This window comes from Eucyclogobius newberryi, unplaced genomic scaffold (genome assembly GCF_026437365.1).
Source record: "Eucyclogobius newberryi isolate DKJ021-1_F unplaced genomic scaffold, fEucNew1.0.hap1 SCAF_26, whole genome shotgun sequence".
In the NCBI taxonomy this organism is placed as follows: Eukaryota; Metazoa; Chordata; class Actinopteri; order Gobiiformes; family Gobiidae; genus Eucyclogobius; species Eucyclogobius newberryi.
Window position 1 is genome coordinate 156757 of NW_027315901.1, and position 137196 is coordinate 293952.

Here is a 137196-nt window from a genome sequence, read left to right on the forward strand (position 1 = left end):
CTCCCTCTCAAAGCAGGAGGACTCTGGCTCCAGCACCTCCCTCTCAAAGCAGGAGGACTCTGCTTCCAGCACCTCCCTCTCAAAGCTGGAGGACCCTGGCTCTAGCACCTCCTCTCAAAGCTGGAGGACTCTGGCTCCAGCACCTCCTTCTCAAAGCAGGAGGACTATTGCTCCAGCACCTCCCTCTCAAAGCAGGAGGACTCTGGCTCCAGCACCTCCCTCTCAAAGCAGGAGGACTCTGCTTCCAGCACCTCCCTCTCAAAGCAGGAGGACTCTGGCTCCAGAACCTCCTCTCAAAGCAGGAGGACTCTGGCTCCAGCACCTCCCTCTCAAAGCAGGAGGACTCTGCTTCCAGCACCTCCCTCTCAAAGCAGGAGGACTCTGGCTCCAGAACCTCCTCTCAAAGCTGGAGGACTCTGGCTCCAGCACCTCCCTCTCAAAGCAGGAAGACTCTGGCTCCAGCACCTCCTTTCAAAGCTGGAGGACCCAGGCAACAGCACCTCCCTCTCAAAGCTGGAGGACTCTGGCTCAAGCACCTCCTCTCAAAGCTGGAGGACTATGGCTCCAGCACCTCCTTTTCAAAGCTGGAGGACTTTGGCTCCAGCACCTCCCTCTCAAAGCTGGAGGACTCTGGCTCCAGCACCTCCCTCTCAAAGCTGGAGGACTCTGGCTCCAGCACCTCCCTCTCAAAGCTGGAGGACTCTGGCTCCAGCACCTCCCTCTCAAAGCTGGAGGACTCTGGCTCCAGCACCTCCTCTCAAAGCTGGAGGACTCTGGAGGACTCTGGCTCCAGCACCTCCTCTCAAAGCTGGAGGACTCTGGCAACAGCACCTCCCTCTCAAAGCTGGAGGACTCTGGCTCCAGCACCTCCTCTCAAAGCTGGAGGACTATGGTTCCAGCACCTCCTTTTCAAAGCTGGAGGACTTTGGCTCTAGCACCTCCCTCTCAAAGCTGGAGGACTCTGGCTCCAGCACCTCCCTCTCAAAGCTGGAGGACTCTGGCTCCAGCACCTCCTCTCAAAGCAGGAGGACTCTGGCTCCAGCACCTCCTCTCAAAGCTGGAGGACTCTGGCTCCAGCACCTCCCTTTCAAAGCAGGAGGACTATTGCTCCAGCACCTCCCTCTCAAAGCAGGAGGACTCTGGCTCCAGCACCTCCCTCTCAAAGCAGGAGGACTCTGCTTCCAGCACCTCCCTCTCAAAGCAGGAGGACTCTGGCTCCAGAACCTCCTCTCAAAGCTGGAGGACTCTGGCTCCAGCACCTCCTTCTCAAAGCAGGAGGACTCTGGCTCCAGCACCTCCCTCTCAAAGCAGGAGGACTCTGGCTCCAGCACCCCCTCTCAAAGCCGGAGGACTCTGGCTTCAGCACCTCCTTCTCAAAGTAGGAAGACTCTGGCTCCAGCACCTCCTCTAAAAGCTGGAGGACTCTGGCTCCAGCGCCTCCCTCTCAAAGCAGGAGGACTCTGGCTCCAGCACCTCCTCTCAAAGCTGGAGGACTCTGGCTCCAGCGACTCCCTCTCAAAGCTGGAGGACTCTGGAGGACTCTGGCTCCAGCACCTCCTCTCAAAGCTGGAGGACTCAGGCAACAGCACCTCCCTCTCAAAGCTGGAGGACTCTGGCTCCAGCACCTCCTCTCAAAGCTGGAGGACTATGGCTCCAGCACCTCCTTTTCAAAGCTGGAGGACTTTGGCTCCAGCACCTCCTTCTCAAAGCTGGAGGACTCTGGCTCCAGCACCTCCCTCTCAAAGCTGGAGGACTCTGGCTCCAGCACCTCCCTCTCAAAGCTGGAGGACTCTGGCTCCAGCACCTCCCTCTCAAAGCTGGAGGACTCTGGCTCCAGCACCTCCTTCTCAAAGCTGGAGGACTCTGGCTCCAGCACCTCCTCTCAAAGCTGGAGGACTCTGGCTCCAGCACCTCCTCTCAAAGCCGGAGGACTCTGGCTCCAGCACCTCCTCTCAAAGCTGGAGGACTCTGGCTCCAGCGCCTCCCTCTCAAAGCTGGAGGACTCTGGAGGACTCTGGCTCCAGCACCTCCTCTCAAAGCTGGAGGACTCTGGCAACAGCACCTCCCTCTCAAAGCTGGAGGACTCTGGCTCCAGCACCTCCTCTCAAAGCTGGAGGACTATGGTTCCAGCACCTCCTTTTCAAAGCTGGAGGACTTTGGCTCTAGCACCTCCCTCTCAAAGCTGGAGGACTCTGGCTCCAGCACCTCCCTCTCAAAGCTGGAGGACTCTGGCTCCAGCACCTCCTCTCAAAGCAGGAGGACTCTGGCTCCAGCACCTCCTCTCAAAGCTGGAGGACTCTGGCTCCAGCACCTCCCTCTCAAAGCAGGAGGACTATTGCTCCAGCACCTCCCTCTCAAAGCAGGAGGACTCTGGCTCCAGCACCTCCCTCTCAAAGCAGGAGGACTCTGCTTCCAGCATCTCCCTCTCAAAGCAGGAGGACTCTGGCTCCAGAACCTCCTCTCAAAGCTGGAGGACTCTGGCTCCAGCACCTCCTTCTCAAAGCAGGAGGACTCTGGCTCCAGCACCTCCCTCTCAAAGCAGGAGGACTCTGGCTCCAGCACCTCCTTCTCAAAGCCGGAGGACTCTGGCTTCAGCACCTCCTTCTCAAAGAAGGAAGACTCTGGCTCCAGCACCTCCTCTAAAAGCTGGAGGACTCTGGCTCCAGGACCTCCCTCTCAAAGCTGGAGGACTCTGTCTCCAGCACCTCCCTCTCAAAGCAGGAGGACTCTGGTTCCAGCACCTCCCTCTCAAAGCTGGAGGACTCTGGCTCCAGCACCTCCTCTCAAAGCCGGAGGATTCTGGCTCCAGCACCTCCCTCTCAAAGCTGGAGGACCCTGGCTCCAGCACCTCCTCTCAAAGCTGGAGGACTCAGGCAACAGCACCTCCCTCTCAAAGCTGGAGGACTCTGGCTCCAGCACCTCCCTCTCAAAGCTGGAGGACTCTGGCTCCAGCACCTCCTTCTCAATGCTGGAGGACTCTGGCTCCAGCACCTCCTCTCAAAGCTGGAGGACTCTGGCTCCAGCACCTCCTCTCAAAGCTGGAGGACTCTGGCTCCAGCACCTCCTCTCAAAGCTGGAGGACACTGGCTCCAGCGCCTCCCTCTCAAAGCTGGAGGACTCTGGAGGACTCTGGCTCCAGCACCTCCTCTCAAAGCTGGAGGACTCTGGCAACAGCACCTCCCTCTCAAAGCTGGAGGACTCTGGCTCCAGAACCTCCTCTCAAAGCAGGAGGACTCTGGCTCCAGCACCTCCCTCTCAAAGCAGGAGGACTCTGCTTCCTGCACCTCCCTCTCAAAGCAGGAGGACTCTGGCTCCAGAACCTCCTCTCAAAGCTGGAGGACTCTGGCTCCAGCACCTCCCTCTCAAAGCAGGAAGACTCTGGCTCCAGCACCTCCTCTCAAAGCTGGAGGACCCAGGCAACAGCACCTCCCTCTCAAAGCTGGAGGACTCTGGCTCCAGCACCTCCTCTCAAAATTGGAGGACTATGGCTCCAGCACCTCCTTTTCAAAGCTGGAGGACTTTGGCTCCAGCACCTCCCTCTCAAAGCTGGAGGACTCTGGCTCCAGCACCTCCCTCTCAAAGCTGGAGGACTCTGGCTCCAGCACCTCCCTCTCAAAGCTGGAGGACTCTGGCTCCAGCACCTCCTCTCAAAGCTGGAGGACTCTGGAGGACTCTGGCTCCAGCACCTCCTCTCAAAGCTGGAGGACTCTGGCAACAGCACCTCCCTCTCAAAGCTGGAGGACTCTGGCTCCAGCACCTCCTCTCAAAGCTGGAGGACTATGGTTCCAGCACCTCCTTTTCAAAGCTGGAGGACTTTGGCTCTAGCACCTCCCTCTCAAAGCTGGAGGACTCTGGCTCCAGCACCTCCCTCTCAAAGCTGGAGGACTCTGGCTCCAGCGCCTCCTCTCAAAGCAGGAGGACTCTGGCTCCAGCACCTCCTCTCAAAGCTGGAGGACTTTGGCTCCAGCACCTCCCTCTCAAAGCAGGAGGACTATTGCTCCAGCACCTCCCTCTCAAAGCAGGAGGACTCTGGCTCCAGCACCTCCCTCTCAAAGCAGGAGGACTCTGCTTCCAGCACCTCCCTCTCAAAGCAGGAGGACTCTGCTTCCAGCACCTCCCTCTCAAAGCAGGAGGACTCTGGCTCCAGAACCTCCTCTCAAAGCTGGAGGACTCTGGCTCCAGCACCTCCTTCTCAAAGCAGGAGGACTCTGGCTCCAGCACCTCCCTCTCAAAGCAGGAGGACTCTGGCTCCAGCACCTCCTTCTCAAAGCCGGAGGACTCTGGCTTCAGCACCTCCTTCTCAAAGTAGGAAGACTCTGGCTCCAGCACCTCCTCTAAAAGCTGGAGGACTCTGGCTCCAGCGCCTCCCTCTCAAAGCAGGAGGACTCTGGCTCCAGCACCTCCTCTCAAAGCTGGAGGACTATGGCTCCAGCACCTCCTTTTCAAAGCTGGAGGACTTTGGCTCCAGCACCTCCCTCTCAAAGCTGGAGGACTCTGGCTCCAGCACCTCCCTCTCAAAGCTGGAGGACTCTGGCTCCAGCACCTCCTTCTCAAAGCTGGAGGACTCTGGCTCCAGCACCTCCTCTCAAAGCTGGAGGACTCTGGCTCCAGCACCTCCTCTCAAAGCTGGAGGACTCTGGCTCCAGCACCTCCTTCTCAAAGCTGGAGGACTCTGGCTCCAGCACCTCCTCTCAAAGCTGGAGGACTCTGGCTCCAGCACCTCCTCTCAAAGCAGGAGGACTCTGGCTCCAGCACCTCCTCTCAAAGCTGGAGGACTCTGGCTCCAGCGCCTCCTCTCAAAGCTGGAGGACTCTGGCAACAGCACCTCCCTCTCAAAGCTGGAGGACTCTGGCTCCAGCACCTCCTCTCAAAGCTGGAGGACTATGGTTCCAGCACCTCCTTTTCAAAGCTGGAGGACTTTGGCTCTAGCACCTCCCTCTCAAAGCTGGAGGACTCTGGCTCCAGCACCTCCCTCTCAAAGCTGGAGGACTCTGGCTCCAGCACCTCCTCTCAAAGCAGGAGGACTCTGGCTCCAGCACCTCCTCTCAAAGCTGGAGGACTCTGGCTCCAGCACCTCCCTCTCAAAGCAGGAGGACTCTGGCTCCAGCACCTCCCTCTCAAAGCAGGAGGACTCTGCTTCCAGCACCTCCCTCTCAAAGCAGGAGGACTCTGGCTCCAGAACCTCCTCTCAAAGCTGGAGGACTCTGGCTCCAGCACCTCCCTCTCAAAGCAGGAAGACTCTGGCTCCAGCACCTCCTCTCAAAGCTGGAGGACCCAGGCAACAGCACCTCCCTCTCAAAGCTGGAGGACTCTGGCTCCAGCACCTCCTCTCAAAGCTGGAGGACTATGGATCCAGCACCTCCTTTTCAAAGCTGGAGGACTTTGGCTCCAGCACCTCCCTCTCAAAGCTGGAGGACTCTGGCTCCAGCACCTCCCTCTCAAAGCTGGAGGACTCTGGCTCCAGCACCTCCCTCTCAAAGCTGGAGGACTCTGGCTCCAGCACCTCCTCTCAAAGCTGGAGGACTCTGGAGGACTCTGGCTTCAGCACCTCCTTCTCAAAGTAGGAAGACTCTGGCTCCAGCACCTCCTCTAAAAGCTGGAGGACTCTGGCTCCAGCGCCTCCCTCTCAAAGCAGGAGGACTCTGGCTCCAGCACCTCCTCTCAAAGCAGGAGGACTCTGGCTCCAGCACCTCCTCTCAAAGCTGGAGGACTCTGGCTCCAGCACCTCCTCTCAAAGCTGGAGGACTCAGGCAACAGCACCTCCCTCTCAAAGCTGGAGGACTCTGGCTCCAGCACCTCCTCTCAAAGCTGGAGGACTATGGCTCCAGCACCTCCTTTTCAAAGCTGGAGGACTTTGGCTCCAGCACCTCCCTCTCAAAGCAGCAGGACTCTGGCTCCAGAACCTCCTCTCAAAGCTGGAGGACTCTGGCTCCAGCACCTCCTTCTCAAAGCAGGAGGACTCTGGCTCCAGCACCTCCCTCTCAAAGCAGGAGGACTCTGGCTCCAGCACCTCCTCTAAAAGCTGGAGGACTCTGGCTCCAGCGCCTCCCTCTCAAAGCAGGAGGACTCTGGCTCCAGCACCTCCTCTCAAAGCAGGAGGACTCTGGCTCCAGCACCTCCTCTCAAAGCTGGAGGACTCTGGCTCCAGCACCTCCTCTCAAAGCTGGAGGACTCAGGCAACAGCACCTCCCTCTCAAAGCTGGAGGACTCTGGCTCCAGCACCTCCTCTCAAAGCTGGAGGACTATGGCTCCAGCACCTCCTTTTCAAAGCTGGAGGACTTTGGCTCCAGCACCTCCCTCTCAAAGCTGGAGGACTTTGGCTCCAGCACCTCCCTCTCAAAGCTGGAGGACTCTGGCTCCAGCACCTCCCTCTCAAAGCTGGAGGACTCTGGCTCCAGCACCTCCCTCTCAAAGCTGGAGGACTCTGGCTCCAGCACCTCCTTCTCAAAGCTGGAGGACTCTGGCTCCAGCACCTCCTCTCAAAGCTGGAGGACTCTGGCTCCAGCACCTCCTCTCAAAGCTGGAGGACTCTGGCTCCAGCACCTCCTCTCAAAGCTGGAGGACTCTGGCTCCAGCGCCTCCCTCTCAAAGCTGGAGGACTCTGGAGGACTCTGGCTCCAGCACCTCCTCTCAAAGCTGGAGGACTCTGGCAACAGCACCTCCCTCTCAAAGCTGGAGGACTCTGGCTCCGGCACCTCCTCTCAAAGCTGGAGGACTATGGTTCCAGCACCTCCTTTTCAAAGCTGGAGGACTTTGGCTCTAGCACCTCCCTCTCAAAGCTGGAGGACTCTGGCTCCAGCACCTCCCTCTCAAAGCAGGAGGACTATTGCTCCAGCACCTCCCTCTCAAAGCAGGAGGACTCTGGCTCCAGCACCTCCCTCTCAAAGCAGGAGGACTCTGCTTCCAGCACCTCCCTCTCAAAGCAGGAGGACTCTGGCTCCAGCACCTCCTCTCAAAGCCGGATGATTCTGGCTCCAGCACCTCCCTCTCAAAGCTGGAGGACCCTGGCTCCAGCACCTCCTCTCAAAGCTGGAGGACTCTGGCTCCAGCACCTCCCTCTCAAAGCAGGAGGACTCTGCTTCCAGCACCTCCCTCTCAAAGCAGGAAGACTCTGGCTCCAGCACCTCCTCTCAAAGCTGGAGGACCCAGGCAACAGCACCTCCCTCTCAAAGCTGGAGGACTCTGGCTCCAGCACCTCCTCTCAAAGCTGGAGGACTATGGATCCAGCACCTCCTTTTCAAAGCTGGAGGACTCTGGCTCCAGCACCTCCCTCTCAAAGCTGGAGGACTCTGGCTCCAGCACCTCCCTCTCAAAGCTGGAGGACTCTGGCTCCAGCACCTCCTCTCAAAGCTGGAGGACTCTGGAGGACTCTGGCTCCAGCACCTCCTCTCAAAGCTGGAGGACTCTGGCAACAGCACCTCCCTCTCAAAGCTGGAGGACTCTGGCTCCAGCACCTCCTCTCAAAGCTGGAGGACTATGGTTCCAGCACCTCCTTTTCAAAGCTGGAGGACTTTGGCTCTAGCACCTCCCTCTCAAAGCTGGAGGACTCTGGCTCCAGCACCTCCCTCTCAAAGCTGGAGGACTCTGGCTCCAGCACCTCCCTCTCAAAGCTGGAGGACTCTGGCTCCAGCACCTCCTCTCAAAGCAGGAGGACTCTGGCTCCAGCACCTCCTCTCAAAGCTGGAGGACTCTGGCTCCAGCACCTCCCTCTCAAAGCAGGAGGACTATTGCTCCAGCACCTCCCTCTCAAAGCAGGAGGACTCTGGCTCCAGCACCTCCCTCTCAAAGCAGGAGGACTCTGCTTCCAGCACCTCCCTCTCAAAGCAGCAGGACTCTGGCACCAGAACCTCCTCTCAAAGCTGGAGGACTCTGGCTCCAGAACCTCCTCTCAAAGCTGGAGGACTCTGGCTCCAGCACCTCCTCTCAAAGCTGGAGGACTCTGGCACCAGAACCTCCTCTCAAAGCTGGAGGACTCTGGCTCCAGAACCTCCTCTCAAAGCTGGAGGACTATGGCTCCAGCACCTCCTTCTCAAAGCAGGAGGACTCTGGCTCCAGCACCTCCCTCTCAAAGCAGGAGGACTCTGGCTCCAGCACCTCCTTCTCAAAGCCGGAGGACTCTGGCTTCAGCACCTCCTTCTCAAAGTAGGAAGACTCTGGCTCCAGCACCTCCTCTAAAAGCTGGAGGACTCTGGCTCCAGCGCCTCCCTCTCAAAGCAGGAGGACTCTGGCTCCAGCACCTCCTCTCAAAGCTGGAGGACTCTGGCTCCAGCGACTCCCTCTCAAAGCTGGAGGACTCTGGAGGACTCTGGCTCCAGCACCTCCTCTCAAAGCTGGAGGACTCAGGCAACAGCACCTCCCTCTCAAAGCTGGAGGACTCTGGCTCCAGCACCTCCTCTCAAAGCTGGAGGACTATGGCTCCAGCACCTCCTTTTCAAAGCTGGAGGACTTTGGCTCCAGCACCTCCCTCTCAAAGCTGGAGGACTCTGGCTCCAGCACCTCCCTCTCAAAGCTGGAGGACTCTGGCTCCAGCACCTCCCTCTCAAAGCTGGAGGACTCTGGCTCCAGCACCTCCCTCTCAAAGCTGGAGGACTCTGGCAACAGCACCTCCCTCTCAAAGCAGGAGGACTCTGGCTCCAGCACCTCCTCTCAAAGCTGGAGGACTCTGGCTCCAGCACCTCCCTCTCAAAGCAGGAGGACTATTGCTCCAGCACCTCCCTCTCAAAGCAGGAGGACTCTGGCTCCAGCACCTCCCTCTCAAAGCAGGAGGACTCTGCTTCCAGCACCTCCCTCTCAAAGCAGGAGGACTCTGGCTCCAGAACCTCCTCTCAAAGCTGGAGGACTCTGGCTCCAGCACCTCCTTCTCAAAGCAGGAGGACTCTGGCTCCAGCACCTCCCTCTCAAAGCAGGAGGACTCTGGCTCCAGCACCTCCTTCTCAAAGCCGGAGGACTCTGGCTTCAGCACCTCCTTCTCAAAGTAGGAAGACTCTGGCTCCAGCACCTCCTCTAAAAGCTGGAGGACTCTGGCTCCAGGACCTCCCTCTCAAAGCTGGAGGACTCTGTCTCCAGCACCTCCCTCTCAAAGCAGGAGGACTCTGGTTCCAGCACCTCCCTCTCAAAGCTGGAGGACTCTGGCTCCAGCACCTCCTCTCAAAGCCGGAGGATTCTGGCTCCAGCACCTCCTCTCAAAGCTGGAGGACTCTGGCTCCAGCACCTTCTTCTCAAAGCAGGAGGACTATTGCTCCAGCACCTCCCTCTCAAAGCAGGAGGACTCTGGCTCCAGCACCTCCCTCTCAAAGCAGGAGGACTCTGCTTCCAGCACCTCCCTCTCAAAGCAGGAGGACTCTGGCTCCAGAACCTCCTCTCAAAGCAGGAGGACTCTGGCTCCAGCACCTCCCTCTCAAAGCAGGAGGACTCTGCTTCCAGCACCTCCCTCTCAAAGCAGGAGGACTCTGGCTCCAGAACCTCCTCTCAAAGCTGGAGGACTCTGGCTCCAGCACCTCCCTCTCAAAGCAGGAGGACTCTGGCTCCAGCACCTCCTCTCAAAGCTGGAGGACCCAGGCAACAGCACCCTCTCAAAGCTGGAGGACTCTGGCTCCAGCACCTCCTCTCAAAGCTGGAGGACTATGGCTCCAGCACCTCCTTTTCAAAGCTGGAGGACTTTGGCTCCAGCACCTCCCTCTCAAAGCTGGAGGACTCTGGCTCCAGCACCTCCCTCTCAAAGCTGGAGGACTCTGGCTCCAGCACCTCCCTCTCAAAGCAGGAGGACTATTGCTCCAGCACCTCCCTCTCAAAGCAGGAGGACTCTGGCTCCAGCACCTCCCTCTCAAAGCAGGAGGACTCTGCTTCCAGCACCTCCCTCTCAAAGCTGGAGGACCCTGGCTCCAGCACCTCCTCTCAAAGCTGGAGGACTCTGGCTCCAGCACCTCCTTCTCAAAGCAGGAGGACTATTGCTCCAGCACCTCCCTCTCAAAGCAGGAGGACTCTGGCTCCAGCACCTCCCTCTCAAAGCAGGAGGACTCTGCTTCCAGCACCTCCCTCTCAAAGCAGGAGGACTCTGGCTCCAGAACCTCCTCTCAAAGCAGGAGGACTCTGGCTCCAGCACCTCCCTCTCAAAGCAGGAGGACTCTGCTTCCAGCACCTCCCTCTCAAAGCAGGAGGACTCTGGCTCCAGAACCTCCTCTCAAAGCTGGAGGACTCTGGCTCCAGCACCTTCTTCTCAAAGCAGGAGGACTATTGCTCCAGCACCTCCCTCTCAAAGCAGGAGGACTCTGGCTCCAGCACCTCCCTCTCAAAGCAGGAGGACTCTGCTTCCAGCACCTCCCTCTCAAAGCAGGAGGACTCTGGCTCCAGAACCTCCTCTCAAAGCAGGAGGACTCTGGCTCCAGCACCTCCCTCTCAAAGCAGGAGGACTCTGCTTCCAGCACCTCCCTCTCAAAGCAGGAGGACTCTGGCTCCAGAACCTCCTCTCAAAGCTGGAGGACTCTGGCTCCAGCACCTCCCTCTCAAAGCAGGAGGACTCTGGCTCCAGCACCTCCTCTCAAAGCTGGAGGACCCAGGCAACAGCACCCTCTCAAAGCTGGAGGACTCTGGCTCCAGCACCTCCTCTCAAAGCTGGAGGACTATGGCTCCAGCACCTCCTTTTCAAAGCTGGAGGACTTTGGCTCCAGCACCTCCCTGTCAAAGCTGGAGGACTCTGGCTCCAGCACCTCCCTCTCAAAGCTGGAGGACTCTGGCTCCAGCACCTCCCTCTCAAAGCTGGAGGACTCTGGCTCCAGCACCTCCTCTCAAAGCTGGAGGACTATGGTTCCAGCACCTCCTTTTCAAAGCTGGAGGACTTTGGCTCTAGCACCTCCCTCTCAAAGCTGGAGGACTCTGGCTCCAGCACCTCCCTCTCAAAGCTGGAGGACTCTGGCTCCAGCACCTCCTCTCAAAGCAGGAGGACTCTGGCTCCAGCACCTCCTCTCAAAGCTGGAGGACTCTGGCTCCAGCACCTCCCTCTCAAAGCAGGAGGACTATTGCTCCAGCACCTCCCTCTCAAAGCAGGAGGACTCTGGCTCCAGCACCTCCCTCTCAAAGCAGGAGGACTCTGCTTCCAGCACCTCCCTCTCAAAGCTGGAGGACCCTGGCTCCAGCACCTCCTCTCAAAGCTGGAGGACTCTGGCTCCAGCACCTCCTTCTCAAAGCAGGAGGACTATTGCTCCAGCACCTCCCTCTCAAAGCAGGAGGACTCTGGCTCCAGCACCTCCCTCTCAAAGCAGGAGGACTCTGCTTCCAGCACCTCCCTCTCAAAGCAGGAGGACTCTGGCTCCAGAACCTCCTCTCAAAGCAGGAGGACTCTGGCTCCAGCACCTCCCTCTCAAAGCAGGAGGACTCTGCTTCCAGCACCTCCCTCTCAAAGCAGGAGGACTCTGGCTCCAGAACCTCCTCTCAAAGCTGGAGGACTCTGGCTCCAGCACCTCCCTCTCAAAGCAGGAAGACTCTGGCTCCAGCACCTCCTCTCAAAGCTGGAGGACCCAGGCAACAGCACCTCCCTCTCAAAGCTGGAGGACTCTGGCTCAAGCACCTCCTCTCAAAGCTGGAGGACTATGGCTCCAGCACCTCCTTTTCAAAGCTGGAGGACTTTGGCTCCAGCACCTCCCTCTCAAAGCTGGAGGACTCTGGCTCCAGCACCTCCCTCTCAAAGCTGGAGGACTCTGGCTCCAGCACCTCCCTCTCAAAGCTGGAGGACTCTGGCTCCAGCACCTCCTCTCAAAGCTGGAGGACTCTGGAGGACTCTGGCTCCAGCACCTCCTCTCAAAGCTGGAGGACTCAGGCAACAGCACCTCCCTCTCAAAGCTGGAGGACTCTGGCTCCAGCACCTCCCTCTCAAAGCTGGAGGACTCTGGCTCCAGCACCTCCTTCTCAAAGCTGGAGGACTCTGGCTCCAGCACCTCCTCTCAAAGCTGGAGGACTCTGGCTGCAGCACCTCCTCTCAAAGCTGGAGGACTCTGGCTCCAGCACCTCCTTCTCAAAGCCGGAGGACTCTGGCTTCAGCACCTCCTTCTCAAAGTAGGAAGACTCTGGCTCCAGCACCTCCTCTAAAAGCTGGAGGACTCTGGCTCCAGCACCTCCCTCTCAAAGCAGGAGGACTCTGGCTCCAGAACCTCCTCTCAAAGCAGGAGGACTCTGGCTCCAGCACCTCCCTCTCAAAGCAGGAGGACTCTGCTTCCAGCACCTCCCTCTCAAAGCAGGAGGACTCTGGCTCCAGAACCTCCTCTCAAAGCTGGAGGACTCTGGCTCCAGCACCTCCCTCTCAAAGCAGGAGGACTCTGGCTCCAGCACCTCCTCTCAAAGCTGGAGGACCCAGGCAACAGCACCCTCTCAAAGCTGGAGGACTCTGGCTCCAGCACCTCCTCTCAAAGCTGGAGGACTATGGCTCCAGCACCTCCTTTTCAAAGCTGGAGGACTTTGGCTCCAGCACCTCCCTCTCAAAGCTGGAGGACTCTGGCTCCAGCACCTCCCTCTCAAAGCTGGAGGACTCTGGCTCCAGCACCTCCCTCTCAAAGCTGGAGGACTCTGGCTCCAGCACCTCCTCTCAAAGCTGGAGGACTATGGTTCCAGCACCTCCTTTTCAAAGCTGGAGGACTTTGGCTCTAGCACCTCCCTCTCAAAGCTGGAGGACTCTGGCTCCAGCACCTCCCTCTCAAAGCTGGAGGACTCTGGCTCCAGCACCTCCTCTCAAAGCAGGAGGACTCTGGCTCCAGCACCTCCTCTCAAAGCTGGAGGACTCTGGCTCCAGCACCTCCCTCTCAAAGCAGGAGGACTATTGCTCCAGCACCTCCCTCTCAAAGCAGGAGGACTCTGCTTCCAGCACCTCCCTCTCAAAGCTGGAGGACCCTGGCTCCAGCACCTCCTCTCAAAGCTGGAGGACTCTGCTTCCAGCACCTCCCTCTCAAAGCAGGAGGACTCTGGCTCCAGAACCTCCTCTCAAAGCAGGAGGACTCTGGCTCCAGCACCTCCCTCTCAAAGCAGGAGGACTCTGCTTCCAGCACCTCCCTCTCAAAGCAGGAGGACTCTGGCTCCAGAACCTCCTCTCAAAGCTGGAGGACTCTGGCTCCAGCACCTCCTCTCAAAGCTGGAGGACCCAGGCAACAGCACCTCCCTCTCAAAGCTGGAGGACTCTGGCTCAAGCACCTCCTCTCAAAGCTGGAGGACTATGGCTCCAGCACCTCCTTTTCAAAGCTGGAGGACTTTGGCTCCAGCACCTCCCTCTCAAAGCTGGAGGACTCTGGCTCCTGCACCTCCTCTCAAAGCTGGAGGACTCTGGGTCCAGCACCCCCTCTCAAAGCAGGAGGACTCTGGCTCCAGCACCTCCTCTCAAAGCTGGAGGACTCTGGCAACAGCACCTCCCTCTCAAAGCTGGAGGACTCTGGCTCCAGCACCTCCTCTCAAAGCTGGAGGACTATGGTTCCAGCACCTCCCTCTCAAAGCTGGAGGACTCTGGCTCCAGCACCTCCCTCTCAAAGCTGGAGGACTTTGGCTCTAGCACCTCCCTCTCAAAGCTGGAGGACTCTGGCTCCAGCACCTCCCTCTCAAAGCTGGAGGACTCTGGCTCCAGCACCTCCTCTCAAAGCAGGAGGACTCTGGCTCCAGCACCTCCTCTCAAAGCTGGAGGACTCTGGCTCCAGCACCTCCCTCTCAAAGCAGGAGGACTATTGCTCCAGCACCTCCCTCTCAAAGCAGGAGGACTCTGGCTCCAGCACCTCCCTCTCAAAGCAGGAGGACTCTGCTTCCAGCACCTCCCTCTCAAAGCAGGAGGACTCTGGCTCCAGAACCTCCTCTCAAAGCTGGAGGACTCTGGCTCCAGCACCTCCTTCTCAAAGCAGGAGGACTCTGGCTCCAGCACCTCCCTCTCAAAGCAGGAGGACTCTGGCTCCAGCACCTCCTTCTCAAAGCCGGAGGACTCTGGCTTCAGCACCTCCTTCTCAAAGTAGGAAGACTCTGGCTCCAGCACCTCCTCTCAAAGCTGGAGGACTCTGGGTCCAGCACCCCCTCTCAAAGCAGGAGGACTCTGGCTTCAGCACCTCCTTCTCAAAGTAGGAAGACTCTGGCTCCAGCACCTCCTCTAAAAGCTGGAGGACTCTGGCTCCAGCGCCTCCCTCTCAAAGCAGGAGGACTCTGGCTCCAGCGCCTCCCTCTCAAAGCTGGAGGACTCTGGCTCCAGCGACTCCCTCTCAAAGCTGGAGGACTCTGGAGGACTCTGGCTCCAGCACCTCCTCTCAAAGCTGGAGGACTCAGGCAACAGCACCTCCTTCTCAAAGCTGGAGGACTCTGGCTCCAGCACCTCCTCTCAAAGCTGGAGGACTATGGCTCCAGCACCTCCTTTTCAAAGCTGGAGGACTTTGGCTCCAGCACCTCCCTCTCAAAGCTGGAGGACTCTGGCTCCAGCACCTCCCTCTCAAAGCTGGAGGACTCTGGCTCCAGCACCTCCTTCTCAAAGCTGGAGGACTCTGGCTCCAGCACCTCCTCTCAAAGCTGGAGGACTCTGGCTCCAGCACCTCCTCTCAAAGCCGGAGGACTCTGGCTCCAGCACCTCCTCTCAAAGCTGGAGGACTCTGGCTCCAGCGCCTCCCTCTCAAAGCTGGAGGACTCTGGAGGACTCTGGCTCCAGCACCTCCTCTCAAAGCTGGAGGACTCTGGCAACAGCACCTCCCTCTCAAAGCTGGAGGACTCTGGCTCCAGCACCTCCTCTCAAAGCTGGAGGACTATGGTTCCAGCACCTCCTTTTCAAAGCTGGAGGACTTTGGCTCTAGCACCTCCCTCTCAAAGCTGGAGGACTCTGGCTCCAGCACCTCCCTCTCAAAGCTGGAGGACTCTGGCTCCAGCACCTCCTCTCAAAGCAGGAGGACTCTGGCTCCAGCACCTCCTCTCAAAGCTGGAGGACTCTGGCTCCAGCACCTCCCTCTCAAAGCAGGAGGACTATTGCTCCAGCACCTCCCTCTCAAAGCAGGAGGACTCTGGCTCCAGCACCTCCCTCTCAAAGCAGGAGGACTCTGCTTCCAGCATCTCCCTCTCAAAGCAGGAGGACTCTGGCTCCAGAACCTCCTCTCAAAGCTGGAGGACTCTGGCTCCAGCACCTCCTTCTCAAAGCAGGAGGACTCTGGCTCCAGCACCTCCCTCTCAAAGCAGGAGGACTCTGGCTCCAGCACCTCCTTCTCAAAGCCGGAGGACTCTGGCTTCAGCACCTCCTTCTCAAAGTAGGAAGACTCTGGCTCCAGCACCTCCTCTAAAAGCTGGAGGACTCTGGCTCCAGGACCTCCCTCTCAAAGCTGGAGGACTCTGTCTCCAGCACCTCCCTCTCAAAGCAGGAGGACTCTGGTTCCAGCACCTCCCTCTCAAAGCTGGAGGACTCTGGCTCCAGCACCTCCTCTCAAAGCCGGAGGATTCTGGCTCCAGCACCTCCCTCTCAAAGCTGGAGGACCCTGGCTCCAGCACCTCCTCTCAAAGCTGGAGGACTCAGGCAACAGCACCTCCCTCTCAAAGCTGGAGGACTCTGGCTCCAGCACCTCCCTCTCAAAGCTGGAGGACTCTGGCTCCAGCACCTCCTCTCAAAGCTGGAGGACTCTGGCTCCAGCACCTCCTCTCAAAGCTGGAGGACTCTGGCTCCAGCACCTCCTCTCAAAGCTGGAGGACTCTGGCTCCAGCGCCTCCCTCTCAAAGCTGGAGGACTCTGGAGGACTCTGGCTCCAGCACCTCCTCTCAAAGCTGGAGGACTATGGTTCCAGCACCTCCTTTTCAAAGCTGGAGGACTTTGGCTCTAGCACCTCCCTCTCAAAGCTGGAGGACTCTGGCTCCAGCACCTCCCTCTTAAAGCTGGAGGACTCTGGCTCCAGCACCTCCTCTCAAAGCAGGAGGACTCTGGCTCCAGCACCTCCTCTCAAAGCTGGAGGACTCTGGCTCCAGCACCTCCCTCTCAAAGCAGGAGGACAATTGCTCCAGCACCTCCCTCTCAAAGCAGGAGGACTCTGGCTCCACCACCTCCCTCTCAAAGCAGGAGGACTCTGCTTCCAGCACCTCCCTCTCAAAGCAGGAGGACTCTGGCTCCAGAACCTCCTCTCAAAGCTGGAGGACTCTGGCTCCAGCACCTCCTTCTCAAAGCAGGAGGACTCTGGCTCCAGCACCTCCCTCTCAAAGCAGGAGGACTCTGGCTCCAGCACCTCCTTCTCAAAGCCGGAGGACTCTGGCTTCAGCACCTCCTTCTCAAAGTAGGAAGACTCTGGCTCCAGCACCTCCTCTAAAAGCTGGAGGACTCTGGCTCCAGGACCTCCCTCTCAAAGCTGGAGGACTCTGTCTCCAGCACCTCCCTCTCAAAGCAGGAGGACTCTGGTTCCAGCACCTCCCTCTCAAAGCTGGAGGACTCTGGCTCCAGCACCTCCTCTCAAAGCCGGAGGATTCTGGCTCCAGCACCTCCCTCTCAAAGCTGGAGGACCCTGGCTCCAGCACCTCCTCTCAAAGCTGGAGGACTCTGGCTCCAGCACCTCCCTCTCAAAGCTGGAGGACTCTGGCTCCAGCACCTCCCTCTCAAAGCTGGAGGACTCTGACTCCAGCACCTCCTCTCAAAGCTGGAGGACTATGGTTCCAGCACCTCCTTTTCAAAGCTGGAGGACTTTGGCTCTAGCACCTCCCTCTCAAAGCTGGAGGACTCTGGCTCCAGCACCTCCCTCTCAAAGCTGGAGGACTCTGGCTCCAGCACCTCCTCTCAAAGCAGGAGGACTCTGGCTCCAGCACCTCCTCTCAAAGCTGGAGGACTCTGGCTCCAGCACCTCCCTCTCAAAGCAGGAGGACTATTGCTCCAGCACTTCCCTCTCAAAGCAGGAGGACTCTGGCTCCAGCACCTCCTCTCAAAGCCGGAGGATTCTGGCTCCAGCACCTCCCTCTCAAAGCTGGAGGACCCTGGCTCCAGCACCTCCTCTCAAAGCTGGAGGACTCTGGCTCCAGCACCTCCTTCTCAAAGCAGGAGGACTATTGCTCCAGCACCTCCCTCTCAAAGCAGGAGGACTCTGGCTCCAGCACCTCCCTCTCAAAGCAGGAGGACTCTGCTTCCAGCACCTCCCTCTCAAAGCAGGAGGACTCTGGCTCCAGAACCTCCTCTCAAAGCAGGAGGACTCTGGCTCCAGCACCTCCCTCTCAAAGCTGGAGGACTCTGGCTCCAGAACCTCCTCTCAAAGCTGGAGGACTCTGGCTCCAGCACCTCCCTCTCAAAGCAGGAAGACTCTGGCTCCAGCACCTCCTCTCAAAGCTGGAGGACCCAGGCAACAGCACCTCCCTCTCAAAGCTGGAGGACTCTGGCTCCAGCACCTCCCTCTCAAAGCTGGAGGACTCTGGCTCCAGCACCTCCCTCTCAAAGCTGGAGGACTCTGGCTCCAGCACCTCCTCTCAAAGCTGGAGGACTCTGGAGGACTCTGGCTCCAGCACCTCCTCTCAAAGCTGGAGGACTCTGGCAACAGCACCTCCCTCTCAAAGCTGGAGGACTCTGGCTCCAGCACCTCCTCTCAAAGCTGGAGGACTATGGTTCCAGCACCTCCTTTTCAAAGCTGGAGGACTTTGGCTCTAGCACCTCCCTCTCAAAGCTGGAGGACTCTGGCTCCAGCACCTCCCTCTCAAAGCTGGAGGACTCTGGCTCCAGCACCTCCTCTCAAAGCAGGAGGACTCTGGCTCCAGCACCTCCTCTCAAAGCTGGAGGACTCTGGCTCCAGCACCTCCCTCTCAAAGCAGGAGGACTATTGCTCCAGCACCTCCCTCTCAAAGCAGGAGGACTTTGGCTCCAGCACCTCCCTCTCAAAGCAGGAGGACTCTGCTTCCAGCACCTCCCTCTCAAAGCAGGAGGACTCTGGCCCCAGAACCTCCTCTCAAAGCTGGAGGACTCTGGCTCCAGCACCTCCTTCTCAAAGCAGGAGGACTCTGGCTCCAGCACCTCCCTCTCAAAGCAGGAGGACTCTGGCTCCAGCACCTCCTTCTCAAAGCCGGAGGACTCTGGCTTCAGCACCTCCTTCTCAAAGTAGGAAGACTCTGGCTCCAGCACCTCCTCTAAAAGCTGGAGGACTCTGGGTCCACGACCTCCCTCTCAAAGCAGGAGGACTCTGGCTTCAGCACCTCCTTCTCAAAGTAGGAAGACTCTGGCTCCAGCACCTCCTCTAAAAGCTGGAGGACTCTGGCTCCAGCGCCTCCCTCTCAAAGCAGGAGGACTCTGGCTCCAGCACCTCCTCTCAAAGCTGGAGGACTCAGGCAACAGCACCTCCCTCTCAAAGCTGGAGGACTCTGGCTCCAGCACCTCCTCTCAAAGCTGGAGGACTATGGCTCCAGCACCTCCTTTTCAAAGCTGGAGGACTTTGGCTCCAGCACCTCCCTCTCAAAGCTGGAGGACTCTGGCTCCAGCACCTCCCTCTCAAAGCTGGAGGACTCTGGCTCCAGCACCTCCTTCTCAAAGCTGGAGGACTCTGGCTCCAGCACCTCCTCTCAAAGCTGGAGGACTCTGGCTCCAGCACCTCCTCTCAAAGCCGGAGGACTCTGGCTCCAGCACCTCCTCTCAAAGCTGGAGGACTCTGGCTCCAGCGCCTCCCTCTCAAAGCTGGAGGACTCTGGAGGACTCTGGCTCCAGCACCTCCTCTCAAAGCTGGAGGACTCTGGCAACAGCACCTCCCTCTCAAAGCTGGAGGACTCTGGCTCCAGCACCTCCTCTCAAAGCTGGAGGACTATGGTTCCAGCACCTCCTTTTCAAAGCTGGAGGACTTTGGCTCTAGCACCTCCCTCTCAAAGCTGGAGGACTCTGGCTCCAGCACCTCCCTCTCAAAGCTGGAGGACTCTGGCTCCAGCACCTCCTCTCAAAGCAGGAGGACTCTGGCTCCAGCACCTCCTCTCAAAGCTGGAGGACTCTGGCTCCAGCACCTCCCTCTCAAAGCAGGAGGACTATTGCTCCAGCACCTCCCTCTCAAAGCAGGAGGACTCTGGCTCCAGCACCTCCCTCTCAAAGCAGGAGGACTCTGCTTCCAGCACCTCCCTCTCAAAGCAGGAGGACTCTGGCTCCAGAACCTCCTCTCAAAGCTGGAGGACTCTGACTCCTGCACCTCCTTCTCAAAGCAGGAGGACTCTGGCTCCAGCACCTCCCTCTCAAAGCAGGAGGACTCTGGCTCCAGCACCTCCTTCTCAAAGCCGGAGGACTCTGGCTTCAGCACCTCCTTCTCAAAGTAGGAAGACTCTGGCTCCAGCACCTCCTCTCAAAGCTGGAGGACTCTGGCTCCAGGACCTCCCTCTCAAAGCTGGAGGACTCTGTCTCCAGCACCTCCCTCTCAAAGCAGGAGGACTCTGGTTCCAGCACCTCCCTCTCAAAGCTGGAGGACTCTGGCTCCAGCACCTCCTCTCAAAGCCGGAGGTTTCTGGCTCCAGCACCTCCCTCTCAAAGCTGGAGGACCCTGGCTCCAGCACCTCCTCTCAAAGCTGGAGGACTCAGGCAACAGCACCTCCCTCTCAAAGCTGGAGGACTCTGGCTCCAGCACCTCCTCTCAAAGCTGGAGGACTATGGCTCCAGCACCTCCTTTTCAAAGCTGGAGGACTATGGCTCCAGCACCTCCTCTCAAAGCTGGAGAGTCTGGCTCCAGCCCCTCCTCTCAAAGCAGGAGGACTCTGGCTCCAGCACCTCCCTCTCAAAGCTGGAGGATTCTGGTTCCAGCACCTCCCTCTCAAAGCTGGAGGACTCTGGCTCCAGCACCTCCTCTCAAAGCCGGAGGATTCTGGCTCCAGCACCTCCCTCTCAAAGCTGGAGGACCCTGGCTCCAGCACCTCCTCTCAAAGCTGGAGGACTCTGGCTCCAGCACCTCCTTCTCAAAGCAGGAGGACTATTGCTCCAGCACCTCCCTCTCAAAGCAGGAGGACTCTGGCTCCAGCACCTCCTTCTCAAAGCAGGAGGACTCTGCTTCCAGCACCTCCCTCTCAAAGCAGGTGGACTCTGGCTCCAGAACCTCCTCTCAAAGCAGGAGGACTCTGGCTCCAGCACCTCCCTCTCAAAGCAGGAGGACTCTGGCTCCAGAACCTCCTCTCAAAGCTGGAGGACTCTGGCTCCAGCACCTCCCTCTCAAAGCAGGAGGACTCTGGCTCCAGCACCTCCTCTCAAAGCTGGAGGACCCAGGCAACAGCACCTCCCTCTCAAAGCTGGAGGACTCTGGCTCCAGCACCTCCTCTCAAAGCTGGAGGACTATGGCTCCAGCACCTCCTTTTCAAAGCTGGAGGACTTTGGCTCCAGCACCTCCCTCTCAAAGCTGGAGGACTCTGGCTCCAGCACCTCCCTCTCAAAGCTGGAGGACTCTGGCTCCAGCACCTCCCTCTCAAAGCTGGAGGACTCTGGCTCCAGCACCTCCTCTCAAAGCTGGAGGACTCTGGAGGACTCTGGCTCCAGCACCTCCTCTCAAAGCTGGAGGACTCTGGCAACAGCACCTCCCTCTCAAAGCTGGAGGACTCTGGCTCCAGCACCTCCTCTCAAAGCTGGAGGACTATGGTTCCAGCACCTCCTTTTCAAAGCTGGAGGACTTTGGCTCTAGCACCTCCCTCTCAAAGCTGGAGGACTCTGGCTCCAGCACATCCCTCTCAAAGCTGGAGGACTCTGGCTCCAGCACCTCCTCTCAAAGCAGGAGGACTCTGGCTCCAGCACCTCCTCTCAAAGCTGGAGGACTCTGGCTCCAGCACCTCCCTCTCAAAGCAGGAGGACTATTGCTCCAGCACCTCCCTCTCAAAGCAGGAGGACTCTGGCTCCAGCACCTCCCTCTCAAAGCAGGAGGACTCTGCTTCCAGCACCTCCCTCTCAAAGCAGGAGGACTCTGGCTCCAGAACCTCCTCTCAAAGCTGGAGGACTCTGGCTCCAGCACCTCCTTCTCAAAGCAGGAGGACTCTGGCTCCAGCACCTCCCTCTCAAAGCAGGAGGACTCTGGCTCCGGAACCTCCTTCTCAAAGCCGGAGGACTCTGGCTTCAGCACCTCCTTCTCAAAGTAGGAAGACTCTGGCTCCAGCACCTCCTCTAAAAGCTGGAGGACTCTGGGTCCAGGACCTCCCTCTCAAAGCTGGAGGACTCTGGCTCCAGCACCCCCTCTCAAAGCAGGAGGACTCTGGCTTCAGCACCTCCTTCTCAAAGTAGGAAGACTCTGGCTCCAGCACCTCCTCTAAAAGCTGGAGGACTCTGGCTCCAGCGCCTCCTCTTAAAGCTGGAGGACTCAGGCAACAGCACCTCCCTCTCAAAGCTGGAGGACTCTGGCTCCAGCACCTCCTCTCAAAGCTGGAGGACTATGGCTCCAGCACCTCCTTTTCAAAGCTGGAGGACTTTGGCTCCAGCACCTCCCTCTCAAAGCTGGAGGACTCTGGCTCCAGCACCTCCCTCTCAAAGCTGGAGGACTCTGGCTCCAGCACCTCCCTCTCAAAGCTGGAGGACTCTGGCTCCAGCACCTCCCTCTCAAAGCTGGAGGACTCTGGCTCCAGCACCTCCTTCTCAAACCTGGAGGACTCTGGCTCCAGCACCTCCTCTCAAAGCTGGAGGACTCTGGCTCCAGCACCTCCTCTCAAAGCCGGAGGACTCTGGCTCCAGCACCTCCTCTCAAAGCTGGAGGACTCTGGCTCCAGCGCCTCCCTCTCAAAGCTGGAGGACTCTGGCTCCAGCACCTCCTCTCAAAGCTGGAGGACTCTGGCAACAGCACCTCCCTCTCAAAGCTGGAGGACTCTGGCTCCAGCACCTCCTCTCAAAGCTGGAGGACTATGGTTCCAGCACCTCCTTTTCAAAGCTGGAGGACTTTGGCTCTAGCACCTCCCTCTCAAAGCTGGAGGACTCTGGCTCCAGCACCTCCCTCTCAAAGCTGGAGGACTCTGGCTCCAGCACCTCCTCTCAAAGCAGGAGGACTCTGGCTCCAGCACCTCCTCTCAAAGCTGGAGGACTCTGGCTCCAGCACCTCCCTCTCAAAGCAGGAGGACTCTGGCTCCAGCACCTCCTCTCAAAGCTGGAGGACTCTGGCTCCAGCACCTCCCTCTCAAAGCAGGAGGACTATTGCTCCAGCACCTCCCTCTCAAAGCAGGAGGACTCTGGCTCCACCACCTCCCTCTCAAAGCAGGAGGACTCTGCTTCCAGCACCTCCCTCTCAAAGCAGGAGGACTCTGGCTCCAGAACCTCCTCTCAAAGCTGGAGGACTCTGGCTCCAGCACCTCCCTCTCAAAGCAGGAGGACTCTGGCTCCAGCACCTCCTTCTCAAAGCCGGAGGACTCTGGCTTCAGCACCTCCTTCTCAAAGTAGGAAGACTCTGGCTCCAGCACCTCCTCTAAAAGCTGGAGGACTCTGGCTCCAGGACCTCCCTCTCAAAGCTGGAGGACTCTGTCTCCAGCACCTCCCTCTCAAAGCAGGAGGACTCTGGTTCCAGCACCTCCCTCTCAAAGCTGGAGGACTCTGGCTCCAGCACCTCCTCTCAAAGCCGGAGGATTCTGGCTCCAGCACCTCCCTCTCAAAGCTGGAGGACCCTGGCTCCAGCACCTCCTCTCAAAGCTGGAGGACTCTGGCTCCAGCACCTCCTTCTCAAAGCAGGAGGACTATTGCTCCAGCACTTCCCTCTCAAAGCAGGAGGACTCTGGCTCCAGCACCTCCCTCTCAAAGCAGGAGGACTCTGCTTCCAGCACCTCCCTCTCAAAGCAGGAGGACTCTGGCTCCAGAACCTCCTCTCAAACTAGGAGGACTCTGGCTCCAGCACCTCCCTCTCAAAGCAGGAGGACTCTGCTTCCAGCACCTCCCTCTCAAAGCAGGAGGACTCTGGCTCCAGAACCTCCTCTCAAAGCTGGAGGACTCTGGCTCCAGCACCTCCCTCTCAAAGCAGGAGGACTCTGGCTCCAGCACCTCCTCTCAAAGCTGGAGGACCCAGGCAACAGCACCTCCCTCTCAAAGCTGGAGGACTCTGGCTCCAGCACCTCCTCTCAAAGCTGGAGGACTATGGCTCCAGCACCTCCTTTTCAAAGCTGGAGGACTCTGGCTCCAGCACCTCCCTCTCAAAGCTGGAGGACTCTGGCTCCAGCACCTCCCTCTCAAAGCAGGAGGACTCTGGCTCCAGCACCTCCTCTCAAAGCCGGAGGATTCTGGCTCCAGCACCTCCCTCTCAAAGCTGGAGGACCCTGGCTCCAGCACCTCCTCTCAAAGCTGGAGGACTCTGGCTCCAGCACCTCCTTCTCAAAGCAGGAGGACTATTGCTCCAGCACCTCCCTCTCAAAGCAGGAGGACTCTGGCTCCAGCACCTCCCTCTCAAAGCAGGAGGACTCTGCTTCCAGCACCTCCCTCTCAAAGCAGGAGGACTCTGGCTCCAGAACCTCCTCTCAAAGCAGGAGGACTCTGGCTCCAGCACCTCTCTCTCAAAGCAGGAGGACTCTGCTTCCAGCACCTCCCTCTCAAAGCAGGAGGACTCTGGCTCCAGAACCTCCTCTCAAAGCTGGAGGACTCTGGCTCCAGCACCTCCCTCTCAAAGCAGGAAGACTCTGGCTCCAGCACCTCCTCTCAAAGCTGGAGGACCCAGGCAACAGCACCTCCCTCTCAAAGCTGGAGGACTCTGGCTCAAGCACCTCCTCTCAAAGCTGGAGGACTATGGCTCCAGCACCTCCTTTTCAAAGCTGGAGGACTTTGGCTCCAGCACCTCCCTCTCAAAGCTGGAGGACTCTGGCTCCAGCACCTCCCTCTCAAAGCTGGAGGACTCTGGCTCCAGCACCTCCCTCTCAAAGCTGGAGGACTCTGGCTCCAGCACCTCCTCTCAAAGCTGGAGGACTCTGGAGGACTCTGGCTCCAGCACCTCCTCTCAAAGCTGGAGGACTCTGGCAACAGCACCTCCCTCTCAAAGCTGGAGGACTCTGGCTCCAGCACCTCCTCTCAAAGCTGGAGGACTATGGTTCCAGCACCTCCTTTTCAAAGCTGGAGGACTTTGGCTCTAGCACCTCCCTCTCAAAGCTGGAGGACTCTGGCTCCAGCACCTCCCTCTCAAAGCTGGAGGACTCTGGCTCCAGCACCTCCCTCTCAAAGCTGGAGGACTCTGGCTCCAGCACCTCCCTCTCAAAGCTGGAGGACTCTGGCTCCAGCACCTCCCTCTCAAAGCTGGAGGACTCTGGCTCCAGCACCTCCTTCTCAAAGCTGGAGGACTCTGGCTCCAGCACCTCCTCTCAAAGCTGGAGGACTCTGGCTCCAGCACCTCCTCTCAAAGCCGGAGGACTCTGGCTCCAGCACCTCCTCTCAAAGCTGGAGGACTCTGGCTCCAGCGCCTCCCTCTCAAAGCTGGAGGACTCTGGCTCCAGCACCTCCTCTCAAAGCTGGAGGACTCTGGCAACAGCACCTCCCTCTCAAAGCTGGAGGACTCTGGCTCCAGCACCTCCTCTCAAAGCTGGAGGACTATGGTTCCAGCACCTCCTTTTCAAAGCTGGAGGACTTTGGCTCTAGCACCTCCCTCTCAAAGCTGGAGGACTCTGGCTCCAGCACCTCCCTCTCAAAGCTGGAGGACTCTGGCTCCAGCACCTCCTCTCAAAGCAGGAGGACTCTGGCTCCAGCACCTCCTCTCAAAGCTGGAGGACTCTGGCTCCAGCACCTCCCTCTCAAAGCAGGAGGACTCTGGCTCCAGCACCTCCTCTCAAAGCTGGAGGACTCTGGCTCCAGCACCTCCCTCTCAAAGCAGGAGGACTATTGCTCCAGCACCTCCCTCTCAAAGCAGGAGGACTCTGGCTCCACCACCTCCCTCTCAAAGCAGGAGGACTCTGCTTCCAGCACCTCCCTCTCAAAGCAGGAGGACTCTGGCTCCAGAACCTCCTCTCAAAGCTGGAGGACTCTGGCTCCAGCACCTCCCTCTCAAAGCAGGAGGACTCTGGCTCCAGCACCTCCTTCTCAAAGCCGGAGGACTCTGGCTTCAGCACCTCCTTCTCAAAGTAGGAAGACTCTGGCTCCAGCACCTCCTCTAAAAGCTGGAGGACTCTGGCTCCAGGACCTCCCTCTCAAAGCTGGAGGACTCTGTCTCCAGCACCTCCCTCTCAAAGCAGGAGGACTCTGGTTCCAGCACCTCCCTCTCAAAGCTGGAGGACTCTGGCTCCAGCACCTCCTCTCAAAGCCGGAGGATTCTGGCTCCAGCACCTCCCTCTCAAAGCTGGAGGACCCTGGCTCCAGCACCTCCTCTCAAAGCTGGAGGACTCTGGCTCCAGCACCTCCTTCTCAAAGCAGGAGGACTATTGCTCCAGCACTTCCCTCTCAAAGCAGGAGGACTCTGGCTCCAGCACCTCCCTCTCAAAGCAGGAGGACTCTGCTTCCAGCACCTCCCTCTCAAAGCAGGAGGACTCTGGCTCCAGAACCTCCTCTCAAAGCAGGAGGACTCTGGCTCCAGCACCTCCCTCTCAAAGCAGGAGGACTCTGCTTCCAGCACCTCCCTCTCAAAGCAGGAGGACTCTGGCTCCAGAACCTCCTCTCAAAGCTGGAGGACTCTGGCTCCAGCACCTCCCTCTCAAAGCAGGAGGACTCTGGCTCCAGCACCTCCTCTCAAAGCTGGAGGACCCAGGCAACAGCACCTCCCTCTCAAAGCTGGAGGACTCTGGCTCCAGCACCTCCTCTCAAAGCTGGAGGACTATGGCTCCAGCACCTCCTTTTCAAAGCTGGAGGACTCTGGCTCCAGCACCTCCCTCTCAAAGCTGGAGGACTCTGGCTCCAGCACCTCCCTCTCAAAGCAGGAGGACTCTGGCTCCAGCACCTCCTCTCAAAGCCGGAGGATTCTGGCTCCAGCACCTCCCTCTCAAAGCTGGAGGACCCTGGCTCCAGCACCTCCTCTCAAAGCTGGAGGACTCTGGCTCCAGCACCTCCTTCTCAAAGCAGGAGGACTATTGCTCCAGCACCTCCCTCTCAAAGCAGGAGGACTCTGGCTCCAGCACCTCCCTCTCAAAGCAGGAGGACTCTGCTTCCAGCACCTCCCTCTCAAAGCAGGAGGACTCTGGCTCCAGAACCTCCTCTCAAAGCAGGAGGACTCTGGCTCCAGCACCTCTCTCTCAAAGCAGGAGGACTCTGCTTCCAGCACCTCCCTCTCAAAGCAGGAGGACTCTGGCTCCAGAACCTCCTCTCAAAGCTGGAGGACTCTGGCTCCAGCACCTCCCTCTCAAAGCAGGAAGACTCTGGCTCCAGCACCTCCTCTCAAAGCTGGAGGACCCAGGCAACAGCACCTCCCTCTCAAAGCTGGAGGACTCTGGCTCAAGCACCTCCTCTCAAAGCTGGAGGACTATGGCTCCAGCACCTCCTTTTCAAAGCTGGAGGACTTTGGCTCCAGCACCTCCCTCTCAAAGCTGGAGGACTCTGGCTCCAGCACCTCCCTCTCAAAGCTGGAGGACTCTGGCTCCAGCACCTCCCTCTCAAAGCTGGAGGACTCTGGCTCCAGCACCTCCTCTCAAAGCTGGAGGACTCTGGAGGACTCTGGCTCCAGCACCTCCTCTCAAAGCTGGAGGACTCTGGCAACAGCACCTCCCTCTCAAAGCTGGAGGACTCTGGCTCCAGCACCTCCTCTCAAAGCTGGAGGACTATGGTTCCAGCACCTCCTTTTCAAAGCTGGAGGACTTTGGCTCTAGCACCTCCCTCTCAAAGCTGGAGGACTCTGGCTCCAGCACCTCCCTCTCAAAGCTGGAGGACTCTGGCTCCAGCACCTCCTCTCAAAGCAGGAGGACTCTGGCTCCAGCACCTCCTCTCAAAGCTGGAGGACTCTGGCTCCAGCACCTCCCTCTCAAAGCAGGAGGACTATTGCTCCAGCACCTCCCTCTCAAAGCAGGAGGACTTTGGCTCCAGCACCTCCCTCTCAAAGCAGGAGGACTCTGCTTCCAGCACCTCCCTCTCAAAGCAGGAGGACTCTGGCCCCAGAACCTCCTCTCAAAGCTGGAGGACTCTGGCTCCAGCACCTCCTTCTCAAAGCAGGAGGACTCTGGCTCCAGCACCTCCCTCTCAAAGCAGGAGGACTCTGGCTCCAGCACCTCCTTCTCAAAGCCGGAGGACTCTGGCTTCAGCACCTCCTTCTCAAAGTAGGAAGACTCTGGCTCCAGCACCTCCTCTAAAAGCTGGAGGACTCTGGGTCCAGGACCTCCCTCTCAAAGCTGGAGGACTCTGGCTCCAGCACCCCCTCTCAAAGCAGGAGGACTCTGGCTTCAGCACCTCCTTCTCAAAGTAGGAAGACTCTGGCTCCAGCACCTCCTCTAAAAGCTGGAGGACTCTGGCTCCAGCGCCTCCCTCTCAAAGCAGGAGGACTCTGGCTCCAGCACCTCCTCTCAAAGCTGGAGGACTCAGGCAACAGCACCTCCCTCTCAAAGCTGGAGGACTATGGCTCCAGCACCTCCTTTTCAAAGCTGGAGGACTTTGGCTCCAGCACCTCCCTCTCAAAGCTGGAGGACTCTGGCTCCAGCACCTCCCTCTCAAAGCTGGAGGACTCTGGCTCCAGCACCTCCCTCTCAAAGCTGGAGGACTCTGGCTCCAGCACCTCCCTCTCAAAGCTGGAGGACTCTGGCTCCAGCACCTCCTTCTCAAAGCTGGAGGACTCTGGCTCCAGCACCTCCTCTCAAAGCTGGAGGACTCTGGCTCCAGCACCTCCTCTCAAAGCCGGAGGACTCTGGCTCCAGCACCTCCTCTCAAAGCTGGAGGACTCTGGCTCCAGCGCCTCCCTCTCAAAGCTGGAGGACTCTGGCTCCAGCACCTCCTCTCAAAGCTGGAGGACTCTGGCAACAGCACCTCCCTCTCAAAGCTGGAGGACTCTGGCTCCAGCACCTCCTCTCAAAGCTGGAGGACTATGGTTCCAGCACCTCCTTTTCAAAGCTGGAGGACTTTGGCTCTAGCACCTCCCTCTCAAAGCTGGAGGACTCTGGCTCCAGCACCTCCCTCTCAAAGCTGGAGGACTCTGGCTCCAGCACCTCCTCTCAAAGCAGGAGGACTCTGGCTCCAGCACCTCCTCTCAAAGCTGGAGGACTCTGGCTCCAGCACCTCCCTCTCAAAGCAGGAGGACTCTGGCTCCAGCACCTCCTCTCAAAGCTGGAGGACTCTGGCTCCAGCACCTCCCTCTCAAAGCAGGAGGACTATTGCTCCAGCACCTCCCTCTCAAAGCAGGAGGACTCTGGCTCCACCACCTCCCTCTCAAAGCAGGAGGACTCTGCTTCCAGCACCTCCCTCTCAAAGCAGGAGGACTCTGGCTCCAGAACCTCCTCTCAAAGCTGGAGGACTCTGGCTCCAGCACCTCCCTCTCAAAGCAGGAGGACTCTGGCTCCAGCACCTCCTTCTCAAAGCCGGAGGACTCTGGCTTCAGCACCTCCTTCTCAAAGTAGGAAGACTCTGGCTCCAGCACCTCCTCTAAAAGCTGGAGGACTCTGGCTCCAGGACCTCCCTCTCAAAGCTGGAGGACTCTGTCTCCAGCACCTCCCTCTCAAAGCAGGAGGACTCTGGTTCCAGCACCTCCCTCTCAAAGCTGGAGGACTCTGGCTCCAGCACCTCCTCTCAAAGCCGGAGGATTCTGGCTCCAGCACCTCCCTCTCAAAGCTGGAGGACCCTGGCTCCAGCACCTCCTCTCAAAGCTGGAGGACTCTGGCTCCAGCACCTCCTTCTCAAAGCAGGAAGACTATTGCTCCAGCACTTCCCTCTCAAAGCAGGAGGACTCTGGCTCCAGCACCTCCCTCTCAAAGCAGGAGGACTCTGCTTCCAGCACCTCCCTCTCAAAGCAGGAGGACTCTGGCTCCAGAACCTCCTCTCAAAGCAGGAGGACTCTGGCTCCAGCACCTCCCTCTCAAAGCAGGAGGACTCTGCTTCCAGCACCTCCCTCTCAAAGCAGGAGGACTCTGGCTCCAGAACCTCCTCTCAAAGCTGGAGGACTCTGGCTCCAGCACCTCCCTCTCAAAGCAGGAGGACTCTGGCTCCAGCACCTCCTCTCAAAGCTGGAGGACCCAGGCAACAGCACCTCCCTCTCAAAGCTGGAGGACTCTGGCTCCAGCACCTCCTCTCAAAGCTGGAGGACTATGGCTCCAGCACCTCCTTTTCAAAGCTGGAGGACTTTGGCTCCAGCACCTCCCTCTCAAAGCTGGAGGACTCTGGCTCCAGCACCTCCCTCTCAAAGCTGGAGGACTCTGGCTCCAGCACCTCCCTCTCAAAGCTGGAGGACTCTGGCTCCAGCACCTCCTCTCAAAGCAGGAGGACTCTGGCTCCAGCACCTCCTCTCAAAGCTGGAGGACTCTGGCTCCAGCACCTCCTCTCAAAGCAGGAGGACTCTGGCTCCAGCACCTCCTTCTCAAAGCTGGAGGACTCTGGCTCCAGCACCTCCCTCTCAAAGCAGGAGGACTCTGGCTCCAGCACCTCCTCTCAAAGCCGGAGGATTCTGGCTCCAGCACCTCCCTCTCAAAGCTGGAGGACCCTGGCTCCAGCACCTCCTCTCAAAGCTGGAGGACTCTGGCTCCAGCACCTCCTTCTCAAAGCAGGAGGACTATTGCTCCAGCACCTCCCTCTCAAAGCAGGAGGACTCTGGCTCCAGCACCTCCCTCTCAAAGCAGGAGGACTCTGCTTCCAGCACCTCCCTCTCAAAGCAGGAGGACTCTGGCTCCAGAACCTCCTCTCAAAGCAGGAGGACTCTGGCTCCAGCACCTCTCTCTCAAAGCAGGAGGACTCTGCTTCCAGCACCTCCCTCTCAAAGCAGGAGGACTCTGGCTCCAGAACCTCCTCTCAAAGCTGGAGGACTCTGGCTCCAGCACCTCCCTCTCAAAGCAGGAAGACTCTGGCTCCAGCACCTCCTCTCAAAGCTGGAGGACCCAGGCAACAGCACCTCCCTCTCAAAGCTGGAGGACTCTGGCTCAAGCACCTCCTCTCAAAGCTGGAGGACTATGGCTCCAGCACCTCCTTTTCAAAGCTGGAGGACTTTGGCTCCAGCACCTCCCTCTCAAAGCTGGAGGACTCTGGCTCCAGCACCTCCCTCTCAAAGCTGGAGGACTCTGGCTCCAGCACCTCCCTCTCAAAGCTGGAGGACTCTGGCTCCAGCACCTCCTCTCAAAGCTGGAGGACTCTGGAGGACTCTGGCTCCAGCACCTCCTCTCAAAGCTGGAGGACTCTGGCAACAGCACCTCCCTCTCAAAGCTGGAGGACTCTGGCTCCAGCACCTCCTCTCAAAGCTGGAGGACTATGGTTCCAGCACCTCCTTTTCAAAGCTGGAGGACTTTGGCTCTAGCACCTCCCTCTCAAAGCTGGAGGACTCTGGCTCCAGCACCTCCCTCTCAAAGCTGGAGGACTCTGGCTCCAGCACCTCCTCTCAAAGCAGGAGGACTCTGGCTCCAGCACCTCCTCTCAAAGCTGGAGGACTCTGGCTCCAGCACCTCCCTCTCAAAGCAGGAGGACTATTGCTCCAGCACCTCCCTCTCAAAGCAGGAGGACTTTGGCTCCAGCACCTCCCTCTCAAAGCAGGAGGACTCTGCTTCCAGCACCTCCCTCTCAAAGCAGGAGGACTCTGGCCCCAGAACCTCCTCTCAAAGCTGGAGGACTCTGGCTCCAGCACCTCCTTCTCAAAGCAGGAGGACTCTGGCTCCAGCACCTCCCTCTCAAAGCAGGAGGACTCTGGCTCCAGCACCTCCTTCTCAAAGCCGGAGGACTCTGGCTTCAGCACCTCCTTCTCAAAGTAGGAAGACTCTGGCTCCAGCACCTCCTCTAAAAGCTGGAGGACTCTGGGTCCAGGACCTCCCTCTCAAAGCTGGAGGACTCTGGCTCCAGCACCCCCTCTCAAAGCAGGAGGACTCTGGCTTCAGCACCTCCTTCTCAAAGTAGGAAGACTCTGGCTCCAGCACCTCCTCTAAAAGCTGGAGGACTCAGGCAACAGCACCTCCCTCTCAAAGCTGGAGGACTATGGCTCCAGCACCTCCTTTTCAAAGCTGGAGGACTTTGGCTCCAGCACCTCCCTCTCAAAGCTGGAGGACTCTGGCTCCAGCACCTCCCTCTCAAAGCTGGAGGACTCTGGCTCCAGCACCTCCCTCTCAAAGCTGGAGGACTCTGGCTCCAGCACCTCCTTCTCAAAGCTGGAGGACTCTGGCTCCAGCACCTCCTCTCAAAGCTGGAGGACTCTGGCTCCAGCACCTCCTCTCAAAGCCGGAGGACTCTGGCTCCAGCACCTCCTCTCAAAGCTGGAGGACTCTGGCTCCAGCGCCTCCCTCTCAAAGCTGGAGGACTCTGGAGGACTCTGGCTCCAGCACCTCCTCTCAAAGCTGGAGGACTCTGGCAACAGCACCTCCCTCTCAAAGCTGGAGGACTCTGGCTCCAGCACCTCCTCTCAAAGCTGGAGGACTATGGTTCCAGCACCTCCTTTTCAAAGCTGGAGGACTTTGGCTCTAGCACCTCCCTCTCAAAGCTGGAGGACTCTGGCTCCAGCACCTCCCTCTCAAAGCAGGAGGACTCTGGCTCCAGCACCTCCCTCTCAAAGCAGGAGGACTCTGGCTCCAGCACCTCCTCTCAAAGCAGGAGGACTCTGGCTCCAGCACCTCCTCTCAAAGCTGGAGGACTCTGGCTCCAGCACCTCCCTCTCAAAGCAGGAGGACTATTGCTCCAGCACCTCCCTCTCAAAGCAGGAGGACTCTGGCTCCAGCACCTCCCTCTCAAAGCAGGAGGACTCTGCTTCCAGCACCTCCCTCTCAAAGCAGGAGGACTCTGGCTCCAGAACCTCCTCTCAAAGCTGGAGGACTCTGACTCCTGCACCTCCTTCTCAAAGCAGGAGGACTCTGGCTCCAGCACCTCCCTCTCAAAGCAGGAGGACTCTGGCTCCAGCACCTCCTTCTCAAAGCCGGAGGACTCTGGCTTCAGCACCTCCTTCTCAAAGTAGGAAGACTCTGGCTCCAGCACCTCCTCTCAAAGCTGGAGGACTCTGGCTCCAGGACCTCCCTCTCAAAGCAGGAGGACTCTGGTTCCAGCACCTCCCTCTCAAAGCTGGAGGACTCTGGCTCCAGCACCTCCTCTCAAAGCCGGAGGATTCTGGCTCCAGCACCTCCCTCTCAAAGCTGGAGGACCCTGGCTCATGCACCTCCTCTCAAAGCTGGAGGACTCAGGGAACAGCACCTCCCTCTCAAAGCTGGAGGACTCTGGCTCCAGCACCTCCTCTCAAAGCTGGAGGACTATGGCTCCAGCACCTCCTTTTCAAAGCTGGAGGACTATGGCTCCAGCACCTCCTCTCAAAGCTGGAGAGTCTGGCTCCAGCCCCTCCTCTCAAAGCAGGAGGACTCTGGCTCCAGCACCTCCCTCTTAAAGCTGGAGGACTCTGGCTCCAGGACCTCCCTCTCAAAGCTGGAGGACTCTGTCTCCAGCACCTCCCTCTCAAAGCAGGAGGACTCTGGTTCCAGCACCTCCCTCTCAAAGCTGGAGGACTCTGGCTCCAGCACCTCCTCTCAAAGCCGGAGGATTCTGGCTCCAGCACCTCCCTCTCAAAGCTGGAGGACCCTGGCTCCAGCACCTCCTCTCAAAGCTGGAGGACTCTGGCTCCAGCACCTCCTTCTCAAAGCAGGAGGACTATTGCTCCAGCACCTCCCTCTCAAAGCAGGAGGACTCTGGCTCCAGCACCTCCTTCTCAAAGCAGGAGGACTCTGCTTCCAGCACCTCCCTCTCAAAGCAGGTGGACTCTGGCTCCAGAACCTCCTCTCAAAGCAGGAGGACTCTGGCTCCAGCACCTCCCTCTCAAAGCAGGAGGACTCTGCTTCCAGCACCTCCCTCTCAAAGCAGGAGGACTCTGGCTCCAGAACCTCCTCTCAAAGCTGGAGGACTCTGGCTCCAGCACCTCCCTCTCAAAGCAGGAGGACTCTGGCTCCAGCACCTCCTCTCAAAGCTGGAGGACCCAGGCAACAGCACCTCCCTCTCAAAGCTGGAGGACTCTGGCTCCAGCACCTCCTCTCAAAGCTGGAGGACTATGGCTCCAGCACCTCCTTTTCAAAGCTGGAGGACTTTGGCTCCAGCACCTCCCTCTCAAAGCTGGAGGACTCTGGCTCCAGCACCTCCCTCTCAAAGCTGGAGGACTCTGGCTCCAGCACCTCCCTCTCAAAGCTGGAGGACTCTGGCTCCAGCACCTCCTCTCAAAGCTGGAGGACTCTGGAGGACTCTGGCTCCAGCACCTCCTCTCAAAGCTGGAGGACTCTGGCAACAGCACCTCCCTCTCAAAGCTGGAGGACTCTGGCTCCAGCACCTCCTCTCAAAGCTGGAGGACTATGGTTCCAGCACCTCCTTTTCAAAGCTGGAGGACTTTGGCTCTAGCACCTCCCTCTCAAAGCTGGAGGACTCTGGCTCCAGCACCTCCCTCTCAAAGCTGGAGGACTCTGGCTCCAGCACCTCCTCTCAAAGCAGGAGGACTCTGGCTCCAGCACCTCCTCTCAAAGCTGGAGGACTCTGGCTCCAGCACCTCCCTCTCAAAGCAGGAGGACTATTGCTCCAGCACCTCCCTCTCAAAGCAGGAGGACTCTGGCTCCAGCACCTCCCTCTCAAAGCAGGAGGACTCTGCTTCCAGCACCTCCCTCTCAAAGCAGGAGGACTCTGGCTCCAGAACCTCCTCTCAAAGCTGGAGGACTCTGGCTCCAGCACCTCCTTCTCAAAGCAGGAGGACTCTGGCTCCAGCACCTCCCTCTCAAAGCAGGAGGACTCTGGCTCCGGAACCTCCTTCTCAAAGCCGGAGGACTCTGGCTTCAGCACCTCCTTCTCAAAGTAGGAAGACTCTGGCTCCAGCACCTCCTCTAAAAGCTGGAGGACTCTGGGTCCAGGACCTCCCTCTCAAAGCTGGAGGACTCTGGCTCCAGCACCCCCTCTCAAAGCAGGAGGACTCTGGCTTCAGCACCTCCTTCTCAAAGTAGGAAGACTCTGGCTCCAGCACCTCCTCTAAAAGCTGGAGGACTCTGGCTCCAGCGCCTCCCTCTCAAAGCAGGAGGACTCTGGCTCCAGCACCTCCTCTCAAAGCTGGAGGACTCTGGCTCCAGCGACTCCCTCTCAAAGCTGGAGGACTCTGGAGGACTCTGGCTCCAGCACCTCCTCTTAAAGCTGGAGGACTCAGGCAACAGCACCTCCCTCTCAAAGCTGGAGGACTCTGGCTCCAGCACCTCCTCTCAAAGCTGGAGGACTATGGCTCCAGCACCTCCTTTTCAAAGCTGGAGGACTTTGGCTCCAGCACCTCCCTCTCAAAGCTGGAGGACTCTGGCTCCAGCACCTCCCTCTCAAAGCTGGAGGACTCTGGCTCCAGCACCTCCCTCTCAAAGCTGGAGGACTCTGGCTCCAGCACCTCCCTCTCAAAGCTGGAGGACTCTGGCTCCAGCACCTCCTTCTCAAAGCTGGAGGACTCTGGCTCCAGCACCTCCTCTCAAAGCTGGAGGACTCTGGCTCCAGCACCTCCTCTCAAAGCCGGAGGACTCTGGCTCCAGCACCTCCTCTCAAAGCTGGAGGACTCTGGCTCCAGCGCCTCCCTCTCAAAGCTGGAGGTCTCTGGAGGACTCTGGCTCCAGCACCTCCTCTCAAAGCTGGAGGACTCTGGCAACAGCACCTCCCTCTCAAAGCTGGAGGACTCTGGCTCCAGCACCTCCTCTCAAAGCTGGAGGACTATGGTTCCAGCACCTCCTTTTCAAAGCTGGAGGACTTTGGCTCTAGCACCTCCCTCTAAAAGCTGGAGGACTCTGGCTCCAGCACCTCCCTCTCAAAGCTGGAGGACTCTGGCTCCAGCACCTCCTCTCAAAGCAGGAGGACTCTGGCTCCAGCACCTCCTCTCAAAGCTGGAGGACTCTGGCTCCAGCACCTCCTTCTCAAAGCAGGAGGACTCTGGCTCCAGCACCTCCCTCTCAAAGCAGGAGGACTCTGGCTCCAGCACCTCCTTCTCAAAGCCGGAGGACTCTGGCTTCAGCACCTCCTTCTCAAAGTAGGAAGACTCTGGCTCCAGCACCTCCTCTAAAAGCTGGAGGACTCTGGCTCCAGGACCTCCCTCTCAAAGCTGGAGGACTCTGTCTCCAGCACCTCCCTCTCAAAGCAGGAGGACTCTGGTTCCAGCACCTCCCTCTCAAAGCTGGAGGACTCTGGCTCCAGCACCTCCTCTCAAAGCCGGAGGATTCTGGCTCCAGCACCTCCCTCTCAAAGCTGGAGGACCCTGGCTCCAGCACCTCCTCTCAAAGCTGGAGGACTCAGGCAACAGCACCTCCCTCTCAAAGCTGGAGGACTCTGGCTCCAGCACCTCCCTCTCAAAGCTGGAGGACTCTGGCTCCAGCACCTCCTTCTCAAAGCTGGAGGACTCTGGCTCCAGCACCTCCTCTCAAAGCTGGAGGACTCTGGCTCCAGCACCTCCTCTCAAAGCTGGAGGACTCTGGCTCCAGCACCTCCTCTCAAAGCTGGAGGACTCTGGCTCCAGCGCCTCCCTCTCAAAGCTGGAGGACTCTGGCTCCAGCACCTCCCTCTCAAAGCAGGAGGACTCTGGCTCCAGCACCTCCTCTCAAAGCTGGAGGACCCAGGCAACAGCACCTCCCTCTCAAAGCTGGAGGACTCTGGCTCCAGCACCTCCTCTCAAAGCTGGAGGACTATGGCTCCAGCACCTCCTTTTCAAAGCTGGAGGACTTTGGCTCCAGCACCTCCCTCTCAAAGCTGGAGGACTCTGGCTCCAGCACCTCCCTCTCAAAGCTGGAGGACTCTGGCTCCAGCACCTCCTTTTCAAAGCTGGAGGACTTTGGCTCCAGCACCTCCCTCTCAAAGCTGGAGGACTCTGGCTCCAGCACCTCCCTCTCAAAGCTGGAGGACTCTGGCTCCAGCACCTCCCTCTCAAAGCTGGAGGACTCTGGCTCCAGCACCTCCTCTCAAAGCTGGAGGACTCTGGAGGACTCTGGCTCCAGCACCTCCTCTCAAAGCTGGAGGACTCTGGCAACAGCACCTCCCTCTCAAAGCTGGAGGACTCTGGCTCCAGCACCTCCTCTCAAAGCTGGAGGACTATGGTTCCAGCACCTCCTTTTCAAAGCTGGAGGACTTTGGCTCTAGCACCTCCCTCTCAAAGCTGGAGGACTCTGGCTCCAGCACCTCCCTCTCAAAGCTGGAGGACTCTGGCTCCAGCACCTCCTCTCAAAGCAGGAGGACTCTGGCTCCAGCACCTCCTCTCAAAGCTGGAGGACTCTGGCTCCAGCACCTCCCTCTCAAAGCAGGAGGACTATTGCTCCAGCACCTCCCTCTCAAAGCAGGAGGACTTTGGCTCCAGCACCTCCCTCTCAAAGCAGGAGGACTCTGCTTCCAGCACCTCCCTCTCAAAGCAGGAGGACTCTGGCCCCAGAACCTCCTCTCAAAGCTGGAGGACTCTGGCTCCAGCACCTCCTTCTCAAAGCAGGAGGACTCTGGCTCCAGCACCTCCCTCTCAAAGCAGGAGGACTCTGGCTCCAGCACCTCCTTCTCAAAGCCGGAGGACTCTGGCTTCAGCACCTCCTTCTCAAAGTAGGAAGACTCTGGCTCCAGCACCTCCTCTAAAAGCTGGAGGACTCTGGGTCCAGGACCTCCCTCTCAAAGCTGGAGGACTCTGGCTCCAGCACCCCCTCTCAAAGCAGGAGGACTCTGGCTTCAGCACCTCCTTCTCAAAGTAGGAAGACTCTGGCTCCAGCACCTCCTCTAAAAGCTGGAGGACTCAGGCAACAGCACCTCCCTCTCAAAGCTGGAGGACTATGGCTCCAGCACCTCCTTTTCAAAGCTGGAGGACTTTGGCTCCAGCACCTCCCTCTCAAAGCTGGAGGACTCTGGCTCCAGCACCTCCCTCTCAAAGCTGGAGGACTCTGGCTCCAGCACCTCCCTCTCAAAGCTGGAGGACTCTGGCTCCAGCACCTCCTTCTCAAAGCTGGAGGACTCTGGCTCCAGCACCTCCTCTCAAAGCTGGAGGACTCTGGCTCCAGCACCTCCTCTCAAAGCCGGAGGACTCTGGCTCCAGCACCTCCTCTCAAAGCTGGAGGACTCTGGCTCCAGCGCCTCCCTCTCAAAGCTGGAGGACTCTGGAGGACTCTGGCTCCAGCACCTCCTCTCAAAGCTGGAGGACTCTGGCAACAGCACCTCCCTCTCAAAGCTGGAGGACTCTGGCTCCAGCACCTCCTCTCAAAGCTGGAGGACTATGGTTCCAGCACCTCCTTTTCAAAGCTGGAGGACTTTGGCTCTAGCACCTCCCTCTCAAAGCTGGAGGACTCTGGCTCCAGCACCTCCCTCTCAAAGCAGGAGGACTCTGGCTCCAGCACCTCCCTCTCAAAGCAGGAGGACTCTGGCTCCAGCACCTCCTCTCAAAGCAGGAGGACTCTGGCTCCAGCACCTCCTCTCAAAGCTGGAGGACTCTGGCTCCAGCACCTCCCTCTCAAAGCAGGAGGACTATTGCTCCAGCACCTCCCTCTCAAAGCAGGAGGACTCTGGCTCCAGCACCTCCCTCTCAAAGCAGGAGGACTCTGCTTCCAGCACCTCCCTCTCAAAGCAGGAGGACTCTGGCTCCAGAACCTCCTCTCAAAGCTGGAGGACTCTGACTCCTGCACCTCCTTCTCAAAGCAGGAGGACTCTGGCTCCAGCACCTCCCTCTCAAAGCAGGAGGACTCTGGCTCCAGCACCTCCTTCTCAAAGCCGGAGGACTCTGGCTTCAGCACCTCCTTCTCAAAGTAGGAAGACTCTGGCTCCAGCACCTCCTCTCAAAGCTGGAGGACTCTGGCTCCAGGACCTCCCTCTCAAAGCAGGAGGACTCTGGTTCCAGCACCTCCCTCTCAAAGCTGGAGGACTCTGGCTCCAGCACCTCCTCTCAAAGCCGGAGGATTCTGGCTCCAGCACCTCCCTCTCAAAGCTGGAGGACCCTGGCTCATGCACCTCCTCTCAAAGCTGGAGGACTCAGGGAACAGCACCTCCCTCTCAAAGCTGGAGGACTCTGGCTCCAGCACCTCCTCTCAAAGCTGGAGGACTATGGCTCCAGCACCTCCTTTTCAAAGCTGGAGGACTATGGCTCCAGCACCTCCTCTCAAAGCTGGAGAGTCTGGCTCCAGCCCCTCCTCTCAAAGCAGGAGGACTCTGGCTCCAGCACCTCCCTCTTAAAGCTGGAGGACTCTGGCTCCAGGACCTCCCTCTCAAAGCTGGAGGACTCTGTCTCCAGCACCTCCCTCTCAAAGCAGGAGGACTCTGGTTCCAGCACCTCCCTCTCAAAGCTGGAGGACTCTGGCTCCAGCACCTCCTCTCAAAGCCGGAGGATTCTGGCTCCAGCACCTCCCTCTCAAAGCTGGAGGACCCTGGCTCCAGCACCTCCTCTCAAAGCTGGAGGACTCTGGCTCCAGCACCTCCTTCTCAAAGCAGGAGGACTATTGCTCCAGCACCTCCCTCTCAAAGCAGGAGGACTCTGGCTCCAGCACCTCCTTCTCAAAGCAGGAGGACTCTGCTTCCAGCACCTCCCTCTCAAAGCAGGTGGACTCTGGCTCCAGAACCTCCTCTCAAAGCAGGAGGACTCTGGCTCCAGCACCTCCCTCTCAAAGCAGGAGGACTCTGCTTCCAGCACCTCCCTCTCAAAGCAGGAGGACTCTGGCTCCAGAACCTCCTCTCAAAGCTGGAGGACTCTGGCTCCAGCACCTCCCTCTCAAAGCAGGAGGACTCTGGCTCCAGCACCTCCTCTCAAAGCTGGAGGACCCAGGCAACAGCACCTCCCTCTCAAAGCTGGAGGACTCTGGCTCCAGCACCTCCTCTCAAAGCTGGAGGACTATGGCTCCAGCACCTCCTTTTCAAAGCTGGAGGACTTTGGCTCCAGCACCTCCCTCTCAAAGCTGGAGGACTCTGGCTCCAGCACCTCCCTCTCAAAGCTGGAGGACTCTGGCTCCAGCACCTCCCTCTCAAAGCTGGAGGACTCTGGCTCCAGCACCTCCTCTCAAAGCTGGAGGACTCTGGAGGACTCTGGCTCCAGCACCTCCTCTCAAAGCTGGAGGACTCTGGCAACAGCACCTCCCTCTCAAAGCTGGAGGACTCTGGCTCCAGCACCTCCTCTCAAAGCTGGAGGACTATGGTTCCAGCACCTCCTTTTCAAAGCTGGAGGACTTTGGCTCTAGCACCTCCCTCTCAAAGCTGGAGGACTCTGGCTCCAGCACCTCCCTCTCAAAGCTGGAGGACTCTGGCTCCAGCACCTCCTCTCAAAGCAGGAGGACTCTGGCTCCAGCACCTCCTCTCAAAGCTGGAGGACTCTGGCTCCAGCACCTCCCTCTCAAAGCAGGAGGACTATTGCTCCAGCACCTCCCTCTCAAAGCAGGAGGACTCTGGCTCCAGCACCTCCCTCTCAAAGCAGGAGGACTCTGCTTCCAGCACCTCCCTCTCAAAGCAGGAGGACTCTGGCTCCAGAACCTCCTCTCAAAGCTGGAGGACTCTGGCTCCAGCACCTCCTTCTCAAAGCAGGAGGACTCTGGCTCCAGCACCTCCCTCTCAAAGCAGGAGGACTCTGGCTCCGGAACCTCCTTCTCAAAGCCGGAGGACTCTGGCTTCAGCACCTCCTTCTCAAAGTAGGAAGACTCTGGCTCCAGCACCTCCTCTAAAAGCTGGAGGACTCTGGGTCCAGGACCTCCCTCTCAAAGCTGGAGGACTCTGGCTCCAGCACCCCCTCTCAAAGCAGGAGGACTCTGGCTTCAGCACCTCCTTCTCAAAGTAGGAAGACTCTGGCTCCAGCACCTCCTCTAAAAGCTGGAGGACTCTGGCTCCAGCGCCTCCCTCTCAAAGCAGGAGGACTCTGGCTCCAGCACCTCCTCTCAAAGCTGGAGGACTCTGGCTCCAGCGACTCCCTCTCAAAGCTGGAGGACTCTGGAGGACTCTGGCTCCAGCACCTCCTCTTAAAGCTGGAGGACTCAGGCAACAGCACCTCCCTCTCAAAGCTGGAGGACTCTGGCTCCAGCACCTCCTCTCAAAGCTGGAGGACTATGGCTCCAGCACCTCCTTTTCAAAGCTGGAGGACTTTGGCTCCAGCACCTCCCTCTCAAAGCTGGAGGACTCTGGCTCCAGCACCTCCCTCTCAAAGCTGGAGGACTCTGGCTCCAGCACCTCCCTCTCAAAGCTGGAGGACTCTGGCTCCAGCACCTCCCTCTCAAAGCTGGAGGACTCTGGCTCCAGCACCTCCTCTCAAAGCTGGAGGACTCTGGCAACAGCACCTCCCTCTCAAAGCTGGAGGACTCTGGCTCCAGCACCTCCTCTCAAAGCTGGAGGACTATGGTTCCAGCACCTCCTTTTCAAAGCTGGAGGACTTTGGCTCTAGCACCTCCCTCTAAAAGCTGGAGGACTCTGGCTCCAGCACCTCCCTCTCAAAGCTGGAGGACTCTGGCTCCAGCACCTCCTCTCAAAGCAGGAGGACTCTGGCTCCAGCACCTCCTCTCAAAGCTGGAGGACTCTGGCTCCAGCACCTCCTTCTCAAAGCAGGAGGACTCTGGCTCCAGCACCTCCCTCTCAAAGCAGGAGGACTCTGGCTCCAGCACCTCCTTCTCAAAGCCGGAGGACTCTGGCTTCAGCACCTCCTTCTCAAAGTAGGAAGACTCTGGCTCCAGCACCTCCTCTAAAAGCTGGAGGACTCTGGCTCCAGGACCTCCCTCTCAAAGCTGGAGGACTCTGTCTCCAGCACCTCCCTCTCAAAGCAGGAGGACTCTGGTTCCAGCACCTCCCTCTCAAAGCTGGAGGACTCTGGCTCCAGCACCTCCTCTCAAAGCCGGAGGATTCTGGCTCCAGCACCTCCCTCTCAAAGCTGGAGGACCCTGGCTCCAGCACCCCCTCTCAAAGCTGGAGGACTTTGGCTCCAGCACCTCCTCTCAAAGCTGGAGGACTCTGGCTCCAGCACCTCCCTCTCAAAGCTGGAGGACTCTGGCTCCAGCACCTCCTTCTCAAAGCTGGAGGACTCTGGCTCCAGCACCTCCTCTCAAAGCTGGAGGACTCTGGCTCCAGCACCTCCTCTCAAAGCTGGAGGACTCTGGCTCCAGCACCTCCTCTCAAAGCTGGAGGACTCTGGCTCCAGCGCCTCCCTCTCAAAGCTGGAGGACTCTGGCTCCAGCACCTCCCTCTCAAAGCAGGAGGACTCTGGCTCCAGCACCTCCTCTCAAAGCTGGAGGACCCAGGCAACAGCACCTCCCTCTCAAAGCTGGAGGACTCTGGCTCCAGCACCTCCTCTCAAAGCTGGAGGACTATGGCTCCAGCACCTCCTTTTCAAAGCTGGAGGACTTTGGCTCCAGCACCTCCCTCTCAAAGCTGGAGGACTCTGGCTCCAGCACCTCCCTCTCAAAGCTGGAGGACTCTGGCTCCAGCACCTCCCTCTCAAAGCTGGAGGACTCTGGCTCCAGCACCTCCTCTCAAAGCTGGAGGACTATGGTTCCAGCACCTCCTTTTCAAAGCTGGAGGACTTTGGCTCTAGCACCTCCCTCTCAAAGCTGGAGGACTCTGGCTCCAGCACCTCCCTCTCAAAGCTGGAGGACTCTGGCTCCAGCACCTCCTCTCAAAGCAGGAGGACTCTGGCTCCAGCACCTCCTCTCAAAGCTGGAGGACTCTGGCTCCAGCACCTCCCTCTCAAAGCAGGAGGACTATTGCTCCAGCACCTCCCTCTCAAAGCAGGAGGACTCTGGCTCCAGCACCTCCCTCTCAAAGCAGGAGGACTCTGCTTCCAGCACCTCCCTCTCAAAGCAGGAGGACTCTGGCTCCAGAACCTCCTCTCAAAGCTGGAGGACTCTGGCTCCAGCACCTCCTTCTCAAAGCAGGAGGACTCTGGCTCCAGCACCTCCCTCTCAAAGCAGGAGGACTCTGGCTCCAGCACCTCCTTCTCAAAGCCGGAGGACTCTGGCTTCAGCACCTCCTTCTCAAAGTAGGAAGACTCTGGCTCCAGCACCTCCTCTAAAAGCTGGAGGACTCTGGCTCCAGGACCTCCCTCTCAAAGCTGGATGACTCTGTCTCCAGCACCTCCCTCTCAAAGCAGGAGGACTCTGGTTCCAGCACCTCCCTCTCAAAGCTGGAGGACTCTGGCTCCAGCACCTCCTCTCAAAGCCGGAGGATTCTGGCTCCAGCACCTCCCTCTCAAAGCTGGAGGACCCTGGCTCCAGCACCTCCTCTCAAAGCTGGAGGACTCAGGCAACAGCACCTCCCTCTCAAAGCTGGAGGACTCTGGCTCCAGCACCTCCTCTCAAAGCTGGAGGACTATGGCTCCAGCACCTCCCTCTCAAAGCTGGAGGACTCTGGCTCCAGCACCTCCTTCTCAAAGCTGGAGGACTCTGGCTCCAGCACCTCCTCTCAAAGCTGGAGGACTCTGGCTCCAGCACCTCCTCTCAAAGCTGGAGGACTCTGGCTCCAGCACCTCCTCTCAAAGCTGGAGGACTCTGGCTCCAGCGCCTCCCTCTCAAAGCTGGAGGACTCTGGCTCCAGCACCTCCCTCTCAAAGCAGGAGGACTCTGGCTCCAGCACCTCCTCTCAAAGCTGGAGGACCCAGGCAACAGCACCTCCCTCTCAAAGCTGGAGGACTCTGGCTCCAGCACCTCCTCTCAAAGCTGGAGGACTATGGCTCCAGCACCTCCTTTTCAAAGCTGGAGGACTTTGGCTCCAGCACCTCCCTCTCAAAGCTGGAGGACTCTGGCTCCAGCACCTCCCTCTCAAAGCTGGAGGACTCTGGCTCCAGCACCTCCCTATCAAAGCTGGAGGACTCTGGCTCCAGCACCTCCTCTCAAAGCTGGAGGACTATGGTTCCAGCACCTCCTTTTCAAAGCTGGAGGACTTTGGCTCTAGCACCTCCCTCTCAAAGCTGGAGGACTCTGGCTCCAGCACCTCCCTCTCAAAGCTGGAGGACTCTGGCTCCAGCACCTCCTCTCAAAGCAGGAGGACTCTGGCTCCAGCACCTCCTCTCAAAGCTGGAGGACTCTGGCTCCAGCACCTCCCTCTCAAAGCAGGAGGACTATTTCTCCAGCACTTCCCTCTCAAAGCAGGAGGCCTCTGGCTCCAGCACCTCCCTCTCAAAGCAGGAGGACTCTGGCTCCAGTACCTCCTCTCAAAGCCGGAGGATTCTGGCTCCAGCACCTCCCTCTCAAAGCTGGAGGACCCTGGCTCCAGCACCTCCTCTCAAAGCTGGAGGACTCTGGCTCCAGCACCTCCTTCTCAAAGCAGGAGGACTATTACTCCAGCACCTCCCTCTCAAAGCAGGAGGACTCTGGCTCCAGCACCTCCCTCTCAAAGCAGGAGGACTCTGCTTCCAGCACCTCCCTCTCAAAGCAGGAGGACTCTGGCTCCAGAACCTCCTCTCAAAGCAGGAGGACTCTGGCTCCAGCACCTCCCTCTCAAAGCAGGAGGACTCTGCTTCCAGCACCTCCCTCTCAAAGCAGGAGGACTCTGGCTCCAGAACCTCCTCTCAAAGCTGGAGGACTCTGGCTCCAGCACCTCCCTCTCAAAGCAGGAAGACTCTGGCTCCAGCACCTCCTCTCAAAGCTGGAGGACCCAGGCAACAGCACCTCCCTCTCAAAGCTGGAGGACTCTGGCTCAAGCACCTCCTCTCAAAGCTGGAGGACTATGGCTCCAGCACCTCCTTTTCAAAGCTGGAGGACTTTGGCTCCAGCACCTCCCTCTCAAAGCTGGAGGACTCTGGCTCCAGCACCTCCCTCTCAAAGCTGGAGGACTCTGGCTCCAGCACCTCCCTCTCAAAGCTGGAGGACTCTGGCTCCAGCACCTCCTCTCAAAGCTGGAGGACTCTGGAGGACTCTGGCTCCAGCACCTCCTCTCAAAGCTGGAGGACTCTGGCAACAGCACCTCCCTCTCAAAGCTGGAGGACTCTGGCTCCAGCACCTCCTCTCAAAGCTGGAGGACTATGGTTCCAGCACCTCCTTTTCAAAGCTGGAGGACTTTGGCTCTAGCACCTCCCTCTCAAAGCTGGAGGACTCTGGCTCCAGCACCTGCCTCTCAAAGCTGGAGGACTCTGGCTCCAGCACCTCCTCTCAAAGCAGGAGGACTCTGGCTCCAGCACCTCCTCTCAAAGCTGGAGGACTCTGGCTCCAGCACCTCCCTCTCAAAGCAGGAGGACTATTGCTCCAGCACCTCCCTCTCAAAGCAGGAGGACTTTGGCTCCAGCACCTCCCTCTCAAAGCAGGAGGACTCTGCTTCCAGCACCTCCCTCTCAAAGCAGGAGGACTCTGGCTCCAGAACCTCCTCTCAAAGCTGGAGGACTCTGGCTCCAGCACCTCCTTCTCAAAGCAGGAGGACTCTGGCTCCAGCACCTCCCTCTCAAAGCAGGAGGACTCTGGCTCCAGCACCTCCTTCTCAAAGCCGGAGGACTCTGGCTTCAGCACCTCCTTCTCAAAGTAGGAAGACTCTGGCTCCAGCACCTCCTCTCAAAGCTGGAGGACTCTGGCTCCAGCACCCCCTCTCAAAGCAGGAGGACTCTGGCTTCAGAAACCTCCTTCTCAAAGTAGGAAGACTCTGGCTCCAGCACCTCCTCTAAAAGCTGGAGGACTCTGGCTCCAGCGCCTCCCTCTCAAAGCAGGAGGACTCTGGCTCCAGCACCTCCTCTCAAAGCTGGAGGACTCTGGCTCCAGCGACTCCCTCTCAAAGCTGGAGGACTCTGGAGGACTCTGGCTCCAGCACCTCCTCTCAAAGCTGGAGGACTCAGGCAACAGCACCTCCCTCTCAAAGCTGGAGGACTCTGGCTCCAGCACCTCCTCTCAAAGCTGGAGGACTATGGCTCCAGCACCTCCTTTTCAAAGCTGGAGGACTTTGGCTCCAGCACCTCCCTCTCAAAGCTGAAGGACTCTGGCTCCAGCACCTCCCTCTCAAAGCTGGAGGACTCTGGCTCCAGCACCTCCCTCTCAAAGCTGGAGGACTCTGGCTCCAGCACCTCCCTCTCAAAGCTGGAGGACTCTGGCTCCAGCACCTCCTTCTCAAAGCTGGAGGACTCTGGCTCCAGCACCTCCTCTCAAAGCTGGAGGACTCTGGCTCCAGCACCTCCTCTCAAAGCCGGAGGACTCTGGCTCCAGCACCTCCTCTCAAAGCTGGAGGACTCTGGCTCCAGCGCCTCCCTCTCAAAGCTGGAGGACTCTGGAGGACTCTGGCTCCAGCACCTCCTCTCAAAGCTGGAGGACTCTGGCAACAGCACCTCCCTCTCAAAGCTGGAGGACTCTGGCTCCAGCACCTCCTCTCAAAGCTGGAGGACTATGGTTCCAGCACCTCCTTTTCAAAGCTGGAGGACTTTGGCTCTAGCACCTCCCTCTCAAAGCTGGAGGACTCTGGCTCCAGCACCTCCCTCTCAAAGCTGGAGGACTCTGGCTCCAGCACCTCCTCTCAAAGCAGGAGGACTCTGGCTCCAGCACCTCCTCTCAAAGCTGGAGGACTCTGGCTCCAGCACCTCCCTCTCAAAGCAGGAGGACTATTGCTCCAGCACCTCCCTCTCAAAGCAGGAGGACTCTGGCTCCAGCACCTCCCTCTCAAAGCAGGAGGACTCTGCTTCCAGCACCTCCCTCTCAAAGCAGGAGGACTCTGGCTCCAGAACCTCCTCTCAAAGCTGGAGGACTCTGGCTCCTGCACCTCCTTCTCAAAGCAGGAGGACTCTGGCTCCAGCACCTCCTCTCAAAGCTGGAGGACTCTGGCTCCAGGACCTCCCTCTCAAAGCTGGAGGACTCTGTCTCCAGCACCTCCCTCTCAAAGCAGGAGGACTCTGGTTCCAGCACCTCCCTCTCAAAGCTGGAGGACTCTGGCTCCAGCACCTCCTCTCAAAGCCGGAGGATTCTGGCTCCAGCACCTCCCTCTCAAAGCTGGAGGACCCTGGCTCCAGCACCTCCTCTCAAAGCTGGAGGACTCAGGCAACAGCACCTCCCTCTCAAAGCTGGAGGACTCTGGCTCCAGCACCTCCTCTCAAAGCTGGAGGACTATGGCTCCAGCACCTCCTTTTCAAAGCTGGAGGACTTTGGCTCCAGCACCTCCCTCTCAAAGCTGGAGAGTCTGGCTCCAGCCCCTCCTCTCAAAGCAGGAGGACTCTGGCTCCAGCACCTCCCTCTTAAAGCTGGAGGACTCTGGCTCCAGGACCTCCCTCTCAAAGCTGGAGGACTCTGTCTCCAGCACCTCCCTCTCAAAGCAGGAGGACTCTGGTTCCAGCACCTCCCTCTCAAAGCTGGAGGACCCTGGCTCCAGCACCTCCTCTCAAAGCTGGAGGACTCTGGCTCCAGCACCTCCTTCTCAAAGCAGGAGGACTATTGCTCCAGCACCTCCCTCTCAAAGCAGGAGGACTCTGGCTCCAGCACCTCCCTCTCAAAGCAGGAGGACTCTGCTTCCAGCACCTCCCTCTCAAAGCAGGAGGACTCTGGCTCCAGAACCTCCTCTCAAAGCAGGAGGACTCTGGCTCCAGCACCTCCCTCTCAAAGCAGGAGGACTCTGCTTCCAGCACCTCCCTCTCAAAGCAGGAGGACTCTGGCTCCAGAACCTCCTCTCAAAGCTGGAGGACCCAGGCAACAGCACCTCCCTCTCAAAGCTGGAGGACTCTGGCTCCAGCACCTCCTCTCAAAGCTGGAGGACTATGGCTCCAGCACCTCCTTTTCAAAGCTGGAGGACTTTGGCTCCAGCACCTCCCTCTCAAAGCTGGAGGACTCTGGCTCCAGCACCTCCCTCTCAAAGCTGGAGGACTCTGGCTCCAGCACCTCCCTCTCAAAGCTGGAGGACTCTGGCTCCAGCACCTCCTCTCAAAGCTGGAGGACTCTGGAGGACTCTGGCTCCAGCACCTCCTCTCAAAGCTGGAGGACTCTGGCAACAGCACCTCCCTCTCAAAGCTGGAGGACTTTGGCTCTAGCACCTCCCTCTCAAAGCTGGAGGACTCTGGCTCCAGCACCTCCCTCTCAAAGCTGGAGGACTCTGGCTCCAGCACCTCCTCTCAAAGCAGGAGGACTCTGGCTCCAGCACCTCCTCTCAAAGCTGGAGGACTCTGGCTCCAGCACCTCCCTCTCAAAGCAGGAGGACTATTGCTCCAGCACCTCCCTCTCAAAGCAGGAGGACTCTGGCTCCAGCACCTCCCTCTCAAAGCAGGAGGACTCTGCTTCCAGCACCTCCCTCTCAAAGCAGGAGGACTCTGGCTCCAGAACCTCCTCTCAAAGCTGGAGGACTCTGGCTCCAGCACCTCCTTCTCAAAGCAGGAGGACTCTGGCTCCAGCACCTCCCTCTCAAAGCAGGAGGACTCTGGCTCCAGAACCTCCTTCTCAAAGCCGGAGGACTCTGGCTTCAGCACCTCCTTCTCAAAGTAGGAAGACTCTGGCTCCAGCACCTCCTCTAAAAGCTGGAGGACTCTGGGTCCAGGACCTCCCTCTCAAAGCAGGAGGACTCTGGCTTCAGCACCTCCTTCTCAAAGTAGGAAGACTCTGGCTCCAGCACCTCCTCTAAAAGCTGGAGGACTCTGGCTCCAGCGCCTCCCTCTCAAAGCAGGAGGACTCTGGCTCCAGCACCTCCTCTCAAAGCTGGAGGACTCTGGAGGACTCTGGCTCCAGCACTTCCTCTTAAAGCTGGAGGACTCAGGCAACAGCACCTCCCTCTCAAAGCTGGAGGACTCTGGCTCCAGCACCTCCTCTCAAAGCTGGAGGACTATGGCTCCAGCACCTCCTTTTCAAAGCTGGAGGACTTTGGCTCCAGCACCTCCCTCTCAAAGCTGGAGGACTCTGGCTCCAGCACCTCCCTCTCAAAGCTGGAGGACTCTGGCTCCAGCACCTCCCTCTCAAAGCTGGAGGACTCTGGCTCCAGCACCTCCTCTCAAAGCTGGAGGACTCTGGCTCCAGCACCTCCTCTCAAAGCCGGAGGACTCTGGCTCCAGCACCTCCTCTCAAAGCTGGAGGACTCTGGCTCCAGCGCCTCCCTCTCAAAGCTGGAGGACTCTGGAGGACTCTGGCTCCAGCACCTCCTCTCAAAGCTGGAGGACTCTGGCTCCAGCACCTCCTCTCAAAGCTGGAGGACTATGGTTCCAGCACCTCCTTTTCAAAGCTGGAGGACTTTGGCTCTAGCACCTCCCTCTCAAAGCTGGAGGACTCTGGCTCCAGCACCTCCCTCTCAAAGCTGGAGGACTCTGGCTCCAGCACCTCCTCTCAAAGCAGGAGGACTCTGGCTCCAGCACCTCCTCTCAAAGCTGGAGGACTCTGGCTCCAGCACCTCCCTCTCAAAGCAGGAGGACTATTGCTCCAGCACCTCCCTCTCAAAGCAGGAGGACTCTGGCTCCAGCACCTCCCTCTCAAAGCAGGAGGACTCTGCTTCCAGCACCTCCCTCTCAAAGCAGGAGGACTCTGGCTCCAGAACCTCCTCTCAAAGCTGGAGGACTCTGGCTCCAGCACCTCCTTCTCAAAGCAGGAGGACTCTGGCTCCAGCACCTCCCTCTCAAAGCAGGAGGACTCTGGCTCCAGCACCTCCTTCTCAAAGCCGGAGGACTCTGGCTTCAGCACCTCCTTCTCAAAGTAGGAAGACTCTGGCTCCAGCACCTCCTCTAAAAGCTGGAGGACTCTGGCTCCAGGACCTCCCTCTCAAAGCTGGAGGACTCTGTCTCCAGCACCTCCCTCTCAAAGCAGGAGGACTCTGGTTCCAGCACCTCCCTCTCAAAGCTGGAGGACTCTGGCTCCAGCACCTCCTCTCAAAGCCGGAGGATTCTGGCTCCAGCACCTCCCTCTCAAAGCTGGAGGACCCTGGCTCCAGCACCTCCTCTCAAAGCTGGAGGACTCAGGCAACAGCACCTCCCTCTCAAAGCTGGAGGACTCTGGCTCCAGCACCTCCTCTCAAAGCTGGAGGACTATGGCTCCAGCACCTCCTTTTCAAAGCTGGAGGACTTTGGCTCCAGCACCTCCCTCTCAAAGCTGGAGAGTCTGGCTCCAGCACCTCCCTCTTAAAGCTGGAGGACTCTGGCTCCAGGACCTCCCTCTCAAAGCTGGAGGACTCTGTCTCCAGCACCTCCCTCTCAAAGCAGGAGGACTCTGGTTCCAGCACCTCCCTCTCAAAGCTGGAGGACTCTGGCTCCAGCACCTCCTCTCAAAGCCGGAGGATTCTGGCTCCAGCACCTCCCTCTCAAAGCTGGAGGACCCTGGCTCCAGCACCTCCTCTCAAAGCTGGAGGACTCTGGCTCCAGCACCTCCTTCTCAAAGCAGGGGGACTATTGCTCCAGCACCTCCCTCTCAAAGCAGGAGGACTCTGGCTCCAGCACCTCCCTCTCAAAGCAGGAGGACTCTGCTTCCAGCACCTCCCTCTCAAAGCAGGAGGACTCTGGCTCCAGAACCTCCTCTCAAAGCAGGAGGACTCTGGCTCCAGCACCTCCCTCTCAAAGCAGGAGGACTCTGCTTCCAGCACCTCCCTCTCAAAGCTGGAGGACTCTGGCTCCAGGACCTCCCTCTCAAAGCTGGATGACTATGGCTCCAGCACCTCCTTCTCAAAGCTGGAGGACTTTGGCTCCAGCACCTCCCTCTCAAAGCTGGAGGACTCTTGCTCCAGCACCTCCCTCTCAAAGCTGGAGGACTCTGGCTCCAGCGCCTCCCTCTCAAAGCTGAAGGACTCTGGCTCCAGCACCTCCTCTCAAAGCTGGAGGACTCTAGAGGACTCTGGCTCCAGCACCTCCTCTCAAAGCTGGAGGACTCAGGCAACAGCACCTCCCTCTCAAAGCTGGAGGACTCTGGCTCCAGCACCTCCCTCTCAAAGCTGGAGGACTCTGGCTCCAGCCCCTCCTCTCAAAGCAGGAGGACTCTGGCTCCAGCACCTCCCTCTCAAAGCTGGAGGACTCTGGCTCCAGCACCTCCTCTCAAAGCTGGAGGACTCTGGCTCCAGCACCTCCTTCTCAAAGCTGGAGGACTCTGGCTCCAGCACCTCCTCTCAAAGCTGGAGGACTCTGGCTCCAGCACCTCCTCTCAAAGCTGGAGGACTCTGGCTCCAGCACCTCCTCTCAAAGCTGGAGGACTCTGTCTCCAGCGCCTCCTCTCAAAAAGGGAGGACTCTGGCTCCAGCACCTCCTCTCAAAGCAGGAGGACTCTGGCTCCAGCACCTCCTCTCAAAAAGGGAGGACTCTGGCTCCAGCACCTCCTCTCAAAGCTGGAGGACTCTGAATCCAGCACCTCCTTCTCAAAGCTGGAGGACTCTGGCTCCAGCACCTCCTCTCAAAGTCGGAGGACTCTGGCTCCAGCACCTCCTTCTCAAAGCAGGAAGACTCTGGCTCCAGCACCTCCTCTCAAAGCTGGAGGACTCTGGCTTCAGCACCTCCTTCTCAAAGCAGGAGGACTCTGAATCCAGCACCTCTTCTCAAAGCAGGAAGACTCTGGCTCCAGCACCTCCTCTCAAAGCTGGAGGACTCTGGCTCCAGGACCTCCCTCTCAAAGCTGGAGGACTATGGCTCCAGCACCTCCTTCTCAAAGCTGGATGACTTTGGCTCCAGCACCTCCCTCTCAAAGCTGGAGGACTCTGGCTCTAGCACCTCCCTCTCAAAGCTGGAGGACTCTGGCTCCAGCACCTCCTCTCAAAGCTGGAGGACTATGGCTCCAGCACCTCCTTTTCAAAGCTGGAGGACTTTGGCTCCAGCACCTCCCTCTCAAAGCTGGAGGACTCTGGCTCCAGCACCTCCCTCTCAAAGCTGGAGGACTCTGGCTCCAGGACCTCCCTCTCAAAGCTGGAGGACTCCGTCTCCAGCACCTCCCTCTCAAAGCAGGAGGACTCTGGTTCCAGCACCTCCCTCTCAAAGCTGGAGGACTCTGGCTCCAGCACCTCCTCTCAAAGCCGGAGGATTCTGGCTCCAGCACCTCCCTCTCAAAGCTGGAGGACCCTGGCTCCAGCACCTCCTCTCAAAGCTGGAGGACTCTGGCTCCAGCACCTCCTTCTCAAAGCAGGAGGACTATTGCTCCAGCACCTCCCTCTCAAAGCAGGAGGACTCTGGCTCCAGCACCTCCTCTCAAAGCTGGAGGACTCTGGCTCCAGCGCCTCCCTCTCAAAGCTGGAGGACTCTGGAGGACTCTGGCTCCAGCACCTCCTCTCAAAGCTGGAGGACTCTGGCAACAGCACCTCCCTCTCAAAGCTGGAGGACTCTGGCTCCAGCACCTCCTCTCAAAGCTGGAGGACTATGGTTCCAGCACCTCCTTTTCAAAGCTGGAGGACTTTGGCTCTAGCACCTCCCTCTCAAAGCTGGAGGACTCTGGCTCCAGCACCTCCCTCTCAAAGCTGGAGGACTCTGGCTCCAAGACCTCCTCTCAAAGCAGGAGGACTCTGGCTCCAGCACCTCCTCTCAAAGCTGGAGGACTCTGGCTCCAGCACCTCCCTCTCAAAGCAGGAGGACTATTGCTCCAGCACCTCCCTCTCAAAGCAGGAGGACTCTGGCTCCAGCACCTCCCTCTCAAAGCAGGAGGACTCTGCTTCCAGCACCTCCCTCTCAAAGCAGGAGGACTCTGGCTCCAGAACCTCCTCTCAAAGCTGGAGGACTCTGGCTCCAGCACCTCCCTCTCAAAGCAGGAGGACTCTGGCTCCAGCACCTCCTTCTCAAAGCCGGAGGACTCTGGCTTCAGCACCTCCTTCTCAGAGTAGGAAGACTCTGGCTCCAGCACCTCCCTCTCAAAGCAGGAGGACTCTGGTTCCAGCACCTCCCTCTCAAAGCTGGAGGACTCTGGCTCCAGCACCTCCTCTCAAAGCCGGAGGATTCTGGCTCCAGCACCTCCCTCTCAAAGCTGGAGGACTATGGCTCCAGCACCTCCTTATCAAAGCTGGAGGACTTTGGCTCCAGCACCTCCCTCTCAAAGCTGGAGGACTCTGGCTCCAGCACCTCCCTCTCAAAGCTGGAGGACTCTGGCTCCAGCGCCTCCCTCTCAAAGCAGGAGGACTCTGGCTCCAGCACCTCCTCTCAAAGCTGGAGGACTCTGGCTCCAGCACCTCCTCTCAAAGCTGGAGGACTATGGCTCCAGCACCTCCTTTTCAAAGCTGGAGGACTTTGGCTCCAGCACCTCCCTCTCAAAGCTGGAGGACTCTGGCTCCAGCACCTCCCTCTCAAAGCTGGAGGACTCTGGCTCCAGCCCCTCCTCTCAAAGCAGGAGGACTCTGGCTCCAGCACCTCCCTCTCAAAGCTGGAGGACTCTGGCTCCAGGACCTCCCTCTCAAAGCTGGAGGACTCCGTCTCCAGCACCTCCCTCTCAAAGCAGGAGGACTCTGGTTCCAGCACCTCCCTCTCAAAGCTGGAGGACTCTGGCTCCAGCACCTCCTCTCAAAGCTGGAGGACTCTGGCTCCAGCACCTCCTTCTCAAAGCAGGAGGACTATTGCTCCAGCACCTCCCTCTCAAAGCAGGAGGACTCTGGCTCCAGCACCTCCTCTCAAAGCTGGAGGACTCTGGCTCCAGCGCCTCCCTCTCAAAGCTGGAGCACTCTGGAGGACTCTGGCTCCAGCACCTCCTCTCAAAGCTGGAGGACTCTGGCAACAGCACCTCCCTCTCAAAGCTGGAGGACTCTGGCTCCAGCACCTCCTCTCAAAGCTGGAGGACTATGGTTCCAGCACCTCCTTTTCAAAGCTGGAGGACTTTGGCTCTAGCACCTCCCTCTCAAAGCTGGAGGACTCTGGCTCCAGCACCTCCCTCTCAAAGCTGGAGGACTCTGGCTCCAAGACCTCCTCTCAAAGCAGGAGGACTCTGGCTCCAGCACCTCCTCTCAAAGCTGGAGGACTCTGGCTCCAGCACCTCCCTCTCAAAGCAGGAGGACTATTGCTCCAGCACCTCCCTCTCAAAGCAGGAGGACTCTGGCTCCAGCACCTCCCTCTCAAAGCAGGAGGACTCTGCTTCCAGCACCTCCCTCTCAAAGCAGGAGGACTCTGGCTCCAGAACCTCCTCTCAAAGCTGGAGGACTCTGGCTCCAGCACCTCCTTCTCAAAGCAGGAGGACTCTGCCTCCAGCACCTCCCTCTCAAAGCAGGAGGACTCTGGCTCCAGCACCTCCTTCTCAAAGCCGGAGGACTCTGGCTTCAGCACCTCCTTCTCAGAGTAGGAAGACTCTGGCTCCAGCACCTCCCTCTCAAAGCAGGAGGACTCTGGTTCCAGCACCTCCCTCTCAAAGCTGGAGGACTCTGGCTCCAGCACCTCCTCTCAAAGCCGGAGGATTCTGGCTCCAGCACCTCCCTCTCAAAGCTGGAGGACCCTGGCTCCAGCACCTCCTCTCAAAGCTGGAGGACTTTGGCTCCAGCACCTCCCTCTCAAAGCTGGAGGACTATGGCTCCAGCACCTCCTTCTCAAAGCTGGAGGACTTTGGCTCCAGCACCTCCCTCTCAAAGCTGGAGGACTCTGGCTCCAGCACCTCCCTCTCAAAGCTGGAGGACTCTGGCTCCAGCGCCTCCCTCTCAAAGCTGGAGGACTCTGGCTCCAGCACCCCCTCTCAAAGCAGGAGGACTCTGGCTCCAGCACCTCCTCTCAAAGCTGGAGGAGTCTGGCTCCAGCGACTCCCTCTCAAAGCTGGAGGACTCTGGAGGACTCTGGCTCCAGCACCTCCTCTCAAAGCTGGAGGACTCAGGCAAAAGCACCTCCCTCTCAAAGCTGGAGGACTCTGGCTCCAGCACCTCCCTCTCAAAGCTGGAGGACTTTGGCTCCAGCACCTCCCTCTCAAAGCTGGAGGACTCTGGCTCCAGCCCCTCCTCTCAAAGCAGGAGGACTCTGGCTCCAGCACCTCCCTCTCAAAGCTGGAGGACTCTGGCTCCAGCACCTCCTTCTCAAAGCTGGAGGACTCTGGCTCCAGCACCTCCTCTCAAAGCTGGAGGACTCTGGCTCCAGCACCTCCTCTCAAAGCTGGAGGACTCTGGCTCCAGCACCTCCTCTCAAAGCTGGAGGACTCTGTCTCCAGCGCCTCCTCTCAAAAAGGGAGGACTCTGGCTCCAGCACCTCCTTCTCAAAGCAGGAGGACTATTGCTCCAGCACCTCCCTCTCAAAGCAGGAGGACTCTGGCTCCAGCACCTCCTCTCAAAGCTGGAGGACTCTGGCTCCAGCGCCTCCCTCTCAAAGCTGGAGGACTCTGGAGGACTCTGGCTCCAGCACCTCCTCTCAAAGCTGGAGGACTCTGGCAACAGCACCTCCCTCTCAAAGCTGGAGGACTCTGGCTCCAGCACCTCCTCTCAAAGCTGGAGGACTATGGTTCCAGCACCTCCTTTTCAAAGCTGGAGGACTTTGGCTCTAGCACCTCCCTCTCAAAGCTGGAGGACTCTGGCTCCAGCACCTCCCTCTCAAAGCTGGAGGACTCTTGCTCCAAGACCTCCTCTCAAAGCAGGAGGACTCTGGCTCCAGCACCTCCTCTCAAAGCTGGAGGACTCTGGCTCCAGCACCTCCCTCTCAAAGCAGGAGGACTATTGCTCCAGCACCTCCCTCTCAAAGCAGGAGGACTCTGGCTCCAGCACCTCCCTCTCAAAGCAGGAGGACTCTGCTTCCAGCACCTCCCTCTCAAAGCAGGAGGACTCTGGCTCCAGAACCTCCTCTCAAAGCTGAAGGACTCTGGCTCCAGCACCTCCTTCTCAAAGCAGGAGGACTCTGCCTCCAGCACCTCCCTCTCAAAGCAGGAGGACTCTGGCTCCAGCACCTCCTTCTCAAAGCCGGAGGACTCTGGCTTCAGCACCTCCTTCTCAAAGTAGGAAGACTCTGGCTCCAGCACCTCCTCTAAAAGCTGGAGGACTCTGGCTCCAGGACCTCCCTCTTAAAGCTGGAGGACTCTGTCTCCAGCACCTCCCTCTCAAAGCAGGAGGACTATGGTTCCAGCACCTCCCTCTCAAAGCTGGAGGACTCTGGCTCCAGCACCTCCTCTCAAAGCCGGAGGATTCTGGCTCCAGCACCTCCCTCTCAAAGCTGGAGGACTATGGCTCCAGCACCTCCTCTCAAAGCTGGAGGACTCTGGCTCCAGCACCTCCTTCTAAAAGCTGGAGGACTCTGGCTCCAGGACCTCCCTCTCAAAGCTGGAGGACTATGGCTCCAGCACCTCCTTCTCAAAGCTGGAGGACTTTGGCTCCAGCACCTCCCTCTCAAAGCTGGAGGACTCTGGCTCCAGCACCTCCCTCTCAAAGCTGGAGGACTCTGGCTCCAGCGCCTCCCTCTCAAAGCTGGAGGACTCTGGCTCCAGCACCCCCTCTCAAAGCAGGAGGACTCTGGCTCCAGCACCTCCTCTCAAAGCTGGAGGACTCTGGCTCCAGCGACTCCCTCTCAAAGCTGGAGGACTCTGGAGGACTCTGGCTCCAGCACCTCCTCTCAAAGCTGGAGGACTCAGTCAACAGCACCTCCCTCTCAAAGCTGGAGGACTTTGGCTCCAGCACCTCCCTCTCAAAGCTGGAGGACTCTGGCTCCAGCACCTCCCTCTCAAAGCTGGAGGACTCTGGCTCCAGCCCCTCCTCTCAAAGCAGGAGGACTCTGGCTCCAGCACCTCCCTCTCAAAGCTGGAGGACTCTGGCTCCAGCACCTCCTTCTCAAAGCTGGAGGACTCTGGCTCCAGCACCTCCTCTCAAAGCTGGAGGACTCTGGCTCCAGCACCTCCTCTCAAAGCTGGAGGACTCTGGCTCCAGCACCTCCTCTCAAAGCTGGAGGACTCTGTCTCCAGCGCCTCCTCTCAAAAAGGGAGGACTCTGGCTCCAGCACCTCCTCTCAAAGCAGGAGGACTCTGAATCCAGCACCTCCTTCTCAAAGCTGGAGGACTCTGGCTCCAGCAACTCCTCTCAAAGTTGTAGGTCTCTGGCTCCAGCACCTCCTTCTCAAAGCAGGAAGACTCTGGCTCCAGCACCTCCTCTCAAAGTCGTAGGACTTTGGCTCCAGCACCTCCTCTCAAAAAGGGAGGACTCTGGCTCCAGCACCTCCTCTCAAAGCAGGAGGACTCTGGCTCCAGCACCTCCTCTCAGAGCTGGAGGACTTTGGCTCCAGCACCTCCTCTCAAAAAGGGAGGACTCTGGCTCCAGCACCTCCTCTCAAAGCTGGAGGACTCTGGCTCCAGAACCTCCTCTCAAAGTCGTAGGACTCTGGCTCCAGCACCTCCTTCTCAAAGCAGGAAGACTTTGGCTCCAGCACCTTCTCTCAAAGCTGGAGGACTCTGGCTTCAGCACCTCCTTCTCAAAGCAGGAGGACTCTGAATCCAGCACCTCTTCTCAAAGCTGGAGGACTCTGGCTGCAGCACCTCCTTCTCAAAGCAGGAGGACTCTGAATCCATCCCCTCCTTCTCAAAGCTGGATGACTTTGGCTACAGCGCCTCCCTCTCAAAGCTGGAGGACTCTGGCTCCAGGACCTCCCTCTCAAAGCTGGAGGACTCTGTCTCCAGCACCTCCCTCTCAAAGCAGGAGGACTCTGGTTCCAGCACCTCCCTCTCAAAGCTGGAGGACTCTGGCTCCAGCACCTCCTCTCAAAGCCGGAGGATTCTGGCTCCAGCACCTCCTCTCAAAGCTGGAGGACTCTGGCTCCAGCACCTCCTTCTCAAAGCAGGAGGACTATTGCTCCAGCACCTCCCTCTCAAAGCAGGAGGACTCTGGCTCCAGCACCTCCCTCTCAAATTAGGAGGACTCTGCTTCCAGCACCTCCCTCTCAAAGCAGGATGACTCTGGCTCCAGAACCTCCTCTCAAAGCTGGAGGACTCTGGCTCCAGCACCTCCTTCTCAAAGCAGGAGGACTCTGGCTCCAGCACCTCCCTCTCAAAGCAGGAGGACTCTGGCTCCAGCACCTCCTCTCAAAGCTGGAGGACCCAGGCAACAGCACCTCCCTCTCAAAGCTGGAGGACTCTGGCTCCAGCACCTCCTCTCAAAGCTGGAGGACTATGGCTCCAGCACCTCCTTTTCAAAGCTGGAGGACTTTGGCTCCAGCACCTCCCTCTCAAAGCTGGAGGACTCTGGCTCCAGCACCTCCCTCTCAAAGCTGGAGGACTCTGGCTCCAGCACCTCCCTCTCAAAGCTGGAGGACTCTGGCTCCAGCACCTCCTTTTCAAAGCTGGAGGACTTTGGCTCTAGCACCTCCCTCTCAAAGCTGGAGGACTCTGGCTCCAGCACCTCCCTCTCAAAGCTGTCGGACTCTGGCTCCAGCACCTCCTCTCAAAGCAGGAGGACTCTGGCTCCAGCACCTCCTCTCAAAGCTGGAGGACTCCTGCTCCAGCACCTCCCTCTCAAAGCAGGAGGACTCTGCTTCAGCACCTCCCTCTCAAAGCAGGAGGACTCTGGCTCCAGAACCTCCTCTCAAAGCTGGAGGAATCTGGCTCCAGCACCTCCTTCTCAAAGCAGGAGGACTCTGGCTCCAGCACCTCCCTCTCAAAGCAGGAGGACTCTGGCTCCAGCACCTCCTTCTCAAAGCCGGAGGACTCTGGCTTCAGCACCTCCTTCTCAAAGTAGGAAGACTCTGGTTCCAGCACCTCCTCTAAAAGCTGGAGGACTCTGGCTCCAGGACCTCCCTCTCAAAGCTGGAGGACTCTGTCTCCAGCACCTCCCTCTCAAAGCAGGAGGACTCTGGTTCCAGCACCTCCCCCTCAAAGCTGGAGGACTCTGGCTCCAGCACCTCCTCTCAAAGCCGGAGGATTCTGGCTCCAGCACCTCCCTCTCAAAGCTGGAGGACCCTGGCTCCAGCACCTCCTCTCAAAGCTGGAGGACTCTGGCTCCAGCACCTCCTTCTAAAAGCTGGAGGACTCTGGCTCCAGGACCTCCCTCTCAAAGCTGGAGGACTATGGCTCCAGCACCTCCTTCTCAAAGCTGGAGGACTTTGGCTCCAGCACCTCCCTCTCAAAGCTGGAGGACTCTGGCTCCAGCACCTCCCTCTCAAAGCTGGAGGACTCTGGCTCCAGCACCTCCTCTCAAAGCTGGAGGACTATGGCTCCAGCACCTCCCTCTCAAAGCTGGAGGACTCTGGCTCCAGCCCCTCCTCTCAAAGCAGGAGGACTCTGGCTCCAGCACCTCCCTCTCAAAGCTGGAGGACTCTGGCTCCAGCCCCTCCTCTCAAAGCAGGAGGACTCTGGCTCCAGCACCTCCCTCTCAAAGCTGGAGGACTCTGGCTCCAGCACCTCCCTCTCAAAGCTGGAGGACTCTGGCTCCAGCACCTCCTCTCAAAGCTGGAGGACTCTGGCAACAGCACTTCCCTCTCAAAGCTGGAGGACTCTGACTCCAGCACCTCCTTTTCAAAGCTGGAGGACTTTGGCTCTAGCACCTCCCTCTCAAAGCTGGAGGACTCTTGCTCCAGCACCTCCCTCTCAAAGCTGGCGGACTCTGGCTCCAGCACCTCCTCTCAAAGCAGGAGGACTCTGGCTCCAGCACCTCCTCTCAAAGCTGGAGGACTCTGGCTCCAGCACCTCCCTCTCAAAGCAGGAGGACTATTGCTCCAGCACCTCCCTCTAAAAGCAGGAGGACTCTGGCTCCAGCACCTCCCTCTCAAAGCAGGAGGACTCTGCTTCCAGCACCTCCCTCTCAAAGCAGGAGGACTCTGGCTCCAGAACCTCCTCTCAAAGCTGGAGGACTCTGGCTCCAGCACCTCCTTCTCAAAGCAGGAGGACTCTGGCTCCAGCACCTCCCTCTCAAAGCAGGAGGACTCTGGCTCCAGCACCTCCTTCTCAAAGCCGGAGGACTCTGGCTTCAGCACCTCCTTCTCAAAGTAGGAAGACTCTGGTTCCAGCACCTCCTCTAAAAGCTGGAGGACTCTGGCTCCAGGACCTCCCTCTCAAAGCTGGAGGACTCTGTCTCCAGCACCTCCCTCTCAAAGCAGGAGGACTCTGGTTCCAGCACCTCCCTCTCAAAGCTGGAGGACTCTGGCTCCAGCACCTCCTCTCAAAGCCGGAGGATTCTGGCTCCAGCACCTCCCTCTCAAAGCTGGAGGACCCTGGCTCCAGCACCTCCTCTCAAAGCTGGAGGACTCTGGCTCCAGCACCTCCTTCTAAAAGCTGGAGGACTCTGGCTCCAGGACCTCCCTCTCAAAGCTGGAGGACTATGGCTCCAGCACCTCCTTCTCAAAGCTGGAGGACTTTGGCTCCAGCACCTCCCTCTCAAAGCTGGAGGACTCTGGCTCCAGCACCTCCCTCTCAAAGCTGGAGGACTCTGGCTCCAGCACCTCCTCTCAAAGCTGGAGGACTATGGCTCCAGCACCTCCCTCTCAAAGCTGGAGGACTCTGGCTCCAGCCCCTCCTCTCAAAGCAGGAGGACTCTGGCTCCAGCACCTCCCTCTCAAAGCTGGAGGACTCTGGCTCCAGCACCTCCTTCTCAAAGCTGGAGGACTCTGGCTCCAGCACCTCCTCTCAAAGCTGGAGGACTCTGGCTCCAGCACCTCCTCTCAAAGCTGGAGGACTCTGGCTCCAGCACCTCCTCTCAAAGCTGGAGGACTCTGTCTCCAGCGCCTCCTCTCAAAAAGGGAGGACTCTGGCTCCAGCACCTCCTCTCAAAGCAGGAGGACTCTGGCTCCAGCACCTCCTCTCAAAGCTGGAGGACTTTGGCCCCAGCACCTCCTCTCAAAAAGGGAGGACTCTGGCTCCAGCACCTCCTCTCAAAGCTGGAGGACTCTGAATCCAGCACCTCCTTCTCAAAGCTGGAGGACTCTGGCTCCAGCACCTCCTCTCAAAGTTGTAGGACTCTGGCTCCAGCACCTCCTTCTCAAAGCAGGAAGACTCTGGCTCCAGCACCTCCTCTCAAAGTCGTAGGACTTTGGCTCCAGCACCTCCTCTCAAAAAGTGAGGACTCTGGCTCCAGCACCTCCTCTCAAAAAGGGAGGACTCTGGCTCCAGCACCTCCTCTCAAAGCTGGAGGACTCTGGCTCCAGCACCTCCTCTCAAAGTCGTAGGACTCTGGCTCCAGCACCTCCTTCTCAAAGCAGGAAGACTCTGGCTCCAGCACCTTCTCTCAAAGCTGGAGGACTCTGGCTTCAGCACCTCCTTCTCAAAGCAGGAGGACTCTGAATCCAGCACCTCTTCTCAAAGCTGGAGGACTCTGGCTCTAGCACCTCCTCTCAAAGTCGTAGGACTTTGGCTCCAGCACCTCCTCTCAAAAAGGGAGGACTCTGGCTCCAGCACCTCCTCTCAAAGCTGGAGGACTTTGGCTCCAGCACCTCCTCTCAAAAAGGGAGGACTCTGGCTCCAGCACCTCCTCTCAAAGCTGGAGGACTCTGGCTCCAGCACCTCCTCTCAAAGTCGTAGGACTCTGGCTCCAGCACCTCCTTCTCAAAGCAGGAAGACTCTGGCTCCAGCACCTCCTCTCAAAGCTGGAGGACTCTGGCTTCAGCACCTCCCTCTCAAAGCTGGAGGACTCTGGCTCCAGCACCTCCTCTCAAAGTCGTAGGACTCTGGCTCCAGCACCTCCTTCTCAAAGCAGGAAGACTCTGGCTCCAGCACCTTCTCTCAAAGCTGGAGGACTCTGGCTTCAGCACCTCCTTCTCAAAGCAGGAGGACTCTGAATCCAGCACCTCTTCTCAAAGCTGGAGGACTCTGGCTCTAGCACCTCCTCTCAAAGTCGTAGGACTTTGGCTCCAGCACCTCCTCTCAAAAAGGGAGGACTCTGGCTCCAGCACCTCCTCTCAAAGCTGGAGGACTTTGGCTCCAGCACCTCCTCTCAAAAAGGGAGGACTCTGGCTCCAGCACCTCCTCTCAAAGCTGGAGGACTCTGGCTCCAGCACCTCCTCTCAAAGTCGTAGGACTCTGGCTCCAGCACCTCCTTCTCAAAGCAGGAAGACTCTGGCTCCAGCACCTCCTCTCAAAGCTGGAGGACTCTGGCTTCAGCACCTCCCTCTCAAAGCTGGAGGACTCTGGCTCCAGCACCTCCCTCTCAAAGCAGAAGGACTCTGGCTCCAGCACCTCCTCTCAAAGCTGGAGGACTATGGCTCCAGCACCTCCTTTTCAAAGCTGGAGGACTTTGGCTCCAGCACCTCCCTCTCAAAGCTGGAGGACTCTGGCTCCAGCACCTCCCTCTCAAAGCTGGAGGACTCTGGCTCCAGCCCCTCCTCTCAAAGCAGGAGGACTCTGGCTCCAGCACCTCCCTCTCAAAGCTGGAGGACTCTGGCTCCAGGACCTCCCTCTCAAAGCTGGAGGACTCTGTCTCCAGCACCTCCCTCTCAAAGCAGGAGGACTCTGGTTCCAGCACCTCCCTCTCCAAGCTGGAGGACTCTGGCTCCAGCACCTCCTCTCAAAGCCGGAGGATTCTGGCTCCAGCACCTCCTCTCAAAGCTGGAGGACTCTGGCTCCAGCACCTCCTTCTCAAAGCAGGAGGACTATTGCTCCAGCACCTCCCTCTCAAAGCAGGATGACTCTGGCTCCAGAACCTCCTCTCAAAGCTGGAGGACTCTGGCTCCAGCACCTCCCTCTCAAAGCAGGAGGACTCTGGCTCCAGCACCTCCTTCTCAAAGCCGGAGGACTCTGGCTTCAGCACCTCCTTCTCAAAGTAGGAAGACTCTGGTTCCAGCACCTCCTCTAAAAGCTGGAGGACTCTGGCTCCAGGACCTCCCTCTCAAAGCTGGAGGACTCTGTCTCCAGCACCTCCTCTCAAAGCCGGAGGATTCTGGCTCCAGCACCTCCCTCTCAAAGCTGGAGGACCCTGGCTCCAGCACCTCCTCTCAAAGCTGGAGGACTCTGGCTCCAGCACCTCCTTCTAAAAGCTGGAGGACTCTGGCTCCAGGACCTCCCTCTCAAAGCTGGAGGACTATGGCTCCAGCACCTCCTTCTCAAAGCTGGAGGACTTTGGCTCCAGCACCTCCCTCTCAAAGCTGGAGGACTCTGGCTCCAGCACCTCCCTCTCAAAGCTGGAGGACTCTGGCTCCAGCACCTCCTCTCAAAGCTGGAGGACTATGGCTCCAGCACCTCCCTCTCAAAGCTGGAGGACTCTGGCTCCAGCCCCTCCTCTCAAAGCAGGAGGACTCTGGCTCCAGCACCTCCCTCTCAAAGCTGGAGGACTCTGGCTCCAGCACCTCCTTCTCAAAGCTGGAGGACTCTGGCTCCAGCACCTCCTCTCAAAGCTGGAGGACTCTGGCTCCAGCACCTCCTCTCAAAGCTGGAGGACTCTGGCTCCAGCACCTCCTCTCAAAGCTGGAGGACTCTGTCTCCAGCGCCTCCTCTCAAAAAGGGAGGACTCTGGCTCCAGCACCTCCTCTCAAAGCAGGAGGACTCTGGCTCCAGCACCTCCTCTCAAAGCTGGAGGACTTTGGCCCCAGCACCTCCTCTCAAAAAGGGAGGACTCTGGCTCCAGCACCTCCTCTCAAAGCTGGAGGACTCTGAATCCAGCACCTCCTTCTCAAAGCTGGAGGACTCTGGCTCCAGCACCTCCTCTCAAAGTTGTAGGACTCTGGCTCCAGCACCTCCTTCTCAAAGCAGGAAGACTCTGGCTCCAGCACCTCCTCTCAAAGTCGTAGGACTTTGGCTCCAGCACCTCCTCTCAAAAAGGGAGGACTCTGGCTCCAGCACCTCCTCTCAAAAAGGGAGGACTCTGGCTCCAGCACCTCCTCTCAAAGCTGGAGGACTCTGGCTCCAGCACCTCCTCTCAAAGTCGTAGGACTCTGGCTCCAGCACCTCCTTCTCAAAGCAGGAAGACTCTGGCTCCAGCACCTCCTTCTCAAAGCAGGAGGACTCTGAATCCAGCACCTCTTCTCAAAGCTGGAGGACTCTGGCTCTAGCACCTCCTCTCAAAGTCGTAGGACTTTGGCTCCAGCACCTCCTCTCAAAAAGGGAGGACTCTGGCTCCAGCACCTCCTCTCAAAGCTGGAGGACTTTGGCTCCAGCACCTCCTCTCAAAAAGGGAGGACTCTGGCTCCAGCACCTCCTCTCAAAGCTGGAGGACTCTGGCTCCAGCACCTCCTCTCAAAGTCGTAGGACTCTGGCTCCAGCACCTCCTTCTCAAAGCAGGAAGACTCTGGCTCCAGCACCTCCTCTCAAAGCTGGAGGACTCTGGCTTCAGCACCTCCCTCTCAAAGCTGGAGGACTTTGGCTCCAGCACCTCCCTCTCAAAGCTGGAGGACTCTGGCTCCAGCACCTCCCTCTCAAAGCAGAAGGACTCTGGCTCCAGCACCCCCTCTCAAAGCTGGAGGACTATGGCTCCAGCACCTCCTTTTCAAAGCTGGAGGACTTTGGCTCCAGCACCTCCCTCTCAAAGCTGGAGGACTCTGGCTCCAGCACCTCCCTCTCAAAGCTGGAGGACTCTGGCTCCAGCCCCTCCTCTCAAAGCAGGAGGACTCTGGCTCCAGCACCTCCTTCTCAAAGCTGGAGGACTCTGGCTCCAGCACCTCCTCTCAAAATTGGAGGACTCTGGCTCCAGCACCTCCTCTCAAAGCTGGAGGACTCTGGCTCCAGCACCTCCTCTCAAAGCTGGAGGACTCTGTCTCCAGCGCCTCCTCTCAAAAAGGGAGGACTCTGGCTCCAGCACCTCCTCTCAAAGCAGGAGGACTCTGGCTCCAGCACCTCCTCTCAAAGCTGGAGGACTTTGGCCCCAGCACCTCCTCTCAAAAAGGGAGGACTCTGGCTCCAGCACCTCCTCTCAAAGCTGGAGGACTCTGAATCCAGCACCTCCTTCTCAAAGCTGGAGGACTCTGGCTCCAGCACCTCCTCTCAAAGTTGTAGGACTCTGGCTCCAGCACCTCCTTCTCAAAGCAGGAAGACTCTGGCTCCAGCACCTCCTCTCAAAGTCGTAGGACTTTGGCTCCAGCACCTCCTCTCAAAAAGGGAGGACTCTGGCTCCAGCACCTCCTCTCAAAAAGGGAGGACTCTGGCTCCAGCACCTCCTCTCAAAGCTGGAGGACTCTGGCTCCAGCACCTCCTCTCAAAGTCGTAGGACTCTGGCTCCAGCACCTCCTTCTCAAAGCAGGAAGACTCTGGCTCCAGCACCTCCTTCTCAAAGCAGGAGGACTCTGAATCCAGCACCTCTTCTCAAAGCTGGAGGACTCTGGCTCTAGCACCTCCTCTCAAAGTCGTAGGACTTTGGCTCCAGCACCTCCTCTCAAAAAGGGAGGACTCTGGCTCCAGCACCTCCTCTCAAAGCTGGAGGACTTTGGCTCCAGCACCTCCTCTCAAAAAGGGAGGACTCTGGCTCCAGCACCTCCTCTCAAAGCTGGAGGACTCTGGCTCCAGCACCTCCCTCTCAAAGCAGAAGGACTCTGGCTCCAGCACCTCCTCTCAAAGCTGGAGGACTATGGCTCCAGCACCTCCTTTTCAAAGCTGGAGGACTTTGGCTCCAGCACCTCCCTCTCAAAGCTGGAGGACTCTGGCTCCAGCACCTCCCTCTCAAAGCTGGAGGACTCTGGCTCCAGCCCCTCCTCTCAAAGCAGGAGGACTCTGGCTCCAGCACCTCCCTCTCAAAGCTGGAGGACTCTGGCTCCAGGACCTCCCTCTCAAAGCTGGAGGACTCTGTCTCCAGCACCTCCCTCTCAAAGCAGGAGGACTCTGGTTCCAGCACCTCCCTCTCCAAGCTGGAGGACTCTGGCTCCAGCACCTCCTCTCAAAGCCGGAGGATTCTGGCTCCAGCACCTCCTCTCAAAGCTGGAGGACTCTGGCTCCAGCACCTCCTTCTCAAAGCAGGAGGACTATTGCTCCAGCACCTCCCTCTCAAAGCAGGAGGACTCTGGCTCCAGCACCTCCCTCTCAAATTAGGAGGACTCTGCTTCCAGCACCTCCCTCTCAAAGCAGGATGACTCTGGCTCCAGAACCTCCTCTCAAAGCTGGAGGACTCTGGCTCCAGCACCTCCTTCTCAAAGCAGGAGGACTCTGGCTCCAGCACCTCCCTCTCAAAGCAGGAGGACTCTGGCTCCAGCACCTCCTCTCAAAGCTGGAGGACCCAGGCAACAGCACCTCCCTCTCAAAGCTGGAGGACTCTGGCTCCAGCACCTCCTCTCAAAGCTGGAGGACTATGGCTCCAGCACCTCCTTTTCAAAGCTGGAGGACTTTGGCTCCAGCACCTCCTTTTCAAAGCTGGAGGACTCTGGCTCCAGCACCTCCCTCTCAAAGCTGGAGGACTCTGGCTCCAGCACCTCCCTCTCAAAGCTGGAGGACTCTGGCTCCAGCACCTCCTCTCAAAGCTGGAGGACTCTGGAGGACTCTGGCTCCAGCACCTCCTCTCAAAGCTGGAGGACTCTGGCAACAGCACCTCCCTCTCAAAGCTGGAGGACTCTGACTCCAGCAACTCCTCTCAAAGCTGGAGGACTATGGTTCCAGCACCTCCTTTTCAAAGCTGGAGGACTTTGGCTCTAGCACCTCCCTCTCAAAGCTGGAGGACTCTGGCTCCAGCACCTCCCTCTCAAAGCTGGAGGACTCTGGCTCCAGCACCTCCTCTCAAAGCAGGAGGACTCTGGCTCCAGCACCTCCTCTCAAAGCTGGAGGACTCTGGCTCCAGCACCTCCCTCTCAAAGCAGGAGGACTATTTCTCCAGCACCTCCCTCTCAAAGCAGGAGGACTCTGGCTCCAGCGCCTCCCTCTCAAAGCAGGAGGACTCTGCTTCCAGCACCTCCCTCTCAAAGCAGGAGGACTCTGGCTCCAGAACCTCCTCTCAAAGCTGGAGGACTCTGGCTCCAGCACCTCCTTCTCAAAGCAGGAGGACTCTGGCTCCAGCACCTCCCTCTCAAAGCAGGAGGACTCTGGCTCCAGCACCTCCTTCTCAAAGCCGGAGGACTCTGGCTTCAGCACCTCCCTCTCAAAGCAGGAAGACTCTGGCTCCAGCACCTCCTTCTCAAAGCTGGAGGACTCTGTCTCCAGCACCTCCCTCTCAAAGCAGGAGGACTCTGGTTCCAGCACCTCCCTCTCAAAGCTGGAGGACTCTGGCTCCAGCACCTCCTCTCAAAGCCGGAGGATTCTGGCTCCAGCACCTCCCTCTCAAAGCTGGAGGACCCTGGCTCCAGCACCTCCTCTCAAAGCTGGAGGACTCTGGCTCCAGCACCTCCTTCTAAAAGCTGGAGGACTCTGGCTCCAGGACCTCCCTCTCAAAGCTGGAGGACTATGGCTCCAGCACCTCCTTCTCAAAGCTGGAGGACTTTGGCTCCAGCACCTCCCTCTCAAAGCTGGAGGACTCTGGCTCCAGCACCTCCCTCTCAAAGCTGGAGGACTCTGGCTCCAGCGCCTCCCTCTCAAAGCTGGAGGACTCTGGCTCCAGCACCCCCTCTCAAAGCAGGAGGACTCTGGCTCCAGCACCTCCTCTCAAAGCTGGAGGACTCTGGCTCCAGCGACTCCCTCTCAAAGCTGGAGGACTCTGGAAGACTCTGGCTCCAGCACCTCCTCTCAAAGCTGGAGGACTCAGGCAACAGCACCTCCCTCTCAAAGCTGGAGGACTCTGGCTCCAGCACCTCCTCTGAAAGCTGGAGGACTATGGCTCCAGCACCTCCTTTTCAAAGCTGGAGGACTTTGGCTCCAGCACCTCCCTCTCAAAGCTGGAGGACTCTGGCTCCAGGACCTCCCTCTCAAAGCTGGAGGACTATGGCTCCAGCACCTCCTTCTCAAAGCTGGAGGACTTTGGCTCCAGCACCTCCCTCTCAAAGCAGGAGGACTCTGGCTCCAGCACCTCCTCTCAAAGCTGGAGGACTCTGGCTCCAGCACCTCCCTCTCAAAGCAGGAGGACTATTTCTCCAGCACCTCCCTCTCAAAGCAGGAGGACTCTGGCTCCAGCGCCTCCCTCTCAAAGCAGGAGGACTCTGCTTCCAGCACCTCCCTCTCAAAGCAGGAGGACTCTGGCTCCAGAACCTCCTCTCAAAGCTGGAGGACTCTGGCTCCAGCACCTCCTTCTCAAAGCAGGAGGACTCTGGCTCCAGCACCTCCCTCTCAAAGCAGGAGGACTCTGGCTCCAGCACCTCCTTCTCAAAGCCGGAGGACTCTGGCTTCAGCACCTCCCTCTCAAAGCAGGAAGACTCTGGCTCCAGCACCTCCTTCTCAAAGCTGGAGGACTCTGTCTCCAGCACCTCCCTCTCAAAGCAGGAGGACTCTGGTTCCAGCACCTCCCTCTCAAAGCTGGAGGACTCTGGCTCCAGCACCTCCTCTCAAAGCCGGAGGATTCTGGCTCCAGCACCTCCCTCTCAAAGCTGGAGGACCCTGGCTCCAGCACCTCCTCTCAAAGCTGGAGGACTCTGGCTCCAGCACCTCCTTCTAAAAGCTGGAGGACTCTGGCTCCAGGACCTCCCTCTCAAAGCTGGAGGACTATGGCTCCAGCACCTCCTTCTCAAAGCTGGAGGACTTTGGCTCCAGCACCTCCCTCTCAAAGCTGGAGGACTCTGGCTCCAGCACCTCCCTCTCAAAGCTGGAGGACTCTGGCTCCAGCGCCTCCCTCTCAAAGCTGGAGGACTCTGGCTCCAGCACCCCCTCTCAAAGCAGGAGGACTCTGGCTCCAGCACCTCCTCTCAAAGCTGGAGGACTCTGGCTCCAGCGACTCCCTCTCAAAGCTGGAGGACTCTGGAGGACTCTGGCTCCAGCACCTCCTCTCAAAGCTGGAGGACTCAGGCAACAGCACCTCCCTCTCAAAGCTGGAGGACTCTGGCTCCAGCACCTCCTCTGAAAGCTGGAGGACTATGGCTCCAGCACCTCCTTTTCAAAGCTGGAGGACTTTGGCTCCAGCACCTCCCTCTCAAAGCTGGAGGACCTTGGCTCCAGCACCTCCCTCTCAAAGCTGGAGGACTCTGGCTCCAGCCCCTCCTCTCAAAGCAGGAGGACTCTGGCTCCAGCACCTCCCTCTCAAAGCTGGAGGACTCTGGCTCCAGCACCTCCTCTCAAAAAGGGAGGACTCTGGCTCCAGCACCTCCTCTCAAAGCTGGAGGACTCTGGCTCCAGCACCTCCTCTCAAAGCTGGAGGACTCTGGCTCCAGCACCTCCTCTCAAAGCTGGAGGACTCTGTCTCCAGCGCCTCCTCTCAAAAAGGGAGGACTCTGGCTCCAGCACCTCCTCTCAAAGCAGGAGGACTCTGGCTCCAGCACCTCCTCTCAAAGCTGGAGGACTTTGGCTCCAGCACCTCCTCTCAAAAAGGGAGGACTCTGGCTCCAGCACCTCCTCTCAAAGCTGGAGGACTCTGAATCCAGCACCTCCTTCTCAAAGCTGGAGGACTCTGGCTCCAGCACCTCCTCTCAAAGTCGGAGGACTCTGGCTCCAGCACCTCATTCTCAAAGCAGGAAGACTCTGGCTCCAGCACCTCCTCTCAAAGCTGGAGGACTCTGGCTTCAGCACCTCCTTCTCAAAGCAGGAGGACTCTGAATCCAGCACCTCTTCTCAAAGCAGGAAGACTCTGGCTCCAGCACCTCCTTCTCAAAGCTGGATGACTTTGGCTCCAGCACCTCCTCTCAAAGCTGGAGGACTATGGCTCCAGCACCTCCTTCTCAAAGCTGGATGACTTTGGCTCCAGCACCTCCCTCTCAAAGCTGGAGGACTCTGGCTCTAGCACCTCCCTCTCAAAGCTGGAGGACTCTGGCTCCAGCGCCTCATCTCAAAGCTGGAGGACTCAGGCAACAGCACCTCCCTCTCAAAGCTGGAGGACTCTGGCTCCAGCACCTCCTCTCAAAGCTGGAGGACTATGGCTCCAGCACCTCCTTTTCAAAGCTGGAGGACTTTGGCTCCAGCACCTCCCTCTTAAAGCTGGAGGACTCTGGCTCCAGCACCTCCCTCTCAAAGCTGGAGGACTCTGGCTCCAGCACCTCCCTCTCAAAGCTGGAGGACTCTGGCTCCAGCACCTCCTCTCAAAGCTGGAGGACTCTGGAGGACTCTGGCTCCAGCACCTCCTCTCAAAGCTGGAGGACTCTGGCAACAGCACCTCCCTCTCAAAGCTGGAGGACTCTGACTCCAGCAACTCCTCTCAAAGCTGGAGGACTATGGTTCCAGCACCTCCTTTTCAAAGCTGGAGGACTTTGGCTCCAGCACCTCCCTCTCAAAGCTGGAGGACTCTGGCTCCAGCACCTCCTCTCAAAGCAGGAGGACTCTGGCTCCAGCACCTCCTCTCAAAGCTGGAGGACTCTGGCTCCAGCACCTCCCTCTCAAAGCAGGAGGACTATTGCTCCAGCACCTCCCTCTCAAAGCATGAGGACTCTGGCTCCAGCACCTCCCTCTCAAAGCAGGAGGACTCTGCTTCCAGCACCTCCCTCTCAAAGCAGGAGGACTCTGGCTCCAGAACCTCCTCTCAAAGCTGGAGGACTCTGGCTCCAGCACCTCCTTCTCAAAGCAGGAGGACTCTGGCTCCAGCACCTCCCTCTCAAAGCAGGAGGACTCTGGCTCCAGCACCTCCTTCTCAAAGCCGGAGGACTCTGGCTTCAGCACCTCCTTCTCAAAGTAGGAAGACTCTGGCTCCAGCACCTCCTCTAAAAGCTGGAGGACTCTGGCTCCAGGACCTCCCTCTCAAAGCTGGAGGACTCTGGTTCCAGCACCTCCCTCTCAAAGCTGGAGGACTCTGGCTCCAGCACCTCCTCTCAAAGCCGGAGGATTCTGGCTCCAGCACCTCCCTCTCAAAGCTGGAGGACCCTGGCTCCAGCACCTCCTCTCAAAGCTGGAGGACTCTGGCTCCAGCACCTCCTTCTAAAAGCTGGAGGACTCTGGCTCCAGGACCTCCCTCTCAAAGCTGGAGGACTATGGCTCCAGCACCTCCTTCTCAAAGCTGGAGGACTTTGGCTCCAGCACCTCCCTCTCAAAGCTGGAGGACTCTGGCTCCAGCACCTCCCTCTCAAAGCTGGAGGACTCTGGCTCCAGCCCCTCCTCTCAAAGCAGGAGGACTCTGGCTCCAGCACCTCCCTCTCAAAGCAGGAGGACTCTGGCTCCAGCACCTCCTCTCAAAGCTGGAGGACCCAGGCAACAGCACCTCCCTCTCAAAGCTGGAGGACTCTGGCTCCAGCACCTCCTCTCAAAGCTGGAGGACTATGGCTCCAGCACCTCCTTTTCAAAGCTGGAGGACTTTGGCTCCAGCACCTCCCTCTCAAAGCTGGAGGACTCTGGCTCCAGCACCTCCCTCTCAAAGCTGGAGGACTCTGGCTCCAGCACCTCCTCTCAAAGCTGGAGGACTCTGGCTCCAGCACCTCCTCTCAAAGCTGGAGGACTCTGGAGGACTCTGGCTCCAGCACCTCCTCTCAAAGCTGGAGGACTCTGGCAACAGCACCTCCCTCTCAAAGCTGGAGGACTCTGACTCCAGCAACTCCTCTCAAAGCTGGAGGACTATGGTTCCAGCACCTCCTTTTCAAAGCTGGAGGACTTTGGCTCTAGCACCTCCCTCTCAAAGCTGGAGGACTCTGGCTCCAGCACCTCCCTCTCAAAGCTGGAGGACTCTGGCTCCAGCACCTCCTTCTCAAAGCAGGAAGACTCTGGCTCCAGCACCTCCTCTCAAAGCTGGAGGACTCTGGCTTCAGCACCTCCCTCTCAAAGCTGGAGGACTTTGGCTCCAGCACCTCCCTCTCAAAGCTGGAGGACTCTGGCTCCAGCACCTCCCTCTCAAAGCAGAAGGACTCTGGCTCCAGCACCTCCTCTCAAAGCTGGAGGACTATGGCTCCAGCACCTCCTTTTCAAAGCTGGAGGACTTTGGCTCCAGCACCTCCCTCTCAAAGCTGGAGGACTCTGGCTCCAGCACCTCCCTCTCAAAGCTGGAGGACTCTGGCTCCAGCCCCTCCTCTCAAAGCAGGAGGACTCTGGCTCCAGCACCTCCCTCTCAAAGCTGGAGGACTCTGGCTCCAGGACCTCCCTCTCAAAGCTGGAGGACTCTGTCTCCAGCACCTCCCTCTCAAAGCAGGAGGACTCTGGTTCCAGCACCTCCCTCTCCAAGCTGGAGGACTCTGGCTCCAGCACCTCCTCTCAAAGCCGGAGGATTCTGGCTCCAGCACCTCCTCTCAAAGCTGGAGGACTCTGGCTCCAGCACCTCCTTCTCAAAGCAGGAGGACTATTGCTCCAGCACCTCCCTCTCAAAGCAGGAGGACTCTGGCTCCAGCACCTCCCTCTCAAATTAGGAGGACTCTGCTTCCAGCACCTCCCTCTCAAAGCAGGATGACTCTGGCTCCAGAACCTCCTCTCAAAGCTGGAGGACTCTGGCTCCAGCACCTCCCTCTCAAAGCAGGAGGACTCTGGCTCCAGCACCTCCTTCTCAAAGCCGGAGGACTCTGGCTTCAGCACCTCCTTCTCAAAGTAGGAAGACTCTGGTTCCAGCACCTCCTCTAAAAGCTGGAGGACTCTGGCTCCAGGACCTCCCTCTCAAAGCTGGAGGACTCTGTCTCCAGCACCTCCTCTCAAAGCCGGAGGATTCTGGCTCCAGCACCTCCCTCTCAAAGCTGGAGGACCCTGGCTCCAGCACCTCCTCTCAAAGCTGGAGGACTCTGGCTCCAGCACCTCCTTCTAAAAGCTGGAGGACTCTGGCTCCAGGACCTCCCTCTCAAAGCTGGAGGACTATGGCTCCAGCACCTCCTTCTCAAAGCTGGAGGACTTTGGCTCCAGCACCTCCCTCTCAAAGCTGGAGGACTCTGGCTCCAGCACCTCCCTCTCAAAGCTGGAGGACTCTGGCTCCAGCACCTCCCTCTCAAAGCTGGAGGACTCTGGCTCCAGCACCTCCCTCTCAAAGCTGGAGGACTCTGGCTCCAGCCCCTCCTCTCAAAGCAGGAGGACTCTGGCTCCAGCACCTCCCTCTCAAAGCTGGAGGACTCTGGCTCCAGCACCTCCTTCTCAAAGCTGGAGGACTCTGGCTCCAGCACCTCCTCTCAAAGCTGGAGGACTCTGGCTCCAGCACCTCCTCTCAAAGCTGGAGGACTCTGGCTCCAGCACCTCCTCTCAAAGCTGGAGGACTCTGTCTCCAGCGCCTCCTCTCAAAAAGGGAGGACTCTGGCTCAAGCACCTCCTCTCAAAGCAGGAGGACTCTGGCTCCAGCACCTCCTCTCAAAGCTGGAGGACTTTGGCCCCAGCACCTCCTCTCAAAAAGGGAGGACTCTGGCTCCAGCACCTCCTCTCAAAGCTGGAGGACTCTGAATCCAGCACCTCCTTCTCAAAGCTGGAGGACTCTGGCTCCAGCACCTCCTCTCAAAGTTGTAGGACTCTGGCTCCAGCACCTCCTTCTCAAAGCAGGAAGACTCTGGCTCCAGCACCTCCTCTCAAAGTCGTAGGACTTTGGCTCCAGCACCTCCTCTCAAAAAGGGAGGACTCTGGCTCCAGCACCTCCTCTCAAAAAGGGAGGACTCTGGCTCCAGCACCTCCTCTCAAAGCTGGAGGACTCTGGCTCCAGCACCTCCTCTCAAAGTCGTAGGACTCTGGCTCCAGCACCTCCTTCTCAAAGCAGGAAGACTCTGGCTCCAGCACCTCCTTCTCAAAGCAGGAGGACTCTGAATCCAGCACCTCTTCTCAAAGCTGGAGGACTCTGGCTCTAGCACCTCCTCTCAAAGTCGTAGGACTTTGGCTCCAGCACCTCCTCTCAAAAAGGGAGGACTCTGGCTCCAGCACCTCCTCTCAAAGCTGGAGGACTTTGGCTCCAGCACCTCCTCTCAAAAAGGGAGGACTCTGGCTCCAGCACCTCCTCTCAAAGCTGGAGGACTCTGGCTCCACCACCTCCTCTCAAAGTCGTAGGACTCTGGCTCCAGCACCTCCTTCTCAAAGCAGGAAGACTCTGGCTCCAGCACCTCCTCTCAAAGCTGGAGGACTCTGGCTTCAGCACCTCCCTCTCAAAGCTGGAGGACTTTGGCTCCAGCACCTCCCTCTCAAAGCTGGAGGACTCTGGCTCCAGCACCTCCCTCTCAAAGCAGAAGGACTCTGGCTCCAGCACCTCCTCTCAAAGCTGGAGGACTATGGCTCCAGCACCTCCTTTTCAAAGCTGGAGGACTTTGGCTCCAGCACCTCCCTCTCAAAGCTGGAGGACTCTGGCTCCAGCACCTCCCTCTCAAAGCTGGAGGACTCTGGCTCCAGCCCCTCCTCTCAAAGCAGGAGGACTCTGGCTCCAGCACCTCCTTCTCAAAGCTGGAGGACTCTGGCTCCAGCACCTCCTCTCAAAGCTGGAGGACTCTGGCTCCAGCACCTCCTCTCAAAGCTGGAGGACTCTGGCTCCAGCACCTCCTCTCAAAGCTGGAGGACTCTGTCTCCAGCGCCTCCTCTCAAAAAGGGAGGACTCTGGCTCCAGCACCTCCTCTCAAAGCAGGAGGACTCTGGCTCCAGCACCTCCTCTCAAAGCTGGAGGACTTTGGCCCCAGCACCTCCTCTCAAAAAGGGAGGACTCTGGCTCCAGCACCTCCTCTCAAAGCTGGAGGACTCTGAATCCAGCACCTCCTTCTCAAAGCTGGAGGACTCTGGCTCCAGCACCTCCTCTCAAAGTTGTAGGACTCTGGCTCCAGCACCTCCTTCTCAAAGCAGGAAGACTCTGGCTCCAGCACCTCCTCTCAAAGTCGTAGGACTTTGGCTCCAGCACCTCCTCTCAAAAAGGGAGGACTCTGGCTCCAGCACCTCCTCTCAAAAAGGGAGGACTCTGGCTCCAGCACCTCCTCTCAAAGCTGGAGGACTCTGGCTCCAGCACCTCCTCTCAAAGTCGTAGGACTCTGGCTCCAGCACCTCCTTCTCAAAGCAGGAAGACTCTGGCTCCAGCACCTCCTCTCAAAGCTGGAGGACTCTGGCTTCAGCACCTCCCTCTCAAAGCTGGAGGACTTTGGCTCCAGCACCTCCCTCTCAAAGCTGGAGGACTCTGGCTCCAGCACCTCCCTCTCAAAGCAGAAGGACTCTGGCTCCAGCACCTCCTCTCAAAGCTGGAGGACTATGGCTCCAGCACCTCCTTTTCAAAGCTGGAGGACTTTGGCTCCAGCACCTCCCTCTCAAAGCTGGAGGACTCTGGCTCCAGCACCTCCCTCTCAAAGCTGGAGGACTCTGGCTCCAGCCCCTCCTCTCAAAGCAGGAGGACTCTGGCTCCAGCACCTCCCTCTCAAAGCTGGAGGACTCTGGCTCCAGGACCTCCCTCTCAAAGCTGGAGGACTCTGTCTCCAGCACCTCCCTCTCAAAGCAGGAGGACTCTGGTTCCAGCACCTCCCTCTCCAAGCTGGAGGACTCTGGCTCCAGCACCTCCTCTCAAAGCCGGAGGATTCTGGCTCCAGCACCTCCTCTCAAAGCTGGAGGACTCTGGCTCCAGCACCTCCTTCTCAAAGCAGGAGGACTATTGCTCCAGCACCTCCCTCTCAAAGCAGGAGGACTCTGGCTCCAGCACCTCCCTCTCAAATTAGGAGGACTCTGCTTCCAGCACCTCCCTCTCAAAGCAGGATGACTCTGGCTCCAGAACCTCCTCTCAAAGCTGGAGGACTCTGGCTCCAGCACCTCCTTCTCAAAGCAGGAGGACTCTGGCTCCAGCACCTCCCTCTCAAAGCAGGAGGACTCTGGCTCCAGCACCTCCTCTCAAAGCTGGAGGACCCAGGCAACAGCACCTCCCTCTCAAAGCTGGAGGACTCTGGCTCCAGCACCTCCTCTCAAAGCTGGAGGACTATGGCTCCAGCACCTCCTTTTCAAAGCTGGAGGACTTTGGCTCCAGCACCTCCCTCTCAAAGCTGGAGGACTCTGGCTCCAGCACCTCCCTCTCAAAGCTGGAGGACTCTGGCTCCAGCACCTCCCTCTCAAAGCTGGAGGACTCTGGCTCCAGCACCTCCTCTCAAAGCTGGAGGACTCTGGAGGACTCTGGCTCCAGCACCTCCTCTCAAAGCTGGAGGACTCTGGCAACAGCACCTCCCTCTCAAAGCTGGAGGACTCTGACTCCAGAAACTCCTCTCAAAGCTGGAGGACTATGGTTCCAGCACCTCCTTTTCAAAGCTGGAGGACTTTGGCTCTAGCACCTCCCTCTCAAAGCTGGAGGACTCTGGCTCCAGCACCTCCCTCTCAAAGCTGGAGGACTCTGGCTCCAGCACCTCCTCTCAAAGCAGGAGGACTCTGGCTCCAGCACCTCCTCTCAAAGCTGGAGGACTCTGGCTCCAGCACCTCCCTCTCAAAGCAGGAGGACTATTTCTCCAGCACCTCCCTCTCAAAGCAGGAGGACTCTGGCTCCAGCGCCTCCCTCTCAAAGCAGGAGGACTCTGCTTCCAGCACCTCCCTCTCAAAGCAGGAGGACTCTGGCTCCAGAACCTCCTCTCAAAGCTGGAGGACTCTGGCTCCAGCACCTCCTTCTCAAAGCAGGAGGACTCTGGCTCCAGCACCTCCCTCTCAAAGCAGGAGGACTCTGGCTCCAGCACCTCCTTCTCAAAGCCGGAGGACTCTGGCTTCAGCACCTCCCTCTCAAAGCAGGAAGACTCTGGCTCCAGCACCTCCCTCTCAAAGCTGGAGGACTCTGGTTCCAGCACCTCCCTCTCAAAGCTGGAGGACTCTGGCTCCAGCACCTCCTCTCAAAGCCGGAGGATTCTGGCTCCAGCACCTCCCTCTCAAAGCTGGAGGACCCTGGCTCCAGCACCTCCTCTCAAAGCTGGAGGACTCTGGCTCCAGCACCTCCTTCTAAAAGCTGGAGGACTCTGGCTCCAGGACCTCCCTCTCAAAGCTGGAGGACTATGGCTCCAGCACCTCCTTCTCAAAGCTGGAGGACTTTGGCTCCAGCACCTCCCTCTCAAAGCTGGAGGACTCTGGCTCCAGCACCTCCCTCTCAAAGCTGGAGGACTCTGGCTCCAGCGCCTCCCTCTCAAAGCTGGAGGACTCTGGCTCCAGCACCCCCTCTCAAAGCAGGAGGACTCTGGCTCCAGCACCTCCTCTCAAAGCTGGAGGACTCTGGCTCCAGCGACTCCCTCTCAAAGCTGGAGGACTCTGGAGGACTCTGGCTCCAGCACCTCCTCTCAAAGCTGGAGGACTCAGGCAACAGCACCTCCCTCTCAAAGCTGGAGGACTCTGGCTCCAGCACCTCCTCTGAAAGCTGGAGGACTATGGCTCCAGCACCTCCTTTTCAAAGCTGGAGGACTTTGGCTCCAGCACCTCCCTCTCAAAGCTGGAGGACCTTGGCTCCAGCACCTCCCTCTCAAAGCTGGAGGACTCTGGCTCCAGCCCCTCCTCTCAAAGCAGGAGGACTCTGGCTCCAGCACCTCCCTCTCAAAGCTGGAGGACTCTGGCTCCAGCACCTCCTCTCAAAAAGGGAGGACTCTGGCTCCAGCACCTCCTCTCAAAGCTGGAGGACTCTGGCTCCAGCACCTCCTCTCAAAGCTGGAGGACTCTGGCTCCAGCACCTCCTCTCAAAGCTGGAGGACTCTGTCTCCAGCGCCTCCTCTCAAAAAGGGAGGACTCTGGCTCCAGCACCTCCTCTCAAAGCAGGAGGACTCTGGCTCCAGCACCTCCTCTCAAAGCTGGAGGACTTTGGCTCCAGCACCTCCTCTCAAAAAGGGAGGACTCTGGCTCCAGCACCTCCTCTCAAAGCTGGAGGACTCTGAATCCAGCACCTCCTTCTCAAAGCTGGAGGACTCTGGCTCCAGCACCTCCTCTCAAAGTCGGAGGACTCTGGCTCCAGCACCTCATTCTCAAAGCAGGAAGACTCTGGCTCCAGCACCTCCTCTCAAAGCTGGAGGACTCTGGCTTCAGCACCTCCTTCTCAAAGCAGGAGGACTCTGAATCCAGCACCTCTTCTCAAAGCAGGAAGACTCTGGCTCCAGGACCTCCCTCTCAAAGCTGGAGGACTATGGCTCCAGCACCTCCTTCTCAAAGCTGGATGACTTTGGCTCCAGCACCTCCCTCTCAAAGCTGGAGGACTCTGGCTCTAGCACCTCCCTCTCAAAGCTGGAGGACTCTGGCTCCAGCGCCTCATCTCAAAGCTGGAGGACTCAGGCAACAGCACCTCCCTCTCAAAGCTGGAGGACTCTGGCTCCAGCACCTCCTCTCAAAGCTGGAGGACTATGGCTCCAGCACCTCCTTTTCAAAGCTGGAGGACTTTGGCTCCAGCACCTCCCTCTTAAAGCTGGAGGACTCTGGCTCCAGCACCTCCCTCTCAAAGCTGGAGGACTCTGGCTCCAGCACCTCCCTCTCAAAGCTGGAGGACTCTGGCTCCAGCACCTCCTCTCAAAGCTGGAGGACTCTGGAGGACTCTGGCTCCAGCACCTCCTCTCAAAGCTGGAGGACTCTGGCAACAGCACCTCCCTCTCAAAGCTGGAGGACTCTGACTCCAGCAACTCCTCTCAAAGCTGGAGGACTATGGTTCCAGCACCTCCTTTTCAAAGCTGGAGGACTTTGGCTCCAGCACCTCCCTCTCAAAGCTGGAGGACTCTGGCTCCAGCACCTCCTCTCAAAGCAGGAGGACTCTGGCTCCAGCACCTCCTCTCAAAGCTGGAGGACTCTGGCTCCAGCACCTCCCTCTCAAAGCAGGAGGACTATTGCTCCAGCACCTCCCTCTCAAAGCAGGAGGACTCTGGCTCCAGCACCTCCCTCTCAAAGCAGGAGGACTCTGCTTCCAGCACCTCCCTCTCAAAGCAGGAGGACTCTGGCTCCAGAACCTCCTCTCAAAGCTGGAGGACTCTGGCTCCAGCACCTCCTTCTCAAAGCAGGAGGACTCTGGCTCCAGCACCTCCCTCTCAAAGCAGGAGGACTCTGGCTCCAGCACCTCCTTCTCAAAGCCGGAGGACTCTGGCTTCAGCACCTCCTTCTCAAAGTAGGAAGACTCTGGCTCCAGCACCTCCTCTAAAAGCTGGAGGACTCTGGCTCCAGGACCTCCCTCTCAAAGCTGGAGGACTCTGGTTCCAGCACCTCCCTCTCAAAGCTGGAGGACTCTGGCTCCAGCACCTCCTCTCAAAGCCGGAGGATTCTGGCTCCAGCACCTCCCTCTCAAAGCTGGAGGACCCTGGCTCCAGCACCTCCTCTCAAAGCTGGAGGACTCTGGCTCCAGCACCTCCTTCTAAAAGCTGGAGGACTCTGGCTCCAGGACCTCCCTCTCAAAGCTGGAGGACTATGGCTCCAGCACCTCCTTCTCAAAGCTGGAGGACTTTGGCTCCAGCACCTCCCTCTCAAAGCTGGAGGACTCTGGCTCCAGCACCTCCCTCTCAAAGCTGGAGGACTCTGGCTCCAGCCCCTCCTCTCAAAGCAGGAGGACTCTGGCTCCAGCACCTCCCTCTCAAAGCAGGAGGACTCTGGCTCCAGCACCTCCTCTCAAAGCTGGAGGACCCAGGCAACAGCACCTCCCTCTCAAAGCTGGAGGACTCTGGCTCCAGCACCTCCTCTCAAAGCTGGAGGACTATGGCTCCAGCACCTCCTTTTCAAAGCTGGAGGACTTTGGCTCCAGCACCTCCCTCTCAAAGCTGGAGGACTCTGGCTCCAGCACCTCCCTCTCAAAGCTGGAGGACTCTGGCTCCAGCACCTCCATCTCAAAGCTGGAGGACTCTGGCTCCAGCACCTCCTCTCAAAGCTGGAGGACTCTGGAGGACTCTGGCTCCAGCACCTCCTCTCAAAGCTGGAGGACTCTGGCAACAGCACCTCCCTCTCAAAGCTGGAGGACTCTGACTCCAGCAACTCCTCTCAAAGCTGGAGGACTATGGTTCCAGCACCTCCTTTTCAAAGCTGGAGGACTTTGGCTCTAGCACCTCCCTCTCAAAGCTGGAGGACTCTGGCTCCAGCACCTCCCTCTCAAAGCTGGAGGACTCTGGCTCCAGCACCTCCTCTCAAAGCAGAAGGACTCTGGCTCCAGCACCTCCTCTCAAAGCTGGAGGACTCTGGCTCCAGCACCTCCCTCTCAAAGCAGGAGGACTATTGCTCCAGCACCTCCCTCTCAAAGCAGGAGGACTCTGGCTCCAGCACCTCCCTCTCAAAGCAGGAGGACTCTGCTTCCAGCACCTCCCTCTCAAAGCAGGAGGACTCTGGCTCCAGAACCTCCTCTCAAAGCTGGAGGACTCTGGCTCCAGCACCTCCTTCTCAAAGCAGGAGGACTCTGGCTCCAGCACCTCCCTCTCAAAGCAGGAGGACTCTGGCTCCAGCACCTCCTTCTCAAAGCCGGAGGACTCTGGCTTCAGCACCTCCTTCTCAAAGTAGGAAGACTCTGGCTCCAGCACCTCCTCTAAAAGCTGGAGGACTCTGGCTCCAGGACCTCCCTCTCAAAGCTGGAGGACTCTGTCTCCAGCACCTCCCTCTCAAAGCAGGAGGACTCTGGTTCCAGCACCTCCATCTCAAAGCTGGAGGACCCTGGCTCCAGCACCTCCTCTCAAAGCCGGAGGATTCTGGCTCCAGCACCTCCCTCTCAAAGCTGGAGGACCCTGGCTCCAGCACCTCCTCTCAAAGCTGGAGGACTCTGGCTCCAGCACCTCCTTCTGAAAGCTGGAGGACTCTGGCTCCAGGACCTCCTTCTCAAAGCTGGAGGACTATGGCTCCAGCACCTCCTTCTCAAAGCTGGAGGACTTTGGCTCCAGCACCTCCCTCTCAAAGCTGGAGGACTATGGCTCCAGCACCTCCTTCTCAAAGCTGGAGGACTTTGGCTCCAGCACCTCCCTCTCAAAGCTGGAGGACTCTGGCTCCAGCACCTCCCTCTCAAAGCTGGAGGACTCTGGCTCCAGCCCCTCCTCTCAAAGCTGGAGGACTCTGGCTCCAGCACCTCCTCTAAAAGCTGGAGGACTCTGGCTCCAGCGCCTCCCTCTCAAAGCAGGAGGACTCTGGCTCCAGCACCTCCTCTCAAAGCTGGAGGACTCTGGCTCCAGCGACTCCCTCTCAAAGCTGGAGGACTCTGGAGGACTCTGGCTCCAGCACCTCCTCTCAAAGCTGGAGGACCCTGGCTCCAGCACCTCCTCTCAAAGCTGGAGGACTCTGGCTCCAGCACCTCCTTCTAAAAGCTGGAGGACTCTGGCTCCAGGACCTCCCTCTCAAAGCTGGAGGACTATGGCTCCAGCACCTCCTTCTCAAAGCTGGAGGACTTTGGCTCCAGCACCTCCCTCTCAAAGCTGGAGGACTCTGGCTCCAGCACCTCCCTCTCAAAGCTGGAGGACTCTGGCTCCAGCCCCTCCTTTCAAAGCAGGAGGACTCTGGCTCCAGCACCCCCTCTCAAAGCAGGAGGACTCTGGCTCCAGCACCTCCTCTCAAAGCTGGAGGACTCTGGCTCCAGCGACTCCCTCTCAAAGCTGGAGGACTCTGGAGGACTCTGGCTCCAGCACCTCCTCTCAAAGCTGGAGGACTCAGGCAACAGCACCTCCTTTTCAAAGCTGGAGGACTTTGGCTCCAGCACCTCCTTTTCAAAGCTGGAGGACTTTGGCTCCAGCACCTCCCTCTCAAAGCAGGAGGACTCTGGCTCCAGCACCTCCTTCTCAAAGCCGGAGGACTCTGGCTTCAGCACCTCCTTCTCAAAGTAGGAAGACTCTGGCTCCAGCACCTCCTCTAAAAGCTGGAGGACTCTGGCTCCAGGACCTCCCTCTCAAAGCAGGAGGACTCTGGTTCCAGCACCTCCCTCTCAAAGCTGGAGGACTCTGGCTCCAGCACCTCCTCTCAAAGCCGGAGGATTCTGGCTCCAGCACCTCCCTCTCAAAGCTGGAGGACCCTGGCTCCAGCACCTCCTCCCAAAGCTGGAGGACTCTGGCTCCAGCACCTCCTTCTAAAAGCTGGAGGACTCTGGCTCCAGGACCTCCCTCTCAAAGCTGGAGGACTATGGCTCCAGCACCTCCTTCTCAAAGCTGGAGGACTTTGGCTCCAGCACCTCCCTCTCAAAGCTGGAGGACTCTGGCTCCAGCACCTCCCTCTCAAAGCTGGAGGACTCTGGCTCCAGCCCCTCCTCTCAAAGCAGGAGGACTCTGGCTCCAGCACCTCCCTCTCAAAGCAGGAGGACTCTGGCTCCAGCACCTCCTCTCAAAGCTGGAGGACCCAGGCAACAGCACCTCCCTCTCAAAGCTGGAGGACTCTGGCTCCAGCACCTCCTCTCAAAGCTGGAGGACTATGGCTCCAGCACCTCCTTTTCAAAGCTGGAGGACTTTGGCTCCAGCACCTCCCTCTCAAAGCTGGAGGACTCTGGCTCCAGCACCTCCCTCTCAAAGCTGGAGGACTCTGGCTCCAGCACCTCCATCTCAAAGCTGGAGGACTCTGGCTCCAGCACCTCCTCTCAAAGCTGGAGGACTCTGGCAACAGCACCTCCCTCTCAAAGCTGGAGGACTCTGACTCCAGCAACTCCTCTCAAAGCTGGAGGACTATGGTTCCAGCACCTCCTTTTCAAAGCTGGAGGACTTTGGCTCTAGCACCTCCCTCTCAAAGCTGGAGGACTCTGGCTCCAGCACCTCCCTCTCAAAGCTGGAGGACTCTGGCTCCAGCACCTCCTCTCAAAGCAGGAGGACTCTGGCTCCAGCACCTCCTCTCAAAGCTGGAGGACTCTGGCTCCAGCACCTCCCTCTCAAAGCAGGAGGACTATTGCTCCAGCACCTCCCTCTCAAAGCAGGAGGACTCTGGCTCCAGCACCTCCCTCTCAAAGCAGGAGGACTCTGCTTCCAGCACCTCCCTCTCAAAGCAGGAGGACTCTGGCTCCAGAACCTCCTCTCAAAGCTGGAGGACTCTGGCTCCAGCACCTCCTTCTCAAAGCAGGAGGACTCTGGCTCCAGCACCTCCCTCTCAAAGCAGGAGGACTCTGGCTCCAGCACCTCCTTCTCAAAGCCGGAGGACTCTGGCTTCAGCACCTCCTTCTCAAAGTAGGAAGACTCTGGCTCCAGCACCTCCTCTAAAAGCTGGAGGACTCTGGCTCCAGGACCTCCCTCTCAAAGCTGGAGGACTCTGTCTCCAGCACCTCCCTCTCAAAGCAGGAGGACTCTGGTTCCAGCACCTCCCTCTCAAAGCTGGAGGACTCTGGCTCCAGCACCTCCTCTCAAAGCCGGAGGATTCTGGCTCCAGCACCTCCCTCTCAAAGCTGGAGGACCCTGGCTCCAGCACCTCCTCTCAAAGCTGGAGGACTCTGGCTCCAGCACCTCCTTCTAAAAGCTGGAGGACTCTGGCTCCAGGACCTCCTTCTCAAAGCTGGAGGACTATGGCTCCAGCACCTCCTTCTCAAAGCTGGAGGACTTTGGCTCCAGCACCTCCCTCTCAAAGCTGGAGGACTATGGCTCCAGCACCTCCTTCTCAAAGCTGGAGGACTTTGGCTCCAGCACCTCCCTCTCAAAGCTGGAGGACTCTGGCTCCAGCACCTCCCTCTCAAAGCTGGAGGACTCTGGCTCCAGCCCCTCCTCTCAAAGCAGGAGGACTCTGGCTCCAGCACCCCCTCTCAAAGCAGGAGGACTCTGGCTCCAGCACCCCCTCTCAAAGCAGGAGGACTCTGGCTCCAGCACCTCCTCTCAAAGCTGGAGGACCCTGGCTCCAGCACCTCCTCTCAAAGCTGGATGACTCTGGCTCCAGCACCTCCTTCTAAAAGCTGGAGGACTCTGGCTCCAGGACCTCCCTCTCAAAGCTGGAGGACTATGGCTCCAGCACCTCCTTCTCAAAGCTGGAGGACTTTGGCTCCAGCACCTCCCTCTCAAAGCTGCAGGACTCTGGCTCCAGCACCTCCCTCTCAAAGCTGGAGGACTCTGGCTCCAGCCCCTCCTCTCAAAGCAGGAGGACTCTGGCTCCAGCACCCCCTCTCAAAGCAGGAGGACTCTGGCTCCAGCACCTCCTCTCAAAGCTGGAGGACTCTGGCTCCAGCGACTCCCTCTCAAAGCTGGAGGACTCTGGAGGACTCTGGCTCCAGCACCTCCTCTCAAAGCTGGAGGACTCAGGCAACAGCACCTCCCTCTCAAAGCTGGAGGACTATGGCTCCAGCACCTCCTTTTCAAAGCTGGAGGACTTTGGCTCCAGCACCTCCCTCTCAAAGCTGGAGGACCTTGGCTCCAGCACCTCCCTCTCAAAGCTGGAGGACTCTGGCTCCAGCCCCTCCTCTCAAAGCAGGAGGACTCTGGCTCCAGCACCTCCCTCTCAAAGCTGGAGGACTCTGGCTCCAGCACCTCCTCTCAAAAAGGGAGGACTCTGGCTCCAGCACCTCCTCTCAAAGCTGGAGGACTCTGGCTCCAGCACCTCCTCTCAAAAAGGGAGGACTCTGGCTCCAGCACCTCCTCTCAAAGCAGGAGGACTCTGGCTCCAGCACCTCCTCTCAAAGCTGGAGGACTTTGGCTCCAGCACCTCCTCTCAAAAAGGGAGGACTCTGGCTCCAGCACCTCCTCTCAAAGCTGGAGGACTCTGAATCCAGCACCTCCTTCTCAAAGCTGGAGGACTCTGGCTCCAGCACCTCCTCTCAAAGTCGGAGGACTCTGGCTCCAGCACCTCATTCTCAAAGCAGGAAGACTCTGGCTCCAGCACCTCCTCTCAAAGCTGGAGGACTCTGGCTTCAGCACCTCCTTCTCAAAGCAGGAGGACTCTGAATCCAGCACCTCTTCTCAAAGCAGGAAGACTCTGTCTCCAGGACCTCCCTCTCAAAGCTGGAGGACTATGGCTCCAGCACCTCCTTCTCAAAGCTGGAGGACTCTGGCTCCAGCACCTCCTCTCAAAGCTGGAGGACTCTGGCTCCAGCACCTCCTCTCAAAGCCGGAGGACTCTGGCTCCAGCACCTCCCTCTCAAAGCTGGAGGACCCTGGCTCCAGCACCTCCTCTCAAAGCTGGAGGACTCTGGCTCCAGCACCTCCTTCTAAAAGCTGGAGGACTCTGGCTCCAGGACCTCCTTCTCAAAGCTGGAGGACTTTGGCTCCAGCACCTCCCTCTCAAAGCTGGAGGACTCTGGCTCCAGCGCCTCCCTCTCAAAGCTGGAGGACTCTGGCTCCAGCACCCCCTCTCAAAGCAGGAGGACTCTGGCTCCAGCACCTCCTCTCAAAGCTGGAGGACCCAGGCAAGAGCACCTCCCTCTCAAAGCTGGAGGACTCTGGCTCCAGCACCTCCTCTCAAAGCTGGAGGACTATGGCTCCAGCACCTCCTTTTCAAAGCTGGAGGACTTTGGCTCCAGCACCTCCCTCTCAAAGCTGGAGGACTCTGGCTCCAGCACCTCCCTCTCAAAGCTGGAGGACTCTGGCTCCAGCCCCTCCTCTCAAAGCAGGAGGACTCTGGCTCCAGCACCTCCCTCTCAAGGCTGGAGGACTCTGGCTCCAGCACCTCCTTCTCAAAGCTGGAGGACTCTGGCTCCAGCACCTCCTCTCAAAGCTGGAGGACTCTGGCTCCAGCACCTCCTCTCAAAGCTGGAGGACTCTGGCTCCAGCACCTCCTCTCAAAGCTGGAGGACTCTGGCTCCAGCGCCTCCCTCTCAAAGCTGGAGGACTCTGGCTCCAGCACCTCCTTCTCAAAGCTGGAGGACTCTGGCTCCAGCACCTCCTCTCAAAGCTGGAGGACTCTGGAGGACTCTGGCTCCAGCACCTCCTCTCAAAGCTGGAGGACTCTGGCAACAGCACCTCCCTCTCAAAGCTGGAGGACTCTGGCTCCAGCACCTCCTCTCAAAGCTGGAGGACTATGGTTCCAGCACCTCCTTTTCAAAGCTGGAGGACTTTGGCTCTAGCACCTCCCTCTCAAAGCTGGAGGACTCTGGCTCCAGCACCTCCCTCTCAAAGCTGGAGGACTCTGGCTCCAGCACCTCCTCTCAAAGCAGGAGGACTCTGGCTCCAGCACCTCCTCTCAAAGCTGGACGACTCTGGCTCCAGCACCTCCCTCTCAAAGCAGGAGGACTCTGGCTCCAGCACCTCCCTCTCAAAGCAGGAGGACTCTGCTTCCAGCACCTCCCTCTCAAAGCAGGAGGACTCTGGCTCCAGCACCTCCTTCTCAAAGCAGGAAGACTCTGGCTCCAGCACCTCCCTCTCAAAGCAGGAGGACTCTGGCTCCAGCACCTCCTCTCAAAGCTGGAGGACCCAGGCAACAGCACCTCCCTCTCAAAGCTGGAGGACTCTGGCTCCAGCACCTCCTCTCAAAGCTGGAGGACTATGGCTCCAGCACCTCCTTTTCAAAGCTGGAGGACTTTGGCTCCAGCACCTCCCTCTCAAAGCTGGAGGACTCTGGCCCCAGCACCTCCCTCTCAAAGCTGGAGGACTCTGGCTCCAGCACCTCCCTCTCAAAGCTGGAGGACTCTGGCTCCAGCACCTCCTTCTCAAAGCTGGAGGACTCTGGCTCCAGCACCTCCTCTCAAAGCTGGAGGACTCTGGCTCCAGCACCTCCTCTCAAAGCTGGAGGACTCTGGCTCCAGCACCTCCTCTCAAAGCTGGAGGACTCTGGCTCCAGCGCCTCCTCTCAAAGCTGGAGGACTCTGGAGGACTCTGGCTCCAGCACCTCCTCTCAAAGCTGGAGGACTCTGGCAACAGCACCTCCCTCTCAAAGCTGGAGGACTATGGTTCCAGCACCTCCTTTTCAAAGCTGGAGGACTTTTGCTCTAGCACCTCCCTCTCAAAGCAGGAGGACTCTTGCTCCAGCACATCCCTCTCAAAGCAGGAGGACTCTGGCTCCAGCACCTCCCTCTCAAAGCAGGAGGACTCTGGCTCCAGAACCTCCTCTCAAAGCTGGAGGACTCTGGCTCCAGCACCTCCTTCTCAAAGCAGGAGGACTCTGGCTCCAGCACCTCCCTCTCAAAGCAGGAGGACTCTGGCTCCAGCACCTCCTTCTCAAAGCCGGAGGACTCTGGCTTCAGCACCTCCTTCTCAAAGTAGGAAGACTCTGGCTCCAGCACCTCCTCTAAAAGCTGGAGGACTCTGGCTCCAGGACCTCCCTCTCAAAGCTGGAGGACTCTGTCTCCAGCACCTCCCTCTCAAAGCAGGAGGACTCTGGTTCCAGCACCTCCCTCTCAAAGCTGGAGGACTCTGGCTCCAGCACCTCCTCTCAAAGCCGGAGGATTCTGGCTCCAGCACCTCCTTCTAAAAGCTGGAGGACTCTGGCTCCAGGACCTCCCTCTCAAAGCTGGAGGACTATGGCTCCAGCACCTCCTTCTCAAAGCTGGAGGACTTTGGCTCCAGCACCTCCCTCTCAAAGCTGGAGGACTCTGGCTCCAGCACCTCCCTCTCAAAGCTGGAGGACTCTGGCTCCAGCGCCTCCCTCTCAAAGCTGGAGGACTCTGGCTCCAGCACCTCCCTCTCAAAGCAGGAGGACTCTGGCTCCAGCACCTCCCTCTCAAAGCAGGAGGACTCTGGCTCCAGCACCTCCTTCTCAAAGCCGGAGGACTCTGGCTTCAGCACCTCCTTCTCAAAGTAGGAAGACTCTGGCTCCAGCACCTCCTCTAAAAGCTGGAGGACTATGGCTCCAGCACCTCCTTCTAAAAGCTGGAGGACTCTGGCTCCAGCACCTCCTCTCAAGGCTGGAGGACACTGGCTCCAGCACCTCCTTCTCAAAGCAGGAGGACTCTGGCTCCAGCACCTCCTCTCAAAGCAGGAGGACTCTGGCTCCAGCCCCTCCTCTCAAAGCTGGAGGACTCTGGCTCCAGCACCTCCCTCTCAAAGCAGGAGGACTCTTGCTCCAGCACCTCCCTCTCTAAGCAGGAGGACTCTGGCTCCAGCACCTCCCTCTCAAAGCAGGAGGACTCTGCTTCCAGCACCTCCCTCTCAAAGTAGGAGGACTCTGGCTCCAGAACCTCCTCTCAATGCTGGAGGACTCTGGCTCCAGCACCTCCTTCTCAAAGCAGGAGGACTCTGGCTCCAGCACCTCCTCTCAAAGCAGGAGGACTCTGGCTCCAGCACCTCCTTCTCAAAGCCGGAGGACTCTGGCTTCAGCACCTCCTTCTCAAAGTAGGAAGACTCTGGCTCCAGCACCTCCTCTAAAAGCTGGAGGTCTATGGCTCCAGCACCTCCTTCTAAAAGCTGGAGGACTCTGGCTCCAGCACCTCCTCTCAAGGCTGGAGGACACTGGCTCCAGCACCTCCTTCTCAAAGCAGGAGGACTCTGGCTCCAGCACCTCCTCTCAAAGCAGGAGGACTCTGGCTCCAGCACCTCCCTCTCAAAGCAGGAGGACTCTGGCTCTAGCACCTCCTTCTCAAAGCAGGAAGACTCTGGCTCCAGCACCTCCCTCTCAAAGCAGGAGGACTCTGGCTCCAGCACCTCCCTCTCAAAGCAGGAGGACTCTGCTTCCAGCACCTCCTTCTCAAAGCAGGAAGACTCTGGCTCCAGCACCTCCTTCTCAAAGCAGGAGGACTCTGGCTCCAGCACCTCCTCTCAAAGCAGGAGGACTCTGGCTCCAGCACCTCCTTCTCAAAGCAGGAAGACTCTGGCTCCAGCACCTCCCTCTCAAAGCAGGAGGACTCTGCTTCCAGCACCTCCTTCTCAAAGCAGGAAGACTCTGGCTCCAGCACCTCCTCTCAAAGCTGGAGGACTCTGGCTCCAGCACCTCCTTCTCAAAGCAGGAGGACTCTGGCTCCAGCACCTCCTCTCAAAGCAGGAGGACTCTGGCTCCAGCACCTCCTCTCAAAGCTGGAGAACTCTGGCTCCAGCACCTCCTCTCAAAGCTGGAGGACTCTGGCTCCAGCACCTCCTCTCAAAGCTTGGCTCCAGCACCTCCTTCTCAAAGCTGGAGTACTTTGGCTCCAGCACCTCCCTCTCAAAGCTGGAGGACTCTGGCTCCAGCGCCTCCCTCTCAAAGCTGGAGGACTCTGGCTCCAGCACCTCCTCTCAAAGCTGGAGGACTCTGGCTCCAGCACCTCCTCTCAAAGCTGGAGCACTCTGGCTCCAGCACCTCCTCTCAAAGCTTGGCTCCAGCACCTCCTTCTCAAAGCTGGAGGACTTTGGCTCCAACACCTCCCTCTCAAAGCTGGAGGACTCTGGCTCCAGCGCCTCCCTCTCAAAGCTGGGGGACTCTGGCTCCAGCACCTCCTCTCAAGGCTGGAGGACACTGGCTCCAGCACCTCCTTCTCAAAGCAGGAGGACTCTGGCTCCAGCACCTCCTCTCAAAGCAGGAGGACTCTGGCTCCAGCCCCTCCTCTCAAAGCTGGAGGACTCTGGCTCCAGCACCTCCCTCTCAAAGCAGGAGGACTCTTGCTCCAGCACCTCCCTCTCTAAGCAGGAGGACTCTGGCTCCAGCACCTCCCTCTCAAAGCAGGAGGACTCTGCTTCCAGCACCTCCCTCTCAAAGCAGGAGGACTCTGGCTCCAGAACCTCCTCTCAAAGCTGGAGGACTCTGGCTCCAGCACCTCCTTCTCAAAGCAGGAGGACTCTGGCTCCAGCACCTCCCTCTCAAAGCAGGAGGACTCTGGCTCCAGCACCTCCTTCTCAAAGCCGGAGGACTCTGGCTTCAGCACCTCCTTCTCAAAGTAGGAAGACTCTGGCTCCAGCACCTCCTCTAAAAGCTGGAGGACTCTGGCTCCAGCACCTCCTTCTCAAAGCTGGAGGACTCTGGCTCCAGCACCTCCCTCTCAAAGCTGGAGGACTCTGGCTCCAGGACCTCCTCTAAAAGCTGGAGGACTCTGGCTCCAGCACCTCCTCTCAAAGCCGGAGGACTCTGGCTCCAGCACCTCCTTCTAAAAGCTGGAGGACTCTGGCTCCAGGACCTCCCTCTCAAAGCTGGAGAACTATGGCTCCAGCACCTCCTTCTCAAAGCTGCAGGACTCTGGCTCCAGCACCTCCTCTCAAAGCAGGAGGACTCTGGCTCCAGCACCTCCTCTCAAAGCAGGAGGACTCTGGCTCAAGCACCTCCTCTCAAAGCAGGAGGACTCTGGCTCCAGCACCTCCTCTCAAAGCTGGAGGACTCTGGCTCCAGCACCTCCTCTCAAAAAGGGAGGACTCTGGCTCCAGCACCTCCCTCTCAAAGCTGGAGGACTCTGGCTCCAGCACGTCCTTCTCAAAGCTGGAGGACTCTGGCTCCAGCACCTCCTCTCAAAGCCGGAGGACTCTGGCTCCAGCACCTCCTTCTCAAAGCAGGAAGACTCTGGCTCCAGCACCTCCTCTCAAAGCAGGAAGACTCTGGCTCCAGCACCTCCTCTCAAAGCTGGAGGACTCTGGCTCCAGGACCTCCCTCTCAAAGCTGGAGGACTATGGCTCCAGCACCTCCTTCTCAAAGCTGGATGACTTTGGCTCCAGCACCTCCCTCTCAAAGCTGGATGACTCTGGCTCTAGCACCTCCCTCTCAAAGCTGGAGGACTCTGGCTCCAGCGCCTCCCTCTCAAAGCTGGAGGACTCTGGCTCCAGCACCTCCTCTCAAAGCTGGAGGACTCAGGCAACAGCACCTCCCTCTCAAAGCTGGAGGACTCTGGCTCCAGCACCTCCTCTCAAAGCTGGAGGACTATGGCTCCAGCACCTCCTTTTCAAAGCTGGAGGACTTTGGCTCCAGCACCTCCCTCTCAAAGCTGGAGGACTCTGGCTCCAGCACCTCCCTCTCAAAGCTGGAGGACTCTGGCTCCAGCCCCTCCTCTCAAAGCAGGAGGACTCTGGCTCCAGCACCTCCCTCTCAAAGCTGGAGGACTCTGGCTCCAGGACCTCCCTCTCAAAGCTGGAGGACTCTGTCTCCAGCACCTCCCTCTCAAAGCTGGAGGACTCTGTCTCCAGCACCTCCCTCTCAAAGCTGGAGGACTCTGTCTCCAGCACCTCCTTCTCAAAGCAGGAGGACTTTGGTTCCAGCACCTCCCTCTCAAAGCTGGAGGACTCTGGCTCCAGGACCTCCCTCTCAAAGCTGGAGGACTCTGTCTCCAGCACCACCCCCTCAAAGCAGGAGGACTTTGGCTCCAGCGCCTCCCTCTCAAAGCTGGAGGACTCTGGCTCCAGCACCTCCTTCTAAAAGGTGGAGGACTCTGGCTCCAGGACCTCCCTCTCAAAGCTGGAGGATTATGGCTCCAGCACCTCCTTCTCAAAGCTGGAGGACTTTGGCTCCAGCACCTCCCTCTCAAAGCTGGAGGACTCTGGCTCCAGCACCTCCCTCTCAAAGCTGGAGGACTCTGGCTCCAGCGCCTCCCTCTCAAAGCTGGAGGACTCTGGCTCCAGCACCCCCTCTCAAAGCAGGAGGACTCTGGCTCCAGCACCTCCTCTCAAAGCTGGAGGACTCTGGCTCCAGCGACTCCCTCTCAAAGCTGGAGGACTCTGGAGGACTCTGGCTCCAGCACCTCCTCTCAAAGCTGGAGGACCCAGGCAACAGCACCTCCCTCTCAAAGCTGGAGGACTCTGGCTCCAGCACCTCCTCTCAAAGCTGGAGGACTATGGCTCCAGCACCTCCTTTTCAAAGCTGGAGGACTTTGGCTCCAGCACCTCCCTCTCAAAGCTGGAGGACTCTGGCTCCAGCACCTCCCTCTCATAGCTGGAGGACTCTGGCTCCAGGACCTCCCTCTCAAAGCTGGAGGACTCTGGCTCCAGCACCTCCCTCTCATAGCTGGAGGACTATGGCTCCAGCCCCTCCTCTCAAAGCAGGAGAACTATGGCTCCAGCACCTCCTTCTCAAAGCTGCAGGACTCTGGCTCCAGCACCTCCTCTCAAAGCAGGAGGACTCTGGCTCCAGCACCTCCTCTCAAAGCAGGAGGACTCTGGCTCAAGCACCTCCTCTCAAAGCAGGAGGACTCTGGCTCCAGCACCTCCTCTCAAAGCTGGAGGACTCTGGCTCCAGCACCTCCTCTCAAAAAGGGAGGACTCTGGCTCCAGCACCTCCCTCTCAAAGCTGGAGGACTCTGGCTCCAGCACCTCCCTCTCTAAGCCGGAGGACTCTGGCTCCAGCACCTCCTTCTCAAAGCAGGAAGACTCTGGCTCCAGCACCTCCTCTCAAAGCAGGAAGACTCTGGCTCCAGCACCTCCTCTCAAAGCTGGAGGACTCTGGCTCCAGGACCTCCCTCTCAAAGCTGGAGGACTATGGCTCCAGCACCTCCTTCTCAAAGCTGGATGACTTTGGCTCCAGCACCTCCCTCTCAAAGCTGGATGACTCTGGCTCTAGCACCTCCCTCTCAAAGCTGGAGGACTCTGGCTCCAGCGCCTCCCTCTCAAAGCTGGAGGACTCTGGCTCCAGCACCTCCTCTCAAAGCTGGAGGACTCAGGCAACAGCACCTCCCTCTCAAAGCTGGAGGACTCTGGCTCCAGCACCTCCTCTCAAAGCTGGAGGACTATGGCTCCAGCACCTCCTTTTCAAAGCTGGAGGACTTTGGCTCCAGCACCTCCCTCTCAAAGCTGGAGGACTCTGGCTCCAGCACCTCCCTCTCAAAGCTGGAGGACTCTGGCTCCAGCCCCTCCTCTCAAAGCAGGAGGACTCTGGCTCCAGCACCTCCCTCTCAAAGCTGGAGGACTCTGGCTCCAGGACCTCCCTCTCAAAGCTGGAGGACTCTGTCTCCAGCACCTCCCTCTCAAAGCTGGAGGACTCTGTCTCCAGCACCTCCCTCTCAAAGCTGGAGGACTCTGTCTCCAGCACCTCCTTCTCAAAGCAGGAGGACTTTGGTTCCAGCACCTCCCTCTCAAAGCTGGAGGACTCTGTCTCCAGCACCACCCCCTCAAAGCAGGAGGACTTTGGCTCCAGCGCCTCCCTCTCAAAGCTGGAGGACTCTGGCTCCAGCACCTCCTTCTAAAAGGTGGAGGACTCTGGCTCCAGGACCTCCCTCTCAAAGCTGGAGGATTATGGCTCCAGCACCTCCTTCTCAAAGCTGGAGGACTTTGGCTCCAGCACCTCCCTCTCAAAGCTGGAGGACTCTGGCTCCAGCACCTCCCTCTCAAAGCTGGAGGACTCTGGCTCCAGCGCCTCCCTCTCAAAGCTGGAGGACTCTGGCTCCAGCACCCCCTCTCAAAGCAGGAGGACTCTGGCTCCAGCACCTCCTCTCAAAGCTGGAGGACTCTGGCTCCAGCGACTCCCTCTCAAAGCTGGAGGACTCTGGAGGACTCTGGCTCCAGCACCTCCTCTCAAAGCTGGAGGACCCAGGCAACAGCACCTCCCTCTCAAAGCTGGAGGACTCTGGCTCCAGCACCTCCTCTCAAAGCTGGAGGACTATGGCTCCAGCACCTCCTTTTCAAAGCTGGAGGACTTTGGCTCCAGCACCTCCCTCTCAAAGCTGGAGGACTCTGGCTCCAGCACCTCCCTCTCATAGCTGGAGGACTCTGGCTCCAGGACCTCCCTCTCAAAGCTGGAGGACTCTGGCTCCAGCACCTCCCTCTCATAGCTGGAGGACTATGGCTCCAGCCCCTCCTCTCAAAGCAGGAGGACTCTGGCTCCAGCACCTCCCTCTCAAAGCTGGAGGACTCTGGCTCCAGCACCTCCTTCTCAAAGCTGGAGGACTCTGGCTCCAGCACCCCCTCTCAAAGCAGGAGGACTCTGGCTCCAGCACCTCCTCTCAAAGCTGGAGGACTCTGGCTCCAGCGACTCCCTCTCAAAGCTGGAGGACTCTGGAGGACTCTGGCTCCAGCACCTCCTCTCAAAGCTGGAGGACTCAGACAACAGCACCTCCCTCTCAAAGCTGGAGGACTCTGGCTCCAGCACCTCCTCTCAAAGCTGGAGGACTATGGCTCCAGCACCTCCTTTTCAAAGCTGGAGGACTTTGGCTCCAGCACCTCCCTCTCAAAGCTGGAGGACTCTGGCTCCAGCACCTCCCTCTCAAAGCTGGAGGAATCTGGCTCCAGCCCCTCCTCTCAAAGCAGGAGGACTCTGGCTCCAGCACCTCCCTCTCAAAGCTGGAGGACTCTGGCTCCAGCACCTCCTTCTCAAAGCTGGAGGACTCTGGCTCCAGCACCTCCTCTCAAAGCTGGAGGACTCTGGCTCCAGCACCTCCTCTCAAAGCTGGAGGACTCTGGCTCCAGCACCTCCTCTCAAAGCTGGAGGACTCTGGCTCCAGCGCCTCCCTCTCAAAGCTGGAGGACTCTGGAGGACTCTGGCTCCAGCACCTCCCTCTCAAAGCTGGAGGACTCTGGAGGACTCTGGCTCCAGCACCTCCTCTCAAAGCTGGAGGACTCTGGCAACAGCACCTCCCTCTCAAAGCTGGATGACTCTGGCTCCAGCACCTCCTCTCAAAGCTGGAGGACTATGGTTCCAGCACCTCCTTTTCAAAGCTGGAGGACTTTTGCTCTAGCACCTCCCTCTCAAAGCTGGAGGACTCTGGCTCCAGCACCTCCCTCTCAAAGCTGGAGGACTCTGGCTCCAGCACCTCCTCTCAAAGCAGGACGACTCTGGCTCCAGCACCTCCTCTCAAAGCTGGAGGACTCTGGCTCCAGCACCTCCCTCTCAAAGCAGGAGGACTCTTGCTCCAGCACCTCCCTCTCAAAGCAGGAGGACTCTGGCTCCAGCACCTCCCTCTCAAAGCAGGAGGACTCTGCTTCCAGCACCTCCCTCTCAAAGCAGGAGGACTCTGGCTCCAGAACCTTCTCTCAAAGCTGGAGGACTCTGGCTCCAGCACCTCCTTCTCAAAGCAGGAGGACTCTGGCTCCAGCACCTCCCTCTCAAAGCAGGAGGACTCTGGCTCCAGCACCTCCTTCTCAAAGCCGGAGGACTCTGGCTCCAGCACCTCCTCTCAAAGCTGGAGGACTCTGGCAACAGCACCTCCCTCTCAAAGCTGGATGACTCTGGCTCCAGCACCTCCTCTCAAAGCTGGAGGACTATGGTTCCAGCACCTCCTTTTCAAAGCTGGAGGACTTTTGCTCTAGCACCTCCCTCTCAAAGCTGGAGGACTCTGGCTCCAGCACCTCCCTCTCAAAGCTGGAGGACTCTGGCTCCAGCACCTCCTCTCAAAGCAGGACGACTCTGGCTCCAGCACCTCCTCTCAAAGCTGGAGGACTCTGGCTCCAGCACCTCCCTCTCAAAGCAGGAGGACTCTTGCTCCAGCACCTCCCTCTCAAAGCAGGAGGACTCTGGCTCCAGCACCTCCCTCTCAAAGCAGGAGGACTCTGCTTCCAGCACCTCCCTCTCAAAGCAGGAGGACTCTGGCTCCAGAACCTTCTCTCAAAGCTGGAGGACTCTGGCTCCAGCACCTCCTTCTCAAAGCAGGAGGACTCTGGCTCCAGCACCTCCCTCTCAAAGCAGGAGGACTCTGGCTCCAGCACCTCCTTCTCAAAGCTGGAGGACTCTGGCTCCAGCACCTCCTTCTAAAAGGTGGAGGACTCTGGCTCCAGGACCTCCCTCTCAAAGCTGGAGGATTATGGCTCCAGCACCTCCTTCTCAAAGCTGGAGGACTTTGGCTCCAGCACCTCCCTCTCAAAGCTGGAGGACTCTGGCTCCAGCACCTCCCTCTCAAAGCTGGAGGACTCTGGCTCCAGCGCCTCCCTCTCAAAGCTGGAGGACTCTGGCTCCAGCACCCCCTCTCAAAGCAGGAGGACTCTGGCTCCAGCACCTCCTCTCAAAGCTGGAGGACTCTGGCTCCAGCGACTCCCTCTCAAAGCTGGAGGACTCTGGAGGACTCTGGCTCCAGCACCTCCTCTCAAAGCTGGAGGACCCAGGCAACAGCACCTCCCTCTCAAAACTGGAGGACCCTGGCTCCAGCACCTCCTCTCAAAGCTGGAGGACCCTGGCTCCAGCACCTCCTCTCAAAGCTGGAGGACTCTGGCTCCAGCACCTCCTTCTCAAAGCTGGAGGACTCTGGCTCCAGCACCTCCCTCTCAAAGCTGGAGGACTCTGGCTCCAGGACCTCCTCTAAAAGCTGGAGGACTCTGGCTCCAGCACCTCCTCTCAAAGCCGGAGGACTCTGGCTCCAGCACCTCCTTCTAAAAGCTGGAGGACTCTGGCTCCAGGACCTCCCTCTCAAAGCTGGAGGACTATGGCTCCAGCACCTCCTTCTCAAAGCTGCAGGACTCTGGCTCCAGCACCTCCTCTCAAAGCAGGAGGACTCAGGCTCCAGCACCTCCTTCTCAAAGCAGGAGGACTCTGGCTCAAGCACCTCCTCTCAAAGCAGGAGGACTCTGGCTCCAGCACCTCCTCTCAAAGCTGGAGGACTCTGGCTCCAGCACCTCCTCTCAAAAAGGGAGGACTCTGGCTCCAGCACCTCCCTCTCAAAGCTGGAGGACTCTGGCTCCAGCACGTCCTTCTCAAAGCTGGAGGACTCTGGCTCCAGCACCTCCTCTCAAAGCCGGAGGACTCTGGCTCCAGCACCTCCTTCTCAAAGCAGGAAGACTCTGGCTCAAGCACCTCCTCTCAAAGCAGGAAGACTCTGGCTCCAGCACCTCCTCTCAAAGCTGGAGGACTCTGGCTCCAGGACCTCCCTCTCAAAGCTGGAGGACTATGGCTCCAGCACCTCCTTCTCAAAGCTGGATGACTTTGGCTCCAGCACCTCCCTCTCAAAGCTGGAGGACTCTGGCTCTAGCACCTCCCTCTCAAAGCTGGAGGACTCTGGCTCCAGCGCCTCCCTCTCAAAGCTGGAGGACTCTGGCTCCAGCACCTCCTCTCAAAGCTGGAGGACTCAGGCAACAGCACCTCCCTCTCAAAGCTGGAGGACTCTGGCTCCAGCACCTCCTCTCAAAGCTGGAGGACTATGGCTCCAGCACCTCCTTTTCAAAGCTGGAGGACTTTGGCTCCAGCACCTCCCTCTCAAAGCTGGAGGACTCTGGCTCCAGCACCTCCCTCTCAAAGCTGGAGGACTCTGGCTCCAGCCCCTCCTCTCAAAGCAGGAGGACTCTGGCTCCAGCACCTCCCTCTCAAAGCTGGAGGACTCTGGCTCCAGGACCTCCCTCTCAAAGCTGGAGGACTCTGTCTCCAGCACCTCCCTCTCAAAGCTGGAGGACTCTGTCTCCAGCACCTCCCTCTCAAAGCTGGAGGACTCTGTCTCCAGCACCTCCTTCTCAAAGCAGGAGGACTTTGGTTCCAGCACCTCCCTCTCAAAGCTGGAGGACTCTGTCTCCAGCACCACCCCCTCAAAGCAGGAGGACTTTGGCTCCAGCGCCTCCCTCTCAAAGCTGGAGGACTCTGGCTCCAGCACCTCCTTCTAAAAGGTGGAGGACTCTGGCTCCAGGACCTCCCTCTCAAAGCTGGAGGATTATGGCTCCAGCACCTCCTTCTCAAAGCTGGAGGACTTTGGCTCCAGCACCTCCCTCTCAAAGCTGGAGGACTCTGGCTCCAGCACCTCCCTCTCAAAGCTGGAGGACTCTGGCTCCAGCGCCTCCCTCTCAAAGCTGGAGGACTCTGGCTCCAGCACCCCCTCTCAAAGCAGGAGGACTCTGGCTCCAGCACCTCCTCTCAAAGCTGGAGGACTCTGGCTCCAGCGACTCCCTCTCAAAGCTGGAGGACTCTGGAGGACTCTGGCTCCAGCACCTCCTCTCAAAGCTGGAGGACCCAGGCAACAGCACCTCCCTCTCAAAGCTGGAGGACTCTGGCTCCAGCACCTCCTCTCAAAGCTGGAGGACTATGGCTCCAGCACCTCCTTTTCAAAGCTGGAGGACTTTGGCTCCAGCACCTCCCTCTCAAAGCTGGAGGACTCTGGCTCCAGCACCTCCTCTCAAAGCTGGAGGACTCTGGCTCCAGCACCTCCTCTCAAAGCTGGAGGACTCTGGCTCCAGCACCTCCTCTCAAAGCTGGAGGACTATGGCTCCAGCACCTCCTTTTCAAAGCTGGAGGACTTTGGCTCCAGCACCTCCCTCTCAAAGCTGGAGGACTCTGGCTCCAGCACCTCCCTCTCAAAGCTGGAGGACTCTGGCTCCAGCCCCTCCTCTCAAAGCAGGAGGACTCTGGCTCCAGCACCTCCCTCTCAAAGCTGGAGGACTCTGGCTCCAGCACCTCCTTCTCAAAGCTGGAGGACTCTGGCTCCAGCACCTCCTCTCAAAGCTGGAGGACTCTGGCTCCAGCACCTCCTCTCAAAGCTGGAGGACTCTGGCTCCAGCGCCTCCCTCTCAAAGCTGGAGGACTCTGGATGACTCTGGCTCCAGCACCTCCTCTCAAAGCTGGAGGACTCTGGCAAAAGCACCTCCCTCTCAAAGCTGGATGACTCTGGCTCCAGCACCTCCTCTCAAAGCTGGAGGACTATGGTTCCAGCACCTCCTTTTCAAAGCTGGAGGACTTTTGCTCTAGCACCTCCCTCTCAAAGCTGGAGGACTCTGGCTCCAGCACCTCCCTCTCAAAGCTGGAGGACTCTGGCTCCAGCACCTCCTCTCAAAGCAGGACGACTCTGGCTCCAGCACCTCCTCTCAAAGCTGGAGGACTCTGGCTCCAGCACCTCCCTCTCAAAGCAGGAGGACTCTTGCTCCAGCACCTCCCTCTCAAAGCAGGAGGACTCTGGCTCCAGCACCTCCCTCTCAAAGCAGGAGGACTCTGGCTCCAGCACCTCCTTCTCAAAGCCGGAGGACTCTGGCTCCAGCACCTCCCTCTCAAAGCAGGAGGACTCTGGCTCCAGCACCTCCTTCTCAAAGCCGGAGGACTCTGGCTCCAGCACCTCCTCTCAAAGCTGGAGGACTCTGGCTCCAGCACCTCCTTCTAAAAGGTGGAGGACTCTTGCTCCAGGACCTCCCTCTCAAAGCTGGAGGATTATGGCTCCAGCACCTCCTTCTCAAAGCTGGAGGACTTTGGCTCCAGCACCTCCCTCTCAAAGCTGGAGGACTCTGGCTCCAGCACCTCCCTCTCAAAGCTGGAGGACTCTGGCTCCAGCACCTCCTTCTCAAAGCTGGAGGACTTTGGCTCCAGCACCTCCCTCTCAAAGCTGGAGGACTCTGGCTCCAGCACCCCCTCTCAAAGCAGGAGGACTCTGGCTCCAGCACCTCCTCTCAAAGCTGGAGGACTCTGGCTCCAGCGACTCCCTCTCAAAGCTGGAGGACTCTGGAGGACTCTGGCTCCAGCACCTCCTCTCAAAGCTGGAGGACCCAGGCAACAGCACCTCCCTCTCAAAGCTGGAGGACTCTGGCTCCAGCACCTCCTCTCAAAGCTGGAGGACTATGGCTCCAGCACCTCCTTTTCAAAGCTGGAGGACTTTGGCTCCAGCACCTCCCTCTCAAAGCTGGAGGACTCTGGCTCCAGCACCTCCCTCTCATAGCTGGAGGACTCTGGCTCCAGCCCCTCCTCTCAAAGCAGGAGGACTCTGGCTCCAGCACCTCCCTCTCGAAGCTGGAGGACTCTGGCTCCAGCACCTCCTTCTCAAAGCTGGAGGACTCTGGCTCCAGCGACTCCCTCTCAAAGCTGGAGGACTCTGGAGGACTCTGGCTCCAGCACCTCCTCTCAAAGCTGGAGGACTCAGACAACAGCACCTCCCTCTCAAAGCTGGAGGACTCTGGCTCCAGCACCTCCTCTCAAAGCTGGAGGACTATGGCTCCAGCACCTCCTTTTCAAAGCTGGAGGACTTTTGCTCCAGCACCTCCCTCTCAAAGCTGGAGGACTTTGGCTCCAGCACCTCCCTCTCAAAGCTGGAGGACTCTGGCTCCAGCCCCTTCTCTCAAAGCAGGAGGACTCTGGCTCCAGCACCTCCCTCTCAAAGCTGGAGGACTCTGGCTCCAGCACCTCCTTCTCAAAGCTGGAGGACTCTGGCTCCAGCACATCCTCTCAAAGCTGGAGGACTCTGGCTCCAGCACCTCCTCTCAAAGCTGGAGGACTATGGCTCCAGCACCTCCTTTTCAAAGCTGGAGGACTTTGGCTCCAGCACCTCCCTCTCAAAGCTGGAGGACTCTGGCTCCAGCACCTCCCTCTCAAAGCTGGAGGACTCTGGCTCCAGCACCTCCTCTCAAAGCTGGAGGACTCTGGCTCCAGCACCTCCCTCTCAAAGCTGGAGGACTCTGGCTCCAGCACCTCCTTTTCAAAGCTGGAGGACTTTGGCTCCAGCACCTCCCTCTCAAAGCTGGAGGACTCTGGCTCCAGAACCTCCTCTCAAAGCAGGAGGACTCTGGCTCCAGCACCTCCCTCTCAAAGCTGGAGGACTCTGGCTCCAGCACCTCCTTCTCAAAGCTGGAGGACTCTGGCTCCAGCACCTCCTCTCAAAGCTGGAGGACTCTGGCTCCAGCACCTCCTCTCAAAGCTGGAGGACTCTGGCTCCAGCACCTCCTCTCAAAGCTGGAGGACTCTGGCTCCAGCGCCTCCCTCTCAAAGCTGGAGGACTCTGGAGGACTCTGGCTCCAGCACCTCCTCTCAAAGCTGGAGGACTCTGGCAACAGCACCTCCCTCTCAAAGCTGGAGGACTCTGGCTCCAGCACCTCCCTCTCAAAGCTGGAGGACTCTGGCTCCAGCACCTCCTCTCAAAGCTGGAGGACTCTGGCTCCAGCACCTCCCTCTCAAAGCAGGAGGACTCTTGCTCCAGCACCTCCCTCTCAAAGCAGGAGGACTCTGGCTCCAGCACCTCCCTCTCAAAGCAGGAGGACTCTGCTTCCAGCACCTCCCTCTCAAAGCAGGAGGACTCTGGCTCCAGAATCTTCTCTCAAAGCTGGAGGACTCTGGCTCCAGCACCTCCCTCTCAAAGCAGGAGGACTCTGGCTCCAGAATCTTCTCTCAAAGCTGGAGGACTCTGGCTCCAGCACCTCCTTCTCAAAGCAGGAGGACTCTGGCTCCAGCACCTCCCTCTCAAAGCAGGAGGACTCTGGCTCCAGCACCTCCTTCTCAAAGCAGGAGGACTCTGGCTCCAGCACCTCCTCTCAAAGCTGGAGGACTCTGGCTCCAGCACCTCCCTCTCAAAGCTGGAGGACTCTGGCTCCAGCACCTCCTCTCAAAGCTGGAGGACTATGGCTCCAGCACCTCCTTTTCAAAGCTGGAGGACTTTGGCTCCAGCACCTCCCTCTCAAAGCTGGAGGACTCTGGCTCCAGCACCTCCCTCTCAAAGCAGGAGGACTCTGGCTACAGCACCTCCCTCTCAAAGCTGGAGGACTCTGGCTCCAGGACCTCCCTCTCAAAGCTGGAGGACTCTGTCTCCAGCACCTCCCTCTCAAAGCTGGAGGACTCTGTCTCCAGCACCTCCCTCTCAAAGCTGGAGGACTCTGTCTCCAGCACCACCCCCTCAAAGCAGGAGGACTTTGGTTCCAGCACCTCCCTCTCAAAGCAGGAGGACTCTGGCTCCAGCACCTCCTTCTAAAAGGTGGAGGACTCTGGCTCCAGGACCTCCCTCTCAAAGCTGGAGGATTATGGCTCCAGCACCTCCTTCTCAAAGCTGGAGGACTTTGGCTCCAGCACCTCCCTCTCAAAGCTGGAGGACTCTGGCTCCAGCACCTCCCTCTCAAAGCTGGAGGACTCTGGCTCCAGCGCCTCCCTCTCAAAGCTGGAGGACTCTGGCTCCAGCACCCCCTCTCAAAGCAGGAGGACTCTGGCTCCAGCACCTCCTCTCAAAGCTGGAGGACTCTGGCTCCAGCGACTCCCTCTCAAAGCTGGAGGACTCTGGAGGACTCTGGCTCCAGCACCTCCTCTCAAAGCTGGAGGACCCAGGCAACAGCACCTCCCTCTCAAAGCTGGAGGACTCTGGCTCCAGCACCTCCTCTCAAAGCTGGAGGACTATGGCTCCAGCACCTCCTTTTCAAAGCTGGAGGACTTTGGCTCCAGCACCTCCCTCTCAAAGCTGGAGGACTCTTGCTCCAGCACCTCCCTCTCAAAGCTGGAGGACTCTGGCTCCAGCACCTCCCTCTCATAGCTGGAGGACTATGGCTCCAGCCCCTCCTCTCAAAGCAGGAGGACTCTGGCTCCAGCACCTCCCTCTCAAAGCTGGAGGACTCTGGCTCCAGCACCTCCTTCTCAAAGCTGGAACTCTGGCTCCAGCACCCCCTCTCAAAGCAGGAGGACTCTGGCTCCAGCACCTCCTCTCAAAGCTGGAGGACTCTGGCTCCAGCACCTCCCTCTCAAAGCTGGAGGACTCTGGCTCCAGCACCTCCCTCTCAAAGCTGGAGGACTATGGCTCCAGCACCTCCTCTCAAAGCTGGAGGACTCTGGAGGACTCTGGCTCCAGCACCTCCTCTCAAAGCTGGAGGACTCTGGAGGACTCTGGCTCCAGCGACTCCCTCTCAAAGCTGGAGGACTCTGGAGGACTCTGGCTCCAGCACCTCCTCTCAAAGCTGGAGGACTCAGACAACAGCACCTCCCTCTCAAAGCTGGAGGACTCTGGCTCCAGCACCTCCTCTCAAAGCTGGAGGACTCTGGCTCCAGCACCTCCTTCTCAAAGCTGGAGGACTCTGGCTCCAGCACCTCCTCTCAAAGCTGGAGGACTCTGGCTCCAGCACCTCCTCTCAAAGCTGGAGGACTCTGGTTCCAGCGCCTCCCTCTCAAAGCTGGAGGACTCTGGAGGACTCTGGCTCCAGCACCTCCTCTCAAAGCTGGAGGACTCTGGCAACAGCACCTCCCTCTCAAAGCTGGAGGACTCTGGCTCCAGCACCTCCTCTCAAAGCTGGAGGACTATGGCTCCAGCACCTCCTTTTCAAAGCTGGAGGACTTTGGCTCCAGCACCTCCCTCTCAAAGCTGGAGGACTCTGGCTCCAGCACCTCCTCTCAAAGCTGGAGGACTCTGGCTCCAGCACCTCCTCTCAAAGCTGGAGGACTCTGGCTCCAGCACCTCCTCTCAAAGCTGGAGGACTATGGCTCCAGCACCTCCTTTTCAAAGCTGGAGGACTTTGGCTCCAGCACCTCCCTCTCAAAGCTGGAGGACTCTGGCTCCAGCACCTCCCTCTCAAAGCTGGAGGACTCTGGCTCCAGCCCCTCCTCTCAAAGCAGGAGGACTCTGGCTCCAGCACCTCCCTCTCAAAGCTGGAGGACTCTGGCTCCAGCACCTCCTTCTCAAAGCTGGAGGACTCTGGCTCCAGCACCTCCTCTCAAAGCTGGAGGACTCTGGCTCCAGCACCTCCTCTCAAAGCTGGAGGACTCTGGCTCCAGCGCCTCCCTCTCAAAGCTGGAGGACTCTGGATGACTCTGGCTCCAGCACCTCCTCTCAAAGCTGGAGGACTCTGGCAAAAGCACCTCCCTCTCAAAGCTGGATGACTCTGGCTCCAGCACCTCCTCTCAAAGCTGGAGGACTATGGTTCCAGCACCTCCTTTTCAAAGCTGGAGGACTTTTGCTCTAGCACCTCCCTCTCAAAGCTGGAGGACTCTGGCTCCAGCACCTCCCTCTCAAAGCTGGAGGACTCTGGCTCCAGCACCTCCTCTCAAAGCAGGACGACTCTGGCTCCAGCACCTCCTCTCAAAGCTGGAGGACTCTGGCTCCAGCACCTCCCTCTCAAAGCAGGAGGACTCTTGCTCCAGCACCTCCCTCTCAAAGCAGGAGGACTCTGGCTCCAGCACCTCCCTCTCAAAGCAGGAGGACTCTGGCTCCAGCACCTCCTTCTCAAAGCCGGAGGACTCTGGCTCCAGCACCTCCCTCTCAAAGCAGGAGGACTCTGGCTCCAGCACCTCCTTCTCAAAGCCGGAGGACTCTGGCTCCAGCACCTCCTCTCAAAGCTGGAGGACTCTGGCTCCAGCACCTCCTTCTAAAAGGTGGAGGACTCTTGCTCCAGGACCTCCCTCTCAAAGCTGGAGGATTATGGCTCCAGCACCTCCTTCTCAAAGCTGGAGGACTTTGGCTCCAGCACCTCCCTCTCAAAGCTGGAGGACTCTGGCTCCAGCACCTCCCTCTCAAAGCTGGAGGACTCTGGCTCCAGCACCTCCTTCTCAAAGCTGGAGGACTTTGGCTCCAGCACCTCCCTCTCAAAGCTGGAGGACTCTGGCTCCAGCACCCCCTCTCAAAGCAGGAGGACTCTGGCTCCAGCACCTCCTCTCAAAGCTGGAGGACTCTGGCTCCAGCGACTCCCTCTCAAAGCTGGAGGACTCTGGAGGACTCTGGCTCCAGCACCTCCTCTCAAAGCTGGAGGACCCAGGCAACAGCACCTCCCTCTCAAAGCTGGAGGACTCTGGCTCCAGCACCTCCTCTCAAAGCTGGAGGACTATGGCTCCAGCACCTCCTTTTCAAAGCTGGAGGACTTTGGCTCCAGCACCTCCCTCTCAAAGCTGGAGGACTCTGGCTCCAGCACCTCCCTCTCATAGCTGGAGGACTCTGGCTCCAGCCCCTCCTCTCAAAGCAGGAGGACTCTGGCTCCAGCACCTCCCTCTCGAAGCTGGAGGACTCTGGCTCCAGCACCTCCTTCTCAAAGCTGGAGGACTCTGGCTCCAGCGACTCCCTCTCAAAGCTGGAGGACTCTGGAGGACTCTGGCTCCAGCACCTCCTCTCAAAGCTGGAGGACTCAGACAACAGCACCTCCCTCTCAAAGCTGGAGGACTCTGGCTCCAGCACCTCCTCTCAAAGCTGGAGGACTATGGCTCCAGCACCTCCTTTTCAAAGCTGGAGGACTTTTGCTCCAGCACCTCCCTCTCAAAGCTGGAGGACTTTGGCTCCAGCACCTCCCTCTCAAAGCTGGAGGACTCTGGCTCCAGCCCCTTCTCTCAAAGCAGGAGGACTCTGGCTCCAGCACCTCCCTCTCAAAGCTGGAGGACTCTGGCTCCAGCACCTCCTTCTCAAAGCTGGAGGACTCTGGCTCCAGCACATCCTCTCAAAGCTGGAGGACTCTGGCTCCAGCACCTCCTCTCAAAGCTGGAGGACTATGGCTCCAGCACCTCCTTTTCAAAGCTGGAGGACTTTGGCTCCAGCACCTCCCTCTCAAAGCTGGAGGACTCTGGCTCCAGCACCTCCCTCTCAAAGCTGGAGGACTCTGGCTCCAGCACCTCCTCTCAAAGCTGGAGGACTCTGGCTCCAGCACCTCCCTCTCAAAGCTGGAGGACTCTGGCTCCAGCACCTCCTTTTCAAAGCTGGAGGACTTTGGCTCCAGCACCTCCCTCTCAAAGCTGGAGGACTCTGGCTCCAGAACCTCCTCTCAAAGCAGGAGGACTCTGGCTCCAGCACCTCCCTCTCAAAGCTGGAGGACTCTGGCTCCAGCACCTCCTTCTCAAAGCTGGAGGACTCTGGCTCCAGCACCTCCTCTCAAAGCTGGAGGACTCTGGCTCCAGCACCTCCTCTCAAAGCTGGAGGACTCTGGCTCCAGCACCTCCTCTCAAAGCTGGAGGACTCTGGCTCCAGCGCCTCCCTCTCAAAGCTGGAGGACTCTGGAGGACTCTGGCTCCAGCACCTCCTCTCAAAGCTGGAGGACTCTGGCAACAGCACCTCCCTCTCAAAGCTGGAGGACTCTGGCTCCAGCACCTCCCTCTCAAAGCTGGAGGACTCTGGCTCCAGCACCTCCTCTCAAAGCTGGAGGACTCTGGCTCCAGCACCTCCCTCTCAAAGCAGGAGGACTCTTGCTCCAGCACCTCCCTCTCAAAGCAGGAGGACTCTGGCTCCAGCACCTCCCTCTCAAAGCAGGAGGACTCTGCTTCCAGCACCTCCCTCTCAAAGCAGGAGGACTCTGGCTCCAGAATCTTCTCTCAAAGCTGGAGGACTCTGGCTCCAGCACCTCCCTCTCAAAGCAGGAGGACTCTGGCTCCAGAATCTTCTCTCAAAGCTGGAGGACTCTGGCTCCAGCACCTCCTTCTCAAAGCAGGAGGACTCTGGCTCCAGCACCTCCCTCTCAAAGCAGGAGGACTCTGGCTCCAGCACCTCCTTCTCAAAGCAGGAGGACTCTGGCTCCAGCACCTCCTCTCAAAGCTGGAGGACTCTGGCTCCAGCACCTCCCTCTCAAAGCTGGAGGACTCTGGCTCCAGCACCTCCTCTCAAAGCTGGAGGACTATGGCTCCAGCACCTCCTTTTCAAAGCTGGAGGACTTTGGCTCCAGCACCTCCCTCTCAAAGCTGGAGGACTCTGGCTCCAGCACCTCCCTCTCAAAGCAGGAGGACTCTGGCTACAGCACCTCCCTCTCAAAGCTGGAGGACTCTGGCTCCAGGACCTCCCTCTCAAAGCTGGAGGACTCTGTCTCCAGCACCTCCCTCTCAAAGCTGGAGGACTCTGTCTCCAGCACCTCCCTCTCAAAGCTGGAGGACTCTGTCTCCAGCACCACCCCCTCAAAGCAGGAGGACTTTGGTTCCAGCACCTCCCTCTCAAAGCAGGAGGACTCTGGCTCCAGCACCTCCTTCTAAAAGGTGGAGGACTCTGGCTCCAGGACCTCCCTCTCAAAGCTGGAGGATTATGGCTCCAGCACCTCCTTCTCAAAGCTGGAGGACTTTGGCTCCAGCACCTCCCTCTCAAAGCTGGAGGACTCTGGCTCCAGCACCTCCCTCTCAAAGCTGGAGGACTCTGGCTCCAGCGCCTCCCTCTCAAAGCTGGAGGACTCTGGCTCCAGCACCCCCTCTCAAAGCAGGAGGACTCTGGCTCCAGCGACTCCCTCTCAAAGCTGGAGGACTCTGGAGGACTCTGGCTCCAGCACCTCCTCTCAAAGCTGGAGGACCCAGGCAACAGCACCTCCCTCTCAAAGCTGGAGGACTCTGGCTCCAGCACCTCCTCTCAAAGCTGGAGGACTATGGCTCCAGCACCTCCTTTTCAAAGCTGGAGGACTTTGGCTCCAGCACCTCCCTCTCAAAGCTGGAGGACTCTTGCTCCAGCACCTCCCTCTCAAAGCTGGAGGACTCTGGCTCCAGCACCTCCCTCTCATAGCTGGAGGACTATGGCTCCAGCCCCTCCTCTCAAAGCAGGAGGACTCTGGCTCCAGCACCTCCCTCTCAAAGCTGGAGGACTCTGGCTCCAGCACCTCCTTCTCAAAGCTGGAACTCTGGCTCCAGCACCCCCTCTCAAAGCAGGAGGACTCTGGCTCCAGCACCTCCTCTCAAAGCTGGAGGACTCTGGCTCCAGCACCTCCCTCTCAAAGCTGGAGGACTCTGGCTCCAGCACCTCCCTCTCAAAGCTGGAGGACTATGGCTCCAGCACCTCCTCTCAAAGCTGGAGGACTCTGGAGGACTCTGGCTCCAGCACCTCCTCTCAAAGCTGGAGGACTCTGGAGGACTCTGGCTCCAGCGACTCCCTCTCAAAGCTGGAGGACTCTGGAGGACTCTGGCTCCAGCACCTCCTCTCAAAGCTGGAGGACTCAGACAACAGCACCTCCCTCTCAAAGCTGGAGGACTCTGGCTCCAGCACCTCCTCTCAAAGCTGGAGGACTCTGGCTCCAGCACCTCCTTCTCAAAGCTGGAGGACTCTGGCTCCAGCACCTCCTCTCAAAGCTGGAGGACTCTGGCTCCAGCACCTCCTCTCAAAGCTGGAGGACTCTGGTTCCAGCGCCTCCCTCTCAAAGCTGGAGGACTCTGGAGGACTCTGGCTCCAGCACCTCCTCTCAAAGCTGGAGGACTCTGGCAACAGCACCTCCCTCTCAAAGCTGGATGACTCTGGCTCCAGCACCTCCTCTCAAAGCTGGAGGACTATGGTTCCATCACCTCCTTTTCAAAGCTGGAGGACTTTTGCTCTAGCACCTCCCTCTCAAAGCTGGAGGACTCTGGCTCCAGCACCTCCCTCTCAAAGCTGAAGGACTCTGGCTCCAGCACCTCCTCTCAAAGCAGGACGACTCTGGCTCCAGCACCTCCCTCTCAAAGCAGGAGGACTCTTGCTCCAGCACCTCCCTCTCAAAGCAGGAGGACTCTGGCTCCAGCACCTCCCTCTCAAAGCAGGAGGACTCTGCTTCCAGCACCTCCCTCTCAAAGCAGGAGGACTCTGGCTCCAGAACCTTCTCTCAAAGCTGGAGGACTCTGGCTCCAGCACCTCCTTCTCAAAGCAGGAGGACTCTGGCTCCAGCACCTCCCTCTCAAAGCAGGAGGACTCTGGCTCCAGCACCTCCTTCTCAAAGCCGGAGGACTCTGGCTCCAGCACCTCCTCTCAAAGCTGGAGGACTCTGGCTCCAGCACCTCCTTCTAAAAGGTGGAGGACTCTGGCTCCAGGACCTCCCTCTCAAAGCTGGAGGACTTTGGCTCCAGCACCTCCCTCTCAAAGCTGGAGGACTCTGGCTCCAGCACCTCCCTCTCAAAGCTGGAGGACTCTGGCTCCAGCACCCCCTCTCAAAGCAGGAGGACTCTGGCTCCAGCACCTCCTCTCAAAGCTGGAGGACTCTGGCTCCAGCGACTCCCTCTCAAAGCTGGAGGACTCTGGCTCCAGCACCTCCCTCTCAAAGCAGGAGGACTCTGGCTCCAGCACCTCCTCTCAAAGCTGGAGGACCCAGGCAACAGCACCTCCCTCTCAAAGCTGGAGGACTCTGGCTCCAGCACCTCCTCTCAAAGCTGGAGGACTATAGCTCCAGCACCTCCTTTTCAAAGCTGGAGGACTTCTGCTCCAGCACCTCCCTCTCAAAGCTGGAGGACTCTGGCTCCAGCACCTCCCTCTCATAGCTGGAGGACTCTGGCTCCAGCCCCTCCTCTCAAAGCAGGAGGACTCTGGCTCCAGCACCTCCCTCTCAAAGCTGGAGGACTCTGGCTCCAGCACCTCCTTCTCAAAGCTGGAGGACTCTGGCTCCAGCACCCCCTCTCAAAGCAGGAGGACTCTGGCTCCAGCACCTCCTCTCAAAGCTGGAGGACTCTGGCTCCAGCGACTCCCTCTCAAAGCTGGAGGACTCTGGCTCCAGCACCTCCCTCTCAAAGCTGGAGGACTCTGGAGGACTCTGGCTCCAGCACCTCCTCTCAAAGCTGGAGGACTCAGACAACAGCACCTCCCTCTCAAAGCTGGAGGACTCTGGCTCCAGCACCTCCTCTCAAAGCTGGAGGACTCTGGCTCCAGCCCCTCCTCTCAAAGCAGGAGGACTTTGGCTCCAGCACCTCCCTCTCAAAGCTGGAGGACTCTGGCTCCAGCACCTCCCTCTCAAAGCTGGAGGACTCTGGCTCCAGCCCCTCCTCTCAAAGCAGGAGGACTCTGGCTCCAGCACCTCCCTCTCAAAGCTGGAGGACTCTGGCTCCAGCACCTCCTTCTCAAAGCTGGAGGACTCTGGCTCCAGCACCTCCTCTCAAAGCTGGAGGACTCTGGCTCCAGCACCTCCTCTCAAAGCTGGAGGACTATGGCTCCAGCACCTCCTTTTCAAAGCTGGAGGACTTTGGCTCCAGGACCTCCCTCTCAAAGCTGGAGGACTCTGGCTCCAGCCCCTCCTCTCAAAGCAGGAGGACTCTGGCTCCAGCACCTCCCTCTCAAAGCTGGAGGACTCTGGCTCCAGCACCTCCTTCTCAAAGCTGGAGGACTCTGGCTCCAGCACCTCCTCTCAAAGCTGGAGGACTCTGGCTCCAGCACCTCCTCTCAAAGCTGGAGGACTCTGGCTCCAGCACCTCCTCTCAAAGCTGGAGGACCCAGGCAACAGCACCTCCCTCTCAAAGCTGGAGGACTCTGGCTCCAGCACCTCCTCTCAAAGCTGGAGGACTATGGCTCCAGCACCTCCTTTTCAAAGCTGGAGGACTTTGGCTCCAGCACCTCCCTCTCAAAGCTGGAGGACTCTGGCTCCAGCACCTCCCTCTCATAGCTGGAGGACTCTGGCTCCAGCCCCTCCTCTCAAAGCAGGAGGACTCTGGCTCCAGCACCTCCCTCTCAAAGCTGGAGGACTTTGGCTCCAGCACCTCCTTCTCAAAGCAGGAGGACTCTGGCTCCAGCACCTCCCTCTCAAAGCAGGAGGACTCTGGCTCCAGCACCTCCTCTCAAAGCTGGAGGACTCTGGCTCCAGCGACTCCCTCTCAAAGCTGGAGGACTCTGGAGGACTCTGGCTCCAGCACCTCCTCTCAAAGCTGGAGGACTCAGACAACAGCACCTCCCTCTCATAGCTGGAGGACTCTGGCTCCAGCACCTCCTCTCAAAGCTGGAGGACTATGGCTCCAGCACCTCCTTTTCAAAGCTGGAGGACTTTGGCTCCAGCACCTCCCTCTCAAAGCTGGAGGACTCTGGCTCCAGCACCTCCCTCTTAAAGCTGGAGGACTCTGGCTCCAGCCCCTCCTCTCAAAGCAGGAGGACTCTGGCTCCAGCACCTCCCTCTCAAAGCTGGAGGACTCTGGCTCCAGCACCTCCTTCTCAAAGCTGGAGGACTCTGGCTCCAGCACCTCCTCTCAAAGCTGGAGGACTCTGGCTCCAGCACCTCCTCTCAAAGCTGGAGGACTATGGCTCCAGCACCTCCTTTTCAAAGCTGGAGGACTTTGGCTCCAGCACCTCCCTCTCAAAGCTGGAGGACTCTGGCTCCAGCACCTCCCTCTCAAAGCTGGAGGACTCTGGCTCCAGCCCCTCCTCTCAAAGCAGGAGGACTCTGGCTCCAGCACCTCCCTCTCAAAGCTGGAGGACTCTGGCTCCAGCACCTCCTTCTCAAAGCTGGAGGACTCTGGCTCCAGCACCTCCTCTCAAAGCTGGAGGACTCTGGCTCCAGCACCTCCTCTCAAAGCTGGAGGACTCTGGCTCCAGCACCTCCTCTCAAAGCTGGAGGACTCTGGCTCCAGCGCCTCCTCTCAAAGCTGGAGGACTCTGGCTCCAGCGCCTCCCTCTCAAAGCTGGAGGACTCTGGAGGACTCTGACTCCAGCACCTCCTCTCAAAGCTGGAGGACTCTGGCAACAGCACCTCCCTCTCAAAGCTGGAGGACTCTGGCTCCAGCACCTCCCTCTCAAAGCTGGAGGACTCTGGCTCCAGCACCTCCTCTCAAAGCAGGACGACTCTGGCTCCAGCACCTCCTCTCAAAGCTGGAGGACTCTGGCTCCAGCACCTCCCTCTCAAAGCAGGAGGACTCTTGCTCCAGCACCTCCCTCTCAAAGCAGGAGGACTCTGGCTCCAGCACCTCCCTCTCAAAGCAGGAGGACTCTGCTTCCAGCACCTCCCTCTCAAAGCAGGAGGACTCTGGCTCCAGAACCTTCTCTCAAAGCTGGAGGACTCTGGCTCCAGCACCTCCTTCTCAAAGCAGGAGGACTCTGGCTCCAGCACCTCCCTCTCAAAGCAGGAGGACTCTGGCTCCAGCACCTCCTTCTCAAAGCCGGAGGACTCTGGCTCCAGCACCTCCTCTCAAAGCTGGAGGACTCTGGCTCCAGCACCTCCTTCTAAAAGGTGGAGGACTCTGGCTCCAGGACCTCCCTCTCAAAGCTGGAGGATTATGGCTCCAGCACCTCCTTCTCAAAGCTGGAGGACTTTGGCTCCAGCACCTCCCTCTCAAAGCTGGAGGACTCTGGCTCCAGCACCTCCCTCTCAAAGCTGGAGGACTCTGGCTCCAGCGCCTCCCTCTCAAAGCTGGAGGACTCTGGCTCCAGCACCCCCTCTCAAAGCAGGAGGACTCTGGCTCCAGCACCTCCTCTCAAAGCTGGAGGACTCTGGCTCCAGCGACTCCCTCTCAAAGCTGGAGGACTCTGGAGGACTCTGGCTCCAGCACCTCCTCTCAAAGCTGGAGGACCCAGGCAACAGCACCTCCCTCTCAAAGCTGGAGGACTCTGGCTCCAGCACCTCCTCTCAAAGCTGGAGGACTATGGCTCCAGCACCTCCTTTTCAAAGCTGGAGGACTCTGGCTCCAGCCCCTCCTCTCAAAGCAGGAGGACTCTGGCTCCAGCACCTCCCTCTCAAAGCTGGAGGACTCTGGCTCCAGCACCTCCTTCTCAAAGCTGGAGGACTCTGGCTCCAGCACCCCCTCTCAAAGCAGGAGGACTCTGGCTCCAGCACCTCCTCTCAAAGCTGGAGGACTCTGGCTCCAGCGACTCCCTCTCAAAGCTGGAGGACTCTGGAGGACTCTGGCTCCAGCACCTCCTCTCAAAGCTGGAGGACTCAGACAACAGCACCTCCCTCTCAAAGCTGGAGGACTCTGGCTCCAGCACCTCCTCTCAAAGCTGGAGGACTATGGCTCCAGCACCTCCTTTTCAAAGCTGGAGGACTTTGGCTCCAGCACCTCCCTCTCAAAGCTGGAGGACTCTGGCTCCAGCACCTCCCTCTCAAAGCTGGAGGACTCTGGCTCCAGCACCTCCTTCTCAAAGCTGGAGGACTCTGGCTCCAGCATCTCCTCTCAAAGCTGGAGGACTCTGGCTCCAGCACCTCCTCTCAAAGCTGGAGGACTCTGGCTCCAGCACCTCCTCTCAAAGCTGGAGGACTCTGGCTCCAGCGCCTCCCTCTCAAAGCTGGAGGACTCTGGAGGACTCTGGCTCCAGCCCCTCCTCTCAAAGCAGGAGGACTCTGGCTCCAGCACCTCCCTCTCAAAGCTGGAGGACTCTGGCTCCAGCACCTCCTTCTCAAAGCTGGAGGACTCTGGCTCCAGCACCTCCTCTCAAAGCTGGAGGACTCTGGCTCCAGCACCTCCTCTCAAAGCTGGAGGACTCTGGCTCCAGCACCTCCTCTCAAAGCTGGAGGACTCTGGCTCCAGCGCCTCCCTCTCAAAGCTGGAGGACTCTGGAGGACTCTGGCTCCAGCACCTCCTCTCAAAGCTGGAGGACTCTGGCAACAGCACCTCCCTCTCAAAGCTGGAGGACTCTGGCTCCAGCACCTCCTCTCAAAGCTGGAGGACCCAGGCAACAGCACCTCCCTCTCAAAGCTGGAGGACTCTGGCTCCAGCACCTCCTGTCAAAGCTGGAGGACTATGGCTCCAGCACCTCCTTTTCAAAGCTGGAGGACTTTGGCTCCAGCACCTCCCTCTCAAAGCTGGAGGACTCTGGCTCCAGCACCTCCCTCTCATAGCTGGAGGACTCTGGCTCCAGCCCCTCCTCTCAAAGCAGGAGGACTCTGGCTCCAGCACCTCCCTCTCAAAGCTGGAGGACTCTGGCTCCAGCACCTCCTTCTCAAAGCTGGAGGACTCTGGCTCCAGCGACTCCCTCTCAAAGCTGGAGGACTCTGGAGGACTCTGGCTCCAGCACCTCCTCTCAAAGCTGGAGGACTCAGACAACAGCACCTCCCTCTCAAAGCTGGAGGACTCTGGCTCCAGCACCTCCTCTCAAAGCTGGAGGACTATGGCTCCAGCACCTCCTTTTCAAAGCTGGAGGACTTTGGCTCCAGCACCTCCCTCTCAAAGCTGGAGGACTCTGGCTCCAGCACCTCCCTCTCAAAGCTGGAGGACTCTGGCTCCAGCCCCTCCTCTCAAAGCAGGAGGACTCTGGCTCCAGCACCTCCCTCTCAAAGCTGGAGGACTCTGGCTCCAGCACCTCCTTCTCAAAGCTGGAGGACTCTGGCTCCAGCACCTCCTCTCAAAGCTGGAGGACTCTGGCTCCAGCACCTCCTCTCAAAGCTGGAGGACTATGGCTCCAGCACCTCCTTTTCAAAGCTGGAGGACTTTGGCTCCAGCACCTCCCTCTCAAAGCTGGAGGACTCTGGCTCCAGCACCTCCCTCTCAAAGCTGGAGGACTCTGGCTCCAGCCCCTCCTCTCAAAGCAGGAGGACTCTGGCTCCAGCACCTCCCTCTCAAAGCTGGAGGACTCTGGCTCCAGCACCTCCTTCTCAAAGCTGGAGGACTCTGGCTCCAGCACCTCCTCTCAAAGCTGGAGGACTCTGGCTCCAGCACCTCCTCTCAAAGCTGGAGGACTCTGGCTCCAGCACCTCCTCTCAAAGCTGGAGGACTCTGGCTCCAGCGCCTCCCTCTCAAAGCTGGAGGACTCTGGAGGACTCTGGCTCCAGCACCTCCTCTCAAAGCTGGAGGACTCTGGCAACAGCACCTCCCTCTCAAAGCTGGAGGACTCTGGCTCCAGCACCTCCCTCTCAAAGCTGGAGGACTCTGGCTCCAGCACCTCCTCTCAAAGCAGGACGACTCTGGCTCCAGCACCTCCTCTCAAAGCTGGAGGACTCTGGCTCCAGCATCTCCCTCTCAAAGCAGGAGGACTCTTGCTCCAGCACCTCCCTCTCAAAGCAGGAGGACTCTGGCTCCAGCACCTCCCTCTCAAAGCAGGAGGACTCTGCTTCCAGCACCTCCCTCTCAAAGCTGGAGGATTATGGCTCCAGCACCTCCTTCTCAAAGCTGGAGGACTTTGGCTCCAGCACCTCCCTCTCAAAGCTGGAGGACTCTGGCTCCAGCGCCTCCCTCTCAAAGCTGGAGGACTCTGGCTCCAGCACCTCCTCTCAAAGCTGGAGGACTCTGGCTCAAGCACCCCCTCTCAAAGCAGGAGGACTCTGGCTCCAGCACCTCCTCTCAAAGCTGGAGGACTCTGGAGGACTCTGGCTCCAGCACCTCCTCTCAAAGCTGGAGGACCCAGGCAACAGCACCTCCCTCTCAAAGCTGGAGGACTCTGGCTCCAGCACCTCCTCTCAAAGCTGGAGGACTATGGCTCCAGCACCTCCTTTTCAAAGCTGGAGGACTTTGGCTCCAGCACCTCCCTCTCAAAGCTGGAGGACTCTGGCTCCAGCCCCTCCTCTCAAAGCAGGAGGACTCTGGCTCCAGCACCTCCCTCTCAAAGCTGGAGGACTCTGGCTCCAGCACCTCCTTCTCAAAGCTGGAGGACTCTGGCTCCAGCACCCCCTCTCAAAGCAGGAGGACTCTGGCTCCAGCACCTCCTCTCAAAGCTGGAGGACTCTGGCTCCAGCGACTCCCTCTCAAAGCTGGAGGACTCTGGCTCCAGCACCTCCCTCTCAAAGCTGGAGGACTCTGGAGGACTCTGGCTCCAGCACCTCCTCTCAAAGCTGGAGGACTCAGACAACAGCACCTCCCTCTCAAAGCTGGAGGACTCTGGCTCCAGCACCTCCTCTCAAAGCTGGAGGACTATGGCTCCAGCACCTCCTTTTCAAAGCTGGAGGACTTTGGCTCCAGCACCTCCCTCTCAAAGCTGGAGGACTCTGGCTCCAGCACCTCCCTCTCAAAGCAGGAGGACTCTGGCTCCAGCACCTCCCTCTCAAAGCTGGAGGACTCTGGCTCCAGCACCTCCTTCTCAAAGCTGGAGGACTCTGGCTCCAGCACCTCCTCTCAAAGCTGGAGGACTCTGGCTCCAGCACCTCCTCTCAAAGCTGGAGGACTATGGCTCCAGCACCTCCTTTTCAAAGCTGGAGGACTTTGGCTCCAGGACCTCCCTCTCAAAGCTGGAGGACTCTGGCTCCAGCCCCTCCTCTCAAAGCAGGAGGACTCTGGCTCCAGCACCTCCTTCTCAAAGCTGGAGGACTCTGGCTCCAGCACCTCCTTCTCAAAGCTGGAGGACTCTGGCTCCAGCACCTCCTCTCAAAGCTGGAGGACTCTGGCTCCAGCACCTCCTCTCAAAGCTGGAGGACTCTGGCTCCAGCACCTCCTCTCAAAGCTGGAGGACTCTGGCTCCAGCGCCTCCCTCTCAAAGCTGGAGGACTCTGGAGGACTCTGGCTCCAGCACCTCCTCTCAAAGCTGGAGGACTCTGGCAACAGCACCTCCCTCTCAAAGCTGGAGGACTCTGGCTCCAGCACCTCCTCTCAAAGCTGGAGGACCCAGGCAACAGCACCTCCCTCTCAAAGCTGGAGGACTCTGGCTCCAGCACCTCCTCTCAAAGCTGGAGGACTATGGCTCCAGCACCTCCTTTTCAAAGCTGGAGGACTTTGGCTCCAGCACCTCCCTCTCATAGCTGGAGGACTCTGGCTCCAGCCCCTCCTCTCAAAGCAGGAGGACTCTGGCTCCAGCACCTCCCTCTCAAAGCTGGAGGACTCTGGCTCCAGCACCTCCTTCTCAAAGCAGGAGGACTCTGGCTCCAGCACCTCCCTCTCAAAGCAGGAGGACTCTGGCTCCAGCACCTCCTCTCAAAGCTGGAGGACTCTGGCTCCAGCGACTCCCTCTCAAAGCTGGAGGACTCTGGAGGACTCTGGCTCCAGCACCTCCTCTCAAAGCTGGAGGACTCAGACAACAGCACCTCCCTCTCAAAGCTGGAGGACTCTGGCTCCAGCACCTCCTCTCAAAGCTGGAGGACTATGGCTCCAGCACCTCCTTTTCAAAGCTGGAGGACTTTGGCTCCAGCACCTCCCTCTCAAAGCTGGAGGACTCTGGCTCCAGCACCTCCCTCTTAAAGCTGGAGGACTCTGGCTCCAGCCCCTCCTCTCAAAGCAGGAGGACTCTGGCTCCAGCACCTCCCTCTCAAAGCTGGAGGACTCTGGCTCCAGCACCTCCTTCTCAAAGCTGGAGGACTCTGGCTCCAGCACCTCCTCTCAAAGCTGGAGGACTCTGGCTCCAGCACCTCCTCTCAAAGCTGGAGGACTATGGCTCCAGCACCTCCTTTTCAAAGCTGGAGGACTTTGGCTCCAGCACCTCCCTCTCAAAGCTGGAGGACTCTGGCTCCAGCACCTCCCTCTCAAAGCTGGAGGACTCTGGCTCCAGCCCCTCCTCTCAAAGCAGGAGGACTCTGGCTCCAGCACCTCCTTCTCAAAGCTGGAGGACTCTGGCTCCAGCACCTCCTCTCAAAGCTGGAGGACTATGGCTCCAGCACCTCCTTTTCAAAGCTGGAGGACTTTGGCTCCAGCACCTCCCTCTCAAAGCTGGAGGACTCTGGCTCCAGCCCCTCCTCTCAAAGCAGGAGGACTCTGGCTCCAGCACCTCCCTCTCAAAGCTGGAGGACTCTGGCTCCAGCACCTCCTTCTCAAAGCTGGAGGACTCTGGCTCCAGCACCCCCTCTCAAAGCAGGAGGACTCTGGCTCCAGCACCTCCTCTCAAAGCTGGAGGACTCTGGCTCCAGCGACTCCCTCTCAAAGCTGGAGGACTCTGGCTCCAGCACCTCCCTCTCAAAGCTGGAGGACTCTGGAGGACTCTGGCTCCAGCACCTCCTCTCAAAGCTGGAGGACTCAGACAACAGCACCTCCCTCTCAAAGCTGGAGGACTCTGGCTCCAGCACCTCCTCTCAAAGCTGGAGGACTATGGCTCCAGCACCTCCTTTTCAAAGCTGGAGGACTTTGGCTCCAGCACCTCCCTCTCAAAGCTGGAGGACTCTGGCTCCAGCACCTCCCTCTCAAAGCAGGAGGACTCTGGCTCCAGCACCTCCCTCTCAAAGCTGGAGGACTCTGGCTCCAGCACCTCCTTCTCAAAGCTGGAGGACTCTGGCTCCAGCACCTCCTCTCAAAGCTGGAGGACTCTGGCTCCAGCACCTCCTCTCAAAGCTGGAGGACTATGGCTCCAGCACCTCCTTTTCAAAGCTGGAGGACTTTGGCTCCAGGACCTCCCTCTCAAAGCTGGAGGACTCTGGCTCCAGCCCCTCCTCTCAAAGCAGGAGGACTCTGGCTCCAGCACCTCCTTCTCAAAGCTGGAGGACTCTGGCTCCAGCACCTCCTTCTCAAAGCTGGAGGACTCTGGCTCCAGCACCTCCTCTCAAAGCTGGAGGACTCTGGCTCCAGCACCTCCTCTCAAAGCTGGAGGACTCTGGCTCCAGCACCTCCTCTCAAAGCTGGAGGACTCTGGCTCCAGCGCCTCCCTCTCAAAGCTGGAGGACTCTGGAGGACTCTGGCTCCAGCACCTCCTCTCAAAGCTGGAGGACTCTGGCAACAGCACCTCCCTCTCAAAGCTGGAGGACTCTGGCTCCAGCACCTCCTCTCAAAGCTGGAGGACCCAGGCAACAGCACCTCCCTCTCAAAGCTGGAGGACTCTGGCTCCAGCACCTCCTCTCAAAGCTGGAGGACTATGGCTCCAGCACCTCCTTTTCAAAGCTGGAGGACTTTGGCTCCAGCACCTCCCTCTCATAGCTGGAGGACTCTGGCTCCAGCCCCTCCTCTCAAAGCAGGAGGACTCTGGCTTCAGCACCTCCCTCTCAAAGCTGGAGGACTCTGGCTCCAGCACCTCCTTCTCAAAGCAGGAGGACTCTGGCTCCAGCACCTCCCTCTCAAAGCAGGAGGACTCTGGCTCCAGCACCTCCTCTCAAAGCTGGAGGACTCTGGCTCCAGCGACTCCCTCTCAAAGCTGGAGGACTCTGGAGGACTCTGGCTCCAGCACCTCCTCTCAAAGCTGGAGGACTCAGACAACAGCACCTCCCTCTCAAAGCTGGAGGACTCTGGCTCCAGCACCTCCTCTCAAAGCTGGAGGACTATGGCTCCAGCACCTCCTTTTCAAAGCTGGAGGACTTTGGCTCCAGCACCTCCCTCTCAAAGCTGGAGGACTCTGGCTCCAGCACCTCCCTCTTAAAGCTGGAGGACTCTGGCTCCAGCCCCTCCTCTCAAAGCAGGAGGACTCTGGCTCCAGCACCTCCCTCTCAAAGCTGGAGGACTCTGGCTCCAGCACCTCCTTCTCAAAGCTGGAGGACTCTGGCTCCAGCACCTCCTCTCAAAGCTGGAGGACTCTGGCTCCAGCACCTCCTCTCAAAGCTGGAGGACTATGGCTCCAGCACCTCCTTTTCAAAGCTGGAGGACTTTGGCTCCAGCACCTCCCTCTCAAAGCTGGAGGACTCTGGCTCCAGCACCTCCCTCTCAAAGCTGAAGGACTCTGGCTCCAGCCCCTCCTCTCAAAGCAGGAGGACTCTGGCTCCAGCACCTCCTTCTCAAAGCTGGAGGACTCTGGCTCCAGCACCTCCTCTCAAAGCTGGAGGACTCTGGCTCCAGCACCTCCTCTCAAAGCTGGAGGACTCTGGCTCCAGCACCTCCTCTCAAAGCTGGAGGACTCTGGCTCCAGCGCCTCCCTCTCAAAGCTGGAGGACTCTGGAGGACTCTGGCTCCAGCACCTCCTCTCAAAGCTGGAGGACTCTGGCAACAGCACCTCCCTCTCAAAGCTGGAGGACTCTGGCTCCAGCACCTCCCTCTCAAAGCTGGAGGACTCTGGCTCCAGCACCTCCTCTCAAAGCAGGACGACTCTGGCTCCAGCACCTCCTCTCAAAGCTGGAGGACTCTGGCTCCAGCACCTCCCTCTCAAAGCAGGAGGACTCTTGCTCCAGCACCTCCCTCTCAAAGCAGGAGGACTCTGGCTCCAGCACCTCCCTCTCAAAGCAGGAGGACTCTGCTTCCAGCACCTCCCTCTCAAAGCAGGAGGACTCTGGCTCCAGAACCTCCTCTCAAAGCAGGAGGACTCTGGCTCCAGCACCTCCTTCTCAAAGCAGGAGGACTCTGGCTCCAGCACCTCCCTCTCAAAGCAGGAGGACTCTGGCTCCAGCACCTCCTTCTCAAAGCCGGAGGACTCTGGCTCCAGCACCTCCTCTCAAAGCTGGAGGACTCTGGCTCCAGCACCTCCTTCTAAAAGGTGGAGGACTCTGGCTCCAGGACCTCCCTCTCAAAGCTGGAGGATTATGGCTCCAGCACCTCCTTCTCAAAGCTGGAGGACTTTGGCTCCAGCACCTCCCTCTCAAAGCAGGAGGACTCTGGCTCCAGAACCTTCTCTCAAAGCTGGAGGACTATGGCTCCAGCACCTCCTTTTCAAAGCTGGAGGACTCTGGCTCCAGCCCCTCCTCTCAAAGCAGGAGGACTCTGGCTCCAGCACCTCCCTCTCAAAGCTGGAGGACTCTGGCTCCAGCACCTCCTTCTCAAAGCTGGAGGACTCTGGCTCCAGCACCCCCTCTCAAAGCAGGAGGACTCTGGCTCCAGCACCTCCTCTCAAAGCTGGAGGACTCTGGCTCCAGCGACTCCCTCTCAAAGCTGGAGGACTCTGGAGGACTCTGGCTCCAGCACCTCCTCTCAAAGCTGGAGGACTCAGACAACAGCACCTCCCTCTCAAAGCTGGAGGACTCTGGCTCCAGCACCTCCTCTCAAAGCTGGAGGACTATGGCTCCAGCACCTCCTTTTCAAAGCTGGAGGACTTTGGCTCCAGCACCTCCCTCTCAAAGCTGGAGGACTCTGGCTCCAGCACCTCCCTCTCAAAGCTGGAGGACTCTGGCTCCAGCCCCTCCTCTCAAAGCAGGAGGACTCTGGCTCCAGCACCTCCCTCTCAAAGCTGGAGGACTCTGGCTCCAGCACCTCCTTCTCAAAGCTGGAGGACTCTGGCTCCAGCATCTCCTCTCAAAGCTGGAGGACTCTGGCTCCAGCACCTCCTCTCAAAGCTGGAGGACTCTGGCTCCAGCACCTCCTCTCAAAGCTGGAGGACTCTGGCTCCAGCGCCTCCCTCTCAAAGCTGGAGGACTCTGGAGGACTCTGGCTCCAGCCCCTCCTCTCAAAGCAGGAGGACTCTGGCTCCAGCACCTCCCTCTCAAAGCTGGAGGACTCTGGCTCCAGCACCTCCTTCTCAAAGCTGGAGGACTCTGGCTCCAGCACCTCCTCTCAAAGCTGGAGGACTCTGGCTCCAGCACCTCCTCTCAAAGCTGGAGGACTCTGGCTCCAGCACCTCCTCTCAAAGCTGGAGGACTCTGGCTCCAGCGCCTCCCTCTCAAAGCTGGAGGACTCTGGAGGACTCTGGCTCCAGCACCTCCTCTCAAAGCTGGAGGACTCTGGCAACAGCACCTCCCTCTCAAAGCTGGAGGACTCTGGCTCCAGCACCTCCTCTCAAAGCTGGAGGACCCAGGCAACAGCACCTCCCTCTCAAAGCTGGAGGACTCTGGCTCCAGCACCTCCTCTCAAAGCTGGAGGACTATGGCTCCAGCACCTCCTTTTCAAAGCTGGAGGACTTTGGCTCCAGCACCTCCCTCTCAAAGCTGGAGGACTCTGGCTCCAGCACCTCCCTCTCATAGCTGGAGGACTCTGGCTCCAGCCCCTCCTCTCAAAGCAGGAGGACTCTGGCTCCAGCACCTCCCTCTCAAAGCTGGAGGACTCTGGCTCCAGCACCTCCTTCTCAAAGCTGGAGGACTCTGGAGGACTCTGGCTCCAGCACCTCCTCTCAAAGCTGGAGGACTCAGACAACAGCACCTCCCTCTCAAAGCTGGAGGACTCTGGCTCCAGCACCTCCTCTCAAAGCTGGAGGACTATGGCTCCAGCACCTCCTTTTCAAAGCTGGAGGACTTTGGCTCCAGCACCTCCCTCTCAAAGCTGGAGGACTCTGGCTCCAGCACCTCCCTCTCAAAGCTGGAGGACTCTGGCTCCAGCCCCTCCTCTCAAAGCAGGAGGACTCTGGCTCCAGCACCTCCCTCTCAAAGCTGGAGGACTCTGGCTCCAGCACCTCCTTCTCAAAGCTGGAGGACTCTGGCTCCAGCACCTCCTCTCAAAGCTGGAGGACTCTGGCTCCAGCACCTCCCTCTCAAAGCTGGAGGACTCTGGCTCCAGCACCTCCTCTCAAAGCAGGACGACTCTGGCTCCAGCACCTCCTCTCAAAGCTGGAGGACTCTGGCTCCAGCACCTCCCTCTCAAAGCAGGAGGACTCTTGCTCCAGCACCTCCCTCTCAAAGCAGGAGGACTCTGGCTCCAGCACCTCCCTCTCAAAGCAGGAGGACTCTGCTTCCAGCACCTCCCTCTCAAAGCTGGAGGATTATGGCTCCAGCACCTCCTTCTCAAAGCTGGAGGACTTTGGCTCCAGCACCTCCCTCTCAAAGCTGGAGGACTCTGGCTCCAGCACCTCCCTCTCAAAGCTGGAGGACTCTGGCTCCAGCGCCTCCCTCTCAAAGCTGGAGGACTCTGGCTCCAACACCTCCTCTCAAAGCTGGAGGACTCTGGCTCAAGCACCCCCTCTCAAAGCAGGAGGACTCTGGCTCCAGCACCTCCTCTCAAAGCTGGAGGACTCTGGAGGACTCTGGCTCCAGCACCTCCTCTCAAAGCTGGAGGACCCAGGCAACAGCACCTCCCTCTCAAAGCTGGAGGACTCTGGCTCCAGCACCTCCTCTCAAAGCTGGAGGACTATGGCTCCAGCACCTCCTTTTCAAAGCTGGAGGACTTTGGCTCCAGCACCTCCCTCTCAAAGCTGGAGGACTCTGGCTCCAGCACCTCCCTCTCAAAGCTGGAGGACTCTGGCTCCAGCACCTCCTCTCAAAGCAGGACGACTCTGGCTCCAGCACCTCCTCTCAAAGCTGGAGGACTCTGGCTCCAGCACCTCCCTCTCAAAGCAGGAGGACTCTTGCTCCAGCACCTCCCTCTCAAAGCAGGAGGACTCTGGCTCCAGCACCTCCTCTCAAAGCTGGAGGACTATGGCTCCAGCACCTCCTTTTCAAAGCTGGAGGACTTTGGCTCCAGCACCTCCCTCTCAAAGCTGGAGGACTCTGGCTCCAGCACCTCCCTCTTAAAGCTGGAGGACTCTGGCTCCAGCCCCTCCTCTCAAAGCAGGAGGACTCTGGCTCCAGCACCTCCCTCTCAAAGCTGGAGGACTCTGGCTCCAGCACCTCCTTCTCAAAGCTGGAGGACTCTGGCTCCAGCACCTCCTCTCAAAGCTGGAGGACTCTGGCTCCAGCACCTCCTCTCAAAGCTGGAGGACTATGGCTCCAGCACCTCCTTTTCAAAGCTGGAGGACTTTGGCTCCAGCACCTCCCTCTCAAAGCTGGAGGACTCTGGCTCCAGCACCTCCCTCTCAAAGCTGGAGGACTCTGGCTCCAGCCCCTCCTCTCAAAGCAGGAGGACTCTGGCTCCAGCACCTCCTTCTCAAAGCTGGAGGACTCTGGCTCCAGCACCTCCTCTCAAAGCTGGAGGACTCTGGCTCCAGCACCTCCTCTCAAAGCTGGAGGACTCTGGCTCCAGCACCTCCTCTCAAAGCTGGAGGACTCTGGCTCCAGCGCCTCCCTCTCAAAGCTGGAGGACTCTGGAGGACTCTGGCTCCAGCACCTCCTCTCAAAGCTGGAGGACTCTGGCAACAGCACCTCCCTCTCAAAGCTGGAGGACTCTGGCTCCAGCACCTCCCTCTCAAAGCTGGAGGACTCTGGCTCCAGCACCTCCTCTCAAAGCAGGACGACTCTGGCTCCAGCACCTCCTCTCAAAGCTGGAGGACTCTGGCTCCAGCACCTCCCTCTCAAAGCAGGAGGACTCTTGCTCCAGCACCTCCCTCTCAAAGCAGGAGGACTCTGGCTCCAGCACCTCCCTCTCAAAGCAGGAGGACTCTGCTTCCAGCACCTCCCTCTCAAAGCAGGAGGACTCTGGCTCCAGAACCTCCTCTCAAAGCAGGAGGACTCTGGCTCCAGCACCTCCTTCTCAAAGCAGGAGGACTCTGGCTCCAGCACCTCCCTCTCAAAGCAGGAGGACTCTGGCTCCAGCACCTCCTTCTCAAAGCCGGAGGACTCTGGCTCCAGCACCTCCTCTCAAAGCTGGAGGACTCTGGCTCCAGCACCTCCTTCTAAAAGGTGGAGGACTCTGGCTCCAGGACCTCCCTCTCAAAGCTGGAGGATTATGGCTCCAGCACCTCCTTCTCAAAGCTGGAGGACTTTGGCTCCAGCACCTCCCTCTCAAAGCAGGAGGACTCTGGCTCCAGAACCTTCTCTCAAAGCTGGAGGACTATGGCTCCAGCACCTCCTTTTCAAAGCTGGAGGACTCTGGCTCCAGCCCCTCCTCTCAAAGCAGGAGGACTCTGGCTCCAGCACCTCCCTCTCAAAGCTGGAGGACTCTGGCTCCAGCACCTCCTTCTCAAAGCTGGAGGACTCTGGCTCCAGCACCCCCTCTCAAAGCAGGAGGACTCTGGCTCCAGCACCTCCTCTCAAAGCTGGAGGACTCTGGCTCCAGCGACTCCCTCTCAAAGCTGGAGGACTCTGGAGGACTCTGGCTCCAGCACCTCCTCTCAAAGCTGGAGGACTCAGACAACAGCACCTCCCTCTCAAAGCTGGAGGACTCTGGCTCCAGCACCTCCTCTCAAAGCTGGAGGACTATGGCTCCAGCACCTCCTTTTCAAAGCTGGAGGACTTTGGCTCCAGCACCTCCCTCTCAAAGCTGGAGGACTCTGGCTCCAGCACCTCCCTCTCAAAGCTGGAGGACTCTGGCTCCAGCCCCTCCTCTCAAAGCAGGAGGACTCTGGCTCCAGCACCTCCCTCTCAAAGCTGGAGGACTCTGGCTCCAGCACCTCCTTCTCAAAGCTGGAGGACTCTGGCTCCAGCATCTCCTCTCAAAGCTGGAGGACTCTGGCTCCAGCACCTCCTCTCAAAGCTGGAGGACTCTGGCTCCAGCACCTCCTCTCAAAGCTGGAGGACTCTGGCTCCAGCGCCTCCCTCTCAAAGCTGGAGGACTCTGGAGGACTCTGGCTCCAGCCCCTCCTCTCAAAGCAGGAGGACTCTGGCTCCAGCACCTCCCTCTCAAAGCTGGAGGACTCTGGCTCCAGCACCTCCTTCTCAAAGCTGGAGGACTCTGGCTCCAGCACCTCCTCTCAAAGCTGGAGGACTCTGGCTCCAGCACCTCCTCTCAAAGCTGGAGGACTCTGGCTCCAGCACCTCATCTCAAAGCTGGAGGACTCTGGCTCCAGCGCCTCCCTCTCAAAGCTGGAGGACTCTGGAGGACTCTGGCTCCAGCACCTCCTCTCAAAGCTGGAGGACTCTGGCAACAGCACCTCCCTCTCAAAGCTGGAGGACTCTGGCTCCAGCACCTCCTCTCAAAGCTGGAGGACCCAGGCAACAGCACCTCCCTCTCAAAGCTGGAGGACTCTGGCTCCAGCACCTCCTCTCAAAGCTGGAGGACTATGGCTCCAGCACCTCCTTTTCAAAGCTGGAGGACTTTGGCTCCAGCACCTCCCTCTCAAAGCTGGAGGACTCTGGCTCCAGCACCTCCCTCTCATAGCTGGAGGACTCTGGCTCCAGCCCCTCCTCTCAAAGCAGGAGGACTCTGGCTCCAGCACCTCCCTCTCAAAGCTGGAGGACTCTGGCTCCAGCACCTCCTTCTCAAAGCTGGAGGACTCTGGCTCCAGCGACTCCCTCTCAAAGCTGGAGGACTCTGGAGGACTCTGGCTCCAGCACCTCCTCTCAAAGCTGGAGGACTCAGACAACAGCACCTCCCTCTCAAAGCTGGAGGACTCTGGCTCCAGCACCTCCTCTCAAAGCTGGAGGACTATGGCTCCAGCACCTCCTTTTCAAAGCTGGAGGACTTTGGCTCCAGCACCTCCCTCTCAAAGCTGGAGGACTCTGGCTCCAGCACCTCCCTCTCAAAGCTGGAGGACTCTGGCTCCAGCCCCTCCTCTCAAAGCAGGAGGACTCTGGCTCCAGCACCTCCCTCTCAAAGCTGGAGGACTCTGGCTCCAGCACCTCCTTCTCAAAGCTGGAGGACTCTGGCTCCAGCACCTCCTCTCAAAGCTGGAGGACTCTGGCTCCAGCACCTCCCTCTCAAAGCTGGAGGACTCTGGCTCCAGCACCTCCTCTCAAAGCAGGACGACTCTGGCTCCAGCACCTCCTCTCAAAGCTGGAGGACTCTGGCTCCAGCACCTCCCTCTCAAAGCAGGAGGACTCTTGCTCCAGCACCTCCCTCTCAAAGCAGGAGGACTCTGGCTCCAGCACCTCCCTCTCAAAGCAGGAGGACTCTGCTTCCAGCACCTCCCTCTCAAAGCTGGAGGATTATGGCTCCAGCACCTCCTTCTCAAAGCTGGAGGACTTTGGCTCCAGCACCTCCCTCTCAAAGCTGGAGGACTCTGGCTCCAGCACCTCCCTCTCAAAGCTGGAGGACTCTGGCTCCAGCGCCTCCCTCTCAAAGCTGGAGGACTCTGGCTCCAACACCTCCTCTCAAAGCTGGAGGACTCTGGCTCAAGCACCCCCTCTCAAAGCAGGAGGACTCTGGCTCCAGCACCTCCTCTCAAAGCTGGAGGACTCTGGAGGACTCTGGCTCCAGCACCTCCTCTCAAAGCTGGAGGACCCAGGCAACAGCACCTCCCTCTCAAAGCTGGAGGACTCTGGCTCCAGCACCTCCTCTCAAAGCTGGAGGACTATGGCTCCAGCACCTCCTTTTCAAAGCTGGAGGATTTTGGCTCCAGCACCTCCCTCTCAAAGCTGGAGGACTCTGGCTCCAGCCCCTCCTCTCAAAGCAGGAGGACTCTGGCTCCAGCACCTCCCTCTCAAAGCTGGAGGACTCTGGCTCCAGCACCTCCTTCTCAAAGCTGGAGGACTCTGGCTCCAGCACCCCCTCTCAAAGCAGGAGGACTCTGGCTCCAGCACCTCCCTCTCAAAGCTGGAGGACTCTGGCTCCAGCACCTCCTTCTCAAAGCTGGAGGACTCTGGCTCCAGCACCCCCTCTCAAAGCAGGAGGACTCTGGCTCCAGCACCTCCTCTCAAAGCTGGAGGACTATGGCTCCAGCACCTCCTTTTCAAAGCTGGAGGACTTTGGCTCCAGCACCTCCCTCTCAAAGCTGGAGGACTCTGGCTCCAGCACCTCCCTCTCAAAGCTGGAGGACTCTGGCTCCAGCCCCTCCTCTCAAAGCAGGAGGACTCTGGCTCCAGCACCTCCCTCTCAAAGCTGGAGGACTCTGGCTCCAGCCCCTCCTCTCAAAGCAGGAGGACTCTGGATCCAGCACCTCCTCTCAAAGCTGGAGGACTCTGGCTCCAGCACCTCCTCTCAAAGCTGGAGGACTCTGGCTCCAGCGCCTCCCTCTCAAAGCTGGAGGACTCTGGAGGACTCTGGCTCCAGCACCTCCTCTCAAAGCTGGAGGACTCTGGCAACAGCACCTCCCTCTCAAAGCTGGAGGACTCTGGCTCCAGCACCTCCCTCTCAAAGCTGGAGGACTCTGGCTCCAGCACCTCCTCTCAAAGCAGGACGACTCTGGCTCCAGCACCTCCTCTCAAAGCTGGAGGACTCTGGCTCCAGCACCTCCCTCTCAAAGCAGGAGGACTCTTGCTCCAGCACCTCCCTCTCAAAGCAGGAGGACTCTGGCTCCAGCACCTCCCTCTCAAAGCAGGAGGACTCTGCTTCCAGCACCTCCCTCTCAAAGCTGGAGGATTATGGCTCCAGCACCTCCTTCTCAAAGCTGGAGGACTTTGGCTCCAGCACCTCCCTCTCAAAGCTGGAGGACTCTGGCTCCAGCACCTCCCTCTCAAAGCTGGAGGACTCTGGCTCCAGCGCCTCCCTCTCAAAGCTGGAGGACTCTGGCTCCAGCACCTCCTCTCAAAGCTGGAGGACTCTGGCTCAAGCACCCCCTCTCAAAGCAGGAGGACTCTGGCTCCAGCACCTCCTCTCAAAGCTGGAGGACTCTGGAGGACTCTGGCTCCAGCACCTCCTCTCAAAGCTGGAGGACCCAGGCAACAGCACCTCCCTCTCAAAGCTGGAGGACTCTGGCTCCAGCACCTCCTCTCAAAGCTGGAGGACTATGGCTCCAGCACCTCCTTTTCAAAGCTGGAGGACTTTGGCTCCAGCACCTCCCTCTCAAAGCTGGAGGACTCTGGCTCCAGCCCCTCCTCTCAAAGCAGGAGGACTCTGGCTCCAGCACCTCCCTCTCAAAGCTGGAGGACTCTGGCTCCAGCACCTCCTTCTCAAAGCTGGAGGACTCTGGCTCCAGCACCCCCTCTCAAAGCAGGAGGACTCTGGCTCCAGCACCTCCTCTCAAAGCTGGAGGACTCTGGCTCCAGCGACTCCCTCTCAAAGCTGGAGGACTCTGGAGGACTCTGGCTCCAGCACCTCCTCTCAAAGCTGGAGGACTCAGACAACAGCACCTCCCTCTCAAAGCTGGAGGACTCTGGCTCCAGCACCTCCTCTCAAAGCTGGAGGACTATGGCTCCAGCACCTCCTTTTCAAAGCTGGAGGACTTTGGCTCCAGCACCTCCCTCTCAAAGCTGGAGGACTCTGGCTCCAGCACCTCCTCTCAAAGCAGGAGGACTCTGGCTCCAGCACCTCCCTCTCAAAGCTGGAGGACTCTGGCTCCAGCACCTCCCTCTCAAAGCTGGAGGACTCTGGCTCCAGCACCTCCTCTCAAAGCTGGAGGACTCTGGCTCCAGCACCTCCTCTCAAAGCTGGATGACTCTGGCTCCAGCACCTCCTCTCAAAGCTGGAGGACTATGGTTCCAGCACCTCCTTTTCAAAGCTGGAGGACTTTTGCTCTAGCACCTCCCTCTCAAAGCAGGAGGACTCTGGCTCCAGAACCTTCTCTCAAAGCTGGAGGACTCTGGCTCCAGCACCTCCTTCTCAAAGCAGGAGGACTCTGGCTCCAGCACCTCCTTCTCAAAGCAGGACGACTCTGGCTCCAGCACCTCCTTCTCAAAGCCGGAGGACTCTGGCTTCAGCACCTCCTTCTCAAAGTAGGAAGACTCTGGCTCCAGCACCTCCTCTAAAAGCTGGAGGACTATGGCTCCAGCACCTCCTTCTAAAATCTGGAGGACTCTGGCTGCAGCACCTCCTCTCAAAGCTGGAGGACACTGGCTCCAGCACCTCCTTCTCAAAGCAGGAGGACTCTGGCTCCAGCACCTCCTCTCAAAGCAGGAGGACTCTGGCTCCAGCACCTCCCTCTCAAAGCAGGAGGACTCTGGCTCCAGCACCTCCCTCTCAAAGCAGGAGGACTCTGGCTCTAGCACCTCCCTCTCAAAGCAGGAGGACTCTGGCTCCAGCACCTCCCTCTCAAAGCAGGAGGACTCTAGCTCCAGCACCTCTTTCTCAAAGCAGGACTCTGCTTCCAGCACCTCCTTCTCAAAGCAGGAAGACTCTGGCTCCAGCACCTCCTCTCAAAGCTGGAGGACTCTGGCTCCAGCACCTCCTTCTCAAAGCAGGAGGACTCTGGCTCCAGCACCTCCTCTCAAAGCAGGAGGACTCTGGCTCCAGCACCTCCTCTCAAAGCTGGAGGACTCTGGCTCCAGCACCTCCTCTCAAAGCTGGAGGACTCTGGCTCCAGCACCTCCTCTCAAAGCTTGGCTCCAGCACCTCCTTCTCAAAGCTGGAGGACTTTGGCTCCAGCACCTCCCTCTCAAAGCTGGAGGACTCTGGCTCCAGCGCCTCCCTCTCAAAGCTGGAGGACTCTGGCTCCAGCACCTCCTCTAAAAGCTGGAGGACCCTGGCTCCAGCACCTCCTCTCAAAGCTGGAGGACCCTGGCTCCAGCACCTCCTTCTCAAAGCTGGAGGACTCTGGCTCCAGCACCTCCCTCTCAAAGCTGGAGGACTCTGGCTCCAGGACCTCCCTCTCAAAGCTGGAGGACTCTGGCTCCAGCACCTCCTCTCAAAGCTGGAGGACTCTGGCTCCAGCACCTCCTCTCAAAGCCGGAGGACTCTGGCTCCAGCACCTCCTTCTAAAAGCTGGAGGACTCTGGCTCCAGGACCTCCCTCTCAAAGCTGGAGGACTATGGCTCCAGCACCTCCTTCTCAAAGCTGGAGGACTTTGGCTCCAGCACCTCCCTCTCAAAGCTGGAGGACTCTGGCTCCAGCGCCTCCCTCTAAAAGCTGCAGGACTCTGGCTCCAGCACCTCCTCTCAAAGCAGGAGGACTCAGGCTCCAGCACCTCCTCTCAAAGCTGGAGGACTCTGGCTCCAGCACCTCCTTCTCAAAGCAGGAGGACTCTGGCTCCAGCACCTCCTCTCAAAGCTGGAGGACTCTGGCTCCAGCACCTCCTTCTCAAAGCAGGAGGACTCTGGCTCAAGCACCTCCTCTCAAAGCAGGAGGACTCTGGCTCCAGCACCTCTTCTCAAAGCTGGAGGACTCTGGCTCCAGCACCTCCTCTCAAAAAGGGAGGACTCTGGCTCCAGCACCTCCTCTCAAAGCTGGAGGACTCTGGCTCCAGCACCTCCTTCTCAAAGCTGGAGGACTCTGGCTCCAGCACCTCCTCTCAAAGCCGGAGGACTCTGGCTCCAGCACCTCCTTCTCAAAGCAGGAAGACTCTGGCTCCAGCACCTCCTCTCAAAGCTGGAGGACTCTGGCTTCAGCACCTCCTTCTCAAAGCAGGAGGACTCTGGCTCCAGCACCTCCTCTCAAAGCTGGAGGACTCTGGCTTCAGCACCTCCTTCTCAAAGCAGGAGGACTCTGGCTCCAGCACCTCCTCTCAAAGCTGGAGGACTCTGGCTCCAGCACCTCCTTCTCAAAGCTGGATGACTTTGGCTCCAGCACCTCCCTCTCAAAGCTGGAGGACTCTGGCTCCAGCGCCTCCCTCTTAAAGCTGGAGGACTCTGGCTCCAGCACCTCCTCTCAAAGCTGGAAGACTATGGCTCCAGCACCTCCTTTTGAAAGCTGGAGGACTTTGGCTCCAGCACCTCCCTCTCAAAGCTGGAGGACTTTGGCTCCAGCACCTCCCTCTCAAAGCTGGAGGACTCTGGCTCCAGCGCCTCCCTCTAAAAGCTGCAGGACTCTGGCTCCAGCACCTCCTCTCAAAGCAGGAGGACTCAGGCTCCAGCACCTCCTCTCAAAGCTGGAGGACTCTGGCTCCAGCACCTCCTTCTCAAAGCAGGAGGACTCTGGCTCCAGCACCTCCTCTCAAAGCTGGAGGACTCTGGCTCCAGCACCTCCTTCTCAAAGCAGGAGGACTCTGGCTCAAGCACCTCCTCTCAAAGCAGGAGGACTCTTGCTCCAGCACCTCTTCTCAAAGCTGGAGGACTCTGGCTCCAGCACCTCCTCTCAAAGCTGGAGGACTCTGGCTCCAGCACCTCCTTCTCAAAGCTGGAGGACTCTGGCTCCAGCACCTCCTCTCAAAGCCGGAGGACTCTGGCTCCAGCACCTCCTTCTCAAAGCAGGAAGACTCTGGCTCCAGCACCTCCTCTCAAAGCTGGAGGACTCTGGCTTCAGCACCTCCTTCTCAAAGCAGGAGGACTCTGGCTCCAGCACCTCCTCTCAAAGCTGGAGGACTCTGGCTTCAGCACCTCCTTCTCAAAGCAGGAGGACTCTGGCTCCAGCACCTCCTCTCAAAGCTGGAGGACTCTGGCTCCAGCACCTCCTTCTCAAAGCTGGATGACTTTGGCTCCAGCACCTCCCTCTCAAAGCTGGAGGACTCTGGCTCCAGCGCCTCCCTCTTAAAGCTGGAGGACTCTGGCTCCAGCACCTCCTCTCAAAGCTGGAAGACTATGGCTCCAGCACCTCCTTTTGAAAGCTGGAGGACTTTGGCTCCAGCACCTCCCTCTCAAAGCTGGAGGACTCTGGCTCCAGCACCTCCCTCTCAAAGCTGGAGGACTCTTGCTCCAGCACCTCCCTCTCAAAGCAGGAGGACTCTGGCTCCAGCACCTCCCTCTCAAAGCAGGAGGACTCTGCTTCCAGCACCTCCCTCTCAAAGCAGGAGGACTCTGGCTCCAGAACCTTCTCTCAAAGCTGGAGGACTCTGGCTCCAGCACCTCCTTCTCAAAGCAGGAGGACTCTGGCTCCAGCACCTCCCTCTCAAAGCAGGAGGACTCTGGCTCCAGCACCTCCTTCTCAAAGCCGGAGGACTCTGGCTCCAGCACCTCCTCTCAAAGCTGGAGCACTCTGGCTCCAGCACCTCCTTCTAAAAGGTGGAGGACTCTGGCTCCAGGACCTCCCTCTCAAAGCTGGAGGATTATGGCTCCAGCACCTCCTTCTCAAAGCTGGAGGACTTTGGCTCCAGCACCTCCCTCTCAAAGCTGGAGGACTCTGGCTCCAGCACCTCCCTCTCAAAGCTGGAGGACTCTGGCTCCAGCGCCTCCCTCTCAAAGCTGGAGGACTCTGGCTCCAGCACCCCCTCTCAAAGCAGGAGGACTCTGGCTCCAGCACCTCCTCTCAAAGCTGGAGGACTCTGGCTCCAGCGACTCCCTCTCAAAGCTGGAGGACTCTGGAGGACTCTGGCTCCAGCACCTCCTCTCAAAGCTGGAGGACCCAGGCAACAGCACCTCCCTCTCAAAGCTGGAGGACTCTGGCTCCAGCACCTCCTCTCAAAGCTGGAGGACTATGGCTCCAGCACCTCCTTTTCAAAGCTGGAGGACTTTGGCTCCAGCACCTCCCTCTCAAAGCTGGAGGACTCTGGCTCCAGCACCTCCCTCTCATAGCTGGAGGACTCTGGCTCCAGCCCCTCCTCTCAAAGCAGGAGGACTCTGGCTCCAGCACCTCCCTCTCAAAGCTGGAGGACTCTGGCTCCAGCACCTCCTTCTCAAAGCTGGAGGACTCTGGCTCCAGCACCCCCTCTCAAAGCAGGAGGACTCTGGCTCCAGCACCTCCTCTCAAAGCTGGAGGACTCTGGCTCCAGCACCTCCTTCTAAAAGGTGGAGGACTCTGGCTCCAGGACCTCCCTCTCAAAGCTGGAGGATTATGGCTCCAGCACCTCCTTCTCAAAGCTGGAGGACTTTGGCTCCAGCACCTCCCTCTCAAAGCTGGAGGACTCTGGCTCCAGCACCCCCTCTCAAAGCAGGAGGACTCTGGCTCCAGCACCTCCTCTCAAAGCTGGAGGACTCTGGCTCCAGCGACTCCCTCTCAAAGCATGAGGACTCTGGAGGACTCTGGCTCAAGCACCTCCTCTCAAAGCTGGAGGACCCAGGCAACAGCACCTCCCTCTCAAAGCTGGAGGACTCTGGCTCCAGCACCTCCCTCTCAAAGCTGGAGGACTCTGGCTCCAGCCCCTCCTCTCAAAGCAGGAGGACTCTGGCTCCAGCACCTCGCTCTCAAAGCTGGAGGACTCTGGCTCCAGCACCTCCTTCTCAAAGCTGGAAGACTCTGGCTCCAGCACCTCCTCTCAAAGCTGGAGGACTCTGGCTCCAGCACCTCCTCTCAAAGCTGGAGGACTCTGGCTCCAGCACCTCCTCTCAAAGCTGGAGGACTCTGGCTCCAGCGCCTCCCTCTCAAAGCTGGAGGACTCTGGAGGACTCTGGCTCCAGCACCTCCTCTCAAAGCTGGAGGACTCTGGCAACAGCACCTCCCTCTCAAAGCTGGAGGACTCTGGCTCCAGCACCTCCCTCTCAAAGCTGGAGGACTCTGGCTCCAGCACCTCCTCTCAAAGCAGGACGACTCTGGCTCCAGCACCTCCTCTCAAAGCTGGAGGACTCTGGCTCCAGCACCTCCCTCTCAAAGCAGGAGGACTCTTGCTCCAGCACCTCCCTCTCAAAGCAGGAGGACTCTGGCTCCAGCACCTCCCTCTCAAAGCAGGAGGACTCTGCTTCCAGCACCTCCCTCTCAAAGCAGGAGGACTCTGGCTCCAGAACCTTCTCTCAAAGCTGGAGGACTCTGGCTCCAGCACCTCCTTCTCAAAGCAGGAGGACTCTGGCTCCAGCACCTCCCTCTCAAAGCAGGAGGACTCTGGCTCCAGCACCTCCTTCTCAAAGCCGGAGGACTCTGGCTCCAGCACCTCCTCTCAAAGCTGGAGGACTCTGGCTCCAGCACCTCCCTCTCAAAGCTGGAGGACTCTGGCTCCAGCACCTCCTCTCAAAGCTGGAGGACTATGGCTCCAGCACCTCCTTTTCAAAGCTGGAGGACTTTGGCTCCAGCACCTCCCTCTCAAAGCTGGAGGACTCTGGCTCCAGCACCTCCCTCTCAAAGCTGGAGGACTCTGGCTCCAGCCCCTCCTCTCAAAGCAGGAGGACTCTGGCTCCAGCACCTCCCTCTCAAAGCTGGATGACTCTGGCTCCAGGACCTCCCTCTCAAAGCTGGAGGACTCTGTCTCCAGCACCTCCCTCTCAAAGCTGGAGGACTCTGTCTCCAGCACCTCCCCCTCAAAGCAGGAGGACTTTGGTTCCAGCACCTCCCTCTCAAAGCTGGAGGACTCTGGCTCCAGGACCTCCCTCTCAGAGCTGGAGGACTATGGCTCCAGCACCTCCTTCTCAAAGCTGGAGGACTTTGGCTCCAGCACCTCCCTCTCAAAGCTGGAGGACTCTGGCTCCAGCACCCCCTCTCAAAGCCGGAGGACTCTGGCTCCAGCTCCTCCTCTCAAAGCTGGAGGACTCTGGCTCCAGCACCTCCTTCTAAAAGGTGGAGGACTCTGGCTCCAGGACCTCCCTCTCAAAGCTGGAGGATTATGGCTCCAGCACCTCCTTCTCAAAGCTGGAGGACTTTGGCTCCAGCACCTCCCTCTCAAAGCTGGAGGACTCTGGCTCCAGCACCCCCTCTCAAAGCAGGAGGACTCTGGCTCCAGCACCTCCTCTCAAAGCTGGAGGACTCTGGCTCCAGCGACTCCCTCTCAAAGCATGAGGACTCTGGAGGACTCTGGCTCAAGCACCTCCTCTCAAAGCTGGAGGACCCAGGCAACAGCACCTCCCTCTCAAAGCTGGAGGACTCTGGCTCCAGCACCTCCTCTCAAAGCTGGAGGACTATGGCTCCAGCACCTCCTTTTCAAAGCTGGAGGACTTTGGCTCCAGAACCTCCCTCTCAAAGCTGGAGGACTCTGGCTCCAGCACCTCCCTCTCATAGCTGGAGGACTCTGGCTCCAGCACCTCCTCTCAAAGCTGGAGGACTCTGGCTCCAGGACCTCCCTCTCAAAGCTGGAGGACTCTGGCTCCAGCACCTCCCTCTCAAAGCTGGAGGACTCTGGCTCCAGCACCTCCTTCTCAAAGCTGGAGGACTTTGGCTCCAGCACCTCCCTCTCAAAGCTGGAGGACTCTGGCTCCAGCACCCCCTCTCAAAGCCGGAGGACTCTGGCTCCAGCTCCTCCTCTCAAAGCTGGAGGACTCTGGCTCCAGCACCTCCTTCTAAAAGGTGGAGGACTCTGGCTCCAGGACCTCCCTCTCAAAGCTGGAGGATTATGGCTCCAGCACCTCCTTCTCAAAGCTGGAGGACTTTGGCTCCAGCACCTCCCTCTCAAAGCTGGAGGACTCTGGCTCCAGCACCCCCTCTCAAAGCAGGAGGACTCTGGCTCCAGCACCTCCTCTCAAAGCTGGAGGACTCTGGCTCCAGCGACTCCCTCTCAAAGCATGAGGACTCTGGAGGACTCTGGCTCCAGCACCTCCTCTCAAAGCTGGAGGACCCAGGCAACAGCACCTCCCTCTCAAAGCTGGAGGACTCTGGCTCCAGCACCTCCTCTCAAAGCTGGAGGACTATGGCTCCAGCACCTCCTTTTCAAAGCTGGAGGACTTTGGCTCCAGAACCTCCCTCTCAAAGCTGGAGGACTCTGGCTCCAGCACCTCCCTCTCATAGCTGGAGGACTCTGGCTCCAGCACCTCCTCTCAAAGCTGGAGGACTCTGGCTCCAGGACCTCCCTCTCAAAGCTGGAGGACTCTGGCTCCAGCACCTCCCTCTCAAAGCTGGAGGACTCTGGCTCCAGCACCTCCTTCTCAAAGCTGGAGGACTCTGGCTCCAGCACCCCCTCTCAAAGCAGGAGGACTCTGGCTCCAGCACCCCCTCTCAAAGCTGGAGGACTCTGGCTCCAGCACCTCCTCTCAAAGCTGGAGGACTCAGACAACAGCACCTCCATCTCAAAGCTGGAGGACTCTGGCTCCAGCACCTCCTCTCAAAGCTGGAGGACTATGGCTCCAGCACCTCCTTTTCAAAGCTGGAGGACTTTGGCTCCAGCACCTCCCTCTCAAAGCTGGAGGACTCTGGCTCCAGCACCTCCCTCTCAAAGCTGGAGGACTCTGGCTCCAGCACCTCCTTCTCAAAGCTGGAGGACTCTGGCTCCAGCACCTCCTCTCAAAGCTGGAGGACTCTGGCTCCAGCACCTCCTCTCAAAGCTGGAGGACTCTGGCTCCAGCACCTCCTCTCAAAGCTGGAGGACTCTGGCTCCAGCGCCTCCCTCTCAAAGCTGGAGGACTCTGGAGGACTCTGGCTCCAGCACCTCCTCTCAAAGCTGGAGGACTCTGGCAACAGCACCTCCCTCTCAAAGCTGGATGACTCTGGCTCCAGCACCTCCTCTCAAAGCTGGAGGACTATGGTTCCAGCACCTCCTTTTCAAAGCTGGAGGACTTTTGCTCTAGCACCTCCCTCTCAAAGCTGGAGCACTCTGGCTCCAGCACCTCCCTCTCAAAGCTGGATGACTCTGGCTCCAGCACCTCCTCTCAAAGCAGGACGACTCTGGCTCCAGCACCTCCTCTCAAAGCTGGAGGACTCTGGCTCCAGCACCTCCCTCTCAAAGCAGGAGGACTCTTGCTCCAGCACCTCCCTCTCAAAGCAGGAGGACTCTGGCTCCAGCACCTCCCTCTCAAAGCAGGAGGACTCTGCTTCCAGCACCTCCCTCTCAAAGCAGGAGGACTCTTGCTCCAGAACCTTCTCTCAAAGCTGGAGGACTCTGGCTCCAGCACCTCCTTCTCAAAGCAGGAGGATTCTGGCTCCAGCACCTCCCTCTCAAAGCAGGAGGACTCTGGCTCCAGCACCTCCTTCTCAAAGCCGGAGGACTCTGGCTCCAGCACCTCCTCTCAAAGCTGGAGGACTCTGGCTCCAGCACCTCCTTCTAAAAGGTGGAGGACTCTGGCTCCAGGACCTCCCTCTCAAAGCTGGAGGATTATGGCTCCAGCACCTCCTTCTCAAAGCTGGAGGACTTTGGCTCCAGCACCTCCCTCTCAAAGCTGGAGGACTCTGGCTCCAGCACCTCCCTCTCAAAGCTGGAGGACTCTGGAGGACTCTGGCTCCAGCACCTCCTCTCAAAGCTGGAGGACCCAGGCCACAGCACCTCCCTCTCAAAGCTGGAGGACTCTGGCTCCAGCACCTCCTCTCAAAGCTGGAGGACTTTGGCTCCAGCACCTCCCTCTCAAAGCTGGAGGACTCTGGAGGACTCTGGCTCCAGCACCTCCTCTCAAAGCTGGAGGACCCAGGCCACAGCACCTCCCTCTCAAAGCTGGAGGACTCTGGCTCCAGCACCTCCTCTCAAAGCTGGAGGACTATGGCTCCAGCACCTCCTTTTCAAAGCTGGAGGACTTTGGCTCCAGCACCTCCCTCTCAAAGCTGGAGGACTCTGGCTCCAGCACCTCCCTCTCAAAGCTGGAGGACTCTGGCTCCAGCCCCTCCTCTCAAAGCAGGAGGACTCTGGCTCCAGCACCTCCCTCTAGAAGCTGGAGGACTCTGGCTCCAGCACCTCCTCTCAAAGCTGGAGGACTATGGCTCCAGCACCTCCTTTTCAAAGCTGGAGGACTTTGGCTCCAGCACCTCCCTCTCAAAGCTGGAGGACTCTGGCTCCAGCACCTCCCTCTCAAAGCTGGAGGACTCTGGCTCCAGCCCCTCCTCTCAAAGCAGGAGGACTCTTGCTCCAGCCCCTCCTCTCAAAGCAGGAGGACTCTCGCTCCAGCACCTCCCTCTCAAAGCTGGAGGACTCTGGCTCCAGCACCTCCTTCTCAAAGCTGGAGGACTGTGGCTCCAGCACCTCCTCTCAAAGCTGGAGGACTCTGGCTCCAGCACCTCCTCTCAAAGCTGGAGGACTCTGGCTCCAGCACCTCCTCTCAAAGCTGGAGGACTCTGGCTCCAGCGCCTCCCTCTCAAAGCTGGAGGACTCTGGAGGACTCTGGCTCCAGCACCTCCTCTCAAAGCTGGAGGACTCTGGCAACAGCACCTCCCTCTCAAAGCTGGAGGACTCTGGCTCCAGCACCTCCCTCTCAAAGCTGGAGGACTCTGGCTCCAGCACCTCCTCTCAAAGCAGGACGACTCTGGCTCCAGCACCTCCTCTCAAAGCTGGAGGACTCTGGCTCCAGCACCTCCCTCTCAAAGCAGGAGGACTCTTGCTCCAGCACCTCCCTCTCAAAGCAGGAGGACTCTGGCTCCAGCACCTCCCTCTCAAAGCAGGAGGACTCTGGCTCCAGAACCTTCTCTCAAAGCTGGAGGACTCTGGCTCCAGCACCTCCTTCTCAAAGCAGGAGGACTCTGGCTCCAGCACCTCCCTCTCAAAGCAGGAGGACTCTGGCTCCAGCACCTCCTTCTCAAAGCCGGAGGACTCTGGCTCCAGCACCTCCTCTCAAAGCTGGAGGACTCTGGCTCCAGCACCTCCTTCTAAAAGGTGGAGGACTCTGGCTCCAGGACCTCCCTCTCAAAGCTGGAGGATTATGGCTCCAGCACCTCCTTCTCAAAGCTGGAGGACTTTGGCTCCAGCACCTCCCTCTCAAAGCTGGAGGACTCTGGCTCCAGCACCTCCCTCTTAAAGCTGGAGGACTCTGGCTCCAGCGCCTCCCTCTCAAAGCTGGAGGACTCTGGCTCCAGCACCCCCTCTCAAAGCAGGAGGACTCTGGCTCCAGCACCTCCTCTCAAAGCTGGAGGACTCTGGCTCCAGCGACTCCCTCTCAAAGCTTGAGGACTCTGGAGGACTCTGGCTCCAGCACCTCCTCTCAAAGCTGGAGGACCCAGGCAACAGCACCTCCCTCTCAAAGCTGGAGGACTCTGGCTCCAGCACCTCCTCTCAAAAAGCTGGAGGACTATGGCTCCAGCACCTCCTTTTCAAAGCTGGAGGACTTTGGCTTCAGCACCTCCCTCTCAAAGCTGGAGGACTCTGGCTCCAGCACCTCCCTCTCATAGCTGGAGGACTCTGGCTCCAGCCCCTCCTCTCAAAGCAGGAGGACTCTGGCTCCAGCACCTCCCTCTCAAAGCTGGAGGACTCTGGCTCCAGCACCTCCTTCTCAAAGCTGGAGGACTCTGGCTCCAGCACCCCCTCTCAAAGCAGGAGGACTCTGGCTCCAGCACCTCCTCTCAAAGCTGGAGGACTCTGGCTCCAGCCCCTCCTCTCAAAGCAGGAGGACTCTGGCTCCAGCACCTCCCTCTCAAAGCTGGAGGACTCTGGCTCCAGCACCTCCTTCTCAAAGCTGGAGGACTCTGGCTCCAGCATCTCCTCTCAAAGCTGGAGGACTCTGGATCCAGCACCTCCTCTCAAAGCTGGAGGACTCTGGCTCCAGCACCTCCTCTCAAAGCTGGAGGACTCTGGCTCCAGCGCCTCCCTCTCAAAGCTGGAGGACTCTGGAGGACTCTGGCTCCAGCACCTCCTCTCAAAGCTGGAGGACTCTGGCAACAGCACCTCCCTCTCAAAGCTGGAGGACTCTGGCTCCAGCACCTCCCTCTCAAAGCTGGAGGACTCTGGCTCCAGCACCTCCTCTCAAAGCCGGACGACTCTGGCTCCAGCACCTCCTCTCAAAGCTGGAGGACTCTGCTTCCAGCACCTCCCTCTCAAAGCAGGAGGACTCTGGCTCCAGAACCTCCTCTCAAAGCAGGAGGACTCTGGCTCCAGCACCTCCCTCTCAAAGCAGGAGGACTCTGGCTCCAGCACCTCCCTCTCAAAGCTGGAGGACTCTGGCTCCAGCACCTCCTTCTCAAAGCAGGAGGACTCTGGCTCCAGCACCTCCCTCTCAAAGCAGGACGACTCTGGCTCCAGCACCTCCTTCTCAAAGCCGGAGGACTCTGGCTTCAGCACCTCCTTCTCAAAGTAGGAAGACTCTGGCTCCAGCACCTCCTCTAAAAGCTGGAGGACTATGGCTCCAGCACCTCCTTCTAAAATCTGGAGGACTCTGGCTGCAGCACCTCCTCTCAAAGCTGGAGGACACTGGCTCCAGCACCTCCTTCTCAAAGCAGGAGGAC